General features: G+C 29.3%; 8 protein-coding genes across 9 annotated transcripts; 3 read left to right on the forward strand and 5 right to left on the reverse strand.

The window, feature by feature from the left end:
- Positions 1–11,933: 11,933 nt before the first annotated feature.
- On the reverse strand, positions 11,934–14,954 carry LOC145741364 (migration and invasion-inhibitory protein-like). The gene is made up of 9 exons (XM_082558945.1): positions 14,820–14,954; positions 14,375–14,540; positions 14,237–14,270; positions 13,901–14,065; positions 13,381–13,503; positions 13,045–13,255; positions 12,661–12,842; positions 12,159–12,282; positions 11,934–12,068 (listed from the first exon to the last, which is right to left on the reverse strand). The coding sequence occupies exons 1-9, from the start codon at positions 14,877–14,879 to the stop codon at positions 11,934–11,936; spliced, it is 1,200 nt and encodes a 399-aa protein (XP_082415071.1). The 5' UTR covers positions 14,880–14,954.
- Positions 14,955–15,725: 771 nt separating this feature from the next.
- Positions 15,726–30,296, reverse strand: LOC145741949 (histone-lysine N-methyltransferase SETD2-like). Its single transcript, XM_082559648.1, has 29 exons — positions 29,809–30,296; positions 29,360–29,453; positions 29,221–29,281; positions 28,735–28,778; positions 27,693–28,589; positions 27,437–27,500; positions 27,256–27,309; positions 26,907–27,007; positions 26,514–26,569; positions 26,272–26,355; positions 25,816–25,977; positions 25,093–25,303; positions 24,537–24,712; positions 23,910–24,102; positions 23,478–23,629; positions 22,671–22,867; positions 22,205–22,392; positions 21,723–21,847; positions 21,243–21,318; positions 20,788–20,882; positions 20,050–20,126; positions 19,483–19,633; positions 18,783–19,002; positions 18,411–18,491; positions 17,948–18,016; positions 17,400–17,695; positions 16,751–16,844; positions 16,389–16,574; positions 15,726–16,029 (listed from the first exon to the last, which is right to left on the reverse strand). Exons 1-29 carry the CDS (start codon positions 30,078–30,080, stop codon positions 15,874–15,876), a joined length of 4,632 nt encoding a protein of 1,543 aa, XP_082415774.1. The 5' UTR covers positions 30,081–30,296; the 3' UTR covers positions 15,726–15,873.
- A 551-nt stretch (positions 30,297–30,847) lies between these two features.
- LOC145741519 (uncharacterized) lies at positions 30,848–35,830 on the reverse strand. Its single transcript, XM_082559114.1, has 12 exons — positions 35,682–35,830; positions 35,269–35,353; positions 34,950–35,029; positions 34,717–34,808; positions 34,240–34,419; positions 33,805–33,870; positions 33,302–33,459; positions 32,855–32,988; positions 32,539–32,607; positions 32,113–32,316; positions 31,539–31,778; positions 30,848–31,305 (listed from the first exon to the last, which is right to left on the reverse strand). Exons 1-12 carry the CDS (start codon positions 35,700–35,702, stop codon positions 31,210–31,212), a joined length of 1,425 nt encoding a protein of 474 aa, XP_082415240.1. The 5' UTR covers positions 35,703–35,830; the 3' UTR covers positions 30,848–31,209.
- A 646-nt stretch (positions 35,831–36,476) lies between these two features.
- LOC145742769 (uncharacterized) lies at positions 36,477–47,787 on the reverse strand. 2 transcript variants are annotated; one of them, XM_082560564.1, is made up of 23 exons: positions 47,646–47,787; positions 45,765–45,917; positions 45,083–45,224; positions 44,772–44,951; positions 44,485–44,623; positions 44,056–44,196; positions 43,779–43,911; positions 43,512–43,613; positions 43,276–43,357; positions 42,188–42,346; positions 41,845–41,955; positions 40,595–40,753; positions 40,422–40,465; positions 39,928–40,080; positions 39,649–39,747; positions 39,425–39,487; positions 39,200–39,343; positions 38,958–39,021; positions 38,630–38,839; positions 38,271–38,353; positions 37,923–38,118; positions 37,701–37,844; positions 36,477–37,529 (listed from the first exon to the last, which is right to left on the reverse strand). In XM_082560564.1, exons 1-23 carry the CDS (start codon positions 47,739–47,741, stop codon positions 37,369–37,371), a joined length of 2,958 nt encoding a protein of 985 aa, XP_082416690.1. In that variant the 5' UTR covers positions 47,742–47,787; the 3' UTR covers positions 36,477–37,368. The 2 variants fall into 2 exon arrangements, with proteins under 2 accessions (XP_082416690.1, XP_082416689.1); XM_082560563.1 differs by having other exon boundaries at positions 37,689–37,844.
- A 4,271-nt stretch (positions 47,788–52,058) lies between these two features.
- Positions 52,059–64,630, forward strand: LOC145741366 (bile salt export pump-like). The gene is made up of 32 exons (XM_082558947.1): positions 52,059–52,161; positions 52,572–52,629; positions 52,701–52,751; positions 52,834–52,921; positions 53,250–53,343; positions 53,647–53,785; positions 54,013–54,100; positions 54,530–54,663; positions 55,055–55,226; positions 55,685–55,809; positions 55,985–56,162; positions 56,292–56,405; positions 56,631–56,741; positions 56,823–56,948; positions 57,450–57,653; positions 57,889–58,059; positions 58,752–58,913; positions 58,985–59,090; positions 59,165–59,243; positions 59,423–59,561; positions 59,702–59,863; positions 60,075–60,179; positions 60,421–60,582; positions 60,952–61,155; positions 61,434–61,534; positions 61,676–61,816; positions 62,170–62,326; positions 62,596–62,793; positions 63,112–63,318; positions 63,446–63,581; positions 63,664–63,783; positions 64,417–64,630. The coding sequence occupies exons 1-32, from the start codon at positions 52,059–52,061 to the stop codon at positions 64,506–64,508; spliced, it is 4,227 nt and encodes a 1,408-aa protein (XP_082415073.1). The 3' UTR covers positions 64,509–64,630.
- A 957-nt stretch (positions 64,631–65,587) lies between these two features.
- Positions 65,588–90,021, reverse strand: LOC145743766 (uncharacterized). Its single transcript, XM_082561808.1, has 21 exons — positions 89,856–90,021; positions 89,629–89,687; positions 81,223–81,365; positions 76,674–76,751; positions 76,174–76,281; positions 75,427–76,066; positions 75,030–75,283; positions 74,742–74,849; positions 72,956–73,049; positions 72,515–72,581; positions 72,139–72,413; positions 71,605–71,700; positions 71,364–71,423; positions 70,550–70,798; positions 70,031–70,195; positions 69,424–69,508; positions 68,895–69,068; positions 67,287–67,364; positions 67,047–67,178; positions 66,804–66,909; positions 65,588–66,404 (listed from the first exon to the last, which is right to left on the reverse strand). The coding sequence occupies exons 1-21, from the start codon at positions 89,893–89,895 to the stop codon at positions 66,218–66,220; spliced, it is 3,198 nt and encodes a 1,065-aa protein (XP_082417934.1). The 5' UTR covers positions 89,896–90,021; the 3' UTR covers positions 65,588–66,217.
- Positions 90,022–95,590: 5,569 nt separating this feature from the next.
- On the forward strand, positions 95,591–96,148 carry LOC145741812 (small ribosomal subunit protein eS10-like). The gene has a single exon (XM_082559474.1). It carries the CDS (start codon positions 95,641–95,643, stop codon positions 96,127–96,129), a length of 489 nt encoding a protein of 162 aa, XP_082415600.1. The 5' UTR covers positions 95,591–95,640; the 3' UTR covers positions 96,130–96,148.
- Positions 96,149–96,622: 474 nt separating this feature from the next.
- LOC145741370 (uncharacterized) lies at positions 96,623–100,273 on the forward strand. Its single transcript, XM_082558955.1, has 6 exons — positions 96,623–96,632; positions 97,882–97,961; positions 98,592–98,677; positions 98,765–98,811; positions 99,250–99,377; positions 99,839–100,273. Exons 1-6 carry the CDS (start codon positions 96,623–96,625, stop codon positions 99,938–99,940), a joined length of 453 nt encoding a protein of 150 aa, XP_082415081.1. The 3' UTR covers positions 99,941–100,273.
- Positions 100,274–116,218: the final 15,945 nt, after the last annotated feature.

Here is a 116,218-nt window from a genome sequence, read left to right on the forward strand (position 1 = left end):
GGCTAAATTTTCACCAATACACAACCTAGGTCCAATAGAAAATGGAAGAGTTTTATTAGTGGAGGGCACATATTTTCCTTCTTTTTAATGACAACTTGGCAAAAACAGTTCAGGATTACTAACCTTAAAACTATTTTAATTTCATATATTTAATTTGAAATTAATTTTTCAACCATGAAGAGAAAACAAATAGAACTGTAAACAATACAAATTTAATAAATCATTTTTTTGTATCTAATCATCCTCAATGTGGAATGGACAACTTTACGGCTTAAACATAGAATAACATGTGTAACACTAACCCAGTCTTAAGTTGACTTTGACAGTTTGGAATAATATTGATTCTAATTGCCAATAATTTTACTGGGTGTAAGATGTTGGCTTAGCAAAAGTTACCGTTTATGGTGCCCTACTCAAGAGCATAACAGCATTAAAAATCGAACCCAAAACCTTATGTAGTAAAGCCGTTTTTAGCCAGTGGTAACATTGGGCTAGTGAAGGAATTTTATTTACGAACAAATCCTTTTATTAGACAAATAAAAAATCTTATGAAAATAAAATCTTACTTATGTAGATAATCTTTAATTTAAAACTTACAAACTGCAACCAAGAGCTAATTGTTGGATAAAGGACGTGATGCATAAAACAAGAAATAAAATTGTAAGCAAGTTAAACTATTGAAACGTTAAATCTAAATAATTTCCTTAATGCTGAAGTGTATTTATGTATTTCAAGATAAACTAAAGCACCCAGACAAAACCCAACTGAAATATAAAAGGTTTAAAAAAGAGGAAATTCAACTAATAATAAATTACACAAAGCTGTTGTTAAAAATAAAAAAGTTATACGCTTTAATATAATAAGCATCACAATTCTTTGAGCTTAAACAACCAGTAGTGTAAATAAAAGAGGAATATTAAATTTATCCCCACTACTCTACTGTACTTATCTACTTTAAAAGCAGTAACGTTACAACCCGATTACGTCACTAAATAGGTTTATGTCATTAAAAAAAACCATATGAAATTTTGTTAAACAAAATTTATTAATAATATCAAAATAAGGGAAAAAAATAAGTCTAAAAACATAAATAATATCGACAACAGAAAAGAATACGTAAAAATAAGGCTAAGAACATAAATAATATCGACAACAGAAAGAAATACGAAATAAATAAGGCTAAGAACATAAATAATATCGACAACAGAAAGAAATACAAAAAAAATAAGGCTGAGAACACAAATAATACCGATAACAGAAAAGAGTACGTGAAATTAAGGCTGAAAACATAAATAATATCGACAACAGAAAGAAATATGAAATAAATTAGGCTTAAATGAGGCCGAAATATGAAATAAATGACAACAGAAAGAAATATGAAATAAATAAGGCTTAGAACATAAATGATATCGACAGCAGACAAGAAGAGATGAAATTAAGGCTAAAAACATAAATAACATCGACAACATAAAGAAAAACAAAAAAAAATAAGGCTGAGAACACAAATAATATTGATAACAGAAAAGAGTATGTGAAATTAAGCCTAAAAACATAAAGAATACATGAAAATAAGGCTAAAAACATAAACAATGTCAACAACATAACAAAATATGAAAAAATAAGGCTAAGAACATAAATAATATCGACAGCAGACAAGAATACGTAAAAATAAGGCTAAAAACATAAACAATATCAACAACAGAAAGAAATATGAAATAAATGAGGCTAAGAACATAAATGATATCGACAATAGAAAAGAATTTGTGAAATTAAGGCTAAAAACATAAATAATATCGACAAAAAAAAAAAATGAAAAAAAAAAGGCTAAAAACATAAACAATATCGACAACAGAAAGAAATACGAAAAAATAAGGCTGAGAACACAAATAATATCCATAACAGAAAAGAGTATGTGAAATTAAGGCTAAAAACATAAATAATATCGACAACAGACAAGAATACGTAAAAATAAGGCTTAGAACACAATTAATATCAATTACATGAAAAGTAAGTGAAATTAAGGCTAAAAACATAAATAATATCGACAATAGAAAGAAAAAGAGAAAAATAAGGCTGAGAACACAAATAATATCAATAACAGAAAAGAGTATGTGAAATTAAGGCTAAAAACATAAATAATTTCGACAACAAACAAAAAATACGTAAAAATAAGGCTTAGAACACAATTAATATCAATAACATGAAAAGTATGTGAAAGTAAGGCTAAGAACATAAATGATATCGACAATAGAAAAGAATATGTGAAATTAAGGCTAAAAACATAAATAATATCGACAACAAAAAGAAATATGAAAAAAATAAGGCTAAAAACATAAATAATATCGACAACAGAAAGAAATATGAAAAAATAAGGCTAAAAACATAAATAATATCGACAACAGAAAGAAATACGAAAAAATGAGGCTAAAAATATAAACAATATCGTCAACAAAAAGAAATAAGAACATAAATAATATCGACAACAGAAAACAATGTGTAAAATTAAGTCTAAAAACATAAATAATATCGACAACAAAAAGAAATACGAAAAAAATAAGGCTAAAAACATAAACAATATGAAATAATAAGGCTAAAAACATAAATAATATCGACAACAGAAAGAAATACAAAAATATTGCTAAAAATATAATTAATATTGACAACAAAATAGAATAAAAAAAGAGGCTAAAAACATAAAAATGATCGACAAAAAAATCAAGAAAATAAGGCTTAAATATAAATAATATTGACCACAGAAAAGAATACAAAAAAACAATATTAATAAATAAATAATTCATATAATATAACCCAATATAGCTCTAGTGGGAAAGCACGAACTGGTCACATTATCGAACGAATGTCTCAACTTGGCAAACATCATTGGGAAGTTGTAGCAACATCACCAGAAAATGGTAGCAACATTATCAAAAGATGGTAGCATTATCATTGGAAAGTGGTAGCAACATCATTGGGGGGTAGTGACTTTATCGGAAAGTGGTAGCAACATTATCAGAAAGTTGTATCAACATCATTTCTGGAAGGTAACAATATCATTAAAAGGCAACATCATCATTTACAACATCATCAAAAGGCACCATCTGGGGTAGCAACATCATTAGAGGCAGCAACAATATCGGTAGGTTGCAACGTAAGCATAAGGTGGTAACAATATTTGGGTAGCGACATTATGTGAGGGCAACAACATCATTGAAAAGTGGAAGAAAAATTATCAGGAGGTAACAACATTATTGGGGGGTAGCGGCATCGTTGGGGGTAACAACATCATCAGCAAGCAACAACATCATAAGCAAGCAATAACATCATCAGCAAGCAATAACATCATCAGCAAGCAACAACATCATCAGCAAGCAACAACATCATAAGCAAGCAGCAACAACATCATCTGGAAAGTGGTATCAACGTCATCGAGACCCAGGGGACAGCAACATCATTGGAAGGTAGTAGCAACATCGTCATCTGAAACCTTAAAAAAAAGCTGGAAAGCAGTTATCTATTTCTAATTACAAAAAAAAATAGTGAACATATTACCTTGTTGTTTAGAAGACTATATGTATCTATCTTTGTCGATTCAAAAGGTGACATGATCAGAGGGTGACATCATCGAAGTGTAACCTAATCCAAAACACTGGATTGCATTAAACACAATGTAGACAAAATGACCTCAAAAAAATTAAAAAGAATTAAATATGTTATTTGGTACAGTTGTTTAATTTAATTACAAATATATAAAATTAATTATTTAGTTATACGTATTTACTGCATGAATACCAAACTTTTATTAAAAAAAGGGATAATATTAGGAAATAATTAAAAATATATTATTAAAATAAACAAACAAATTGTAAGGTCGTTACAATAAATTAAAACACCAACCAACAAGTTATTAAACAAATACAATACACAAAATAGTAGCCTACTTATTATAGTAGGTAACTGATAAACAAATAGCTAACAAATCAAATAGCAGGCATGTAGATCCCAGCTGATCGCACTCTAGTACGCCAACTAGCGGTCGACTTTGACGTCTACAGATCTCCACCTAGCAGATGGTAATATAGCTACGACAACTAAAGCGACGCAAACTGACGTGTAAACTGAAACGGCGTAAACTGACGTTTAAGTCGAAGCGAACGACGAAAGCGACGAACGAGAAAAAGCGACGAACGAGAAAAAGCGACGAACGACGTAAGCGACGAACAACGAACGACGAAAGCGACCAACGAAGCGTATGTTGCAACACGCGCACGAATTAGATTAAACGCAAGATTGACGACCCGCCTAATACAACTAGGCTGATTCTAATAATTGGTCATTTTTAGTATATATCTGTAATCAACAATACCTTAAATTTGACAAGCTGAGGCCTTTGCCTCTAGGGTTAGGGTGTAGGACTTTTATTAGGGAAAATGCATATAGAAAGATGTACACTCAAAAATTATAAATAATGTTATTATCAATTTAATATATATATATTTATTAAAAAACAAATATCTTACCGTATGTTAAAGAAATCCCCTTTTGTTCTTCTTCTCACAACTTATTAAAACCTCTATTAACAACTACCTCTCTTATCAGATCATCACCAGATCCTCCAGATGTTCCTCTATTCTTCATCAAATTATCATCAGATCCTCCAGATGTTCTTTTATTCATTATTGCATTCTCCAGGTTCACGAGATCGCCATCTGAAATCTGAAACCTTAAAAAAAAGCTAAAAAGCAGTTATGTATGTTTAATTAAAAATTAAAAATGGTTAACATATTACCTTGTTGTTCAGAAGACTACATGTTACCTATCTTTCTCGATTTCTCATTCGGTCCTCCAGATGTTCCTTCATTTATCATGAACTCATCATCAGATCCTCTAGATGTTCCTCCTTTCCTTATCAAATCCTCTAGGTTCACGAGATCGTCATCTGAAATCTAAAACCTTAAAAAGAAAGCTAAAAAGCAGTTATATATGTCTATTTAAAAATTAAAATTAGTTAAAATATTACCATGTTGTTCAGAAGACTACATGTTACCTATCTTTCTCGATTCCTCATTACATCCTCCAGATATTCCTTCATTTTTCATGAATTCATCATCAGATCCTCTAGATGTTCCTCTATTCCTCATCAGATCCTCCAGGTTCACGAGATCGTCATCTGAAATCTAAAACCTTAAAAAGAAAGCTAAGAAGCAGTTATATATGTCTAGTTAAAAATTAAAATTAGTTAAAATATTACTTCGTTGTTCAGAAGACTAAATGTTACCTATCTTTCTCGATTCCTCATTAGATCCTCCAGATGTTCATTCATTCTTCATCAAATCACCTTCAGATCCACCAGATGTACCTTTATTCCTCATCAGATCCTCCAGGTTCACAAGATCGCCATTTGAAATCTGAAACCTTAAAAAAAAGCTAAAAAGCAGTTATGTATGTTTAATTAAAAATTAAAATTGGTTAACATATTACCTTGTTGCTCAGAAGACTACATGTTACTTATCTTTCTCGATTTCTCATTAGATCCTCCAGATGTTCCTTCATTTATCATAAAATCATCATCAGATCCTCTAAATGTTCCTCCTTTACTCATCAGATCCTCTAGGTTCACGAGATCGTCATCTGAAATCTAAAACCTTAAAAAAAAGCTAAAAAGCAGTTATATATGTCTAATTAAGAATCAAAATTGGTTAACATATTACCTTGTTGTTCAGAAGACTACATGTTACCTATCTTTCTCGATTCCTCATTAGATCCTCGAGATGTTCCTTCATTCTTCATGAAATCATCATCAGATCCTCTAGATGTTTCTCCTTTCCTCATCAGATCCGCCAGGTTCACGAGGTCGTCATCTGAAATCTAAAACCTTAAAAAGAAAGCTAAAAAGCAGTTATTTATGTCTAATTAAAAATTAAAATTAGTTGAAATATTACCTTGTTGTTCAGAAGACTACATGTTACCTTTCTTTCTCGATTCCTCATTAGATCCCCAATAAGTTCATTATTCTTCATGAAATCACTTTCAGATCCACCAGATGTTCCTCTATTCTTCATCAGATCCTCCAGGTTCACGAGATCGCCATCTGAAATCTGAAACCTGAAACCTTAAAAAAAAGCTAAAAAGAAGTTATGTATGTTTAATTAAAAATTAAAATTGGTTAACATATTACCTTGTTGTTCAGAAGACTACATGTTACTTATCTTTCTCGATTTCTCATTAGATCCTCCAGATGTTCCTTCATTTTTCATGAGCTCATCATTAAATCCTCCATGTGTTCCTCTATTTCTCATCAGATCCTCCAGGTTCACGAGGTCGTCATCTGAAATCTAAAAACTTAAAAAAAAAGATAAAAAGCAGTTCTATATGTCTAATTAAAAATTAAAATTAGTTAAAATATAACCTTGTTGTTCAGAAGACTACATGTTACTTATCTTTTTTGATTCCTCATTACATCCTCCAGATGTTCCTTCATTTTTCATGAATTCATCATCAGATCCTCAAAATGTTCCTCCTTTCCTCATTAGATCCTCTAGGTTCACGAGATCGTCATCTGAAATCTAAAACTTTAAAAAGAAAGCTAAAAAGCAGTTATCTATGTCTAATTAAAAATCAAAATTGGTTAACATATTACCTTGTTGTTCAGAAGACTACATGTTACCTATCTTTCTCGATTCCTCATTAGACCCTCGAGATGTTCCTTCATTCTTCATTAAATCATCATTAAATCCTCCATGTGTTCCATGTGTTCCATTATTTCTCATCAGATCTGTCAGGTTCACGAGACCGTCATCTGAAATCTAAAACCTTAAAAAGAAAGCTAAAAAGTAGTTATATATGTCTAATAAGAAATAAAAATTAGTTAAAATATTACCTTGTTGTTCAGAAGACTACATGTTACCTATCTTTCTCGATTCCTCATTAGATCCTCGATATGTTCCTTCATTCTTCATTAAATCCTCCATGTGTTCCAATATTTCTCATCAGATCTGTCAGGTTCACGAGATCGTCATCTGAAATCTAAAACCCTAAAAAGAAAGCTAAAAAGTAGTTATATATGTCTAATAAGAAATAAAAATTAGTTAAAATATTACCTTGTTGTTCAGAGGACTACATGTTACCTATCTTTCTCGATTCCTCATTAGATCCTCCAGATGTTCATTCATTCTTCATAAAATCACCTTCAGATCCACCAGATGTTCCTCTATTCCTCATCAGATTCTCCAGGTTCACGAGATCGCCATCTGAAATCTGAAACCTTAAAAAAAAGCTAAAAAGCAGTTATGTATGTTTAATTAAAAATTAAAATTGGTTAACATATTACCTTGTTGTTCAGAAGACTACTACATGTTACTTATCTTTCTTGATTTCTCATTAGATCCTCCAGGTGTTCCTTCATTTATCATGAAATCATCATCAGATCCTCTAGATGTTCCTCCTTTCCTCATCAGATCCTCTAGGTTCACAAGATCGTCATCTGAAATCTAACACCTTAAAAAAAAAGCTAAAAAGCAGTTATCTATGTCTAATTAAAAATCAAAATTGGTTAACATATTACCTTGTTGTTAAGAAGACTACATGTTACTTATCTTTCTCGATTCCTCATTAGATCCTCCAGATGTTCCTTTATTTCTAATGAAATCACCATTAGATCCTCCAGATGTTCCTCTATTCCTCATCAGATCCTCCAAGTTCACGAGATCGTCATCTGAAATTTAAAACCTTAAAAAGAAAGCTAAAAAGCAGTTATTTATGTCTAATTAAAAATTAAAATTGGTTAACAGATTACCATGTTGTTCGGAAGACTACATTTTACTTATCTTTTTTGATTTCTCATTAGATCCTCCAGATGTTCCTTTATTTCTTATGAAATCACCATTAGATCCTCCAGATGTTCCTTTATTCCTCATCAGATCCTCTAGGTTCACGAGATCGTCATCTGAAATCTAAAACCTTAAAAAGAAAGCTAAAAAGCAGTTATTTATGTCTAATTAAAAATTAAAATTGGTAAACAGACTACCTTGTTGTTCAGAAGACTACATGTTACCTATCTTTCTCGATTCCTCATTAGATCCTCCAAAAGTTTCTTCATTTTTCATGAAATCATCATCAGCTGTTGTTCAGCTGTTGTTCTCCAGATGTTGTTCTTTATTCCTCATTAAATCCTTCAGCTTCACATAATCGTCGTCTGAAACCTTAATAAGAATGCTGGAAAGCAGTTATATATGTCTAAATAGAAAAAATATTAGTTAATTAGTTAACATTTTACCTAGTTGGTCAAGGGACTATAGGTTACCTATTTTCTCTTTACCTCATTTCATCATCATCATCAGATCCCTCGGCTCCACAAAGTTGTCATCTAAAACCTTAGAAAAGAAACAACTAAACCGACGCAAACTGACAACTTTACAGCCAAAGCGACTCAAATCGACGCACGCAAACTGACAATGTTACAATTAAAGCGACGGAAGCGACGAACAACGAAATTGACGCAAACTGGCGTAACAACTGAAGCGATCGACGAAAGCGGCGAATAACGGAAGCGACGATTGCGGCGAACAACGAAAGCGGCGAACAACGATAGCGTCGAAAGCGGCGAAAAACGAAAGCGGCGATCAACGGAATCGACGAACAACGAAAGCGACGCAAACTGAAGCGACGAACAGAGCAATGTGTTGCAACACGCGCACGAATTCAATTTAAAGCAAGACTGACGACCCGCCTAATCCAACTAGGCTGATCTTAGTCTTAGGTCATTTTTAGTATAATATCTGTAATCAATAATATCTTAAAACTTTACAAGTTGGACCATAGCCTTCAAAGCTAGGGTGTAGGCCTTAGGTTATGAGGGAAACATGTAAAAGTTGTACAATGATAAATAAATTTATTATCCATTTAATATATATATTTTTCGAAAAACAAGTATCTTACCGGGATGCTTAAGAAATCACCTTTTTGGTCTTTTCCTCACACCTTATCAAAGCCTAAATTTACAACTACCTGAGGCCAACATCACACTCTTCAATTCCTCTTTAAATCACCGTAGAATCGCCTAATTAGTACTTATTTCTCGTCAGATCACCATCAGACACTCCCATTCTGCGAGATCGTCATCTACAACTACAAATATAAACTGGGGGCAGTTAAAATGTCTAGTTAGGTATTATTTATTGATACGCTTTCAAATAGTGTTGTTTAATAAATACGCGGACTGTTAAACGCAATACGCCAAACATTAAAACAACGAATGTATCGATACGCGCACGATCCTACCCCTAACGCACTGCATAACCAATTAAACAACACCATATACACTAAAAAAAGAACTACTAAAAATTATAAAATAATTCACTTAACTCGATTTGTTAAAGAAAAAGATGGCTTCGTCTTAAAGACGCTTTCGACATGGCTTAAACTCTCAACTTAGCTAAAACATAAAACAAACATCCTGAACAACTTAAACTTTATGGCGGACAAGCCGATCCAAGAAGTCAAGTTGTGACGTCAGTTGTGACGTCAGTTGTATTCATCCGCAACACATTATGCTAAAGGCGTATAAAGAAATAGTTTCTTAACTAATCAAATTATAAAAAACTAACAACGTCGTTATCTTATGAAACAATTTAAAATAGAAAACTTTATTAATTTTAAATATTTAATTAAATATTAGCTTTATAAACTTACTATTAAACTATATACCACATGTTTTAACACAAAACCTAAAAGCGCTTCTCTTAAATTCTGCGCTTCGCTAACTTCGGCGCTGATTGCCTGAAACGAATTACGCTTTTCTTCGTTAACATTTCAATTTTTTTTTACCACGACCTTACTAGTCGGGATTATTTTTGTTGAAATAATTATTATGCTTCGAAATCTTAGATTTCAAAACGTGTTGTTATTGTGAATATTTTTATTATTATGTTTTAAATTATAAAACATAATAAATAGTTTTATATTATAAACGTAACAGTTTTATATTATAATATTAATTACTTAAAAAGGATTTTTTTTTTTAAAAAACATTTAAAATAATTTTGTTTATGCGTAATGTTTAATGTTTATGCGTAACTTTATTTATTAATAGTTTTTAAAAATAATCAAATAATTTCGAACCATATTTTATTTATTAAATAAATCTAGTTATTATTATTATTAATCTTTTCCAGTGTCTTATAAGCTGTAAATTTTGAGTTAAAATTACTTTTGTTTGTGAACATTGACAGTTTTGAAATTTTAGTATGTTGTTTATTATCAGATTGTGTTTTCATTCTCGTATTTACAACATTTAAATATTACTAATTACCAAAGGTGGGCACCAAATCGTTAATGCGTTAAACGTTAAATAACTAAGTTAATTTTTTTGTTAAAATTTAACTTTTAAGTTAATTTTAAAAATCGTTATCGGACCTGTTAACTTTCGTTAAATTGTGCTTCCGTTAAATTAAGCCCGTTAACTCAATATTTTACAAGTAAATCCATGGTAATATAAGGAATATATATGTTTAAAATCGCCGTTTATCGGGTTTAATCGTCGCAATTTTTAAACGATGTAAGTAATTACTATCCGGCCACTGTTATTTGGGCATTAGGTCTAAGCCCGTTTTAAAAACTTCTTCTAAAAAAAAAGGTAATTTCTTTGTTTGTTTTAATTAAATTTTAACGTTAACGTTTAACGATAACTTCCGTTACACTTGGTTTAATTTAACGAAAAAACGTTAGCGAAGTTACTGTTATGTGTAACGAATAACCAATTAACGAAGTTTCTTTTTCGTTTAACTGTGCCCACCTATGCTAATTACTAATTAATAGGTGTTTATTTATTAAAATTTAAAGATTGTTATTTATTTTTTAAATCTTGGCCATTTGTATATTATGATATTGGTAACTCAAAAATGAATTAAAATTTTAATTTTTTTTACTAATTACTAATTAATAGGTGTTTATTTAATAAAATTTAAAGATTGTTATTTATACTTTAAATCTTGGCCATTTGTACATTATGATATTAGTAACTCAAAAATGAATTAAAATTTTAATTTTTATTACTAATTACTAGTTAATAAGTGTTTATTTATTAAAATTTAAAGATTGTTATTATTTTTTTAAATCTTGGTCTATTGTATATCATATTAGCAGTAACTCAAAAATAGATTAAAAATTAAATTTTTTTTTACTAATTACTAATTAATAGGTGTTTATTTATTAAAATTTAAAGTTTGTTATTTATTTTTTAAATCTTGGCCATTTGTACATCATGATATTGGTAACTCAAAAATGAATTAAAATTTTAATTTTTATCACTAATTAATAATTTATGGGTGTTTATTTATTAAAATTTAAAGTTTGTTATTACTTTTTTAAATCTTAGTCTATTGTATATCATGATAGCAGTAGCTCAAAAATAGATAAAAAATTTAATTTTTGTTTGTTTGTTTATTATATTTAAATTATTGTTCATTTATTATAGGTAGTTAGAAAACATATTTAAAAAATAATTTTTGTTTAGTCATCATTTGTAAATGCTTGTTTATTTAATAAAAATCAATTTTAGGAATTTAAAATTTAGTCTAATGTATATCCTGGTATTAACAACTTAAAACTCGGTTAAAATATTAATTTTTGTATGTATATAATATTTAAATGCTTGTTTGTTTATTAAAAATCAAATATATGTAATATTCTAAGTTAATGTTTATGTGTACCTTTTTTAATTTTAAAAATTTATGTTAAACATAATCAAATAATTTCGAACCATATTTTATTTATCAAATAAATCTAGTTGTCAACTTTTATTCAAGTTTTGTCTAAATTGATGGTTGCGCCATTTTAAATTTACTAAGCAACATTTCTAAAAAAGATATTTTATTTTAAAAGCAATATACATTTACATTTAATCAAGAGTTGTTCACTCAAGAAATATATTAAACTAGTTATCTCATAAAACTAACAGATTTTTCATGATCTCTTAAGTAATTGGGAATTGATGCTTGGCCAGATTTAAGTTGCAAATTTGCTAAATTTTCTTTGGGTCTCATTGAAGAACGTAAATCTAAACTGGCATAACTCTAAAAAAATAAAAAATAACAGATCAAAAAATATCAAGATGTAAAATAAAAACAAATCAAAAAATAATAAATTTTAAAGTTCTAATTAACCTGCACTTGTTCCTTGTTAGTTTTTGTTGGTGGAAAACTTGGCCATCCCCTTGCACAATGTTGAGGTAAGGATAGAGAATCTGATTCATTTTCAGAATCTTTTAAACCATATCGTGGATTGTATCTGAATATTAATTAAAAGGTATAAATGTTATCGGTTAGGCAGTGTAGTAGTAGAGCATAACCACATGAGATCCGGGTCCATAACCACATCCATAACCACATAACCACGTGGTCCATAACCACGGGTCCATAAGCATAACCACATGAGACCACATGAGATCTGAGATCCGGGGTATGATTTCTGCTAGTTAAATTTCAACTATAACACTTAAACTGGCAAAGGTAGCTTTAAACTAAGTTAGGGTAATTATAGTAACGCAAAAATTAGGCTATCAAGTTGGCCTTTTCGCATTGAGGACAAATAAATATAATTAGAAAACATGTGTAAACAAAAAAAACAATTTCTATAATAGAATAAATGCAAACATCAATCAGTTACCTGTATGGGGATACGAGTGATGACTTGGGTATGCTGACTCTTATATATCGGGGTGAATTCGTGGTCCCTGGCTCAACTGGGTCACTAGGGTCAATTGGAACTGGGAATAACCTTTTATTAATTGTGAAATTGAGAATTCGGGAGTCCCGGGTGTTACTGGGATCGGGACTTTTCAGGGAATCCTAAAAATGAAAATTTTTGGTGAAAAATTTAAAATTAACTTTTTTATCAACTTTTTTTTTTAAACTTCTATTTAGTATTTAATTAGGATCAACTGTACTTACAGTCTCAAAAAAAAACAAGAATTGCAGAGAAAAGCATAGTATAAGAAAGAAAATAAATAGAATACTAGTGATCCTTTATTTTTATATAAACACTTTGTACCTTAACACAGCTTTTTGGCAACGGCAAAAGCGGCGTCTTTGGAGTTTTCATGATTTCATTCCAATATTTTTTACTGTGACAATCAGCTCGATTTAGTTTTCGAAACTCTTTTATTTCTTCAAGAAAATTGTCAGAAATATTTCCAGGGGCAGGCTCTTCATTGTCTAATACCCCAGCTATCCAATCATAACCCAGAAGGGGGGGATGGGGTCTAAAAATACCCCTTTTTTAAATTTGATTTAAATTAGATCAAAGTTTATCAATGTTTAAAAAATGTAAGTATTATTTTGCAACAAAAATATACTTATAATGTAATTAACTATAACATATTCCTACACTGGTTCGGGGTTTTTAGTTGGTGTAATAAAAGTTTCACTGGTGTTGTAAGATTGTTTCTGTGGACTTGGTTCTATTACAATGGATTTCACTTTTCTTGAACTGTCTTTGACTTGGTACGGTCTAAAATAATAAAATTTTAGGTAAAAATATAGTAATAATTGGCCAACTATTTAAGATAATAATTGGCCAATAATTAAGCTGATGATAAAGTGTTAGCTTAGCAGGAGTTTTATACCAGTCAGTCACAGCGCCTTACTTTAAGGCGCTACAGCATGAGAGCAGTGGGAATCGAACCCAGGAGTTATTTGGTTATCCTAGAAAATTTTACATGAATAAGGAGTTTAATTCTTAAATTTTAGTGCAGTAAAAATATTAGGTCCAAAATATAAATCTAATAAATATATACTATGTCATGTGCATAACAGTTTAATTCATAAATGCTTTAAAACAAATGGTACAAACTTTACATCAAAAAAGAAGTCCTACTTAAAAAACTAGTGAGCTATATTTTATTTACCTTTCATTGCCAGCATTAGTTAGTAGTGGTTGGTCAGTTGGACAGTCAGCAAAAGTTAAAGTTTTTCCCTTTGCTGTTTGTTGTTGTAAGAATTGTGATGTCATAGATTGATTTGGTTCAATTTCTTCTTCAGGGATTTCAGAAATATTCAGAGGTTTGGTCATCCTAATATAACATAACGATATATTCAATATAAAAACCTAAACTAAGATGTAAAACTGTTGTGTGTATGCTAACTTTTCTTACCTAAATAAGGGTGTAATTAAAGTTTAAAGTAATGTTAGTTAACAGTACTATACTAACTAATAGATAACATAAAATGTTATACAAATTTACCTATTTTTATCTCCAGATTTTCTTTTCAAAATACCTAAAAACGAATTTTCAATTTTCAATTTATCAAAAATGAATCTTTATTCCACTTAAAAAGTAACAACAAAAAGTAAATTTTCATAGATATATAAAAAACTCAACCTGGAGATTTGGTTAAGGTCCTGTGTGCTTCAGACATCACCCTCTTAGAATTGTACAAAGCATCCCCTTTCCCCATTGTATTCGCCATGGTTGATGTAAGGGGGACTGACTCGAGAAATTGAGGGTCAGAGTGTTTTGCTGCCACAATTAATCTTGATATTTCTTCCTTGATAAAAAAAATAGATTTTATTTTAATAATGTCAGATATTGCTTTAGATTATTGTATGAACCCTGACTTTTGCCGGATATATATGGCATAAAAATCCAAAATAATGTGACAGCAAAAACACAAATAATGTGACAGCATGTTAATACGTTATGTAAGAAGCAAACAGATTAGAAAAACACAACCCACTGACCTACGATCAATTTTTAGTTGTTTAACAACTAAAATTTATAACTTGCTGACTTGGTAGGTATAAACTTATTTCTAATTTTTACTTACTTGTGATTTCTTTAATTTTCTTAGTAACTCTTTGTTTGCGCTTCTTAAGTTATTCGTCATCTTTGCTTGCTTTTGTAATTTCTAATTTTGCAGGATTTACTTCACTATTTTTTTATAAGAAACAAAACGTGTTCTAAATTGTAAAAAAAACATTTTTTTTTTTTTGTATATATCTTTATCCTCGATGTGGGAAAGTCAACTGCGCAAATTAAACATAGAGTAACATCAGTTATTCCGACCCAGTCTCGAGTTGCCTGTAGCAGTTTGGGATATTATAGAGACTATAATTGCCCGGTAATTATGCTGCTGAGATCAGTCGGAATTGAGCCCACGACCTCATGTGTGGTGTAGCAAGAGTTCTTACCACTACACCACACTGCCGGTACATTCAATAAACACCAAAAGTATTTTACTTTTAAAAGTTTTTTGTTAATAAAAATTTAAACTAAAGCAAAGTAAATATAACGCAAACAAATAAAACAAAATTTTATTAAAACAGCAAAATATTATTCGTTTTTATAATAATGTTTTTAAAAAGTTAACGCCACAATTTTTAAAAATCAGCTGTTTTAAAAGTGTTGCCAAATAATTTAATTTCACTCTTTCTTTTTATATTTTCTTAATTTACAAAAAAATTGCAGTTTTAATAAAAAAGAAAAACGTAAATAAGATAATTTAAAAAAGTATGTTATATTAAACCTATAACTAATTGTTGAGTATATTAACTTACCCACGTTTGTTACCTATAAAATTAAACTGTTTTTTTCTTGTATCAATTTTTAAGTCCTCATCTTATACAGCCATAACAACAGGCAACCTAAAATTGTCTTAGATGTTATGTGTTTAATACTATAAACTTTAGCCTTTAAATACCAAAAAAAAATTTACTAAAAATGTAATCGATGTATTAAAACACATAAATCAGAAAAAATAAAATTTCAGTAATTGATAGAAAGTTTCGCGAAAAAAAACACGAATAATACTTGCTAAAAAACATAAAGGTTAAAAAAAATTTCCAAAAATAATAAAAACATTATTTTCAAAGCACAATCTTTTAATCCTTATGGTCTTTTACTTTATAAACGGCACCCATTTTAGACATATATTTGCGAACATAATCTTTTGCTTTATGTTTTACATTAGAATTAACTTCAAGGTCCTCCCAGACTTGCACTTGTTTAATTTCTTTCATTAAAATATCATGAGTGATCTAAAATATTACAAAATAATAAGTATAAGTATGTTCAAGCTATATAAACAATTGTTTCACCTTAATTAATTCAAAACTATTTTTAAAACATGGAGAAACATCAGTTACTCTGACCCAGTCTAGAGTTGCTTTTGGCAGTTTGGAATTTTATGAATTGTAATTGCCTAACAAACATGCCGCTGTTTAAGTGCTGGCTCAGCAGGAGTTCATACCGCTTATAGCACCTTACTCAAGGGCACTACAGCATGAGATCAGTGGGGATTGAACCAAGGACCTCATGTAGAGAAGTCAAGTGTTCTAAACACTACACCATGATGGCGGCAGTTAATAGCTAAAAAATGTTAACACTGCATATTTACCTTTCTTGCCAAATGTTTAAAATCTTCTGTCGAAGTAATTCGACCAATTTTACAATCAGGCCTCCGATATGCACTCAGGCACGAAACAATTTGTTGAGACATTTTTTTGCGAAATGCTTCACGATATTTTTTTGCATCGTCAGATTCCTGAAGTTTACTTGATTTTTCGCCTGATTTTTTGTCCCGCTAAAATCAAAAACATTTAATTAAATCAAAGTAAAAAATATATTAATAAACAAAAAAACACTTAAAAAATAAATACAAATTTACTATTACGCAAAAATCTAAAAGTCATTCAAATGTAAAAAAAAATATTTAAAAACAAATTAATTTAAAATTTAAAATTAAAACAAAATACATACCTGTTTAGTTGGTTCAACAACACTACTTGAATCTGAAGAATTAGTATCCAAGTTTTCAAATCTATTAAAGGTTGGGGGTTCCCACTGTGTTTTCCTATATTACAATAAACAAATTATTGTACTTGAATAAATATGTAGTTAAGGCACTAGTTGTAATTAGCGCCACTAACAAGTCATGTCAACTTTAAATTAGGCTTAAATGGTATTTGCTGAACAGTGCATTTTTGTTTTAAAATTAGGCATCTATATATATATATACTGGAGCTTAGTGGATGATAAACATATAGAAATTAATGTCCAATTTATAGACCTACAAAATAAAAATAACTTCTGTGATACATAGGTGAATTATCGCTGGCAAATGTTAGTGAGAGTTGCTACAACATTACGACAACTAAAATGATAACAGTAAGGCGGGCTATTGACTAGTAATAAATAATCTAATGGTATAACATTTTTTGAATGGGTAATAATTAATAAATTTTATAAATGTTAACACTTAGAATATGTTATCAGCCATAAAAATAACGCAGCCACCGAACATTTAGAACACAAACTATCATTATATTGGGATTACCAATACCTAAATGTAGTTTTACTATGTTTATCATTTAAATTACTAATTAAGTAATTTTAATGCTAAAAATACCTTGTAATAGTGTGGTAATAATAAACTGATCCTTCTGCATCAGTCGCTGTTTTCCAATTAGGGGGCAACCTCATAGAACGGGGGTCTTTAGGGGTTTTGTCTTTGGGTTTTTCAGACTTTTTAACAGTATTTGTCTTATGCTGTTTATCAGGAACTGGTTGTTTGGATAAAGTAGGTTGTAACTCTGTTGTTATGGGAACCTGGTTGTTTTGGATTTGTTGAAACTGGGTGAGGTTGGTTTGTATAGGAGGATAAACTAGTTGTTGTTGTTGACCTATTGGCTGCTGGTTGGTCAACTAAAAATAACAAAAAAATTTAATTTTAACAAGTTTTATTTTTATGTCATTTTTTGGCAAAATTAGAAATAAAGAAAGGCCTATGAAATTACATTTAATTTTCTTTAAAAATATTTTTATTTATATATAACACTAAAAAATTTTTAAAAAAATTAGCGGGTTTTATTATGTTATCTTATAAAAAATTTGTGGATTTAAAATTGGTGTCAAATGTAAAATAAATTAAAGCTTTTAAATATAATTTTATGTTACTTGTTGTAGTTGTTCTTGTGATAATAAAACAATTGCTTGTCCACTTTGTGACCCTAATATGGTAACACCCTGAAAATATTATTGTTAATTAAAAAGATTTATATTAGCAAATGTTTACATAGTGTCCTTATTTGAAAAATCAATTATTAACTAAGTTTCAGTTACAAAAAATCAACAAACAGACTTAAATAATCTGAAACAACCATTACCAAAACCATTTTACCAAATAACATATTCCTAAAAACCAAAATTTAAAAAATGACAATTTACAAAAATTTAGGTCAACATTTTTTGGGTAAAAAGCATTTTTGCTAAGCAAAATTTCATTTTTAAGCATATCTCCATTTGGTAAAAAAACTTTTCCGTGATGACAACAATTCACAACAAACATTTACAAGTACAACTTTGAATGTCAATCCATTTAGCAAAATATAAATAATTTTAAGCCTTATGTTTCGCTTACATTTTGTTGTATAGGTTGTTGTGCCCCAACCACAGGAATAGGTTGAGTGTACATCACACCATTTACACTATCATAAGTTGTCTGTCAACATAAGAAAGAAAATATTTAGTGGCAAGCTTATTTATAAACTCATTTTTTTATATTAATGCCGAAAGTATATTCTTATATTAAAATTATTCAGAAAACTTTAATAAAAGATCCCGAATAAAAATACTCAAATTATGAAAATATTGGATGTATATTGGATGATATAGAAAAAAAAACAATTTTTAACAAAATAATTTTTACACACATTCAAGTAAATATTAACAGACCCTTTAATTCTTAACAAACTCTACACAAATATGGTTTACAAAACAACAATTGTTTAACCTGTATAGTTTGTTGAGCCAAGCCACCAGTATAAGTTAAATCCTGATATACTTGTTCTTGAACTGTTGGGTACACAACCTGACTTTCTTGTGGATTAATTTCATACATGCTTGGATATATCTGTGCAGTTTGTATGTTGTTGTTTTGAGGTATGTAAGTAGTAGGTTGGGGGATGTAGTTTAGAGTTGTGGGTTCAACTGGAGTCTCAGGGGACTGAGATCTGTGAATTTAATAATTTTTTACTCATATATATTAAGGGGCTGGCTGGACGATATATATATATATATATATATGTATACTCACTTTATAGACCATTATTATAAATAAAACTGCCATTTATGTTGAGTGGGTAAATTATCATGGGCAAATATTAGTTGTCAGTTTTGACAATATTACAACAATTAAAATGTTAACTGTAGGGTGGGCTGTCTACTAGTAACAAATTTGGGTATTTCAAAAGCTTTAACAAAACTTCAAGTATTTGATTTTTCTTAACCCTCAAAATTGAGGCCTTTTTTACCATTTCAAATTTACCATTTAAAAAACATAAGTCATATCTTTTAATATGGTAGGATTAGGGAGCGTGGCGTATGGTTTTTGCCAAAATAAACTTTTTCAAAATAAAAATAAGCTTTGTTGAATGCTTACTAAAGACAACTATTTAAGACTGTATATAAAAGTACAATAACACTTTACTTACATTTGTGGAGTTGACAAAGTTTGTATATTATAAAAATCTTTCGACGTTGAACTTGTTTTTTTATTATTATCCTGATTTCGTTCAAATTGTCGTCTGTGTTCTTGTCTTGAAATTTTCGAGCTCGATTCTGAGTTGTAAAGCCACTTTAAATCTAAAAAAAGACTAAAGTTTTTTTTTTGCTTATTCAAGTAATATTTTGCCTAAGCAATACTTATTCAACCAGGTACTATTAAATTATTTTACTTAATGTGGTAGCAACAAAAATTTGCTTATAGCAAGTTACTGGTGCACCACACAAAACCGATTTTATCTTACATAAATTAAACAATTTTGCATACACATATATATAAGTCACCCATAAAGCTTTATTTTTTATATTACTGTATAAAATCTAGCAATACTTTAGAATTTAGCTAGCGTTTTTGGTTTAGCTAGGCCATATTAAATTAGCACATATAAATTGTTATAAATAAAGGTATATATATTTTTCCCAACAATTACTATGTACATGTCAATAAAAAAATATTTTTGCCTGCAAAATACTATATAAAATTAAATTTAACTTACTGTCGCCATCAGTATTTGGTTTGATTTTTCCATCTTGAGTATCAGGACTTCTTTTAATTCTTTCCTTTTCACTTTCCCTATAAATTTAACAACAAAATTTTAATATTACTAATAACTTGTTATTTAGGATTAGATATTTATCACTTCTGTACTGCTGTGTTGCATCTTGGTATAACATTTTATAACCCTGTTGTTTTGTACTTGATTAATCTGCATTTTTATATTAGTTTAATATTTTAAAACCTAAAAAATAGGTTTCTTTGATTTAGATATTGATTAAATTTTTATTTTAACATACAAATTTTAAATGCATTCTTGATGTACTGACCCATAAAGCAACATCTAGACCTTCAAAGAAACTTATTTAAAGTTTTCTTACCAATTGAACTCAAAATGAGTTAAAATCCACTAAAAGTTTGCTTTATTTTTGTAGAAAAGTAATTTTAATTTAAAAGAAATTTGATTATCAATTTCATTAAACCTAAACTAGTTTAAAATTTTTTTCATTTTCCGTTACATGCTGTTTTCCAATAAAACCTTTTAATTGTAAGTTGACACTAAACCTTACTTACTTTACTGTAATTTCCACACAACACAGCATTACAGAAGTAAAATCAATTTTTTAAGTCAATTACGCAATATATATCTATAACTAGCAATGACAAATTGCCATTTTTCGATTGTAGTTTATTCATGTATTTATTTATCGTAAATGCAATTCTTAAAATCGTTAAATACTTTAGATATTCTTTTCTATTGCGGTGACCATAATATGAAGTTTGTTTCAAATTAGGTTTTATATTTTCATCTTCTTTTGCGATTGGAGAGTCATTCTACAAAAAAATCATTAAAAAAATTTAACAAAATATTTAAAATGAATTTAAGGGCAAAAAGAAGGAAAATTTAAATGAATTAAATGACTTAAAACCATTACATTAAATGGGCGATAGATCAAGAATCTTATGCTAAAAAATGCCTTTGTACAGACAAAAAAAACATTTTTATTAACCCCTTTATTCATTAGTTTCTCAAATAAATCTGAAATCTTGACTTAAATTTTTATTTTTTTTTAACTTTTGGTTTTTTAAAATATGTCCATTTATAAAAATGTTTTTTTTTGATAATATGGGTAATACCAGAAAAGGTTTCAAAAATGATTACAAAGTTAATAATTTTAAAATTAAATAAGTTACCACAGAACTTAGGTCATCGTAATCCTGGTCAGTATTTTCCGACAACTTGTGTGAAGTAATAATTCGTTTTGGTATTCTGGTAAAAATGTTACAAAAAATATATCAAAAATTATATTAGAAGGTTACAACATAAAAACCAAATTTCCAAAAATTAAAATCCAACATGCAATAGCACAATTTAAATCAGCTACAACATTTAAGTCATTATATAATATATTAACATTCAGCATTTGTACAATAAATACAACACATTAAATAACCATTAACTTATAAGCAGCAATAAAGTATATCTACATGGTAAACCATAGATGAATTTATACAATAATTAAATAACTTTAATATTAAAGTAACCTGAAGTAAAATGTTAACATTTTAACCCTAAGACAATCCTAACAAAAAAAAACATAACATAAAGTACAATATAACAATATACCGAGTTTAAATTAAACGTCGATAAAAATTAAGGCACATAAATTTTACCTGTACACTTCTTTTAGGTCCTTCCATAAATCCAGTAAATAAATTAACATTGTTTTATTGTTTGTTGCAACTTCTAAGTTTGCTTCTTCTTCAGTTAAAATTTGTTTTAAGTCCTCAGCAACAACCTAAAAATAAATATTTATGAAAATTAAAAAAGTTAAGATTTGGTAAAAAATCATTCTAATTACAATACCAAAAAGACAGCAAATCAAAAAAAATTAATTTCATTTTAAACCTTACAACAAATGTAAGTAATTTACAGCTAAAACATAAAATAATTATAGTACAAAGTTAAAGTATTACAATAAGCCTATTTAAGATGCAAAATATTAGTCAGAACACTTGACAAGTATGATCATAATAATTGTTATTTTATCCCTTACAATAATAACCATACATTAATGCATGCATATGTTATAAGTTAAATAATATAGTTGTACTTAAAAACAGTAAAAATTTGAAATAATAGTTAATATACTTACTTCCGTCTTTTGTTCTGTTTCAATTTTACTTGTATTTTCTTCCAAATTTGCTTCATCAGCATTTTCATTTTTAAATTCGTTCATAGTTTCGTCCACATTTTCATTTTCACCTGAATTTTCATCATTTGAGTTAACTTGTTGTTTCAATTTTGTTATTTCTTCAAATAAATTTTCGCTATTTTCAGTTTCTAAATAAACAAATTAAAATTTTTAATATTGCAATATAATATATAGTCAAAAAATATTTATATATTAATGCGTAATAAAGAAGACAATTTAGAATGAAAACAGTAATATTTAAACCAATAACTCAAAAAAACGAGACTGTTATTTTACTTGCTATAACACACAGGTAAAAGATCAACTCAATCTATTAAAAATAAAAATCCAAAAAAATTTTTAGCAATTGCTTGCCCTAGAAAAATACACTAAATTCACATTTAAATCAACATAAAATATATTTTACCTTCTTTAAGCCATCGTTGTACCATAACTAGTACTTTACTATCCTCCAAAATATTTTTATTGGTGATCGGTAAAATTTTTAAAGTGTTCAAAATTTGAATTTTTAACTGAATTTCGGTTTCAAGGATTTTTGTAGAAGACGTCAAATCAACCATCCAACTCCATATTAAAGATAGACCATGAAATTTCAAAAATTCCCTAAAAATTTTACATATAAATTAAACAATTGTTTACATTAAGTTTAAATAGGATATTACCAATTAATATTATGTTTAGCAAACATTTTAATGAACACCAAGGTTAACAAATAAACAAGGCACAAGGTCACATATATAAATTAATTCAACTTAAAGATTAAGTTGGTATGAAACAACATAAAAGTGGATACTATTTAAAACTTGACACAAAACTTAGGTATGTAATTTAGAAATATAAATCACAGGTACTTTGCAGTTCGCAGAAAAATGTTAGACTGTGAAATACGATATAGAATAAGCAAGGACTTTAGAGTATAAAAGAGAATTAGCAAGGATTGTATAAGACGAGAGAGAATTAGCGAGGACCGTAAAATACTAAATACGAAAAATTAAAGTAAACTTTAAAGTATGAGAGAAAATTTGCACGGACCGCAAAGTACAAGAAAGAATTGGCTAGGACTATAAGATACGAGAGAAAATAAGCAAAACTGATAATATACAAAAGTTTTTCTGAGAACTGTAAAGTATAAGTGATCAAAAATACACCATATTTTATTATTAATTCTTATTTGGCCTTATATATTAAATTGGAAAAAAAACAATAGTTTTACCTTAAACATGAAGTGATTGAAGTGTTAGTTAACACATTAAGGCACAAAAGTCGTTGTTCCACAGTCTCACTTCGAACCATAAACCTTGACAACATTAAAACTTCTTTGGTTGTTTGTAATCCACTCATAAAACAATTTATTTCGTGCTCAAGCTAAAAAAAAGAAAAAATTTGTAATTTTTGATTTTTCTGATCAAGTATTTTTTATTTTTTAATTTAATTCAGCATTTAAAAATTTTGTTTTAATATGAAATTTTTAGATTATTCTTTAATAAGAGATAGTATTAGACATTAGCAAACATGCTAAATAAGAAATTTTAACAGCATTTAGAAATTGTTATTTATATTAGCAAAAAATTTTTTTTTTTTTTTCCGATGTTCAGAAAAAATTTTATCTACTTTTTTAATATATTATTACCTAATATACACTTACAGTATTATTAACAAATTCCTGCCATTTCTTTCCTTTCTTTTTCTCCTTTTTATCAAGTTCAACAGGAAGAGAGGTCAACAAATTTGTCGGTAAAATTTTCAAGAGGTCTTCGTCGTCGTCATTCTCATTCGGAGGTTTACCAAGATAACCTCTACACTTATCTGAACCACAAAAACATTTCTGAGCTTCTTTTCTATAAAAACATAACAGATTGAGTGTGTTAAGGTTAATATAAGGCTTTACAATATAAAAATTTAACTAAAACATTGTTAAGACACAACTTAAGGCAATATAGCCCTCCACATTATTAATTTCATGCCCAACTATTAAACATTTTTTGATCAATTTAAATTATAAAAAAATATTTAATTTATAAACACTACTTAAATGCCTCCATGAGCTGCATTTTTACTGAGTTGGCCTGTTACTATTTAAACTCTTGTCGTATAGTCTTAAAAAAATGGTGTAAAAATTCGCCTGCATGCTATAAATAACAGTTTTTGTATTAAGTATATTGACCCATACATTGACATGCTTTTAACTTTTATATATGTATATATATCAACTAATAAGCATCATATGTATAGATTGTAAAATTATGTTTAACAAAAAAATAAATAAAATTACCCATATCTTTCAAACTGATAATCAAAAGTAATTTCTTCACCGGCGGAGACATTTCTTTTCGCGAAAAATCCAACTCGAAGTCTTCCGTTGACCGTCCACTTCTGAGTTTCACAGTTTGGATCACAACTGTGATTGATAAAACGAGAGGTATTGCCTTTTAAAGTAGCATCCACAACCTAGAAGTTAAAGAATGATAACATAAGGTTTTGTGAGTTATTGTATGTTGTGGTAGGTATGGTGTAAGCTCTACTAAGCATTAGGTAATTTGTTGTAAGGGAGCTTACGTCTTGAGTTTAAATTTGTGTTTATTCCTTGCAATACTTTTATATCTGATTTAAAATATTAGTAAACTATAGAAGTAGAATTTAAAAATGGTGAAAGGTTTAATTAAACACAAAATACTAAAATTTAAAAATTAATTTAAAAAATAAAAAACAACATTTAAAAACAATTGAACACTACTAAATAATTTTAAACTCCTAAATAATAAAATTAAATTTTAATTGCAAAAAAGGCCAAAACTCATTGCAAAAAATTATAAATATTTTAAATTTACCTCATTTTGGGATAGAGCCATGAAGTAAAAATGTTGTTGACTTTCCTCAGCATATATTTGAGATCTTTTGTAGAACTCAAATGGATCCAATACTTCCCCGCAATATTCCATCAAAAACTGGCCCGGGGTTAAGTCTGAGGTTGCTTGTAAACCCCAACCCTTCCATGTTGTTTGAAAAACCTGGGTCGGGGAAAATTCTTTTCTTTGAAAGCTGCAAAAATTTTTTTAAATATTATTTTTTTGTAGATTTTTTACGGGAAAAAATTAATTTTTTTTAATATTGAAAATTTAAGTTGATTTTAATTTTAAAAAGTGGTACCACCATTTTAGATATTACAGTTTCTAATTAAAATTTGAAAAAATTTATAAAACAAAATTTAAAATTGATGTATATATGATTTATATATATAACCAGTTTAATTTTCTACCTTCTAATGTTTAAAAAAGAACACATTTTTATGATTGCACAAAAATATTTTTAACGATAATATTTTTCCCCACTGCTCTCATGTCATAGCACTTTTGAGTAAGACGGTATAAACCTTTGTTGAGCTGGCACTTAATCAGCAGCTTAATTATCAGGCAAATATAATCAATAATATCCCAAACTGCCAATAGCAACTTGAGACTGGGTCAGAGTAGCTGATATTATGTTCAGATTGTGAAGTTGACATATCCACATCGAAGATAAATAAATGTAAAAAAAATTAACAACAAACTTACCGCTTATTAGTACAATGCTCCTTAAACAAACAACGTGACGTACATTCGATCATAAGAAGGCGATTTAAACAATCATTACCACAAGGTGTCGCATCGTCCTCAGCCATGTTGTAACATTCACATTTCATGTGCCGAATTTCTTTACAAATTCGAGATTTTTTGCTATAAATTATAAAAAGTAAAACTACTTTTAATTCATTGTATAAAACTTTTAATTCATTGCATATTTAGTAAAACTACTTTTAATTCATTGTATAAAAAAACAAAAATATTATTATTGAAAGAATAGACATGTAATACACATAAAAAGTAAGATTAAATGTGGTCCTAGTGCTTAAGTTAAATATTTAATTGACATTTATTTTTTACAGCCTTAAATTTAAAAACGTTAACTACAAAACCATCATTTTAAAAAAAAATTAATTTTTGCTTTAAAATCAAAATACATTTTCTTACTTTTTTCCCAAATAAATATTTTCATCAATAAGTTCAAACTTAGGTAGTTCTGTTGGTAATTCCTCATTTTTTGATAACTCCGAGCTAAAAAAACATAAATCAGATAATAACAGTATGGAAACAAACTATACTTGATATATATTCTTTAAATGTTGTTATAATAAATGTAAAGAATGTAGAATTATAATATTGAGTTAATATTATTAAAAATTTAATCTCCAGAAATTACAAAACAAGATTACCTAGATGACTTTTCTTCTACTGAAACTTGGTTTACAAGTAAATTTTCTTCATTTATCTAAAATTACAAAAAAATCAAATTACCTTATTAGTAAGAAATATCTTGATATACAGGTGATAATTAACAAAGAAATAAAACGGTCAATAATATCTTAACCGAGTGCCTATAATTTCACTATAACTTATAATTAGTAAAAGCAAAAAAATATCTTTTTTAGTACAAGGCAATATAAATTGCTTATCTATTTTCACTTTAAAATCATAAATTAAATTACTCTTAAAAAAAATAATAATAAGCAATACTCATCAACCATTTAAAATAATAAATAAAATACCTTAGACTATATAATACCTTATATAATACCTTATATTAATTATATGATATATATATATACCTTATTATTATCTGAATCAGGTGATTTATTTGATGTTGATCTCATAAAAACTCTTGGTTTTGTTTTTTCCAGAATGGTTTTAATTCGTGTAGATCTTCTTACTATAGTAAAAAAAACATAAAAATTATGTACAATTTTGGTAATTTGTTAAATTTAAATTGGTATAACAATTGTCGTATTCACAGACAACAAAAGAGGGATAAGAAGAAAAAAAACAGTTAGAATTAAACCCAGTACCTTTATTTTAAAATGTTATATTTACTATACTTGCATTTTAATAAAAAAACTTTTATAATTTACAGAATATAACATTGTTTATTATAACTATGTATTTATACAAATCAAATACCTTCATTATTATCTGTTGAAGATTCGTCTGAATTATTAACATCTGAGTTAACTTCTGAATAAACCAAAAAATCATGTAAATCAATTATTAGAAAAAAAGAACCCAAATTAGGAAAGTAAATAAAATTGATTTTGAAAGTAATCTAGTTTACTATTGTTAGCATAAAAATATAAAAAAATACCATTTTCAGCCATAGTGTTGACTTGGTTAGAGTTTTCTTTTGTCATTTCAACATTATTCACAACCTTCAAGCAAATGCAATATTAAAATGACAATTTGACAACATTTTAACTAATTTTTAACTTGATAAAGGCATGTAAGAAGTCCATGTTAAAACAAAACAGGATTTTAGTATTTTTTGACTTAATTAAGTTACATCACATGAGCATAAAAACGATTTTTAAAACATTTTTAAAACAAGTCTAGTAATTACTCACCTGGCTTTTAATAGATGTATGATCAAGATTTTCATTAGGTATTATCTTCTTTTCAGATATTTCTTCATTATTAAAAATCATGTTATTCTTAATTTCATTTAAAGTTTTATTAAACCCTTGTATTTGCTCAGGCTCAAGTAATTTTGGCTCCAATTTATTATCTTTAAGGTGTTTAAACATTTCTTCATTTTTACATTGATCGTTTAATAATTCTTTCTTAACACATGTCGAATTTTCATTTTTGAGCTGATATTCATTTAATCCTTTTCTAATAAAAGTTGTTTTTAGTCCTGTATTCAAAATACTACCTGAAGTCCCATGTTCTACTGAAGTAAGTAGACCATTGTTTTGCATAGTTTGTTTAACACTTGCTGATGAGTTTTCAAAACTAGTGTTTAAAGATGAGATATCTGTTGCTGTTTTTATTTCTGTTTTTGGGTGTGACTCTAACCAGTCATTACACCACTTTTTGGTTGGTAAAATTGGTTTAATATGATGCTGTTTTGCGGCATTCGATTCAGGACTATTTGATGTTATATTTGAAACTGAATTGTTTTCTTCTTTATTTTTAATATCAAATAAATCTTCGGTTTTGAAAAAATTTGTTTCAGAATTTTGAAATTCACATGGTTTGTCAGGTGATTTTTGAATTGCTTCCAAAAAAGTAGAAGTGTCCGCAGAGTTTTTAATTTGAGTTGATTGACTTTGAATTGGGTCATCAACAAATGAAAACATGTCAACACTAGATGCCAGTGTGGAGTTTTGTTTAGGTTGAATATTTACATGATCAGTTTTCCTTATTAGCTGTACATTTACATTTTCATAATTACAAAATTCAGTTTTAGTATTTTCCACAATGTTGATGCAACTATCCTTTTTTGGACTGAATATAGGGTTCTGGTGAAGAATTAAATTTAATTGAAATTAAGTAAAGTATAAAGGTATGTTTAAATTAATTTTGTATTTAACTTTAAAACAAAACAAGTTATTGCTAAACTGTTTTCAGTTATGCTTTAGAAATGTAAATATTTTTTTTACTTACAGTATTGTCATCTGCTTCCTGAACAGATATTTCTTTTTTAAATTCTAAAAATAAAATCTGATTTTGAAATTTTTAAGAAGAGATATGTTATGAACTACGGGTTATGTGCAATTCTCTTTTCGTTTTTTAAAATAGATTTTTTTTTTTTTTTGACATATCTTTATCCTCGATGTGGGAAAGTCGAATGCGCGACTTAAACATAGAGTAACATCAGTTACTCCAACCCAGTCTCGAGTTGCCTGTGGCAGTTTGGGATATTATAGATTATAATTGCCCGGTAATTATACTGCTGATTAAGTGCTGGCTCAGCAGGAGTTTATACCGTTTATAGCGCCTTACTCAAGGGCGCTACAGCATGAGGTCAGTGGGGATTGAACCCATGACCCCATGTGTGGTGTAGCAAGTGTTCTTACCACTACACCACGCTGCCAGATTAATTATAACTGAGTAATTCTAAATTTAAATATTAACAATAATTGTTCCTACCATTAGAAGGGCTTGTTTTAGATTTAGTCGCGACATTTTCATTGAAACTATCACAAAATCTCTAAAAAAAACACAAATTTGTATTTAAAAGTTAATTAAAGTAAATGTAATTAGTAAGTTGAAATAAATTCTTTTTTACCCGTTTTTTTGGTACGTGTATTAATTCATCAGCAGAATTTTGTGCAGTCATTGGACTTATTTCCAAAGAATTACATTCCAATCTAGTAGGACTCCTAAAAATATTTCCATATAATGTTATATTTAATTTAAAACAATATTAAAATTAGGGTAATATGAAAATAAATTTTTTTTAGAAATATGCTGAATCATTTTGTTTTGCAGTTTAAACAAAAGTTTTTTTTTTAATAACTAGGTTTGGTGACCATGCCATAACATACATACTTAAAATCTTAATATTTTAACGTTAATATTTGTGGCATGTTTTATATAATTAAATTGATTTGTCATTTTTTCCCGTCGCATTGATGTAATTATTTATTATATATTTTAAAATTCACTGTCATTGATGCGCGAAAAACTAAAATAAAAAAAAATAAAAAAACTATTAGTATATATATAGTTATATACCTTATAGTATCCACGTTTTTTTCTTTGTTGCTTTGATAAATTCCATTTAAAGTAGTTGCATTTATATTCGATTTCACAACAGAATTTTCATTATCATTGTTTTGTTTTTTGTTGGGTGATGAATCCAAATTGGACGCTGAGTTTGCATTTAGTTTTGCTGCAGTTTTTGGTTTAAAAAGAATTTGGCAATTATCTTTTATTTTAAAAGTTTGAAAGTTTTGCAGCTTAACCCTTTTGCAGTGTTTTAGGTTTTGATCGAATACCTTTTCCATTTCCTGACTACCTGGAAAAATAAGTTACAAACAAAATTAAAAGTAGTTTTTAGTTTTAATTATTTCAATTCTGGGTTTTCAATTTTTTTCAATTCTGGGTTTACTTCCAAGTTTTTATTTAAAAGCTGGTAAATTCACGGCTTTTAGGCATTACTTATCTGCCTTTTGTTTAAAAAAATACGATCAACTATATAAACGTATTGGTAGCCAAATTTAACTAACTGTTTAACTGTTGATAGTCTAATAGCGATGCTATTCTTTAAATTCTAATTTTACACACCGACATACTGACAAATAAATAGACACAACATTTAGACAATTAATTTCCCTTTGCTAGCAAACTTTACAAATTGTGACAGACGAAACAAAATGCTGCAGAATGCCAAAAATGGAGGGAAAAAATGGTGGATTAAAAGAAAAAAAATGAAAAAATCAGAACGTAAAAAAATTAAAGGACATTTCAATGAAAATAACAAAAAAATGGTCACATTTAAATATTAATTAAATCAGAAAAAAAATAATTATCATAAACAAAAAATTACCTGAAACTACCCAAGGCAATTGGTTTCAATAAATCTAAATACATGTTTATAAACAAAAATCTGAATTTATAATGATATTCTGTCAAATTTAATTAAAGTCACTTTTAAACTGTCGATGGGTCTGCTTTCTTTATTAACTTACTAACATAGTGGGGCTTAATTTAAAAACCAAAGTATTCACCTATTTTTGTTAACTACTTTTATTTTAATTAAAAAAAGGTACAGTATAAAACAGTATTACAATAGCACTCTAAAATATTTATAAAAAATGTTAAAAGAGCAGCATCTAAAAATAACAATTAAAACAAAAATATTTTGCCCAAAAGAAATTTTACAAAAAAAACTACAATACTATGAAAATATTTATTTTAAAGTGTTAAATAAAACTTTTTTAGGAAAGATTATACTAATTAGGTTTTCAATAAAATGTTAATTGTATTCTTGAAAATAATATTCATTGATTTTTATAAAATTTAAATTTTTATTTTGTTGAAAGAATAGTTTATAAATGCCTCAACTTTAGGTCAGTTCTGTTTTAAATCTTATTGGCCCGTTTTTAACCAATAGAATTTAAGTATTTGGAACATTTACTCTGAAGTTTTCATTATTTGTTGTTGGTTTTCTAAACATTCTTTTAACTTATCTTCAGTCATCGTCATTCGTTGTTCGATGATTGTCATAGTCTAAAATAAAACCATAATATTTAAAGTTTTCAAATTCAGACAAAAGTTAATACTGTTTACAGAATTTCGGTAAAATTAGAACAAGGAATCAGAGGGAATCAAACCCAGGACCTCATGCAGTTAGGCCTAGTTGGCAACAAAAGTTTAAACTAGCACAAGCAATTTTAGACAGTGTCAACAAAAATTAACAAAATAAAAGGAATTTTAACTTAAAAAAGCATAAAAATCCTTACCTGCGTTAACATATCTAACTGTCCAACAATTTGGTCAAGTGTTGCCGCCAGTTTTGGTGAAATTCCCCGATCGTCTTGTCTTGCTGTAATACTTGTCCCAAACTGACTTACACCGGACTCCTCTGCATTGTTATGAGTGTCCACTGGGTGGCGTGAGGGAGCTGTTTGTTGGGATCGGCCAGCAAGTTTGCTGTGCGCCAACGAGACATGATGTGAAGGAGATATTTCTATTTGTTCTGGCTGTTATGAAAAATTAAATCATATATACATATAAGCAAGCTATCTTTGTTAAACTAAAGAGTCTAAGCCATAAATGCCAAGAGTAATGTATGATTAGGTCAACCAAAAAATTCCTGGGTTTGATTTTAGCTTCAAACAATATCATAACGCCAAAAATTTTCAAGAAAGTTGTTAAAAATTATAACTAAATTAATGTAGTGTAGAAACAGATAAAAACAAGATTAAAGTAAACACTATCTTACAGCACCCTTGACCAGTACAATATACTTCTTAAAAAAATTAAATTCGGGGATACTTTACATTAAAATAAGTAAAAATAAACACAAAAACTTACTGCTGGTTCTTGAACTAAATCTCTAGGCTCTGTCTCCTTAATACAATGTGTAGGTAACTGTTCACTACAAACACAACTATCTGGAAAAGATTTTTTCGCTGGATTTACTGCTGTTTCTTCTGCGTGACTTCTCATCTTGTTTTTAGTGGATTGTAATTGTTGTGAGGGATCAGTTTGATCAAAATTAGTTTTCCAAACAATGACCTAAACAAAAAAGATGTTGTTAAATGAAAAATTGACCTTTTTTTAAAAAGAATATTTAAAATAAGAGTGTTTATAATAATTCAATTTTTTAGTTGTTCAAAAATATCTGTGTTTATTTATAACCTAATTTCTTTTCAGTTTGGATAAATTGACATAACTGAAAAATATAGAAAAAAAGAAAAAAACAGAAAAAGAAAATTTATAAAACTACAAATAAATTACTTGGTCATCTGCTCCACCTGAAGCAAAATATTCTCCATTTCTTGAGAAACAAGCTGCAGTGACTGGCTCCTAAAAAATAAAAATACAAGAAAAAAATTTAAGTTATAATTTGTAAAATAGTTAGAAATGGTTACGTTATCATTAACTATTATAATTTGTTTATTAATTTTCAAAATTTGACTGCAATTCTTAGCTAATATTTGTTAGCGATATTTCATCTGCTTAAATACCTTTGATTTGGACATACATATATATAATTATTCACTAAACCCAGTTACATATAAATTGTATAATAGTTTATTTACAAAATACTAACATGATGGCCATGCAGTGTAAAGAATAATCTTCCTTCTAACAAGTCCAATATCTTAAGTGTGCAATCATTAGAAGATGTTATCATGTAATTTCCAGTAGGATGAAATGAAACTTGATTTACTGGACCATTGTGAACTATATAACAAAATAAAAACATTTTTTATGAACGTATTTACCCAATTTCAGATAAAGTACTGACATTAAAATTAAAGATATAATAGACCCCTTACATTTTTAATTTAGGGTGTATATACTACCTTATTGGAGTTTTAAATAACCTGGTCAAATAAAGCTTTAATTAATTTTTTAGGTATGTACATATATAAAAGATTGCTTTAAGTTAAAAGGCGCTTTAACATGTAAAACGTAGAATCAAACCATTGACTTCAGGATTTAAAATTTCAATGAATTTGGTATATTGCAAATATTGATAACTTAAAAACTAAACCTTGATAATGTTGAAGTAGTTTATTGGTTCGAATATCCCATATTTTAACAGCAGAATCTGTCCCAGCTGAAGCAATACAAGTTCCACTTGGATGAAATTCAACATTGTTGACAAAACCTCCTGGTTGGTAGAATGTGTGGATACATTCTTTACTGTTTCTGTATTTTAAGGCAAAGATTTTTGTGTGAATAAAAAATAAAAAAGACGTTATTTTTATAGTTGGTATATCACTTTGCATATAGAATTTTTATCTCAATTTTCCCAATTTTTATCCCTCTTTTTATCTCAATTTTCCCAATTTTTATCCCTCTTTTTATCCCAATTTACCCAATTTTTAACCCTACATTTTTTTGTTGAATATTTTTACAAAAAAAAAATTTAAAAAAATGAAAAAGCCTACATTAAATTAATAATTAAGAAAATAAAATATTAAATTTGGTAGATTTATTGCAATAAGTAAAGTTGATCAATTAAACAACAAATCAAGTATAAAACACCAATACCTGTCCCATAGTTTCACTGTTTTGTCATCACTTCCTGAAACTATAAGTCTGTTATCAGGTGAAAATCTACAAAATAAAATTAAGTCCTAGGTTAAAAGCCCATCGCTGGAATGTGAAAAAATGATCGAAAAACAAACCTAAAATTCGAAGCTTTAGATATAATAAAAAAGTAGTTATAAAGTGATGTTATAAAGAGAACACATATAAAGTGATGAAGTAATTAAAACACTTGGCTTTATTACAAGAGGTCCAGGGTTTGATTTCAACTGCATTTATGTTGTGATCAGGTAACTAATGTTATCCAATATTTAGTCTGTAAAGTTATCCTTTTTACATCGAGGATAACTATATACAAAAAATAATTTTTACTACCATTTTTAATTAATTTAATATCTAAACTACATAACTTAGTGAAAATTCAATTTAAACACTTACTTAGCACTTCTAACCCAGTTCATATGCTGGCTGAATGAAAACTGAAACTTCTGTCGGTGGACTGACCACATTTTAATTGTTTTATCGTCAGATGAGGTTAAAAGGTTAAGACCATCACTTGAAAAATTAACGCTCCGAACGGTAGCAGTATGAGCTTTGAAGACTGTGGATTCACCTTTGCTATAAGTTTAAATTTTAAACAATTTTACATTTTTGATAATTTTAGTTTTAGGTAGTATTGAGTAATTTAAACAGATATATACATATATATTTAGATACTAAAAAGTTTTAATTTTATTTGTTTAAAATAAATTTTTTAAATATTATATATAGGCTATATATATATATATATATATATAATAGATTTAATAAGGTGAACATTATCAAAATCTTTACACACTAAAACAAAAGTTGTGGTTACTACAGCTGTCTTGTTACATTAAAATTAAGTATTTATATATATAAACAAATACTTACACAGTAGGAAGCCAGAGTCTAACAGTTTTATCCCTTGATGCCGATGCAACAAGTTGACCAGAAGGCGAAAATTGAACCGACATAACAGCATCCTAAAAAAACAATAACATTTAAAAATATTCAAAAAGAAGAGTAATAAATTAATAATATTACGAGTTTAAATTAATACATAAAAATGGGCAAAAACAACTAGTAAAGATGTTATAGGGAATTATGTTTAAATTTTTTCTGACCTTATGTCCAACAAATCTGTAGGATCTCATATTTTGTTTAAAATTCCAAACCATAACACAAGAATCCATTGAACCAGTGGCTAAATTATAAAAAAAAAATAAAAACAAAGACTGGCAAGCCAATATAAACTAGTTAAACAAATTAAACACAAAACCAACAGAAAAGACATTAAGCAATAACACTAACCAAGTGTATGGAGAAAAAAAATAAACATATTGAAACATCACAAAATTAGTTGATCACATAAAGATTTATGTTAAACAATTTAACAGTGTCTTAATTGTTTTTAACTATGCATAATGTTTAATGTAAATTTACCAAGTTGTTTCATATTTGGGTTGAAGTCACAACTTGTGACTGTGTCCCTGTGACCTTTGAATTGCCTTTCAAGTGCAGGATCCTCCTAAATAAATTTAAAATTATAAAAAATAAACTTAAATAATACTCTTTTCAATTATCAGTCTGTCAGTTATTTGACCAAGTTTGTAATTTGCAAGTTTTTCTACTTTTTTACAAAATCAATTTTTTTAAATTTTTATAGAACTGCCAGACTGTGAGTCTTCAAAAAATATTTTATAAAGCTGTTAATTAAATTTTATAATTGCCAACAACCTGGAGACCTGTAAATTCTAAGTTAATAAACAAACAAACAGACAATTAACAACTAAAAGAAAAAACCTAATATCAGAATATATTATATACCTAATATCAGAATATATTAATTTACTTACAAGTATGTGAGCCATTTTCATTTGTTTTTTTGTGGTTTAACTCCTTTGCAAGTAGGTAATTTCAAAGTTATTTGTAAGTCAATTTATCAAAATTAAAATATTTCTCCAGCCTTTAATTATCTAGCTTTAAAGACATTTACATAAATTCTAAACCCGTTTCTGCATAAAAAAACAAATCAAATAAAATACTTTAATACAGTTTGTACGATAATTTAGCAAAAACATGAAAAAACTATCTTATTTTGCAAAACCTTTATTTACAAAAACCTAAAAAACCGTTCATGTTTAAAATAATAGTCGTTACCCGCGAACAAAATACAATTTTTTTACACCACGCCAAAGTAAGTAAATGACGTACGACATATATTTTATCCTCCTTAGATGGCACGGATATTTTTTAAAATGTTAAAAAATAATTAAACTTCAGTGTAAATAAAAAATAAATCCTAAAAAGTTTTTTTAAATTAACCTGATTTTTCAGTTTTAAGTTTCAAATTTTGCCGTGGTGTTCTTGTTACATTAGTCCACCTGGCTTCTCTACACAAAGTCTAGTGTTAGATACCCACTGATTACGAAGTAGCGCATTTAAGTAACGTAAGGTTTTATAAATTTCTTAAAAAGTCAATTAGCAGATTATATTGCAAAAAAACTAACTGCCAGAAAAGATAAGAGAGTGTGTCAAACTAACAAAAGTTATCCTGTATTTTTAGCTAGCACAATTTTGTTGTTGTAGCTTTTTTGTATTCGACAAAAGTAAAAATCTAACATGCACAATAGTAACTATTCATTATAGCGACATCACAAGTAACATGGACAGTGGATAATAAGATGAACATTATCATAAATGATTGCTTAAATAATGTGTTTATATTTTGCACATACAAGATTGCTTTCTAATTAGTTATTACTGCAATATATGTGACAGAAATAGAAAAAAACGTATTCAATGGGAGAAAATTTGATTCTAGTTGAAACATCTTGCCCGCCATCTCGCGGTGAACTTTTTTTATCGGTGGAAAGAACGAAGAACAGGCAGTAGCACCAACTTAAGAACAGTGTGTAAAAAAGTCGCAGCATCGACAAAAAATTCGCCAAAATAATAAGATGAGTACTTTATCAGTTACATAGTACTTTTAAATTGTGTCTAAGTTAGTAAAATAAGAATTAGATAAACTAACAGCAAAATAAGAAAGTGAAAAATGGCCTAAATTTTTATAAAAACAGTAAAAATAAAAAAAATAGTTTTAGAAACTTGAAATAAGTTTTAAATGATATCGGAAAATAGTTTTATCCAAAACCCCAACAAGAATATGAAAATGGTGACGTCATTAAACCACCAACCAGTAAAAAAGCAAATTTTAAAAAAGAAATAAAAAAAGCCTAAAACAAGATATGGCAAGCTAGTAGTGTTAGCTATTAACCCGAATAATGCGTGATCACGTGACCTTAAACTCAGTCACGTGACGTTAAGGGCACCACGTGGTCGGTAAAACTGTGCGTCGTGATCTAAAACAACAGAAAAAATCAAAAAATCAACTATCAACTAAAAGTAAACGAACTAGATCAGTGAGAAATAAGGCAGTCGATAACATAATGCTACTAGAAGGTGCAAATAGAGAGGTATGACGTCACCGCAACATAACGTCACGCAGTGACATGTCGTCATCAACGTCGTGTGACGTCAGCTCTAGTTCGTAGGGTAGGCGCGATTGGCCAGTTTTGTAATGGCTTCGGAATCGGTCAGCATTGTCAGTTTGAAGGGGCTTTCCCCTTTGTGGGATGCTACGGCGGTAGTTGCAGCGACTTTGGTGGTAAAAAGAAGATAGAGGTCGTGACTGGCTGGCGAGTCTGTGACGTAACAAAAGTGATTAAAGTAATTTTTTAGAAAATTTATTATTAAGGCTTTTTGAAATTTAAAGTTATAATTTTTTTAAAGTTACTACCCTCATTTAAAGTGTTTACCCCTGTTTTAAAGTTGTTACTCTAATATTGTTTTAAAGTTGTTACTTTCATATTTACTTTGTTGATTTTCATTCTCCGATTCGACTTGCATTAATTTTGCTTCATGCTTGGCTGCAAATGTATTCAGTTCCACGTTGTCCATATCACTAACTCCTTCCACTAATACCGGAAAAAAATCATCCGCCAGATGATGCAAAGGAGCTAAGAATTAAAACGTAAATTTTTAAAATTCCAAAATAACAAAAAAATAAAATCTTGACTGAATAAAATTAAAATTACCTTTACTACTTTCAGTTAAGTTCGTAACATTAACATTGTTGGGTACAACCATTGTATGGCTAGGGTTCTCGGTGGGCAAGACCATTGTTGAAGAAGGTTGGTCGTAGGTTTGGTATTGATATTGTGGGGCTACATGATTGGGGTAATGTGGGTACATCACGGGGTTAGAGTACGGAACTGCATGGGTTAATGTGTTCTAAAGTAAAATTTACAAATTACATTTTTTTTTCTCAAATTTAACATCTTTTTTAAACTTATTTAATTAAAAAAAAATTTAATTAGTATTAGAAATTGGTTTTAATTTTTTTAAGGTTAAGTTTATTAATTTTACACAATGATTCAACTTACAGTGTATTGGTAAGGATTTGGGTTTTGAGCAATAATATAATAAGTAGGTTGAGGTGCTGATACATTGTATCCATTTATTGTACCTAAAAATTAATCAAACATAAATCAAAAAATTTACTTTTTTAACCTCAATTTTATTATTTTTTACCTAATTTACCTTTTTCTCACCTTATTATATTTTTTAACCCAGTTTTTTAAAATTTTAGTCATATTTTAATTTTTAAACTCTTTTTTTTATTTTTATTTAAAACTCATTTTTAATTATTTTTTTAAACTTAATTTTCTAAGCACATTTTTATTTTTTTCAACTCATTATTTTTATTTATTTTTTTTTATTTTTATTTTATTAAGATTTTTACCCTGACTGTAGTAATATTGATCTTGTATTTCCGACATCGGTTTGTGGACTTTCCCATCTGGCCCCACTTGGTAATGGGGTCCATTGTACATAGGACTAGGGTGAAGCTGGGTTGGGGCAACTACTGGGTGACCCGTGACCCCAGTTTGAAGAGGGTAAGGTTTAATATTTTGAGGGGGGTAATAGGTGGTAGAGTGGGGTAAGGTGGCTGCTAGAAAAACAAAAAAATCTTTAAAAAATAAAATAAAAAATAAATTTTAATTAATCAACAATAAGGTTATATCTTGTTAATTTTTATAAAATAAATATAAATTTAATTAATTACTAACCATTAGGCAATACTGTCTCAGTTGAGGTATATCCTGGACTTGTGTTATTTGGTATATCTCCATTCTAAAACAAAAATTAATTTAACAAAATTTAAAAAAAATTTTAACAATTAAAAAAAAACATCAAATGTAAATAAAAATTACCACAACAAACTTTAAAAAAATAAACAACTTGAAAAAACATTAAGTGCAAAAAGAATAGTTTAAAAAGGAAATAAATTAGTATATTGGTTTTAACTTACCAGTAACTTTGGTGCTTCAGTAATATTATTTTGATTTTGTGAAACTACAATATTCACAGTGTCTTCTTTTAGTTGTTGTTGTGTTTCTTGTTTGTTGTTAGGAACATTAACAATTGCTTCTACTTTTTCAGAACTTTTTGCCGTCTATAATATAAAAAAATACTGTTATACTACATAAGTAATGGTTTTAAAATTCTATAAATTTAAAAAGATTTAATTTTTTACCTCATTATTTGGATTTTCTTGAGGTTGTTCAATATTTTTTTCATTTACATTTTCTTGTTTTACCTTTTAAAAAATTTTTTTTTTTTTAAATTAAAAAAATAAAAAATAAGAGATTTTTAAAATAACTTTCTCTTATCCTTTTTTAAATAATTTTTAACATTTCTTTATTTTTACCGACATATATATATAAATAGTTGTATTTATTTAAAGAAAAAAATTATTACCTTCTCAGTAGGTTTATTAATGTTTAAATTTTCCACCCGAGTTGTTAGGTTATTAGGTTGAATATTTTGGTTGTAATTTTGACTATTTCCATACTGTGTCTAAAAATAAATTCAAAAAAATTTACATTTTAAAAAATCAACTAAAAAATTTGTTTTTAAATTGCCATTTTAAACTCAAAAATACAAAAAAAAAAAAAATTAAAAAAAAAAATTAAAAAAAAACTTTTTAACTGTAGAATGTTTAATAATTTTTCTTAATTTTAGATTTTTTTAACTTACTGTTTGCATGGGGCCAGTTGGGTAATAAACAAGTTGAACTGGGGCAGGTTGGTAGGGGGCTTGAAACGAAGGGTAATGGGGTTTGGAGGGGTTTATTTGTTGATACATTTGGGGTGGATGGGTCATGTTATTTACCCCACTCGAGACAGGGGTCTAAAATTTAAAAAAATATTTTTATTTTTTTAATTAAAAATATTTAGTATTTCGAATTTATAATTTGTTGTCATTTTTTATTTTATTTGCTTAAAATTTATTTTTCTTACCTAAATTAATGGTAAACGCATTATTAAAATTTATTTTTATTATTTACTTTTTAATTAAAGACAATATACTAGAAATCTATATTTAATTAAGCTTTCAAATAAAAGATACTGACATTTAAGATGCAAAAATTTGTAGCAGCCATATTTTGACAGTTAAAATGTAGTTTGCAGGCTAGCGAAATAACAAGTATAACTTATTGATAAATTAAAATTAAATTGAAAATATTTTACCTGAGTTGTGGTGGGAGCTGCTTGTTCATAATTATTTGTGTTTGCTAAAAACAAAATTGACAATAAAAAAAAATTTATTTAAAAAAAAAAAACTTAAAAAAACAGAAAATTTTGTGTTAAAAAAAATAAAAAATATTTTTTTTATAAAAATACAAGAAAATTTTTGCTCTGACCTTGATTTGCCATTTGGGGTTGTGTGTTATAAGGGGAAGGGGAAGCCCCATTTTGACCCATCATGTACTGCATTGGTACTTGTGGGTAACTTGGGACCATAAGGGGTTTACCCCCTGGGTAAAGTACAGGTTGACCGTCAAGGGTAACATAAGGAAAACCTGAAAAAAAAAAAATTTTTAATGTTTTTTTATATTAAATTTAAAATATTTTTATTTTTTTTACATTATCTTTTAAAAAAAAATTTAAAGTAATTTTTTTAAATCTATTTTGTATATACAAGATTACTATAGTGGCTTAAAAGAGCTTAAAACAATACTTGTAAGTTATGAAGAAACACAAATGTTTACAATACTTAAGCATGAAAAACAGGCTAGAAAAAGAACTCGATGTTGTTATCATTTAATTTTTTGTATAGGTTTTTAACTTTTGAATATAATCTACATTTAACTCAAATTTTCTCTAAAATAAAAATAAAATTTAATTTATGATTTTTTTGTATACTATTCTGTAGTAAAACTTTTGTAGGAGCTCATTTTTTCTAAATAGCCTTACTAGGAATACCTTGCAATAACAAAGTTTCCCAACGGCGATCCTGTTTTTCTCAACTTTTTTTATTTAACTATTTTTATTTTCTATCAAGACCTACGCTAAACTATATTTTACAACACATCCCTATATGATTAAAACCTGTATTAGGATGAGTTAACAAAGTCCCAGGTTTGATACTAAAACCTGACGGAATCGCAATCAACAATTGTTTCTCGTAAAAATCAACCACATGACACTTTTCATGCATGAGTGATTGTGCTCCAAAAGAGCCAATCACGTCACAGCATTCTAGAATTACAAACACATGCAAAATTACCACGTCCAAGTTCAAAGAAAAGGAAAAAAATAAAGAGAAAAATTTTTTTTTAAATAATAAACAAAGTAATTTAACTAATTAAAATTAGTTTAATTTAAATAAATTTTGTAACAATTAAAGTAAATATTAGTTAATAGTTTGCCCTACGATCGGGATTTAAGTTGTTGTAATAAAGTTGCATCTTTCAACTAATATTTTTCCGCGATAATTTACCTGCGCACCACAAACGGCAGTTTTTTATTTTAAAGACTTTAAATTAAACTGACATATATTTTGCCCACTAAGCCTTATTATGTATAGCTAACTCAACAAAACACCAATTAAAATTAAAAAACAAAAGTTCTATAGTCACTTAGGTATATTGTAAAACATTTTTGAACTTACCTAAGTAGGGTACTAGTCTCGGGTGTTGCTCTTGGGGGTTGCCCCAATTATCCTTGTTATTTTGAAGAGGGTCATTTTGTTTGAAAACAGAAGGCGAACTATTTGAAGATGCTGTAAAAAAATTGTAAATATTTTTTCGAGTTTTAACTGGCATTTAAAATTTGTTAATCTGTTTTTAAATAAATTTTAGTTTCAAAGATTGTAGACAATGAAATAAAAAAAAGATATACATTTGAGTTAACTCAATATTAAAACAACCAAAAAGTTTTATTTTCTTTCCTAACTATCTTTAAAAATAATTTTAAGTAGATTTTTACAAATTTAATATTTAACTTATTCTTACCGTTGCTAAAACTTTCTGTAGAGAGATTATTTTGTTTACGAGAGAGAACTGTGATCCCAGAAAAACTATTCGACTTATCGGTTAAATTTGAACTACTCAGTATTGAGACTGGGGGATTCCCTCCACCGCTACTACTGCGACCCGGCAAACTTCCTAAATCTAGAAGTAAAAAAAAGTAGATGTTGAATCCTAAAATAGCTTTAAATTTTGTGATATAATTATAGGGTCTATTGTTGGCAAATATGCATAAAACTCTATACATATAAGAGTTTGTTGCACTTATTTATGTACACAAGTCCAATTTGAGACCCTATAAAATAAAAAACTGACATTTATAGTGCAGGAAAATATCATGGACAAATATTTGTTGCATATTGTACAGGGTACGAATTAACGTTTAAAAAACGATTCGCTAGAAATGAGGTCGCATTTTTAGAGTAATTATTAGGTTCAAGTCATAATCTTTGTTTTTTTGTAACACTTGACGCGTTGCGTGGCATTTTGAAAACGAGACATTTTTAATTCTTTTAAGCCTGTGTTATGCATTTAAAAATTGCGCAACAACTGAACGATCTCTGAAGGAGCGAAATTTATGCATTGCTAAAACATGGAAAGTTATTGTTATTAAATGCCCTATAGTAACCTACATTTACGCAGGATTATGATGATGTAATTAAATTAGTGTGAAACCAGTGTAAAATAGATCGTAAAAATATACACAAGAGTTTTATCACTGCCTGAACCTCTTTTGGTTGATTCGCTATTTCTAACATATTTGTAAAAAACGATTCGCTAATTTAAAAAAAAACAATTCGCTTTTAGCGAATAGCAACCCGTTATTTCGTTCCCTGTTGTAACTTTGTTACTTTAATTAAAATGCAGACCGTATGGTGGGCTAATGACCAGCAATAGTATATAAAATGTATGTCCCTCTTGAAGCCCTTCTTAAAACAAATTGCTGTTTGTGGTGTGTGAGTAAATTATTGCACAAAAATAAGTTGAAAATTGACACCATATTACAACAATTAAAATCCTGGCTGTAAGGTGGGCTTTTACAAGTTGTATTAAGGATTTTATTTATTTTTTACCAGTACTATTCCAAGGTCTTTGTTGCCACTGATTCATAATTCTTTCCTTCTCACGACTTCTTACATTTCTTGATCGTGGAGACTAAAAAAATTAAATAAATTGAAAATTATTTTTTTAATAATTGTATATACATATACTTTAAAAATTGTTAAAAAATTTGCAATAATATCCTTAAAATTGGCTCCTAAAAATGACATTTATTTATTTTAAAAAAAAATCTAGGAATAAAAATTACATCATGATCACTAAAAATTCTTGCTCTTATCTTCTCATAATCAACTTCCCTCTCTTCAAATGATCTTTGTTTTGCATCTCTCCAACTCTCATTAGCACGAATCTAAAATAAATTTAAAAAATTTAAATTTACAAAACTGTCGTTATTTAAACTACCTTTTAATTAAAATAATATTAAAAATTAGTAACCTTTTTAAATTAACTATTCAACATTCAAACTGGAATTCTTGGGATAATTTTTTTTACAAAATTGGAAATTTTTTTTAACCTGAATATTAGTATGATCCAATGATTGACAGTTCTTCATCCTTTTAAGGATCGATCTTCTTCTAATATCCTCATCTTTAGATGAACCAAGATCATCGCATTCCAGAACATAATCAGCGAACTTTCCTTCCGGCCTAAAAAATAGCAAAAAATAAAGTCTTCATTAAAATAAAATTTAAAAAAATGCTAATTAAAAAATTGCCTAGAGTTGGTATCAAACCCAGAACCTCATGAAGTAGTGCACAGAATCCTTAAAAATTAAATGTAAAGCCACTTACATTCTGGTTTTCTTAGTTTTGTTGATAATAACAGCAGTCCCCTTAACATCAATGTTGTGATCCATTCCAAAGTACGCAGCAACTCTGTGCACCAACATTCGATGATATGAGGTCATTGGTGGAAACCTCATAAAAGTTATCCTAGAAAATAAAAAAAAATGTTAAATTCCTTTGGTTAAACCAAATTAATTTTTCTGTTTTTTTTGTTAATCAATCTTAAATTCTATTTTTTTGTAAACCAAACTTAAATTTTTTTTGTGAACCAAATTTCACAAAAACATTAATTACACTTTTAATTCCTTGGCCTAAAAAATGGTTTTTAATACCAAAAAATTAGCCTTTATTAAATTTAAGTATACCTTATTAAAGTAAACAGCAATATATACACTGTAAGTCTTGAAAATTAGAAAATAAAAACTATTGACTTACGATTGATTGTTAACAAACTTCATCATATCATGTTCTAACTTGAGCAAAATATTTCGATCTCTGGTATTACTTTTTAGTGATTTAACAAGAAACTCATGAACGTCGACGCCCATAGAGTCTAAGCAGCCAGAGGAGTTACCTAAAAAACAAAATAAATTCCAAAAAACAAAATAAATTCCAAAAAACTTAAAAAAAATAAAACAAATTCCAAAAAAAACGTTTTAAGGGGTTTTTAGGGTTAAAGTAGATTTCGGTAAAAAATCTAAATAAAAATAATATTTTTTTACTTTTTGATGATGTCATGACCCCATTGCACCCATTAACCTCAACCCCATTATTGTTGTTGTTGATCTGGGGCCCACCTGATGGAATTCGATCCCGACTTGATTGTTTCTGAAGGCGAGGAGGTTTTTCTGTTTCCCTCCTTGGAATCTGACTCCCTCGCATCCCATTGTGATGAGGTGATGCTGGAACAAATGGATTTTTAGATAAGTGTTTAAATTTTAAACAAGTTTACATCAAAAGTGCTTGAAAATAAACTTAAGTTTAATGTTTTTATAAGATTTTTTTTTAAATGTTAAATTGACAATTGTTTTACCTTTTCCATACTCGATGCCTCCTTCTCCACTAGAGGGACGTCCATTGGTGTACAAAGTATTTTCCTCGGCTCCATAAGCTTCTTCAATATTAGAGAAGTGTCGTCCGTTTTGTTTTTGAACATGACAAGTCTCAAACATAGCCTGTTGGAAAAAAATGGTAAAGTAAATAGTATATATACTTTTTACCTTGATCTAGGAAGTGTAATTCCTCTAAAGATTAAGGTTAAAGGTTTAATTATTACTGCAAGCATACCAAAGTTTTTTTTTCCTAACAAAATTAGTTTTTTTATACTGTTTAAAAAGAGGCATAAAAACAAATCCTTTTAGATATCTGAAAATAGACCAAAATTCCTTAAACTAGATCAGGAAACGACTACAAAAAACAAACCTATAAGCTGCAAATTTAATAATTTTTACATCGTTAGGGTTTTGGGTTTAAATATTACTCCAAGCATACTAAGGGGTCTTTAATATAGCTGGGATTTAAAAAAGAAATTAATTGTAATACCGTTAAAAAGGACAATAAAAATATAACCTATGAAGTGTTTTTAAATTGGTTAAAAAAACGAATCATGGTTTAAAAGATTAATTAAGGATCATATGAAAAGTTTTGTATATTACAAAAAAGCTAAAAAACAAGTTGCAGTTTTAATTATCTACATACAAAATCTACTTATTTACCTCTTCTCTAGTTATTGCAACGGGAGATGGAAAAATGGGACTTTCCCCCGACTGATAACTATCTTGTGAACCATCACTTTGAACAATGTCGAACGATTCCTCAGAGAAAGTCGATCTCAATCGTTGAAGCTTTTTCTTGCGATGAGGTTGTGCCTAAAAATCAAGAATAAATTTAAGTTAAACTTTTTCATAAATTCTGAATTAATTTTAAGTATATAATATATAAAACACATCATTTTTTGTAAAATTTATATTTTTCATAACACTTCATCAATAAAAACAAAATGCACTTTAAAAAAACAAATAAAAAGGTCAATGGCAGTACAGTTAACCATGGAAGCATAGATAAAACTTGGACAATTACCAAATAAATATTTAGAATAAATTTCAAGAGCGCTGCAGAGCTGCAAAGATGTGAACTGAATGCCTTGTTAGGTATTATGTATTAAAAACTTGCAGCAGATAATGGTTCAAAGTTATTGAAATGACGTCTATAGATAAACCCATGGGAAGGCTTAATTGCCTTGTACATTAAACCCTGTGAGTTTATGCAGTGAACAAATATATAGGGCAGTTATTTGACAGTCTTGTATTGATATGAGACTTAAAAAAGATAGGCCTATTAATTTTTGTCAAATAAAAACGATAAAATAGTAAATGGTAAAAAGTAATACAATCAAATTAAAATTTGAATGCAAACTTTGAAAAAAACATCAAAAAATAAACATTTAAAAGAATGAATTTTCATTTTTAACCTTTGACATTGCTACTCTTAAAAAATATTAAAAAACACCATTATAAAAATAATTTTTTTTAAACAATAAATTAAAACAGTCTAAATTTGATATTAAAATCTGCTTGCAAAGTGGCCAAACAAAAAACATCAATTATTAATGAACAGGGTGAAACCTAATGGATTTTTATTGGACATTTTATCATAGGGGTACAATAAACTAACTAAAACTGACAACTTGTAAAAAAATATTTAAAATTCTTCCAAAAAAAATTAATTTTTCAAAACCAGAAAAAAATTATTTAAATATAGATTTTATATAAGGTTAAGAAATTAATTGGTAAAAAATTTTAAACAGTTTTTAGGAATTAAGTTAAACAACAATTTAGGTCGAATGAGGAATTTTTTGGCAGACAAAATCCATAAAAATTAATTAAAAGGCATAAATTTCATATAAAAATTATAAGAATAATAAAAAAGGTACAAAATAATTAATGTAAAAAATATAAACAAAGAAATTAATACCATTAAAACAGAATGGAATTTTAAAGCTTTAAAATTTAACTCACTATTTAGAAAAATCCCATTTAATAAAATTTGCTCAACTATTTTTAATAAAACTTGGTGCCTATGAGTGTAAAACAATTTGAATTGCTTTGAAATTTAGCCACAACTTTGTTTAATTGTTTCTAATTGCTCAGGTCAAATTGAATTTAAACTGCACAATTGTCAAGAGACCAAGTCAGGATGTAATGATGGCTTTGCTATTCAAATTATTTTCAGAACAACACGTTAACTCAAAAATTGAATTGATTTTTCAAATTTATTTCAATTAATTTTTAAAGTCAAGTAACACATATTAAACAGGTCACCTTTTAAATTTGGGTAAAATAAAAAGATGTCATTTTAATTCTATAACTTTTAAACACCCAATTTTTTTACTAGCATTTTAAAAGTTTTACATAACTTTACAAATCTGTATAGTTAAACAACCATCAAGTACAAATGTGTAACTAATAAAAATACAACAAATACTATGAAAAATCAATAAACAATTATTATTTAAAGATTAAAAACTGTAGACAGATATATAAAAAAGTACCTTGAAATTTGAATAAACCATATATATAAATATTTATATTTATTACCTCATTTTCCATTTGAAGCATTTTAATTTTTTCAATTTGTTCTAAATTTTCACTTGTATTTTTTTGAACATCTTTGCTTGATAATTCTATAGACATTACCTTGCTTGTAAGTGTCTAGGTAATTAAATGCAAGTAAAAAATCTGTAAAAATTAAAAAAAAATAATATAAGCATTAATAAAATGTTAATTTAATAAAAAATACAATCTGAACCAATTTATTTAATTTTTGTTTTCGACTTCTATAATAACATTTATGTACAAAAATTAGGAATTAATAGTTGAATTTTATTTTTAATTTTAACATTATCCACTAACTAAAATTGTTATTCAGTGAACTTATTTAAATAAAAACATTTTTAAAGCAGCTAAAGTCTAAAAGTCTTTTTCACAAAAAACGTTTATTAGTTTTACATTTCTTTTTCACCGTACCAATAAAAAATAAAAATTTCACAGTCAAATATTCTGAATTTGTTATTCAAAAAAATTGTATAAATACAATCTGACAATCCTAAAACGAACTTAACAAAACACAAAAAAAAACATTTACAAATTAATAAATATTCTTTAAATATTAAAATTTATTGAGTAAAATGATAAACCCAACAACAATTTACAAATCTTTACAGTTAAACATCTAAACATTGTCACAAAATTTGTTACGGTAACGATCGTCGTTCAAAACGTATTTAGTCTGTTAGTTGTTAGTCAGTTTGTCTGTAAATTTACCCAGAATTCTGTACTTTAAAAGCTGTTCTACACTTTAAATTTCACTAAAATAATGCCTTGATTTTATTTTCCTGTAATATATTTCATCTTTTTACAAGTTATTAGGTTTAGAATTCCAATTATGTCTTTCAGTCTTTACAGTTTAGTTTTATTAAAGTTTAGATACTGAAAACGATTCGAATTGTAAAGAACACGCACCATAAACATGCCCGTAGTATACTAACCAAAACAGTAATCTATAAAAATCAAATATTAAAACTTATTTTAAGTTTTTTGTTTAAATTATTTGTCAATTCATAAAATTGTTATTACATAAAAATTTAATTAAAAAAACAAACAATTTATTTTAAATAAAAATAGCGCGAAAAAATTACAACAGAATGTCAAATGTTTAAACAATTTTTGTTTATTAGGCATATATATTTTAACAAATAAAAGTATATTAAAAATAAAACGTAAATTAAACATTAAAAAATTAATTAAATTAAAGCAAGAAGCATAAAGTTTATTAAAGAAAGTTAACCAAAAACTTTAAAAAAATCTTGTAGTTTATGCTGTGTAATAATGGTAAAAACAGCTAGGTTACTATAAGTTACAAAATGTCAATGACCTTAGAAATTAGTAATGTACGCACAGGCCTTAATACACACAATCCTTTTTGACAAAATAATATTAATTAATAACCAGTAAACCAACAAGACTAAATAAACATCAAGCATATGATCGCATAAATTAAAAAAGTGGCCAAAAATATCATTTGGAACAACAACCAGTAACCCTACTTGTTAATTTTTAGTGTTTTATTAAGAATAAAATTATAATTTTTGGATAAATTGATTTTTTTTATAGTCTGTTAAGTTATTTAGATAAAGAGTTAATGTATCTTTAAAGTCATTTTTTAGTCGCAAGTTAAAGCTAGTTGATGGTTATTTTGTCGAAACATGTTTGACCAAAGTTGCAATCTACATTAGTTTGTAAACAATTTGTAATACTTGTATCAAAGATTAACAACATATTTGTAAGATAAGCTTTTATTTTTACAAGTGAAACACATTCTAACTATTAAGAAAAAGGATAAAGTATGTTTATGTATTTTAAATTTTCAATAAAGGTTAAATGTTGATAGCCTTAGTTCTCATAAACGCTGAGTTCGTTGCTACTTGAATTTTTAACAACAAATAGCCCATTGATTCGCAATATCAGAAGGTCAATAAATGGTATGTCAAGCACATATGTTATACGATAATAACATAACTTTTTTATAAGATTTGTACGATAGATTATTGCTTCCTTTTTGCTTGGTCATTTTTCTTTTCAAAATAAGAAATTAAATTTTGGTTTTTAAACACTCTAATAATAGCTGTTCACTAATAGAAATGCTTAAAAAAAAACAATAAATAAAAAAATTTTCTAAAGCCAAAATATATATTTATTGAAATAGAATAATCCATAAAAAGTTTACACATTTCTATAGACTATTTATACCTCCCTCAACAAAGTGTTTAAAAAAACAATGAAGTTTTACAAACCGCGTAAAAAAATGATATTTTTAGTTTAACTTAAAATCTAAAAATTGCTTTTTTTTTAATTACATCTTCACGTAATAAAATATTTCAAATTACGTAAGGCCATAAATCAGAACGATAAGCATGTTTGTTTTATATTATAGCGTAATAGCTGCATATTACAATATTTTACTTGAATAAATGCAAAGTCCAATCTAGTGAAAACTTGCTCAGGTCAACGACCTATAGCCTATTTCCGACTTTTTTCATAAATTGTATTACAGAATACATATTCAGAAGGTATAAATAGAAAAATCAATAAGGCATTACTACCATATCTTGTAGTACTAGGTCCTAACTTACAGTTAGTAAGAGAATACTTTAAAAATCAAACAGTAGACCAAGTTTTTTTTATTGTCAGAGTTAAAAATAATGATTCTCGAAAACAGAACCATTTTAGAGTGACGATATAATAACTAATTGCTTAATATTTAAACTTTTTGTTCATAATTTGGTCGTTAGAGTTTTGTATTAAAAAGATGAAACACGTAAAGATAGTTTTTGTTTTAGTAAGCTGTAAAAACGGTGTATTACATTTTGTAATGATAAATATAAGTTCATCAGTAATTAGATGCAATTTTATTTTTTTAATGATGTGACGTTTGACTAGTTTAAAATTGTAAAGTTATTGTAAATAGTGTACTACTTGTTTTTAACTAGACTAAGGCTGCAGAATGAACGCATAAAATTTTATTTTTATTTTTTCTGCATAAAAAGTAAATATATTTTTTCATATTATGACTAATGGGCGATTCCCCATTTTTTTGGTATTTATCGTAGTAAAGTTACAAAACATTATCTTTTCGAGGGTCAACATTCGTAAGGAATTAAACTTACTGGTTAACAAAGTGTTCCTAGTAAAAAACAATTGTGTGACGTCACGTTTTGTATTTATGACTCATAATAATAGTAATAATAAGATATTTTCTCTCCTATGCATGACAAGCATGGAAAAACCTTATTTTTGCCAGGTTAAAATTCTGTAAGTCAAGTGGGAAAAAAATCACATTATGACGAAACAATTTTGGGTGTTACGTTGTCTGATTAACAAAATACACATTGTTTTAACACGTAATGTCGCGACGCTAAATATATAAGCATGTATTTGGCGAATAGGTTTTATTTAAGTTGATTCGTATATATTATAAAAGCGTTAGAAAAAACAGTAAGATATCAGTATTCGTAATTCAACTTACGTTAGTGTAGGTTATGAACTTAACTTTTACTTTTGTAGGAAAAAGAATTTTAAATTAAATATTTTACCGATTTTTTTAAATATTTTAAAATCAGAAAAAATTTTAGGCCAAATTTTAAAAAAATGTATTTTTTTAGCGGACTGAAATTTTTATATTTTTTATTTTAGCAAATTACAGTTTATTTTTAATTAAACGATTCGTTTAAAATCATTTGCAGGCTTTATTTTGTTAAAATCCTTATTAAAAATATATTTGCAAGAAAATAATTAAAGTTTTTTTAAATAATTGGAAAAGTTTTAATTTAAAATTTAATTTAATAAACCTTCTACTGTATTTTTTATTGGTTACACAACAACACAAAATAAATAACCTTAAAAGTAAATATTTGATACATCACCACACGCTAGGTCATTGACCTCCGAAGTAAAAATATGATTGACAGATGATGTCACGATGTAACTTTTAGCCTAGTAGGAAATTATGACAGAGTCAACAAAAAAAGAGAAAAATTTAAAGTTTTAAGTTAGGGTTATATTAATAATTTTATTCTAGTCTAATGTTTGGTAACTATACCCAGATTTAGATAATATTGACCTTGTGGTATTACCTATACCTATTATTAGTTTACAGTTTGTTTTTTTATTGAAGGGTTTATTTTATAAAAAGAAAGTAGATTTTGATTCATATTAGCTACTTCCTCATGAATATGATATTTCACTTATATGATTTATTAACTTTATTTACTTTGCAAGTGGTAAAACTTTACGATTTAAAAAATAATTTGTAGTTTACACATAATAAATGTCAATCCACAAATTATTTAATTGCTCTTTTTTATTTAAGTTGTTTATTTGAAAATTTTCAAAAAAAATTTTAATTTTTTTAGATTGGTTTTAGAGTTTCCAAATTAAATTAATTATTTAAAAATGAAATATGATGTCTATGATGTTGCGCAAGAAGTCCACGAGGGAATCGACGATACATACAAGAAAAGGTCATATTCAAATAATGGATATGTAGAAGAAACAGGTATTTAAATTTAATTTATTAAAAGTAACACCATATACCGGCAGCGAGGTGTAGTAGTTGGAACACTTGTCTCTACTACACGAGGTCTTTGGTTTGATCCCCACTGATTTTATACTGTAGTGCTCTTAAGCAAGGCGCTAAAAACGGTATAGACCCCTATTGGGCTTACACTTAATCAGCAGCATAATTATCGGGCAATTATAATCTTTATAATATCCCAAAATGCTAAAGTCAACCCAAGACTGAGTCGGAGTAACTGATGTTACTCTATGTTTAGGTCGTAAAGTCTACCCTCCCACAACGGGAATAAATAAATGTAAAGAAAAGATATAAAAAATAAAAAATATACTATTCAACACTTAATTCAATGTTTAAAAAAATTATTAACCCAAATTTATTATTTTGCTTAGATTTTACAAATGTGACTTTAGATCGAAAAAATTCTTACGGCAAAAGTGCTGCACGAGGGTAAGAAGAACTGGTTGAAAACTTTTACCAAATTTAATAAACAGTTCTTTTAAATTTACGTTTTATTTTAGACAAAAATCTTTGGAAGAAGTTGTTTCGAAAGAACGAAGAAAGAAAAATAGGTTAATTAAAAACATGTATAAAATTTGAATATATTTTGACACGAACTTTTATTTTGACCGAGTAAGTTAATTTTGTTTTTAGAAAGAAAAATCGAAAACAAAAAAAGAAAGATAAAAAGAGGAAAAAAGACAAATTAGAGAAACCACCTCAAGTCTCTTTTTTTAGTTTGGTAAGTAGACATTTACCCTTAAACCCAGTGTAACAGATGGCTTAAACACGTCCCTTATTCATCTTTGGACGCAGTGTTAACAGATAGCCCATACATATTACTCTTGAACCCAGTGTTAACAGATAGCTTATATATGTCCCATATTCACCCTTGAACCTAGTTTTAACAGATAGCTTATATATGTCCCATATTCACCCTTGAACCCAGTGTTAACAGATAGCTCATACAAGTCCAATATTTACCCTTGAACCCAGTGTTAAACAGATAGCTCATACACACAAAGTACCTGCTCATTTTTAATTATAATTCCCTATATCTTAATTTTTAGTTTCGATATGCCGATTGTTTTGATTTTTTCCTCATGCTAACTGGAACTTTAGGCGGAATGATCCACGGTCTAGCTTTCCCTTTTATGATGACAGGTTTGAATTTATTGATTTGTGACGTAATAGTTAAAGTGTTGCCAGAATAAATATAATAAAAATTAATGAGTTTCCACTGTTTTTTAAAGTAAAAGTTTGTTTAATTTATTTATTTTTAACGCTTTCTCCGTATTGAGAAATAAATTTTTGTTAAAAAATTAATTTTACCTATTTTCTAAGCTAAATAATAGTATAACTAACTTTTAAATACGCCTTATAATTTAAGATCTAAAACCTAATTAGATTATTTGATTTTCCTACAACTTTTGTTAACTAATTATTAAAAAACTTTGGTATTTTTAGTTTTCGGGCAAATGATAGACACGTTTATAGGCTACAGTGTTTGTACACAACAAACTGGAGGTACTTGTACAGAGGCAGAACTGAATGCAACATATGGAGCTATGAACGAGTCACAACTGAACGAGACATACATTTTACAGTAAGTTATCATCATTTATGTCCCTAAATAATTCGATTTTAGAGTTACTGTTAAGGCCTTAACTCTAGGGCGTAAGGCTTCATGTTTAAACCTCCCTTCTGCCATGTTGTAGCAAAATGTTAAAACTATTTTTGCCCATTTTTAAATGTAGGATGCTATGACATGTTTATGTAAAAATAGGTTTATACAATTTAAAAAAATTAAATATATTTTTATGATTTTTTTAGACCAATCGACGTCGAAGCGGAATTAACTGGATTTTGTTATTATTACGTTGCAATCGCTTGTATTGTTATCGTATGTGGCTATATTCAGGTAAGCCTTACAAAATAATATTAGTCTTTCTTTATATATATCACATTAATACTCTTAGTTTTTTCTAGTATTATATTTTAAATGTATATGATTTTGGTGTAGTGGTCAGAATACTTGGATTCACTACATGAGATCGTGGGTTCGATCCCCACTGCTCTCATTCTGTAGCGCCCTTGAGTACGGCGCTATAAACGGTATAAACTTCTGCTGAGCCAACACTAAATCAGCAGCTTACTCTTTAGTTTTTTCTAGTATTAAGTTTAGTTTTTCAGACAATTATAATTTAAAAAATCCTAAACTGCCAAAGGCAACTAGAGACTGGGTCGGGGTAACAGATGTACTCTATGTTCAGGTCATGGGGTCGACCTTTTCACATCAAGAATAAAAAAACTAGAAAAAAACTTAAAAATAAAAAAACTAACTTTTTAGGTGGGAAACTGGGTCCTGGCGTCTACCCGGCAAACCCGGAAGATCCGGGAGCTTTTCTTCCGCTCCATCATGAGACAGGAAATTGGTTGGTTTGATGTCCATCACATGGGGGAGCTAAACACAAGAATGAGCGAGTAAGTTAATTTTTTTATTCCATTTCACCTTAAGATGATGATAAGTTTTATACTTTCTATTAAGAAAGGATGTGCTGTTGTGACGTGTTTTGAGCTACTCTTAAACGCCTGGCTCAAGGGCGAATAGTGTGGCATTGGTGCGGCATAAATCCAAAACTTCTCTTTAAGCTGATCGATATTTTAGTCGGTTGGCGTGCAAAAAAAGTGTTTAAGCTATTTGTAATTAGTGCGGCTTAAACCCGAATTATTCAAGTCGTAATTTGTTGCCCAGACATATCATACTAATAGACATTCTTGCGTTATTAGTAAATTTAACAGGTTTATATATGCGAATTTACATTGTTAACCATTTGCTACTTCTTAAATAAATCAATTTTTTTAATTCTTTTAGCGATGTTAATAAGATTAGTGATGCCATTGCCGACAAGTTTAGTGTTTTTATTCAACGTTTAACAACTTTTGTCGGTGGATTTGTTGTTGGTTTTCTTAATGGATGGGAGCTAACTTTGGTTATTATGGCCATCAGTCCTTTACTTGGTATTGGTGCAGCTTTAATGGGAAAAGTAAGTCGAGTTTTTATATAACTTTTAGATATATTTATTTAATATTTTTTTTGAATACAGTTTTTAGTATTGTATAGTTTTTAGTTTTTTTTTATAAGTTTTTAGTTTTTTTTATATTTTTTTTTTATATTAGTTTTCAGTTTTTTTTATATCCCTCATAGAATAGATTTTTAATATTTTCAACGGAAAAAGGTGTGCAGTTTGGACGTGTTTAAGCTATCCATAAATGTTCGGCTCAAAGGCATATAGTGTGACATTTGTGCGGCTCAAACCGGAAACCTTTCGGAAAGTAGTCCGACGCCAAAACGGTTGCAATAAAAAACAAATAATAGGAACTGAAATTTAAGTCAACTAGAACCTAAAAATGAAGCCAAACTTTGTATTGTATTGTTAAATTAAAGCCATTCTTAGTACATTTCTTGCCCAAACTTGTAATATAATAACTTTTTGTGTCTTAGTTTGTAGCAAATATGACCAGTAAAGAATTACAAGCGTACGCAGCTGCTGGCGCTGTAGCAGAAGAGGTTCTAAGTTCGATTCGCACTGTCGCTGCTTTTGGAGGTGAAAAGAAAGAAGTAATAAGGTATCAAATTAAAAAGAAGTTTTATTTATAAAAAATGTTATATTTTAGACCTATTTTAAGTAAAAAAAAGATTTACCACTATATGGACCTAAAATATGCAAGACAGCCTTTTTAAATATGTCAAATTATTAATCTTTCTAAAGCATTCATCCTAACATCTAATATATCATTTAAGGTACAACGAAAAACTTGGCCAAGCAGAGAAGCAGGGAATCAAAAAAGGAATGACTCAAGGCTTCTTTGCAGGGTATATGTGGTGCCTTATCTTTATGAGTTATGCTCTTGCTTTCTGGTATGGTTCAACTTTAGTGTTTGATCCTACTATTGATTTTTCACCGGGTCGACTTATGACGGTAAGAGTGGTTCATTGTTTAAAAACAATTAAACATAACACACAACTTGACGTGTAGGAGAAAAAATGTCAGACTGTTTACAAAAAGTTAGTTTAGTGCATTTTGTTGTTTTAAAAGCGTTTTTTTTAGGTTTTCTTTGCTGTATTGATTGGTGCTATTAACTTGGGGCAGGCTGCACCTAACTTAGAAGCTTTCTCAGTTGGCAGAAGTGCTGCAGCTTTAGTTTACCAAATAATTGAAAGGGTAAGCATAAAACTGAAAGATATACAGATAACTTATTTAAAGCCTTGGCACATCTGTGAAAATATCAGCAACACATAAAAGTGTTTGGTTGGGTTTAGTAAAATTGGTATAGTTTGAAATATTAATATGACAAAAGTCCTTAAAACTTTGCTTAACACTTAGATTAAAATGTTCATGTTAGGTTAAACCACATATAGACTAATTTATGGTTTAATTTTTGTCAAGGAATCTAAAATTGACCCCTTCTCAAAAGAAGGACATAAGTTAGAACACTTTGTTGGAGATATAGAGCTTCATGATTGTGATTTTTCCTACCCTAGCAGAGAAGATCAGCAGGTTATTTTAAATACAATTTTGATGCCATCATTTTTCACAAAATTTATATTCCTAGTTTGTTTTGAAATAATTTTGTTTTAGATTTTAGACAACATCAGAATATCGTTCAAAGCTGGTGAAACAACCGCAATCGTTGGGCCAAGTGGAATGGGAAAAAGTACAATCTTACAACTTATTCAAAGATTCTATGACCCCGACAAGGGCATTGTAAGTAAACACTGCGCTATAAGTTGCATCAAAATATACATGTTTAATATTATTGGGTTATGAAAAGACATGACTTAAATCAATAGTCTTGTAGAGAATATGGTGGGTTAGGTTAGAGTATGTTTGCACAAATATTTTTCTATGGTTTCTTGTAATACATTTAAATCAAGGTCAGTGTGCAGGTTGGTGACAAAGTTTACACATAGTAAACAAGTAGTTCTTGTATGTGGAATAATGTTGATTTAGGTTTGGGTTAAAATGTAGTTTTTATAAACTTTTATTAAATAGTTTTTAATACCGTAAAATGTTTTGTATACTAAATTTAATAAGAAAATTAAGCTTGAACTAGGCTTTAAAAGGTATCATTTGTGATGTTTAGATTGCTCAAGATAAGTACTATTAACCTACAAAATGCTTTGGTATTTATAAGCATATAGCTATGTACAAAGCAAATGTTAGGCTTAATTTCTAATAACATTTTTTTAATCCTTATTTCTTCAGGTAACCTTAGACGGGCACGACCTGAGGACACTTAACACAAACTGGTTGCGTAAAATGATTGGAGTTGTGCAACAGGAACCAAGTTTATTTGCAACCTCCATTGCTGAAAATATTAGGTTTGGTAGGGAAGGAGTCACCGATGCCGAGGTAATCGCTGCAGCGAAAGCAGCAAACGCTTACAACTTTATCATGGACCTCCCGGATGTAAGTAAAACAAGTAAAAAAGAATTTCGCTATTAAAGCAAATGGAACTTGTGACATCATATATGTAGTCTAATGACGTCATATACCAATTCAATGACGTCATATATAGGTTTAACGACGCCATAAACGTTGTACGTGTTGTTTCTATAAATGACATGGCAGCGATTTCTTTAATTGTTATTTATTATAATTTTTAGGTCCTTTAATAATAATCAAGGTTTTCATTTTTGCATAGAAATTTCAAACGAATGTTGGAACTGGTGGAGGACAAATGAGCGGGGGACAAAAACAAAGAATTGCGATCGCCCGAGCCTTGGTTCGTAATCCTCGCATCTTGTTACTTGACCAAGCTTGTTCTGCTCTGGATACACAAAGTGAAGCAATGGTGCTAGAAGAGTTAGACAAAGTAAGTGGGCATACAGATAATTTACATAAGTTGGATTCTGTTAAATGTTAATTTGCTCTTTGTTCAATACCCAACTATTTAAAAAAAAATAGCTTGTGTGGTAAACCCGCCATTGCAGCGGACTACGAGCCGATAAGTTGGGGTTTAATTCGCGCCAATATCACACTTTTTTGTCTTAAGCCTAGCGTTTACGGATGACTCAAAATCTGTCCCGACAGCACATTTTTTTCCCACAAAAATAAAAAACCTCTTACCAAAAGTAATACAAAAAAAATAAAAATCTTACAAATTGTAACTAAAACTTTTAATTAAAAACCACAATTGGCAAAAGCTTGATTCGTTTAAAACATAACATGCTACTAGATGGAATCGAACTTATAGCTTAAGGTTAAGGCTATAAAGTAAAACAGTTTTACAAAACATGTTAAAAAAAAAAAAATAATGTCAAAATCAAAAGTTAAAAAACAAAAAAAAATGTCAAAATCAAAAGTTAAAAAACAAAATGTCAAAATCAAAAGTTAAAAAACAAAATGTCAAAATCAAAAGTTAAAAAACAAAATGTCAAAATCAAAGTTAAAAAACAAAATGTCAAAATCAAAAGTTAAAAAACAAAATGTCAAAATCAAAAGTTAAAAAACAAAATGTCAAAATCAAAAGTTAAAAAACAAAATGTCAAAATCAATTTTTTATAGGCAAGACAGGGTAGGACGACCGTTATTGTCGCTCATCGATTGTCGACAATCAAGAATGCTGACGTCATAGTTGGAGTCGAACACGGGAAGGCGGTAGAGAGAGGCACTCATGCGGAATTGATGAAAAACAATGGAGTTTATTTTACGCTTGTCACTTTACAGGTAAAAATAAAAAAAAAGTTTAAAATAAAAAAAACATTATTTTTAAATTTTTTTATCAATACTTTTTTTAGACCACCAAAAAGAGCAAACCTAAAAGTGAAAGTGGTGACGTAAGCACTGATGACGTCATACAAGTGGTAACAAACGAAGAGGAAAGCAGCAGCGACGACGAAAAACGTAAACAAATAACTTAAAAGTAATTCTAAAATAAATTGAAAATCAAAATGTGACTTTAATTTTTTTTATTGCAGCCGCCTTATTGGACATGGGACCGGAAGTACCTCTTGAACACGTGACTGATTTCTCCCACGGTCATAGAAGAAGCTTAAGGTAGAGGAAAATTTACATTTTTTTTGCTTAAAAACAAAAATGGTTTAAAGATAACCCATAACAAATCAAGTAAACATTCTTCGTGACGTCATCAAAAAGCTCATGGCGTCAATAACAAGACATAAAATGTTCCGTGACGTCATCAAAAACCCTGTGACGTCATTATTATTTTGATTTAGACGAAGTCTTCGCAAGCAAGCAGCCAAAATGGAAGGAACCGACATGACCCCCATGGGTCTAACCACCCCCGACCCCCCAAAGAAATATCAACCCAGAAAGAGAAGGGATAGCGACGACAGCTCCAGCAGCGATGATGACGTAAGTGCGATGTCATAATAAAATATTAATTTGTAATAACGTCACAAAGTGTCTAAAATTTTTTTACATAATGTTTTAATAAAATTCTTTAATGACGTCACACTTCTTTATTTATTATGACGTCATAATATGTGTCACAGAGTTCGAGCGAGGAAGAAGAAGAGGTTGAACCAGCCTCACTGAAGCGAATCATGAAGTTAAACGCCACCGAGTGGCCATTTATTATGTGGGGGACGATTGGGTCCGCCATCAACGGAGCTATACAACCCGTCTTTGCTATTCTGTTTTCGGGACTTTTAGGGGTAAGTTGGGGATGTTTTTGTAGTGAAGTTAAAACCCGTCTTTGCCATCCTGTTTTTAGGGGTTTTAAGAGTAAGTGGGGGGCGGGTATTTTTGTGATTGGGTTAAAACCCATCTTTGTGTTCCTGTCAAAAATCGGTCAAAGATACCCTTACTACTATTTTCCTTTTTTAAAACTTTATTATTTAAATTAAACTATTTTTTATTTCTCAGGTATTTGCCTTGCCCTCTCTCGAACAGCAGCAAAATGGAGTCAACTTTTATGCGATTTTGTTTGTGGCTATTGGTGTGATATCTTTTATCACTTACTTTTTACAGGTACAACTATTTGCAAGCGAGATTTTTATGCTAATAGAATAAAATTGTCTTTAAGGCGTTGGACATACCATATTTTAATAAACTAGCATCTTACGATTAAAAATCTAGCATATTGTTTATTGCAAATTCTAATACCCGATGTCTTAGGTTTGATTCCTACTGAAACCTACAGTCGCGTTAAAAACTGTAAGATAACCCTTATTAAAACATATACATAAATATATATTTTTATGTGTTCTAGAACTACATGTTTGCTAAGTCGGGCGAGATACTTACTAGGAGGTTGAGGAACATGGGATTTGAATGTATGTTGAGACAAGATATAGGTTGGTACGATGATCATAAGAACAGCCCTGGTGCTCTGTCTACTAGGTTGGCTACTGATGCTGCGCTGGTTAAAGGGGTAAGAAAAGTTAAAATAAAATTTATTGTTATTTTGGTTATTGTTAGCATCAATTTTGGATCACTTGTACTTTACGGTTCTCATAAAAACTCTTCTATTTTACGGTCCTAGATAATTTTTTCTCGTACTTAAGAGTCCTCAGTTTTTTTAAGAAACGTAAAGTACAATATATTCAAACTAGTAATTTATTATTTTAAACGGAAAATAATGCTAATATACAATGCTTTGCAAAAATCTAAATTCTATATCATGTTTCTTTTTCCTAATTCAATATTTATAATCTAAATTCCTCGTTTAAATTCTATATCATGTCTCATGCGTAATATACTAAAAGTAACTGTAGTTTAATAAAAGTTACCTTATTATCAGGCTACTGGAGGTCAAATTGGTATCATCGTATCGGCAATAGCAAGTATTGGATCAGCTGTGGTCATTGCTTTCACTTTTGGTTGGATGTTAGCTTTCGTTGTGGTTGCTTTCCTTCCTTTCATCGTTCTATCTGGGTTGATTCAAGCTAGGTTGATGACTGGAAGTGCGAGGAGGGATAAAGAATCGCTTGAAGATGCTGCGAAGGTAATTTCTATGATAAATTAGTTAATTTAATATAGCTTCAGTAATAAAGTTTGCTGGCCATGGTTTTGGGTGAATGTTCAAAGGGTCTTGAGTTCAAATCCGACTATTGCCGTTAAATTTGCTGTTAATTCCGGCGTTTATAAATAGCTTAAAAAACAATTTATTATGGCATATTTGCTTTCAAATAAAAAATTATTTGTTTTCAGAAAATGTCATAAACTTACATTTCAAAAAATTATAAGGACTTTTCATTATTTTTGTGTTTTGTTAACTTTTAGGTTGTATCAGAAGCTATTGAATCAATTCGAACAGTTGCATCCTTAAATAAAGAAGAATATTTTACAAAGGAATATAATCAAGTGTTGGTGGGTCCATATAAGTAAGTAATAAGAATTTTGTAAATTATACACTTAAAAAAATAACAAAAACACAACCCGAAAAAGCAAAAAAATTAAACTAAACTAAACAAGTAAATACAAATTATATGATGCAGTAAAATTCAACCATTTAATCTTTTTAGTGATGGAAAGAAGAACTCTCAGGTTTACGGAATAACTTTCGGAATTGCGAATTGTATTATTTTCTTTGCTTATGCCGCTTCCTTCCGCTTCGGCGGATATTTGGTAGCACGTGGTGAGATGGAATTTCAATACGTGTTTAGGTAAATTTTTATAATCATAATTTTATTAACTGTTAGTTTTATTTAAATATGTTTTCTTGTTTAATTTTATTCAAAATCTGTTTTTTTTGGAGCTCTATTAGCGTTGTCCGTCGGTTTAAACGGGTAGTACTAAAATAGATGCAAAAAAGGGCAAGATCGCAAGGAAAATCATGTAAGGTAAAAAAATTCCGCCCTTTTCCGCATTCATTTTAGTACTACCCGTTTAAACCGACGGACGACGCTAGTAGAGCTCAAAATGATTGTACATAACTAATTTGCAAAATCGTCTTTTTACTCAAAAGAATTAGCCAAACTTAAAGTAAAAGCTTGTAAATAAACCCTTTATTTTAAAGGGTATTTTCTGCTATTGTATTTGGTGGCACAGCACTGGGCAGGGCATCAAATTATGCCCCAGATTATGCCAAGGCTAAAACCTCAGCAGCTCGAATCTTTAAGTTATTAGATCGGAAACCTTTGATTGATTCCTACTCAACAGAAGGAGATCAATGGGTAAGTTAACATAATAAACACTTAATTAAAAAACCTGTGTAAGTTACTGACCTTCTTATCTAAAAACGTTACCGTTTTTAGTAAATACGAAACCTAAATGTTGCCCGAAAAATTTACCTTTTCTACGGCAATAATAATAGTTTTTTTTTGAAACGATTCGACCTAAAGCTTGCACCTAATTTTAAAATCCAGCCTACATTGTAAAAGAATCATTTTTTAAAGTCTTTTTGGCGATTTTTGTTTTTACAAACCCCTTTTTTTTATTTCAGAACAACTTTAAAGGTGACGTCGAGTTTCGGGGTTGCCATTTTACTTACCCGAGCAGACCCGACATTACAGTTCTCCGTGGTTTGGACGTGACAGTAAAACACGGGGAAACACTGGCCTTGGTCGGACAGAGTGGATGCGGTAAAAGCACCAGTGTCCAACTCCTCGAACGATTCTATGACCCCGACGCAGGCACCGTGGTAAGTCAATTGTGACGTCACGATATATGACGTCATTATACTCACAGGTAGCATTGCTTACGTAATGTCGACAAGTATAGCCAATAACATTGGATATTTAAAACCTTACGCATAATATGACATTTTTAATGACGTTATCAAGTAAATAACGACGTCATCACATTTCAACAGTATATGGGGAAACTGTTTAAGAACAGCAAATATTAATAGATAATTTTAACTTTTTTCCTGGCATGGCAATTTTTTGTGACGTCATTACATTAAATAATGACGTCATCACATTTTAACCAACCTTATAAATTTAATTTTAATTTTTAGTTTGTGGACGGGCACGAAACCCGAAACACGAACGTCGGGTTCCTCCGTTCAAAGATCGGGATCGTATCCCAGGAACCGGTCCTGTTCGGGGGCACAGTGTACGATAATATTATATACGGGGACAACGCCCGGAAGGTGCCCAAAGAGGATGTGGAAAGGGCCGCCAAGCTTGCCAATATGCATGAATTTATTCTTGCCCTTAAGGATGTAAGTAGATCCCAAAAATTGTATTCATCCGCTTTAACATTATATTAGTGGTAAAAAAAGTTTTACAGAATTATTTATTGTTAGTAGGGATCTTGTCATTTTTTTTTAAATTAAAATTATTTTCAAGGGTTACCACACGAGCGTCGGGGATAAGGGAGACCAGTTGTCACGTGGTCAAAAACAGAGAGTCGCTATAGCGAGAGCACTGGTACGTAACCCGAGAATTCTTCTGCTGGACGAAGCGACATCCGCACTCGACACAGGTAATTTTATGACAAAACAATTGAAACCTTTGCTTGTAGAATACAATGCAGTTCACTTTATTGAAATAATATTAATTTTTAGAGAGTGAACAGATTGTCCAGGAGGCGCTAGATCGCGCTAGAGAGGGAAGAACTTGTATTGTAATTGCTCACAGACTTTCAACTATCCGAAACGCGAACAAGATTGCGGTTATATCACAAGGTAAGCGTTCAAGTCAATTTTAAAAATAAATCTGGTCAAGCTACTATGTTATACTTTACATTAATGTCAGACAACGAAATAACGGGTCGCTGTTCGCTAAAAGCGAATCGTTTTTTTTTTAAATTAGCGAATCGTTTTTCATATACTAATATATTAGAAATAGCGAATCAACCAAGAACGGTTCAGACGATAATAAAAATTTCGTGTATATTTGTGTATTGTTACAATCTATTTTTAACCGGTTTCACACCAATTTAATAACATCAACATAATCCTGCGTAAATGTAGGTTACTATAAGGCGTTTAATAACAATAACTTTCCATGATCTCTCAATGCGAAAATTGTGCAATTCTTTTATTTGTTGTGCAATGTAGTTAAACTTCAGTAAGAAGCATAGTAAGTAGTACGTTTTAAAAATGCAACGCAAGGCGTTAAACGGTATGAGAAAACAAAGATCAAAACTTGGGCCTAATCGTTGCTCCAAAAATGGGACGTTTATCGTTTTTTAAACGTTAAGTTTTTAGCGAATCAATTTTTAAACGTTATTTCGTACCCTGAATGTTAAGCTCTTTACTAAATGTTAAAGTAAACTTAGTTTTTCAAAATACTTAAATCAAATTTTATCATTTTAGGTCAAGTAATTGAACAAGGAACTCACGACCAGTTGATGGCGTTAGAGGGAGCCTACTACAAGCTCATCACCACGAACGCGTCATTGAGTTAAAAATGACGTCAGCGAAATGACGTCATAAAAAAAATCCCCTTTAGGTAAAACTTTATGAAAAGTTTTTCTTTAAAAAATGGTGCCTTAGTATTTGTGCCTCGTCTAAAATGTCTATTTCTTACTATGTGAACTATTTCTTATCAATTTTTAAAATAAAAAGTTTTTTTTAATTTAATGTTAATAGCACATTTTTAAAATGTATCTGTAAATTAAGTGTAAATTGTTTATGAAATATTGGTGTTATTACTTTACAAAACAGTGTTGAAAAGTGCTTTTAAAAGCACAATAATACGAAAATTTTGCCATTTTTAGTTACGTATTTATTGTATATAGTCTTTGTCTATATAATTTAATTATTGTACCATAAATTTTTAATTTTTTACTATATTATTCTATATCATATAATCTGTATATTTTTAATTGATTGTGTTTTATTGTATATATAATTTTTTTGCATTATTTAACTAATTTCTTTAATTCTAATTTAATTTTTAAGTAAATATATTTTGGCTTGTTTATATATCGAAATCAAGTTATTCTTATTTAAACTTCAACTACCTAGAATATATAAATAAAAGGTTAATGTGCTAATTTGAAATAAATAAAAATAAAAGTGTTTATAAAAAAATTAATTGTGGTTTTTACATGCCAAATAAAAACATGCATTAAAAACAATTCTGCTTTTCTAAATTGAATATATAGGCCCTAAAATTATCACAGATTTTAGGTGTCAATTTTAAATATAATCACCTGGACGTGGTGTAGTAGTAAGAACACTTGCTACACCACACATGAGGTCGTGGGTTCAATCCCCACTGATCTAGTGCTGTAGCGCCCTTGAGTAAGGTGCTATAAACGGTACGAACTCCTGCTCAGCCAGCACTTAATCAGCAGCATAATTATCGGACAATTATAATCTATATATCCCAAACTGCCACAGGCAACTCGAAACTGGGTCGGAGTAACTAATGTTACTCTATGTTTAAGTCGCGCATTCGACTTTCCCACATCGAGGATAAAGATATATACAAAAAAAAACATGACCTAAATCACTAAAATAAAAAAATTTTTTAATTTTTTTACGATTGTATTTTTGAACATAACATAAGCTTTGGCCTAATTAGCGAAGCTTATTAAAAACCGACACAAAAAAGCGAAAATTAAATTTCCGAATCACGCACAGTGCTAAAGCTGCAAATAAACAAAAACTCAAAAAAAAAATTACAAATTAAATAAAATATTTCTCACATTTGTTTTAAAACTAAAAATTCGTTTTTTTAACATAAAAAAAAGAAAAATTCGCGCAAATAAATCTATTGCACTTGTTTTAAAAGTGACGTAACGTCAGGGTTTCCAAATAAAAACGTTGTTTTTGGTAATCAAAATCGAGGACAAACGAAAAATGGAACTTAGGATAATTCGCCAAACACAAAATCGTAAGAAACTTGAAAATAAATAAAAACGAATATAAAAACATGCGCTCATAAAATAAAGGATGAAAAATAAAAATGAAAACTGAAAAGATTGCAGAAAAAAATTGAAAGTGTGCTCTGTTATTAAATAGAATAAAAAACAAAACCTTTTCCCCAAAAAAACACTGAAAAAAAATTTAAATCCTTCATACTTTGGTTTCCTTTGTCCAAAATCGCTCCATCTTCGTAAGTGTGACGTCATAACGCTTACGTGACGTCACTGACAAAGACAGGCAATCAAGCGGGACCGAACAATTGATGACGACACTCAATCATCGTCCCGATGACGTCCTGTTGGTAGGGAGTGTCGTTAAGGTTGTACTGCGCATGCGCGTCCTTTTCGGGGGCGCGTAATAAAGTGGGGCCAAATACAATACCCAAGTTGTGGGCATCCATTTGATTGGCTGTCGAGTATTGGGTAACTCTAAAAAAAGAAATATTAAGTTCAGGTTATAGAAAATAGAAATATATTAATATAAGAATACTGGCAACTTGGTGTAGTGGTCAGAACACTTAACTTCACTACGTAAGGTGCTGAGTTCAATCCCCTCAGCTTTTATGCTGCAACATCCTTAAGTAAGGCGCTGGTATGAAACTCCTGCTGAGCCAATACTTAATTAGCAGCCTAATAATCGGGCAATAATAATCTATAATATCCCGAACTGCTAAAAGCAACTCGAGACTAAGTTGGGGTAACTGACGTTACTTTATATTTAAGTCACGTATTCGACCTTTCCACGTCGAGGAGAAATATAGGGTTTATTAAAATGTATACAAAACGCAATTTTTTTTGAAAAATATAATTAAAAGTTAAATTTTTTACCTTCCCAAATGGTGGATAATGTATTTTAAAGTTTCTAGGTGAGCTCCTGGCATTGCACTTAAAGCCATTTTAATCGCATCTAACTTTCCATCACCTCGCGATATTTCTACAAAAAAGTTTAAATTTATATTAAATTTAAAATAAAACATCAAGAAAATAATTATAAAGTTAAATTACAATAAAAAATATTTTCTATAAATTAGTCAAAAAATTTAAATTTATTTTTTAATATTTTTGACTTACTTGCTGCGTTAATAAAGCGAGAGTAAAGCTGATAAGGAAGAAGGGGAACTGGCAACTCTCTTAAATATAATTTTAATGAACCTGCTATTGTGTTCACGTCATCACATGACGTCAGATCTACGTCAGCACCATCTAAAAAAAAATAAAATCTTAAAAATAAAAAAAAAATAATGTAAAATTTTAGAAATATATCTAATTTTAATAAAAATGTTGAGAAAAAAAAAATTTAACAATTCTTACATTGATCAAACTCTGCTTTTAAATCTGATATTTCTTGGAGAGAGCCAGGGACTCTGTATATTCCTTCAGCATCCATTCCTTAAAAATAAAATAAACAATTTGTTAAAAACTAAAGACTAATTTTTAAAAGTTAAATCTTATAATTCTCAACAAGTCAAATAAAATTAAAACAATTAAAATTAAAAAGTTAAAAAAACTCATTTAAAAAGTATAGATATACTTAGTAGTAAATTTAGATTTTTGTTTTCGCTAGCTAACATTTATATAAACTAAAATTCATTTACTCAACAAAACTATATATAATAACAAATATAAAAACGTAATTAAAACTTGCTTTTAAAATGTCAGAGGGTTATAAATACACTAATAAAAAAATTTTAAATCGAAACTTAAAAAATCACAAAAAAATATATTTGCAGAAAAAGTAAAAAAATTGTTTTGCAAATTTCAGATGTTTTGTTGCAAAAAAAGCGTGCCTCATTCGGTAATTAAATGAGGATCATAACATAAATTTATAAACAAGCTTAAATCTAACGGGCACGTTTTACGTCTTAATTCCAGAGCCCGATCAAATAAAGAACGCGCTAAGCTAACCCTTTCACTACCAACGGCATTGTTCAATGCCCAGGTTTTCTAAGCAGTGTTCTAATCGTGCAAAAATACTATTTTAAAAGCGCAGCGCTGTAGTATTTGTTGATTAAATTAAGGATTAAAAAGAATTACTGTTGCAGATGTATTGTCGATGACATTGATAAAGTACCACGTGACCTATGACGTCATTGTCGCGAATTGATAAAATAATATCGGTCATCGCAACGTTTTGATATATTTAAAAAGTTATTTTCGCGAAAATAAATCGCAATATTTTAAATATTGCGACACAAGCGGATTAAATAAAAAATGTTTATCCCCAAAACAAAATTAAAAACCGTAAATATGTCATGTTGTGTACAAAAACGAGTTTTAGCCTAAAAAATGCTGTTTCGAAAAAAAACGTGGCATATTTTTGGCATTTAAGGTTAAGATTCCTGTTGGAAATTACAAATAGTTGCAGAAAAATGTTGTAAAAAATGTGCCAATCAGACTTAGCTTCAAACAACACAATAAACATATCTCCTAATTATATTTGAAACTTAGGATTAAGCGCTGTTGAAATAACAGAAAAATAGCTACATTTTTTCGCTTTTTTTGGGCAATTTTACATTACAAATAAAAGGGAATTTAAAATGGTTTTGTAAAATTCCTAAATCCAAGAAAAAAATGGTTGAAAATTTATTCAGAACCGTTTTTTAAGTAGTTTTACGTGAAATATTGTCGTGATATTCTTTGTTTACGTTTAAATACAATTCCAATCAATCATCCTTAACGGCGCAATAATACTTAGCACGCGCTATTAAACAGTGTTAATCCGCGATAGTCTTACGCCAAATATTTCTGATTTAAAGCGACTTTTTGTGTCAGGTTGTGACACCATACCACGCCTCTTATGACGTCATAATTGGGTAAACAAAATTAGAAACGAAACTATTTATAAAGCACTACACCCTTAACTTTAAAGTTTTTTAGAAACATTTAAAAATCTGATTTTTTTTTAATTTTAAAATTTACCTCTTTTTTCGATTTCTGAAATGCACAGATCGACCACCAGAGGTCGCTGCGTGTCATGTAATTTCACTAGAGTAGTCAGGTCGACTCCGAACACGTGTTTAATATGCTTTAATTCGGGTTGGCAGTCGTTAGGAACAAGCTTAGCACACTGTTTATGAACATTTAAACCACAATCTGTAAAATTAAGTTTAACTTTAGCATTTTTTTTAACAATTTAATGTGAAAAATAATTAGGTTATTGCTGTTAATTATAAAGTTTATTTATAGATATTTTTGGGCGGAAAAAAATTATGTATTTTTTGCTAAAATGCTAGTCAAAAAAAATCTACTTTATAAAAGTGTTTTAAACAATTTTTTAGCAATTTTAAATGTAAATGTTACTAAATTAGTGATAACGTCTTTAAAAAATTCTTACAAAGCAAAAAAGGTGTTTTTTATTATAATTATAAGTCAAAAATTATCTTATTTATGAGACCAATTTTTATCTTTTTTTATTATTTTTAAACTTTAGTAAAATACAATGACAAACCGATGCATTGAATTCCTTGCTGAATAAGACCCCACATAAAATTCCCACAATATTCGCACCATTGAAAACCTCTGTAAGTATGAGACTAAAAAAAAACAAATTTAAAATTAAAAAAAAATGTTATTGTTGAAATATTGATAAAAAAACGTTTTTATTAACAGAAAAACATCCTCAATTCGACGAAAAAATGCTACACAATAAGACTTTAATTATGACATAACAATTTATTTTGGCATGATTAAAAAAAAAAAACGCAAAGTCGAAATAATTGTCAGTTTCAGAATAAAAGTCTTTTGAATTCGAATTTTGTAAAGGTGTTGAGATAAGAATGTAAACTAGTTATTAACCTACCGGACAAATGTGTGTGGTTTAAAATAAATAGTTGGAGACGAAAATTGCTGGTTTTTCACAACCGGTTTATCAAAACAGATTGTACCAGTGAGCGAATTAAAAAAAATTGAGCATTGTTTTTTTCAGGCAAATTGAATTGTTAAAATATTTTTTCTCCACAAAAAATATGAAAAATGAAAAAAATTATTAAAAACAAAAAAAAACTAAAAAATAAAAAAAATAAAACATTTTCAAAAATGTAAAACCATTTTTTTACCTTATAATGATGTTCTTTTTCGTATTGATGGGCTGACATGCATTTCGACTTTGCTGTTTTTACAGGTGATGACGTCACGGAGCGATTATGATGCGGTGATGACATCACGGATTTTTTAGATTTGCTAGGAGATGATGAACGCTTAGTACGAGATTCCAAATTAATCTAAAAAAAATTAAGTTTTTTTTTAAATTAAAATTACAATTTTTAAAATAATTTTTTTAGTACAAAAATTATTAAAATTATTAAAATTATTTTATTAGATTTTATTTCACATTAAAAAATACTTCGCTTTACTACATGAGGTCCTATGTTAAATTCCCACTGCGTAAGGCGATATAAACTTCTGCTGAGCCAACATTTGATCAGCAGCTTAATAATCAAGCAATTTAAACAATAATATCCAAAACTACCAAAAGGCAACTCGAAATTGGGTCAAGGTAACGGATGTTACTCTATGTTTACGTCATGAAGTGGACCTTTCCACATTGAGGATAAATAAGCAGACAAAAAAATTACCTGTTGTTCATTGGTTGGTTTTCTTTGCTTGTTATTATTATTAACAAACACATTATTATCTTGTCTTGCTGCCGAGTCCACTAAGTCGGTAGTTGTCGCCCTTCGCTGCATCGGTTTAGGCTGCTTTAAATCTACATTAGGGACCCGTTGGTTCCAGGCTCGGGCGCCAGGAAGGTGGCCGGATGATTGTTTACGTTCTGCCGGGTGTTTGCGAGAATCTAGACAGGCGCTTTCAGAACTATGTCGAGTCTGAAAAAATTAAGAAAAATTTAATATTTTTTAAGGAATAAGTTAAACAACATATTTAAATAGTAAAAAACATTTAAAATTTGGCTGTAGTTTTATATTTAAATACTTAATTCGTATTATATTTGTAAAATTATTGTTTAAAAAAAACGGCCAAAATAATATTTTTTTAATGACAATATTTATTAAATTAACATTTACAAACAAACGTAAATGTCATTAATCTAAATATCGTAAAAATGACAAAAATCAAAAGAGAAAATATCCTTGTTTAAATGTTTAAATTATCTGACATTTATGAGTAAATATAGAAGTTCAATAACCTTATTAAAATGAGTCAAATTATAACACAGGTGGTCCTTATATTTATATCACTAGGCTAAACTTCTAATGAAAGTTTATAGCTTTATTACATGTATTTTAACAATAAAATATAGAATTTATATTCATAAAATTTTATGATTGTGATTTATTATTTAATAATTTATCTTTTATAAGACCTTACAGTAAGTTAGATTGAGAGTAAAGTGTTAAATAAAAAAATATGACAAATTTAAGTTTAACTTACTGGTGATATTGGCACACTTAGTTCATTGCTTTGACAAATGTCGTCATTACTTGAAATTTCCTAAAAAAACAGATTTTAAATATTATGGCCTATACAATTTAAAATTCTATAAATTCAAATATTCAAAATTTTTAATTTTTGACACTAAAGAGTTATATGTAAACCATTTTTTCACATATATTTTAAAATTTAATTTTTTTAAATTTTTAAAATTTAATTTTTTAAATTTTTAAAGTTATACCTTTTGTCTTGATATATCTTCAAGTAAAACACCATTTCTTTTGTTAGGGTTTGCTACAAAATCACTTTTAGAACGTCTGTATGCCTTCTTTTTGTTCTAAAAACACAAAAAATATTGTTAAAAACAAAATATTAATAAATTTAGACTTTATAAAACAATAATATTTTTTTAAATAAAATATTAAGCCTTGTACAGTGTAATATAGAGGGTTTATTCATTACACCATAATTTGTTATTTCGTAATAAAACCAAATTCTTTTTTATTAAATTCTCCCTAATAAAAATAGTTTTAAAACTTGTTGTTTCAAAACCTGTAAATTTCTGTGGCCAAAAATTTCGTAATTACGTGAAATATATTTGTATGGTAAATACCATCACAATTTATTTAAGGTTTCATTTATAAGTCGAGTGAAAAAAAGTGCTTTTCTTTTTAAAACTTTTCGGTAATCGCCATTTTCGATGTCCTAACCCAGTCTTTGTAAGTTTTTTTTAAATTTTAACCCAAACAATTATGTATTATGACGTCACACTTACGTCGCGCTTTTCAATCTCCACATTTTGATCGCCAAACATGACGTCATTGTAATTCGGGTTCTGAATATTGTGAGCTAACTTAGTACGCGCTCGTTCCCTATTGGTTGGTTTCACTTGTGACGTCACGTGGTCTTGGTTGAAGTCACGACGCGGTTGCCATGGTGACTCGGAAGAAGGAAGATGAGCGGCGGGTTTTCGTTGCCGACTCTCGCGCGTCATCAAGCCGGCGGATGAATATCCGAGACGCGGAGACTCACTTGCTCTACGCTGGAGGCCTGAAAATAATCCAAAATTTTATTTTAAATATTTTTTTTAATTTTACAAATATTTATTTTAGATTGTTTTGTTATGAAAAAGAGTTCTTATTATGACGTACCGGTCACGTGACGAGGTGACGGTGTGTTTCTTTCTTCTTCTGAAGATCGGTGGCTTTGTATGTCAGGCTAAAATAAAAGGAAACACTGTTTAGATATATTTTCTTTATTTCGTTTATCCTTTAAAAAAATTAACAATTTATAGCACTTAAATAAGCACAAAAAACCCAAAAATAAACTTGGCGCCTTTATTAACATTTTGGCACTTTTAAATTATGCAAATTAGGTTTAAATGGGTTTAAGTTATAATTAACACAAATATACGGTTACAAGGTATAAAAAATAAGTGCTAATTGCCATAACACACTAATACACTATCTCAGAATATTTATAGCCTCGTGACTGTAACAGTGGCGCCTTAATATCGATTTAAGTTATTTGAAAACACAAAATAAACATAGACAGTGCTATAAACTGTATAAACATAGACATAATCTTGTTACCGTATATCCACTGTTGTCAGCTAAGTTGTGTGGTACACTACTACCGCTGGAGGCATTGCTGAGCTCAGAGCCGCAAGATCCTATACTTCCAGCTCTGCAAAATCAAGTTTTTAGATTATTAGAACAAGAATTATTACAAATAAACGCATACAGATAGTTTTATACTGATTAGGTGACACTTTTTTGTATTTTTTAAAGCTTAAATTGCCTATAAGACGTGTTGAGTGACGTCATAGTTATTTTAAACTACTATACAGTAAAAGTTAAACATAATAGATTAAAAAAAGTTTTAACTTAAAAATATAAGTTTAACATTGAATGCAGGTGTACGAAGAAATGTATTAATCTTAAATCGTTTGTTTTTAACAAAATTCGACATGTTTTCTAAAGCGATTAAGTTCGTAATGTTTTCGGTGCTTTGCGAAAATGCCAAATCCTGCAAATCACTTAATCTTTCTTTCCCGCAAGGTTCATGCGAGATAAAATCTCAAATTTGGACGACTTTTAACTCCAAACGGTGTGAAAATAAACATCAGTACGAGTGAGTTTTCGAAATACTCGATGACAAAATAAACAAAACTTTTAAATAAGCTATAACCGCGAATTTAGAAAAGTTTAAAATGATTATAAACCTGCTGAAAACGTTCTATCAAACCAAAAATATTTGTTTAAAATTTCCCACAAAAAAAACTGGCATGTTTAGCCTAAGATCGATTTGAGAAATAATATTTATATTGTACACGTTGAATTTTTGTGTGAAAAAAACTTTTTGAACTTGAATCACACAATCGAAAAATTCTGACCTTATATTTGCATTGAGGATAAACAAATATTATTACGCAAACACCGCCAGCTGTGCTAATTTAATCGAGTTTTTGTCTCCTTAAATTCGGCAACCCTGTGGTTTTAAAATAAAGCTATCGAGGCTAAATTATGACATTGAATAAAATGTAAATAATCGTCTAGCCAGGGTCTTAAGATAACATCAGCATTGTCAAAATTGAAGGCGTTTTTAAGACTAGAGCGTCATGATCAAACGATATTTTAGAGGTCTATAAATAAATTAATTTGTCAATTTAGTTTCAACCGAGCCTGAAGATTGGTAATGTTTCTATTCTTCAACAGAATATCAAATTACCACTTTAGAAGCCCGCAAAAAGTTCGGTTTTGTGGCAACAAAAAATACCGCTCAAAAAACTAAGTGATTTCTGTTCCCTTGAAGTTTCAAAAAATCGAAAAAAATTGTGACATTCCTACATAACATATACGAGACCAAGTAGCAATCCCCCCTTACGTGTGCAACCATGCGTGGCGGGGGTCACTTGCGCGTGGTAGGAAACGCAAGTCACGGTTCGGTGACCTTGCAAAACAGGGGTGACGTTTGGCTGGGGTAGTGGTGCCAGGTTTGTTATGATCGGGCGAACTGAGCCGCAAGAAATCGAAAGTTTGGCGAATTTGCTTTTTTTCTTTTCGATAAAGGTCACGTGGTTTATAAACTCGAAACAAATGTATCGACTGTTGTCTATGGGTTTTCGTTATTAAAGGTCAAGTGTAATGTCTATGCTTAAATCAATCATAACTATAAATTTGATTTTGACTTTTGTTTCCTTTTCGCAATGTCATTTCGATTTTTTTGTAAAATTATTTTTATACTAATGAAAAAGTAAAAAAAATGTCGTCTAAAATTTTGCTTAATTAACGCCTATACCCTTCTTTGTATATCACATGTTATTTTTAATAATAACAGTATATAGGTAATTAATAACATTAGATAAATTAAGTTTACCTCTCTGATATATTTCGAGCATGAAACGAAAGTTTTCTTCTGATGAAAGCTTCTTTGTTACCAAAGTTGGCACTCATATTAAATCTTGACTCTTGACCGTCTATAGAACTAGAATAAAACAAAATAAAAATTTAGATTAAATTAATACTAAAAAAAGTAATTAATTAATAAATTTATTTACAAAATAATTAAAAAAAAAACAATAGAATCACATTATGACGTAATATTATAACTCCCAGAATCCTATGACGTCACAATTCATCTCTCCCAAAATAAATTAGTTTTTACCTTTCTCTAGAATGTTGAAACAGCTCAACCGGTTCCGAACTTTGCCTGGAGTGAACAATCTTCGGATGCTGCTCTTCTTCATTTGAACGAGGAGTAAAAGATGCTCCTTCTTCCTCTAACCTCTTATGAACTGCTAGGATCTGCTCCAGACTGGTTTTCTCCCGTTGTGCAGGTTGTTGGGGTTTTTGACCATAGGGGCTCGGATATTCGATTATTTCGGGTTGTTGCTGGAGATGGTATTGAGTGTCGATTGGCTAGAAAAAAAAAAGTAGAGTTACTAATATTTCACCCCACTTTTGCCTTATTAAGCTGCTAAAATTTCATAAAATATTACCCCTAAAATCACCCCACAAGAAATATAACTCCACCTCCCCCTAAAACGAATTTTTATAATTACCTCGTGAAAACTGTGGCCACTGTCACCAAAATTTCTGACGTGTGCCACGTGCATATTCTGTGGCACCTGTTGCCCGTGGTAACCCTCGTCTAGCACGTTAATCCGTGGCACATGCCTCAAATTTCCGTGACTCTGTGGCACAAGTTGGTTATAACCGTCCCTCTGTTGGTTGTTTTCGGTCATATTTATTGTTTGTTGTTGGAATTGTTGATTGTTTTTCGCATCTTCGGTCGCGATTCTCTTCTTTCTTTGTTTCCGCTCGTCTGATGACGTAGGAGTTAAATTTTTCTTTGTTCCGCCCGACTGATCCTGGGTGACGTCATCGTAGTACCGGTAGTAAGCTTCCTGCGTCGGAACCTCTGTGACGTAGTGACCCGCTTCTTGCGTCATGTAGTTGTTGTCGTACGTCACTTCCGGTGATACATCGTCTTGCATGGCGACCGGGGCGTTCTCGTAATAATGAAGCTCTGTGACGTAGTTTCCGGCGCGCGGGGATTTATTTTCGTTGGCGGAAGAATACATGCGCCTCGCCGGAATGGGTGGTTGCTCGACAGGTGACGACGTCATAAGATTACGTTCGCGTTGCTGGGGTTTGTTGAGTTCGGGATAATGTGGGACTTTCCCTCCAGCCAAAGAATATCTAAAAAAGAGAATTTTGTTTAATTTTTTATAAAAAAGTCGTTTTTTGGGTTTCATTTAACTTAAATAAAGAATTTGTTTAAAATAACATTTTTTAAGTTTTTCTACCTGCTTAGACTGTTATAAACAGGTTCGTGGGCCATTCTTTCAATATAGTTCTGAGCTTTATTCTCAACATGCATTGTTATAAGGCCATCTTCTGCTAAATCATATACACTAAAAAAAAACAAGAATTAATCATTAAATTTAGTAAAAATGGTAAGAATCGATGTTTTATATGTAAAGAACATATCGGGTATTTAAATTTAATTTCTAAAGTAGGTTTATATTTGAATTGCTTTGCTAATATTATTGCAAAAATTCAATTTATGATTTATTTCAACAAAAATTCAATTGTAAGAAGTTAATAATCACTTAAATTGTCAAATAGAACGCCTACTTTAGGCTTTTATTGGTCTGACAATAACAGAAAATCCATTATTACGATAAGGTATATATATGTTTACATAACCAAGTGGTAAGACCTTTTAAGTATTGAATAAACATAAAAATGTAGCTAAACTAAATTTAAAAAGGGATTTAATCAACTTTAAAATCAAAATTTTTACCTTTCAAACCGTTTCTCGCCAACAAAATGCATCCCATCTTCATAGTAGAGTTTAAAATTTTTGACTACTCCTAAAACTCTAAAAAAAACAGAAAAAAAAATTGTTAAAATATTTTAAAATCCGTTTCCAGTATATTAAAGCACGTTTTATACAAAATAATGACGTAATTGTGTTTATTAAGTCAAGAAAGGCCAAGTTTAAATCTTTGTCGTGTAGGAATTATTATGAAAACAACTTTGAGGTTTTTACAAAACCTTAAAACTTGTGTAAAAAATTTCATTTCAGTCCCGCTTTAAACTAACAAAGCTAAGCGATTGTTTGACGAATAGACAAACATATCAATTGTTAATTTAACAAAACAAAGGGCGTTGTGACGTCATCAAACGCTTGAGATGACCAAAATAAAACAAAGTTTGCTAAGATTTTTTATCCATTTTTAATCCAAAAATAAATTTAATTTAATTCTAAATTTATATTTTAAAAGGTAGCATTTGTAATTCAATTATTCAGCTATTGTTACATGTTTTAATTAGCAAATAAAATTAGTTATAACATGAAAAGAAACTTAAAAAACACTTTTTAACAAAACACACAAGATATTGTATAGTTATATTACCACCCAACTTGTAATAAAATAATCATTTTATGGATGGCTTAAAGTTTGACAATATAGCTGACAGATAGTTGTCAAATCATCTCTTAAAAGTTTGATAAGCAGTAAGCTATTTTGGGTTTTTTATGTAAGGCAAAATGACAGTTATTAACTAGGCAAACTAAATACGACACTGCTTATTAGGTCCAAAGAATTTCAATAAATAGTAAAACATGCATAATATTTTCACAAAATAATTAAAAGTGCCAAAAACTTCATTTTAAAATCAGCAAGCGCCCAGGTGTTACATTTTTAAATTTAATTGGCGTGTTAAGATGAACTGTGGCTCAAATTAGGTTACGCTACTCTGCAAATTACTCGGCCTGCCCGCAAATTAACTCAATCCCAGCGTGCTAAATACGCGGTTTCTAAACATGTATAACACACGTAACAACGCTATTATGACATCACAATTTTATCTGTGTTACAAATTACACACTTAACTACTGGTAAGTGATAAGGTAGTATGCTTGTTAGGGCAGAAGGCGAAAGGTTATGGGTTCTTAATTTATCGTGTAATCGAAAGGATTTAATAATGATATGGCAATTTAGGTCAAATAACGTATCAGAAAAAATATCCAATTTCACATCTTTTTTTTATGTGAAAAATTCTGTATTTTTGTGCATATATATAACACTTCTATTTTATTTATAATAAAGTTAACGAAATTTTTAATACACTAATAAGATTTCAGGAAACGTAAATACAGCTGAACTTAAAAATTTAATTTGGCGAAAAATATGTGTTAAAAATAGTTCAATACCTTATAAGTATATTTAAATGATGAGCTAGTTGGAAAAGTTCGTATCTGCCTCTAGGCAGTAGAAGCAATCGTTTAATTAAAATACCTTTAATTATAACCACGTTTTAGCTATTTGAAATAACCCATAAAAATAAATGACATATTTTTTTTAATGTTTTTGGATATTAATAGGTTTGTTAATTCTAACTAAAAGTTTGTTAAAAATTTAATGAGTATATTAAAAAATATTAGGTTTTTTAAAAAAATATTTAAAAAATTCTACCCTCAAAAATATACAAAAACTGCCACTAACAGCGCTAAAGCGGCACCAAAACCACAAATTAAAGCATGTAAATGTAATTGGTTTAAACTAGTAAGTGTATCAACAAAACTGCAAAGCTTTCAGTTTGACTGTAAACAACTGTTTGCTTTGAAAAAAATCGTAATTTTGTCACGTCTAACAAGAAACTTTCTTATCCTAATCCAATTTGAGAGTTAAGGTAATCAGAAAGAGAAACACAAGAAGACTAAACGCTAACCACTTGACAAAAAAATCAATTTCCTGCAAGAAACGGGATCAACAAACCGACTGTCAAAATTTTGGGTTTTGTTTCTAGAATTTTGAGGCTAAGCTGTATTTTGTTTCTTAATTAACAACTGGCATGGCGCTGTACGCTATGGTATGCTGCATTTTGTAGTAATTAAAACCTAAAATCCCGGGTTCGATTCCAACTGCTGACATGCAGTAGCGTTTTTATGATATTTGTTTACGTTAATTAAATTCCAAAAAAACGCAGTTAAATAAACATTTAATACCACAAGGTCAAATATACTGTAGACTGCTACAATTAATGACTTGGCGAAGTTACTAGGCAACGAATATAAAGTCTTACGTCAGGACTAAAAACAATTATTAAAAATTCCTCGAACTTAAAGGTGTGGTTTAAATTAATCGCAAAATCATTGCTGACAATTACTCATATTGTTATGTCATAGATTTATTTGCGTCATCAAGCTAACGTTATACGTCGTATATAATTGATAAACAACACTATTTTAGATTGCGTAAGTTGTATTAATATTCAGATTAAAATTTAATCCCTAAAAATGTCAGAAAACCGTAAGCTTGAATTAAAATAACTGTAGACAAGGAATAAATCATAGTTTATAGACTTCTAATCATGATCATGCGTCAACGAATTATAACACGTCATTTACACGCAGACGTTGTGCGTGACTGCACATCGAATAATTAAGTTATTAGGCTAAAAACAGCAGCGTCTAGCTAACTTAAAACAACAAAATTTTATTTTAAAATTGTGATAAATGGGTTTAAAGATAAGAAAAAAATTGCGCATTTATTTTAAATTAAAAACAAGTTTTTTGAACAGATGTTTTAAATTAGTTAGCAAAAGATAAATGCAGCCAAAATAAACAAAAAATGTTCTAATTTTAATAATTATCTGTCATAAGTTATGAATAATATTAAACGTTAAAATTGTATTGTCAAAACATTTGAATTGTATGTAGCGGATATAAAAATTACATTTTTTTTTCCAATATTTTAAATATTCAACATAATACTTAGTTCAATATCTTATTTTACACGGAGGGAAAATATACAAAACAAATTTTTGGCATATCTCTGTCATTGTAAAGGTTATAATAACAAGTTTTATTATCACATTTGCGCTTGAATAAGTGTGTATATAAAACATAAAACTACAGACTTAATGTTGGTTTAATTTAGACTTTCAAATTTCCGTAAATTTAAGTACTTATCAAATCGAATTTTCAAGAATTTATTAATTTAAGTTAAGTTAAAACGTTTTCCTGACGTTTTTTATACAATTTCGATCGCAAAAGCACTGAACCTTAAAATACGAAAAGTAGGAATCGGAAAAGAAGGCTTAACAATTTTTTGTCGCAATTTTAATCCCTAAAACCGGTAAAAAATCGGCTAAATTGATACAATTACTTAAACAAAGCCAGCTGGTTATTTAACTTAACAGAACACCACTTAATTTCGATCTGAAGTGTACTTGGTAGGTTTTTGAAACGTCGTGTAATTGTCTAGTTGACTTCTTATGGGAAATGAAGTGTTAGGTTACAGAGTAACTGACAAGAAGTCGTAGCCAAATTTTTTTGGGTTAAGGGTACTTTAAATTGTTACTTTTGTTTTAAAATGCTTTGATTTTTGGGTTGAAGTATGTAAAACTGGTTTAATGAATTGCAAGTGACAACAAAAAATGACTCAAAATTTAGTTTTTAAAACTACAGGGGATTTTTAAATATGGATTCTTTATTAAAAACAAATCTGCAAACTAACCGTTAAAAATAGTTCATTTTTGCGCAAACATGTTATTTTGTTGTCAAAAAATCCCTAATCAATACCGGTAGGTGATGTACCGACGAAAAAATGCCGAAATTCTAGAATTTCCTGGCCTTAAACTCCCTAAATAAACACTTAAAACCCGGTCCTAGCCTAGCACAAGCACACCGCATTCATGAATCACAATTTTAAGATTTGTGACGTCATATTAGCGGTGATGTGAAACGCATGGTTGCTTACTGACATGAGGTAGACTTCAGTTAATCTAGTTATCTATCGATAGGGCTAAACAATAAATTACATCACCGCCGAAATATTAGGCCGTGAAACAAAAACAGCAGTGCCTTTTGTAGTTAACCCTTTGCCAACACAGGGCTACGGAACTGGTTTAAATTCCACGGCCAAGCGTGACTTGCATAATGTTTAAAAATAGCTTAGCAGGTAAGATTTGAAATTAATTTTCGCATCGATGGAGCTTAGACTGTGAACCGAAAAAAGCCGATTTTACCCACAACAAACGATACAACTTTGAATGTCAAATTTTCTAGTTAACCAATCGTATTACCACGAATAATTCCAGTTAACTTAACTGTCTATCTACATAACATATGAATTTAACACAACTCAAAACAAAAATGTTTAGGTAGAACACGAAACCAATGTTAATATGATCTTTAAATACACGAATTAATAAACAAAATGTGTTAAAAAATTATAACTAATAAGTATAGGGGTTAAAAGGAAAGTTAAATTAGAAAAAAAAAACAATTCTTTAAATAAAAAAACTATAAAAACAGCAAGGCAGAAATTGTATTTTTTTACCTTAGAACAAGAGTAAATCTTCCTCTCTCAGTTTGGGACTCACGGATGAGAAAAGATCCTTCTTCCCGACATAAATTCTCCCCTTCATCCCTGCTTAACAGACCATGGCATTCTCTTCCGTAAAAACTGGGACGGTTAGAAACCTAAAAAAAGAAAAAATTTGAATATTTTTTGAAAAAATAATTAGGGGCTTATATGTATTTGACTTTTTTTTTCTCAATATATATTATAATTTTAACTCGATCAAATCAAATTTTGACAAAAATATTGATAACTTTAACTATTTTTAAGCTAGAATAATAATATTTGCAGAAATAATTTACGTCCATTAAGAAAGCAATTAAGTTATATGCAAGTAAAATCATTCTTATTGGATCACGGTTGGCAGCAGTCAATATTAATTAGGTTTATATCGAACGTCCTCTATCTAACTTAATTGACTTTGTGTCGCTGGCAATTAGGATTTTATTTACATACTTAAATTGACAAGAAATCAATATTTTAACTTAATCGATAAATGAGCCTATATTAGACGCCCGTATTTGCTGACGGTAACGCGTCTTAATTGAACCGAATTGAGTCCTAAATTGGAAGGATTAAACTTCGATTTATGACGTCATATTTCGTTTATAGATGGCAATAACCGTAACTAAATTGAAGCAAAATTCGGTGATGTAATTTTAAAAACATCACGCATTTGCAGAAGGCATATAATAACAAAAACCACCATTTTTATTATTGCAATGTAGCGTAAGAGGACAACTTGAGAAATAGACTGTAAATTAAACTTGAAATAAACTAAAAATCAATTTTTTAAGATTTTAATATTCTTATTTTTTAAGAAAACTTTTTTTAAATTTTTTTGGGCAGTGACCCTATTTTAATGAATCACATGTGACAAATTCCTAAATATAGCCCCCAAACCCCGAATAACGCTGGAATTTCTCCCCAATAAAGACCACCCAACCGCTAGTAATCGAACCCAGTACGTTCGGAAATATCGAATTAAGGGAATTAATATGTTGAAGGAAATTCACGGTTGAAACGGTGTGAAAATAAAACAAACTGATTCATTTATCCTCGATTAAGTAAAGATCATTTTGTTTAAATAAATTTTAAAAAAATTAGAAAGAATTTTTAACAGAATGAAAATATTCATTTTTTGTTTAGGAATTAAATTGAATAAATACAAAATAAAGTATATAGAATACAAATACATAAAAATTCCATAAAGCCTGTTATAATCTTTGTATTAAAACCACATTAAAGAATAATTGGGTCGTAAGCGTTAGATTTAAACTCTATACGAAGTAGGGGGTGGGGATAAAACACAAGGCCAACTGTGCTCAAATGTTAAAGTTTTTGTTTGTTTTGGTTAAGTTTGGACTTGCCTAAAAAAAGCGTGTGGAAGAAAAAAATTTGCTTTGTTTAAATTAAAGCTTGATATAATAAAGGCATTAAGAGGTATATTTGATTTTCAAATTCCTTAAAAAGGGTTTTGAAATGTCGGTAAATTTTAAACTAATAAAATGTCAGAAAAAAATAGATATGTGTTTATTTTTAATAAAAAAAAATTTTTTGAGTTTTGTTTTTAAATTATGGCATTTAATTTCTTGTTTTCTGTTTTTTACACGATTTGTTTTTTTCAGTTTGACATTTAAGTCCCCAAAAATTACAAATCACAATTTGAAATAACTAGAAAAACCAGAATATTTTCTCAAATTTATATTACTTGTTTTTAACTTAAAATCTCGGCGTGTAGTTAAATTACGATCGTTGAATTTTGATTAATCCTCGTGTAATAACCTTGATGTCGGAGTTGTGACATACGCGCGAGTGCGTTTAGCCGGCAATTGCACGTCACAAGTGGCCATTCGTGACGTCATAATCCCCTGGCAACAGCCGGTCAATAGATTTATGTCAATTACTTTTGTTTAAGTCTTATAAGAATGGAGGAAGAAAAATAGGTTGAAAAAAATAAAAAACAAAAAAGCTTGTTAATTTACAATGCCTAAAAATAAGTTTTTGCATTTTATTAAAAAAAAAATTGAAAAACATTTCTTAAAACCGCATATCTATTTTTTTTAACCAAAGAATTAACCGGTTCATGTTTATATGAATACCACCGAAAAATTTTCTGTTAAAAACACTTCGGAGAACGCAGAAAAATTAAAAACAAGCAAAACATTGTTCCGTTCATCAAACTTTAAATTTTAATTAAAAAATATATGATTAATTTTATTAGTTAAATTAAAAAAAGCTTACGGCATAACAGATAAAAATCAGTAAATTAATAATTATAGTTAAATTAATTTGTTTTTTAATTAAAAACCCGTTTTACACACGAAAGTCATTATTCATTACATTCTTTAAATTTTATATGTTACTAAATAAAATTAACTAATTATAAATTTAAATTTTTTATGATTCGTAATTATTTTTAAACAGTTAAAAAAAGTTATACAAGTATACGGTATGACTGGCATATTAATTTTAAACTTGTACAACTTCGAGCTAGGACAGTGCATTTAAATAATTCTACAAAATAATACTGTATATAAAATTATGACGTCATAATTTGTTAAAATACGTAATTTAAGCTAAGAATGAATCAAAATAAAACAAAATTGTTTAAATAGTTAATTTATCCCCCTAACTCCTTATTCACAGATCACCTATTGTCCTAACATTGTTTCCCGAGTGCTAATCTCTATGACGTCACAATAAATCGAATGTGTTTGCGGTTACGTAATCACTGGCCGGCGTGCGTCACGTGACCTGGGAGGCGTGGGATCGAAGAAAAAAACTAACAATTAAGCCGTGAATTTCACACGATCCAACTTCAGGGTTGCCAATTAATAAAGTTTTAAATAAATATTATAAGATTTTTAATAAACTTGAACTAAATCTTTTTTTTCCATTATTGTCATGTTAAAGTATACAGCAAGTATTTATGTAAAGTTGCCCGTTGGTATAAAGTAGCTATTTATTTTTTATATATCGTTACAAAATACGAAAAACAGAATTTGATAAAGTTTTAAAAAGTTTCAAGTCCCCAAAAAAATAGAAATGTTTTCTTATCAAAATACAATTGTAAATTTACACTTCATAAGCTTAAAAAACGTTTAATTAGCCATAAAACTCAAAGAGTATACGGTCATGGTAATCTATTTTGTATTAACAAATTCAGGCTACAAATGTTTATAATTAGAACCTAATAGGTTAACGTGAAATGAACTTGAAAAGACTAACTACACGAACAAATATTTCTCATACTAAAGAGTTATTTTTGAACAATAGCAGGAATGTAACAGTTGAGTTAATGTATCAAGAAATACAAACGCAAAATAACCCAAATATGTTATTCTTGCTACCTACTATCGTAGTAGCAAATTAATGCCCATGTTTTAAGCTTATTATTGAACATAAATAATAGCAACTGCTGGCGTAAACATGCCATAGTTAGTACGTAATATCAACAAACGCATTAATACAATTAGAACAAGTCACTTAAAGTGTCAATAAATGACATTATTTGTTTAATCTTAACGCCACCTGCTTGGCATATTCTAAGCTAATAGCAGCAAGGCTTAAGTAACCTACATAATAGACACATTAACAAAAAACTGGCAATAATCAGCACAACTGGCAGTGTACCGGAAGGTAATGTTAGTTTACTGTGGTCATAGGTAACACCTGGATCTAACAATGTAGAGGTTTTTAGGCTATCAGAACACAGAAGGATTAATTATTCGAGTTCATGTCCTAACAGACCACCTACATTTTAATTCTGTAATCCAGCACGAATTTAAACATTGGATTCGCAAACAAGTTTTAATATTTTGAGTGGGTTTTAAGACTGAATAAAACATTTCGTGTGCAAAGAAATAAGAAGATTACAATTAAACGATTAAAAATATTAATATTTTTAGGTTATTTGTCAAAATGTAAAAACAACTTTTCTAAATACAAATTTTGGCCATTTTTTGAATATTTTCTTATAGCAGATTTTGTGTCAGTTTTAAAAAGTTAATAAAAATTATGTTTACACAATATTATACCACCTTTATGTTTTACTTAATAGCATCTAAACAAACTAATATACAAACACAATTGACTAATCTATATTTCATTAGGTTTTTAAATTTTTTAATTAGTTTTTCGTGAATTTTAAATCAGGAGTATTATGACCAAACACACAAACATTGTTTACACAATATTCCAGACTGTCAAGCCGTAAATCAGGTGACAATGCTATGCTTGGGTAAACACAGGACCATAAATATAATAAAAACGTCTTGCGCTACCAAGGTGAAAATTTTCCGAACATTTTACGAGATGTCGTTAAGCGAAAAATCCTTGTTTACATACTAAGTCGGTGTATGAAGAAAATTTACGACCTATTTTAACAAGAATTTGAATGTGGCAAATATTGCCAAGTAATCACCTTTATACATTTAACATTTTGGACTAGAAATTAAGCCCTTAAAAATTGTGCAATTTAACTACTATTAACGGTGTGTTTAATTTAAGAATTCTTTCAGTAACTTTGCAAACTTCTACTTGGTCTAAATTACAAGTACAGCAGTAAAGCTATGATTAATTGATGGCACTATGAATAAGTAATAACGTAATGTAACTATACTTAAGACATAGCCTGAGAATTTATTCTAATTGTAACATCCACGCCCAAATAAAACACTTTGTAATGGCCCACCCACTTAAACAAAATCGCCAAATTTGTTAAAGAAATGCCAAAATTATATTTATATTTAAACGTAATTGTACAACATATATTTTAATGGTAAAGCAATAACGTAAGGCACACAAAAAAAGCAAAGTTTTGTAAAAAAATCCACAAATATTTAAAAAATCTAGTCATAACAACCAAAGTTATACCCAACAAAAATAGTTTGACCCCCCCAATTCAAGGTATTAAATCGACTTACGAAATAATCCAAAAACTACCCCATACCTTAAGCTGGAGATCTAGTTTAGTGGAATAGGTATGGCGGGATTTTAACAACAATAGAATCTTAAATTTTCATAAACCACTAGATTAGCATAAGCCGATTTGAAGTCGCTGCACGTTTTATAAGTTTTAAAACTGGATAAAACCCGCGAAATTTGGAAATAAGAAGCAATATTACCACAAGAGACTGAATCCACTTGAAATAAGCAATTGGTTATTAAATTAAAGAGAAATGTTAGGCTAACAACATACTTTCATAACAAACAATTACTTCTTCTCAAGTGCTTGAAGACAGTAATGATAACATAGCGATGAGTAGAAACAATACAGTCTGTACTAGTACAACTTTAACATTATAATCACATATGCCAGACAAAATATAATCAGATAAAAGCACTTTGGTTTAAGCCCAATAACTAAATGACAAGTTAATGAACGCATAGCAATACCAACCAATTTAAAGTATAGGCAACTGTAAATAGGATTTTCTACACACAAAAAAACATAATATGAGGAATTAATGTAAACTTGTTATAAATATTGAAAGAAAATATGTAATAGTATGTAAAAATACGTAAATTGACGAACTTATTCTACTTTATTAGCATGAAAAATGTGTATCTTATATTAGCCTACCCAAGTTACTGCCTATAGTCCACTACACAATGCGGTTAAGACAGGCCCGCTCTTAAAATCTCAAGAAGCTATTATCTTAAAAGACCCGGCAATGTGGTATACACAAGTGTTATGAAATAGATTTGAAATAGATTATTGTTATCGCTAAAATATAGTAGGAGAAAATTGAAATGACATTTTGAAAAGAGATAAAAAAGTGGGATTTTATCACAATCAAAGTCAGAAAACGACAGGAATAGAAATGTGGTTTAAAATTTCAAATCTAATACCCTTAAACTGTAACGTCGTCAGTCTAAAAGTATTTAAAAACGGTACCTCTAATTTCTCATAACTATAAAACAGATAAAATTGAAATGTTTAGTCAGTCTAACATACTTTAAAACAATTATTAACGACTTTGAATTTACGACATAATTAACAGTAATGTTTTAACATTAAATCAAAATCACCTTTTTAAGTAAGTATATTAACAGGTAGTGTATCTTTTACAGGAACTCATTTTACGATTTTAGAAGAGACATCGTAATAGATAGAAGCACCCAAACAAACTTAACCAAATATTGCGAATTTGTGTAAATTTACTCAAGATAAAACATCAAATCAGAGAAAATTTTAACATGACAAACACGGCAACGTTATCTTATTATACAAACATAAAGCACTACGCCATTGTTTATATTAAATTAATAATTTTGCAATTATTTACAGACTTTTAATGCCTTAAATACGTCGTTTTGTCTACCAGTCGTCTGCTGTAATAAGCCTAACTAGCACAACAATGGCGCCATTACTACTTCAGTTACGCTAATTATATTTTTATGCGATTAAGCATATTTACAAAGGGATAATAACACGTTTAGTTGATAAACAAAGCATATTAAAGGTTGTAAGATCAAGAGATAATCCAGTAGCGTAGGCTGCTTTATAAGGAACTGAAACTTTGAGTATTATGCCACGAAGCTGATATCATAAATAGGGTGAAATTATACTAAACGATGCGGTATTCGATCTTGTATGCTGATAGTACTAAATAACTTGGCCTGTGCTTTGGTATGTGAGCGTAAATTGACTCAGAAAGTCGCATTCTTTATATGGTCGTTATAGCTGAACGAAATGTACAATAATCCACGAGAATAAAATGTGTAAAGATCTTTTAATTCAATTAATATCAATGCTTTTAAATATATTTTTACAAAAAACAAAATTAAATTAACTTTTTTTATAGAAAATAAAAATATATTTGAACTTTAGTGTTGTATGTAGCGAATGATTGGGTTATGACGTCATATAGCTACTACACTTGTAACAAATAACAGTCATTTTGGGCGGGAAATTATTGTTGTAATAAAGATTTGAGGACAAAAACAAAAAAAATTGTTTTTTACAAGCTAAATTGCGTAAAAATGGGTTTTTATAATATATTTAATGTATTTTAAGTTACTAATACCATTACAAATATTTAAAAACCCAAATTCTGGCAAATTTTTACTAAAAAAATGCTAAAATATGAATAAAACCTTTAAAATTAACATTTTTAAACCCAAGGGTATAAACATTTCAGTTAACCTTAAATATAAGGAACCAAAAAACAAATAAAAACTCCCAACTAGAATCCTATTCAGTTTGGAATGTTAAAAATTTAAATTCAAAATATTTTTTTATATAAAATTCTTTAAATTTTTAATGGCAATTGGCAAGGGTATATAGGCAAAAAATTTACCACAAAAATTTCGAAAAAATCGGTTGCGTAATCAACTAAAAAATTCAAATTTTCCCAAATATTGCCAAACGAATTGTAAGAATTTGGCGCCTATTTTTCTGCCTCTACTTAACGCACCTTTTCCCCTTGAATTTTAAGGATCTTATTTTTTTAAACAAAAGGTTTAGAATTCCAAGTACTTTCCGTATGGAGTATGTTTCAATAAACACAAATTTCACGAATTCCAGAGCGCAATAAACTGGTGCAATATAGGGTAAGAAAATGACAATTTTACAGAGTTAGAAAAAGAACTATCCTTAAAAATTTACATAAAAAACACGTAAAGTTCCTTTTTTTAATCACCAAAAAAATTAGCCAAAAGCAGTCAGTAGGTCTACTTTTATTATAGTCAACATTTTCTTAAGATTTATTATTTCAAAATTTCCCAAATAAATGTCAGATCAAAGAAAAACTACCGAACAATTAAAATAAACGAACCGTGTACTAATTGTTTGTTTTTAAATAATTAAAACAATAATAACTAATTGTAAAAATAATAAATATTATAAATAAGATATTATTGCTCAAATTTTTTGACTTACATTTTTGTTTATAATAAAATATTAAAATGAACAAATTTTTTTTTTTAGGATTTTTACATTTTTAACCTTCATCAAATAAATTTTAACTCAATAACATTCCACACACATTGTGACGCAATAATCACAATGAATCCCACACTACTCTATGACGTAACAATGCATATCGCGCGGGGGTTTGAAAAGCGGATTTACATTAAAAGGTGATCATTTTGATTTCTATAACGAAACGGAAGCAAAATCACGATTCAAGTCGTTAAGTAACTATTCACACATAAACACGTGCTCATAGCCGTGACGTCATACCGTGGGAAAATATTGATATTCAAAATAACATCGCTTTACATTAGCGAATTAAATTCGGTTATATAAAAAATATCAATCGAGCATTGGTCTACTATATTTAACCATTAGTAACTCCTGTGGGGCCTTTATAAGTGCGTCCCATTGGGCGTTTTAATGTGCGAGTTATTTATTTGTATTACTGTTATTTTACTTACATCTCTGTTTTGGCAGAAAACGGGTCTCGGTTTTGGTGCCTCTTGTTGAAGACGAAATACTGAAAAAATAAAAAGTAAAATAAAAGTTAAAATATGTAAAAGTTACAGTTTTATTGTTTTTATTTGATTTATATTTAAATAAAAGGCAAAAAAAGCTAAAATTAAAGATAGTTATCGCATTATAACTTTTTAGTAAATACTTTGTATAGTAAACACTTTCAACTTACAATATCCTTTCCACGTGGGGTAATTATCCTGACTTTTCATGTTTAATATCGAGGATAAATAAAATAATCAAAAATAATCCAAATATTCGTAACTTCTTTCACGATCTTGATTCAGTTTTAAATTAAAATCCACGAATTTAACTTTAATTTCATTCTAGTATTACAATATCACTGAAAATATACGAGAATTTAGTTCAATTGTTATAAAATATGACGTCACAATAGCATATTAATAATTCATGGCTAATAATTTAATAAGGACCTAACGCAAATAATAATTTATTCCGTTTAAAAACTAAATTAACTTAATAAATGCGAAATTAAATTTAAAAAAAAATTAAATTTATTAAAAAAGAGTTATTTAAATACTATTTTATAGATATAGAAAAAAATAGATTTTTAATTAAAAAATTAAAGATTTCGACTAAAACTACCTTCAATTTGAACCTATCTTTAAATAGCATCAACTATTTTACAAATGCCATACCTTATTTACTGTACAAGTATACTAAAGAATCAATAAAACTAAAAATCCAGCAAAAAATGTTCTTAAAAATAGTAACTATTCATTCCCCTTACATCATATATTACTTTGTTACTACACCAAAACTAAACAAACCATGTACTAACAATAACACAAAGGTAATAAAACCACGCGATTGATTTTTAATGCCGAATTAGAACAGACGATAACTAACAGGCCATTACCACTAGTTTAACAATCACATTTAAAATGATAAAGTCATTTTCCGTGTTCGCGTTGTGAGGCGGACTACAATTAAATGTACTTCGCTGAATGAAAGTTACACGATTCGCACTTTGCCGTTGTGGATAATCCGTATGATCACGTGACATAATTGCTTCCGAAGTTTTTTTTTCGGGAATTGAATATGACGTAATAATTGTTTTCTTGTAAAAACAGGCGCAAAAATTTTTTTTAAATTATATAACAAGTTTTTTTACCAAAAAAACGAAAAATTGTTTTTTTTTTAATAAACCCAAAATGTAAATATTACGACTAGGTTACTGTTAAAAATTGAGCTTTAAAATAAACGATGTCTAATAAAAAAAATAAATCAAAAAGTTAAAATAATTATTTTACGATTATAAAAAATCAACCGACAAAAATTCCAAATTTTTTAAATACCCGCAAATACACATAAACTCCTGATATTTAATTACCCCTTTTCTCATTATTATGGCGCAACTACGGTATATGTTATTCGTTTATAAAAACCACTTTTATCCGGAAGGGTTTGGTTTATTTGATGCCAAAGTGTTTAAATATTGACCGAGCAAATTAGTAAAAATCTTCAAGCGATATCATACGCTCATTTACATTGTCATTGGACAATAGAAACTGTATTTACAATAAAGAGCCATTGTGATAACAATATTTATCTTTATATTAACCCTCTTTAGAGCTCAATATATTAAAAATAATTATTTAAATATTAATAAGCTAAACAATTATTTAATTACTTTGTAAAAACATGATATTCGCGTGTCGAGGGGTAAAAAAATATTATAATTTTGCTTTTTAAATTGCCCTTACAATCAATTTCAAGTTTTAAACTGTTTTAAAATTGCTCCTATTGTTTACGTCATCACTCACGTTTGTTGCCAAGTGTGACGTCATAATTCGTAACGCGCTACATCGTGGCTCTTAATTAGAGACGCCTAAGGCTTTCTTACCGACAAGTTTTAAACCGAAATTTTTGCGATTTTATCTCGAAAATCTGTTATTTTAAATTATTCTAAATCCATAAATGACAAAATTTTACAAATTGAAAATTTCTGTGGGAATAGACACTGGCGCCTACTCGAAATGGGCGTTTCTTTTTTAGGACCTAAAACCACGTGTTTTTTGCGATTTTGGATGCTGCAAACAATAACAATGTAAAGAAAAATTGTTTGAAACTAATTCAGTAGCTGCTAAAGTCGAATTAATTCTCAACTAATCTGACACTGTTTTCTGGATTTGTTAAAAACTTGAATTTAATCCTTTTCCCATGTTAGTAATAAACAAAAGATTTCCGAAAAGAACTGATGACATTTTCCGACTCTTTGTAAATAAAAGTTTGATATTTAAGTTGTGCAACTTCCCCTCTTTTTGGGATTATCCAAATCGCAAACAAGAAACAAATAACCGTTAATTTCCCATTAAGATAAAATCAAAGTTTTATCTAGTGAAATGTATACGTAAATTAATACCAAATTTGTCGTTTATTTTTTGCCTAGTGTAAATTAACTTTGAATTAACCAAAATTAAAATTAAATTGAGTAAAAAAATGTGCATTTTTAGTCCTACTGACGTAAAATTGGTATTGCAATTTGTAGCGCAATTATGTACAATATACTAGGCCGTAGTTTTGCCCTTGGCAGTCTAAACATCGGCAGATTGCATGTGATGTTTAAGAAATTTTCAAACATTGGGATTAAGTTTTTGAATTTTACAGGATTTCTTAAAGTCCATGCCGTTAACTGAAGCCTGTATATTCCTTCTTACCCTAATCCCCCACTAAACATCACATGTGATTTTTGACTTGATAAAAATCTGCAAGATTTTAATCGAATTGATAAAGTAAATGGCCTAAATTTTAGTAAATTTCAAGGTAATTAATATAAATTTTTTATGGTTTTGCTGGTATGATGATGTATGTACATTTACATTTTTTTCCTTTTTTTTATTTAAATTTAAATTTTTTTGACAAAACTTCGCATTTTTTTTTAATATATTATTTTGTAAGTATTTTTTAACTTGTGCATTTTAAATTAAATTCCAGTTATTTACTATTTTAATTTTCCCATACACTTGAAATTGTCACAATATTCAAAGCAACTTGATTGATAGTTGACATTTCACACGTATTAAAAGGAAGTTAATTGATTTGTTAACAAATAACTAACCAGACTATAAATAAAACAAGATATTCGACTCTTTAGATCTGATAACGAATTTCTTTTGTCCTTAACTTTGCTATTTTGTTTACACTTTTTCTGTCACCCTACCACTGAAACTTGATATCTCGAACGTCTGGGCAAAATTCGGCAGGAGCCGAGGGCATTTTTTCCCGTAGGCGGGCGCAAGAAAACCCGATCCTAAAAAAATGTTTTAAACGCTTAACAATAACATATCGGGTTTCATATTTAATATTTTTAAACAGAAAATCTATTTAAATTATCACATTACAATATCACAAAAGAATACATCTAAAATATTGTACACAGAACCTTAGGTATTTTCTATTTTCTTACGTCTATTGTTAAGGAACCACTACATACATTTTTATTGATTTTTAACCTTATGTTAGATAGGTTGGTTTTAGAAAGATTAAGCCATCTTACAAATGTTCCACGCGATCGTATATGTCAATAAAATGTGCCCTAATTAGACGCTAAAAGCAAACGCATAACAAAAGATATGTCGGATTTTATATCGATTGATATTGGAATAAAATCTTATTCTACTAAAAGCATAAACTACAAGGCTACATACATCAGATTCATAGTCTAAGTCCTTAAAAATGAAACCGTTGTTTAGTTAAAATAAATTTATGACACATATTTATTGTCCTGTTCTAACAACAGTCATAAGTTTTGTTATTATTGTTTTTACTATGTTTTACATACACAATAAGCGCAGTTTAAAAACCTTTTCAAGTAGTTTCACTTAACTAACTGGATAGTCTGATAGTACCAACAAATGCTATGACTCAAAATGAAGTTAAGATAGAAAATTTAAACTAAAATCTGATAATATAGCCAAGTGTCAGAGAGCAGAATGATTCATTTTTAACAGACATCTATGTCCTTGGCTTTAACATGACTACATCGTTTACGTACATCTGTACATACGTAAGTAAACAACGCTATACATATACAATATGTTATCTGGTAAGTTACAAATATATACGTTTAATTTGCAGATTACTTAGCTTTGGATAAGCTTAAATTTAACCTTGTTCTAGATCCTAAAAAACTATAATGCATAGTTATTTGCTACACTAGGGCACTTTGCTGAAACTAGCTTACCACTAGCACTGAAAAACCGTCGCCTGCGACGCTTTCTCTCTTATTGAAACACCTCGTCGTTTTACGTCTCGGTAAGATTTTACAAGCGATTAGAAGAAGGTAAAAAGCTAATATTTCGCCACTTCGAAAATCCGTAGCTCGCTTTGCGCTTAAAGTAAGTAAGTAGTGGCGCAATTAAAATTCTGTTTGCTTGCGTCGTGTTTTAACTAGAGCAACGCTTTAGTAAAAGAAAACTATCACATTGTTGGTGTTGTACCTCTATTGAACTATATGTTAATTACCCAAATAAAACTCCCTAAATATATTACCGAATCGTAAATCAACATCTGCTTATTCTCACTTATAACAAAGTTATAACATAAAAATAAAGTGCTCAATATAATAAATTAACGTTGCTAAGATACGAAATTCAGAAAATATTAAATATAAAAGCATTATTCTTAACCTTTAACCTATACTGGTTTATTTAATTTTGTTTATTTTAACACAGATTGCAAATATCAAAAAAATTGCGTTGTTGCGAATTGCAATAAATTGATTAATAATCTTTAATTTTGCTGATTGTGATTTTAAGAAATACGAAGTCTATAATCTTACTTGTATTTTCATAAATCAACCAATGCCCAAAACAGAAATTTATTAACAAAAATTTCAAATTTAGCAAATTTTAATGCTTGAGCCTGTATTGGAATAAACATGGTTAAATCCTTAAGGTCATTTAGTTGTTTTCCTAACTACATCATTTTAATTAAAAATACATATTTAAAATTTAAATAATTTTTGCACGTTAAAATGTATTTTTAAGGTAAACTTTACATTTATATTGGTTGATTTAAATTTCCAGTTGGTTAAATATAAAACTAATATTTATTACTTTGCCTAACTTTAAATGTCAACCTAACAAAACAGGTATAACAGTATTGCAAACAAACGGAGCAAATACTCTATTTCGTTTTGAATTAATTATTTGCTTTAAATTTAATATTAAATTACCGAGTACGGTTGATTCAATGTTAATATTTACCTAAAATCCCGTGGGTGAAAATCAATTAATACATTTAATAATTTGCTAGCTGTAATTTTCACAAAATTGCTCTGTTTGTATATTTAAACAATATTTTAATTCTTGCTTTATGATATATCTAAATAAGATGGGCAAAGTTATAGTTTAAATTATCTCAGTTATGTATTTTAGAAAGCTATTACAATAAGTTATAAAAGCTATTATCAAAATCAAAACAAATACTAAAACATTATTCTATAGCGCTATCTAGCGGCCGATAATTTTACCAACTAGTTTTAAGATGAATTAAAGTTATACCATTGGGGATAAATTAAAAATTAGAAAGTAGTAGAACAGTTTTTATATAATAACTTAAGTCTTAAAAACTGCTAGTTTGTTGTTTTTTATACATTTTAAGTTTAATTCGGTCAATTTGATAAAAAACATTTTTTTAATTTTAAAAACAAAAGCTTTTGAACTTAAAAGGTTACTGCATATCTACTTTTTGTACACTAAAACAATTTTATAGTTTTTAATTTTATTTAATTAAAAAAGGCATATACCAAATTAATGATATATTAAAACAATTTAAAAAGCAAAATTGTAACTAAACCAAAAATCTAGATTGAATATTATAAAATGTAATAATTATTTGGCAACATGGCGTTTCAGTGCATTGTGGGAGTACGTGAGCCAAATGCGTTCTTTTTAGCTTGAAACCGAAGTTTAGCAGGTATTAGGTTCAAGATGTTGATGCCCAAAAAGAACCGTATGTTAATATACGAGAACCTCTTTAAAGAGGGCGTACTCGTGGCAAAGAAAGACCCCTATTTATCGCAGCATCCCGACCTCGAAGGCGTGCCAAATCTTCATGTTATGAAAGCATGTCAGTCTTTAAAATCCAAGGGATATGTACGTGAAAATTTCACATGGGGTTATTACTACTGGGTGTTGACTAACGAAGGGATCCAATTCTTAAGAGATTTCCTCCATCTCCCCCCAGAAATTGTCCCCTCAACTTTAAAACGACAGACCCGTCCAGTCGAAAACCGACCCCAAAGAGGAAAAGTTGAAGGACCCCGTCCAGCTTACCAGCAGAGCGATCGAGACTCCTATCGTCATGCCGGCATGGGAGGACCTGATAAGAAAGCCGAGGTTGGTGCAGGAACAGGAACCTACGAGTTTAGAGGAGGTTACGGAAGAGGACGAGGAGCAGGAGGTCCTCCACCTCAATAAAAAGTATCTTTCAATCAATAAAAAAAAATAAAATTAATTTAGTTTGTTTGATAAATTAAATAGTTGTAAGTGATTGAAGGCAAATTAAGTGAGATAAACGCTGTACCTATAAATTAAACAGGATTGAATGCCTGAATGTATACCAAATAAATGAATGTATTAATTGTATTCTAAATGGAAAAGGATTGGAGTTATGGTTTAGATTATGCGATCCTTTATTTTAATATAATTTAATTCATTCGGTATACATTCGATCCTGTATATCTAATAGGTACCCGGTTCGAGAATACACAGTTAAAGTAGAAAAATAATTTGGTCTTTTCTACAAAGCTTTGCTCTGTCAGTCCGAGTTTTTTCCAAAAGAAGATAAGCCTCTGGTTTTTTAGAAAGTTAATAAACATGTTGAAATGAAACAGCATTTAATATCTTTCCCCAAGCGACACTTTTTTGTTCTATTTTTTTATTCTAATTTTTGTAGGTTTCATCCTTCTTAATGTGCAAAGGTAAGCTGCACAACTGATAAACAGGGTCCTATTTGTTACCCTGACTCCTATTTGTTACCCTGACTGCTATTTGTTACCCTGACTCCTATTTGTTACCCTGACTAATCTTAAAGCATTCATGAAAATTACTTGTGATTTTTTCTTATATCCCATCCCAGTTGGTTGGTTTTTGGGTTATTACTATTTTAAAAAAAGTTTTAAAAAAAAACATGTTAGCTGTAGGAGCTGAAACTGTTGTTTTTAAGTCAAGTGTTTAAACCACTATAACACCTAACAGGTTTTAAAATTTAACCTTCCTCCAACATTTTGATTAAACTCTGTTTTTGTTAGTAAGGAGGTTATCCAAAAATGATCCCTAACAAAAAGAAATATAAATTTTGTTTTTTAAGTTAAACCCTCGACATATTCAAAATATAATTTTCTGAAGTGACTGAGGTAAAATAAATTTTTTATATGCCGTCAGAGGGCGTAGTTTTAAAGATGCGTCTCAACTGCACACCCTTACTAGATAAAAATATTAAAAAACCTATTTCCTTGAGAGGATATGAAAGAAAAAATATATAAATAAGTTTACGTTTTACACTCTAAACAAATGTATTAATTTTAAGAGTTATTAGGGAAAATATAAAAAAAGGTTAAAAAATAAAAAAGGTATTGTACGTCATTTTCCAAATACGTTTTTTTATTTTATTATATATATTTATCCCCGATGTGGAAAGTTAACTGTACGACCTAAATATAGAGTAGATGTAGTTACTTTAACCCATTCTCAAGTCGTCTTTGGTTGTTTGATATATTATGGATTCATACCGTTTATTTCGCCTAACACAAGGGCGTTACAGCTTAAGATCACTGGGGAAAGAACACACGACCTCATGTTATGTAGAAAGTGTTTCTACCACTTCACCACGGAATGTAATTGCTAAAATAATATTTATATGTAAGTCTATATTTTTGTTGGGTAAGAAACTATTGTTCATTGAAGTCCAACTTTGTTTGACATATCTAAACACTTTCTCTTTTCGTACACAAAAGATTTCTAAAAAAGGTGTAGCTATAGTTACAAAACGAATCGTTAGGATACAAGTATATAAAGTTACATGATATAAGGTTATTTACAAGATATAAGGTTATTTTTTTTAGCTTTACCTTTAATGTATTCAAATTAAAAACAGGTTATTAAATTACTTTAAATAAAATGTATGCTTCATAGAAAAGTTAGGCTTAATAAACTTAAATGTTAAATAAGATTTTAAAAGGTTTTGTTATTTAAAAAAAAAATTGTACGATTTAAACTTTTTTGAATGTTACTTCAAATATAATAAACAGGTAGGCATACTTTTATTTTCTTAGCCTGGTGTTTTTTAGTATTTTTGTTGCGAAAATAGTTAATGAGAAAACTACTACAGTCAATTTGGCATAGACATATTTTGATAGGTAACATAATAAAATATTGTTAAAGGATAACGTATGAAAACCTGAAAACACCTAGCGGCAACATGTTTTTTTTTCGGGGATTGCTAAAATCGCTTTTTTTGTTTAAAGTCATTATTATTTTTTGTAATTTTTTATATTTAAGTAATGTTTTAATAGGGTAGCTTAAATAATGGTTTTAATGGTTTTTAAATAATAGTTTTTAAGTCCAAAGGTCGTAAAATCGTCATTTTTTATTCTCTTTTATATCCGCTAGAGGGTACTATTTTCAGTAATGAAAAAGGCAATCAAAAAATTTTTTTTAACTATATTATAAAAATATTTTGTTCGCGCATATTTTTGGTTATACTATTTTGTGTTAAAATTCTAAATTGCAATGGCTTTTAACACAAACCAAATCATCGAACGTTATTTAACTCAAGAAAGTCAGGTTGATAATTTATTTAAAGTAAAGTTATTTCTAGTTGTAAAGTTAGCAAAGGCATCACAAAGAAAATTTTAAAATAAAAATGTTGTTTTATTTAGATAAATCAACTCAGTTACCAGCTATCCAACAAAATATTTAGAGGAGAAAAACACATAAATATAAACTGGGATCTGTATTTGATTAGGTACACAACATGTAATAATTGCTTATGTTACAAATATTTAATAAGTTTGGTGGTCACAGTGTTCTTAAAATACTTTCTGTTTTTTAGGGGACAAGCGTATGCTCGTGAATTTGGAGACGATCTTCAACTTCAAGGTAAAAAATAGGGCAGAAAATGTTAGGTTAAGGAGTAGAGATAAGCTGAGTGATGTAGGTTAAAGGAGTTACGTAAAAGGTAAGAATAAGGATATAACAAAGTTAAGAATTGTGACAAGAAGTTAGGGAAAGGAAGAAATAAGGTGTAAATAAATAATAAGTAGAGTTGAATGTAAGAAAGGTGAAAAAAGTTGGTTTACGGTAGGGATAAGAAATACCCTAATGGTCAAATTTAGAAAAATGAGAAGAGTAAATGTAAAGGAAGAAGATTGAAGTTAAGGTTCAAATAGAAAATTTTTTTTTGCTAATCATGGTGTTTTTTGTTTTTTTTTAATAAATAAATCAATGATCTTAAACGATATGTTATTTGTGAAATAAGCTTTGTCATGCAACTATGTGTTTTAGTAAAATGTTTATAAAATTTATTTATCTGGCTAGATGACAGTGTGCAAATAAAGGTTTTCCTTAAAAGAGAGGTCATCTTTCGAAGTGAAGTTTTAGACGATTTTGTTGCTGAAGCTGTGGATAAGATTATACAAGATATAAGAGATGATCTTTTTTTTTGGGTATTTTAACTGCTTACTCTGCTTGTTTAAATAGTATTTAAACGTAAAAATATTTTGGATTCTTGTTAATTAGAATAAGTTTTGGCAATAGAGCTTGTTTTAATTTTTTTAATTGCTGGACTTAATAGTATTTATTAATAAGTATGTTGCAAGAATTGAACTTGGAAACATGCTTTTGTCAGTCTGCCATTCTTTCAAACCGCACTCTCAAAAAAATGTTTGTTTACGTATTGTAATAATTTTTTCCTTGTGCTTTTTGTTTATTCGTATACTATAAACTAATACAATCTCTGGCTAGTCTTTTTCCGCTAAACTGTTTTTTAAAAGTGGAATGTCAGACTGAGTATAAAATTATATAAAAATCTTAACTTGTAACAGATATATATTTATTTTTTGATAAGCTTCTTTTTAAAGGTTTAGGCATAGTGTTTAAAAAATATATAAATTTATTACTTTTTTAGGAAGCAACAGAAAACAGAATGGAGTTTACTTTTTTGCTGTTCTCTTTATTTGTTGTTCTATATTTTATGTTCTTAGGTCTATTTAATATCGTAATAATGTAACAGAAAAATGCCACGAAGCATTTTCCTTCTACCTTAACGTAAATATCGGAACTATCAACTTTCAACTTTCCAGAAAATTTTGTAAGCCTACTTAGCAATAATTAGATTTCTATTTTTGTTTACAGTATGCAGCCCGGTAAAGATTCTTTTTACATTACTGTTTAAATATATTTGCTTGTATGTAATCTAATCATGATTTGGTTTCTAGTGTCAAATTTGTTAAGTTGCTGCTATACATGTATATAGATTTGTAAATGTCAAAAAGTTGCTGCTAATAGTTTATTGTTGCTTGAATATTTAAAAGGTTATACATGAATGAATTAGATATATACAAATTTATTCATAAAAACTGTTGGTGTATTTATAGATAATATTTGAAAAAAAACGAAAAAAATTTAAACAATATTTTTTTTGTTAAATAAAGCAAGTTTGTTTAAAAAGTTCATATTGTTGTTTTTTCCTTTCAATATTAATTAAAATATTCTGTTGGTTGTATTTTAAAATAAAGTTTTAACTGTAGTAAAAAGTGTTCATTATTTTTCGTTTGTTTGCTTAGGCTGTAAAATAATCTGGTGTAAACGTAAAGTAAGGTTTTATGTTAAATAGTTCAATAGTCTTAGTTTGCTGTCTGTAAGTTTTAAACTTTGTCTTTCTATGGATACATTGTTTTAAATTGCTTCTATACATCTATTACAATAAAAATATTTTAGACATAAAAGGCTTGCTCATATTAAAACGTTAACCGCCAGTGGGCGCAGCTTTTAAATTACTGAGATGTTGGGTTAGATCTGTACGAATTACATACCACGATTGGACGCGTCGCGTGCGGTCGTGTTTTGGTTTACAGTAAAAATGGTTATGAGCTACGCTAAAGCCTTAGCAAAAGAGACAAGCAATGGGCTAGAAAGGCAAAAGAGACAAGCAATGGGCTAGAAAAGTATTCTCGGAAAGATTCGGGAAAGTCCACAAAGTTTATTTTCGTAAAGACAGCAAAAACCTTATAACTGGAGTTCGTACAATTCTGATGAACAAAGAAGATTTAAAACCAGATACAATTCCGAGCTATATCGAAATAGAGGGGTACGAGATGTTTGTGGCATATGAAAATCAAATTTTTACTTGTAAAAATTGCAACGAAAAAGGACACAAATTCGCTAATTGCCCTAAAAAGTTAGGAGAGTTCCCTAAATTAAGCGCAAGCCAGTCCGTATCAGTTTTATCTCGAGACTCTACAGACGGCAATAATAAAGATAAAATAGAAGCCGATAAGGAATCACACTGACATAAACATCACTGATAACGAAGCAGACGACACTTTTACACAGGTAACCTACAAACGTAGGCGTGATACCATCTCCCCTCAAACAGGAAAAAAGCCCAAGGCTTCGAGCCTAAGCGAAAACAAAATAAATGTGGATTGCCCTGGTTGCAAAAGAGAGGCGTGGATACTGGAGTCCAACGATAAGTTCCATTGCTGGAATTGCAACTTGAATTATGATGTAGTGACTGCGTGTTGCGCGGACGACGAAAGGTTTTTGGTCCCAATTAAAAAAACTATCATAGGATGTGTAAGATGCAATCGTACAATGAGAAAACTTCCTTGCTGCAGGCAGTACTTAAGAGAAGCTGTGAACGATGAGCAGGTTTACGATTGTGTAACCTGTGACAAGCGATCATTTAGATGTGCATCTGATACATGCAACAACATGAACATTGTGCCCCCGAAGTCAAGAAGTCGCGCCTGCACTAATAACATCTGTGCAGGAAAAACCATACATTGTGAATGCGACAAGATTTACTCCGTAACCGTCACTTCGGAGAAGCCGTACACATGTCCCTGTGGAATGACGTTTGAAAGGGATACGGATGCCGGGAAAATAGAAGGTAGTAAAACATGATTGTATTATAGGTTTATTTATTGATTTTTTATTTTATAAGTATGGTTTTAACAATTGTATCGTATAATGTGGCCGGTCTCCAAGATAAACTTAAAAGAAAAACGGTATTTAATTTTCTGAAACATAAAAAAATCCATATCGCTTGTTTGCAAGAAACTCACTGTACTATGCAAGATCAAAAACTATGGTAAATGGAATTTGGGGGCGAAATAGAATGGTCGCACGGCACAAGTAGGAGCAAGGGCGTTGCGATCTGTTTGTCTAGGACTATAAATTACAAAATATATGACGTTATCAAGGATACGGACGGTAGATTTATTATTCTAAACATTAAAATTAATGACGAACGATTGACCTTGGCTAGCATATATGCTCCAAACAGTGACGAGCCAAATTTTTTTGCAAATTTATTTTCGAATATTGATAAACTAACATGTTATGATATGATAATTGCGGGAGACTTCAACCTAACACTAAATAACGACCTGGATAAACGTGGTGGCGCTTTAGCCCACTCAAACAAACAAGCGCGTGCTAAACTTATTTCGCTGATGCAAATATATAATCTTAATGACATATTTAGAGTAAAACATCCCAATTTATTAAATTTTTCTCGTATTCAAAATAACCCAAAAGTCGCAAGTCGAATAGATTTCTTTCTAACCTCTTCAAATTTAATAAACAAAACGCTTAAAGCTAATATCATACCTAGTGTCAGATCAGATCATAAAATAGTAAAAAAAATAGTATAAAATAGTATCATAAAATTGCTTGACCCAACACCGCGGGGTAAAGGGTATTGGAAACTTAATATATCCTTGTTGGAAGACGAAAATTACATAAACCTAATTAAAAATGAAATTCAAAACTATCTTAAACAAAATCAGGAACTCGATACAACGCCACATATTAGATGGGATGCCCTGAAATGCGTACTGCGAGGTGTGTTTATCGCATCGCATATTCCTCATATAAAAGTAAACAATTTATTAAACAGGAAATTCGCCTTGAAGCGGAATTAATAAAACTGGAAAATTCCTTTCTTAACGATGGAACCTTAAAAAACGAAAATCAATGGCGCCTAATTAACAATTGTAAACAAAAAATTAACAATCTAGCAATGAATCGTACAAAGGCTGCGATTGTTCGGTCTAGAGCAAAGTGGGCGGAAGAAGGTGAAAAGAACACGAAATATTTTTTAAATTTAGAAAAGCGCCACGGAGATAAAAAATTATTAACCGATTAAAAGTTCAAAATTCCATTTTGACGGACCAACATTCTATTTTAAAAGAGCTCTCGATATTTTATAAAAACTTGTTTGCTCGAAAAAAAGATATATATCCGTTGGATAAAATCCGACACTTTCTAACAAACCTTAACCTGCCGAAGCTATCAGAGCCCCAAAGAACTGCAACCGAGTCTCTTATAAGTAAAAATGAGTGCCATAAAAGCATGAAAAGTATGAAAACAAACAAATCTCCTGGCCCTGATGGGTTTCCTATTGAATTTTATTCAAAATTTTGGTCAGAGTTGCAGGACCCATTACTTAAATGTTATAAATATTCGCAGGCCACCGGCACTTTAAGTGAATCTCAATGCCAAGGTGTGGTTACCTTAATAGCTAAACCGAACAAAGATACTCTTTTTGCCATAAACTATAGACCTATAACCCTACTAAATGCAGACTATAAAATACTAGCTAAATTAATTAACTCTAGAATTAAACAGCACATTGATGATCTAGTCTCTCGAGACCAGACTGGGTTTATACCGGGCAGATATATAGGGGAAAATTTAAGACTTATATTCAATGTTATTGATTATGTGGATAATTTAAATCTTCCTGGGGCGATTATTGCCCTAGATATATATAAAGCTTTTGATACCTTAGACTGGGTCTTCATGAAAGAGGTTCTAATACAATTTGGATTTGGCCCATATGTACTATCATGGTTAAATACATTTTATAGATGGCCTAAATGCTCAGTTATCAATAATAATTTTTTATCCAGCTATTTTCCTATACAGAGGGGGGTGCGCCAGGGCGATCCGTTATCACCAACGCTGTTTGTTCTTTGCATAGAATGTCTGGCAACGGCAATACGAATCAACAAATCTATTCAAGGTATTAAAATAAACGAAGACCGGCTTAAAGTATCGCTCTTAGCTGATGACACTTTGGTGTTTCTCAACGGTGACTCGGATGAATTTGATAAAGTCTTTGAAACTGTAAATCTTTTCGGGGACATCTCCGGGTGTAAGATGAACATAGAAAAATGCCAAGCCTTTTATATTGGCGCAAGTAGAAATAACCAAGATCATCCCTTCGCCTCCGCTGGCCTTCAATGGCCGTCGGATAGCATTAAATATTTGGGCGTTTGCATACCGATTTCCAAATACATTAGTGATAAACAATTCTTCAACTTAAACTTTAGCGAAACACTTAACAAAATTGCAAACATACTTCAAATCTGGTCCTCACGGGGCCTTACTTTAATCGGAAAAACAACAATAATCAAAAGCCTAGTTATACCTACTTTAATATATAAACTTAGCGTTGTACCAATGTTGCCACCAAAGGCTTTTTTGGCAAAATTAAAAAGAAAATTGTTTGTTTTTATTTGGGGTTTCAAATGGGAACGTGTGAAACGCGAAACACTACATCTTCATTATAAATAGGGAGGAATTAATATGATTGATATAGAAAGTTACATCTTAGCCTTATACACACGTTGGGCAGCAAAACTCTTTGATAAGAACTTTAAGTCTCAATGGAAAAACATAGAAAGTGCGTCAGGAAACCTGCAAACAATTGCGAATGTGATGTGTTCCAAACTGATTTACAACCATAAAGACATAACGAGGATTTTACCGCTTCGTAACTTACGAACAACAGCACAACTATTAAAAATAATGTTACCACCTGACGATGTCGCCGAACCAATATTTCTTAATAAGACCACTAAATATCGAGGAAAATATCTCTTTAACCCCAACTGGCTACAACGTGGATTGACCGACCTCTCACAACTATATACAAACAATGGCGAACACATTGAATTTAGCGACCTAGTTTCAAAATATAACATTGGAAATACAAATGACGATTACATTTTTTATATAAAACTAAAATCCAAGCTACCATATGTTGACGACTCTTATTTCAACAATAACACGCGCTCAGGATTAAAATACATAGATGATATTTTACTTTTTCTTAAAACATACGGAGGTACAGTTAAGTCTATTTACAATTACTAATTAAATAATACAAAAACTCCGATAAAACAAAAATTAAAATGGCAATCTATTATTAACGACCCGAGTTTAAACGAACACGTATGGAAATCAGTCTATAAACTAACTGCGGACACAAGTTTGACGACTAGATTGCGATTTTTTCAAATTAAATTAAACCTTAGGGCCATAGTTACTAACGATGCTCTCTTTGCGTTTGGGGTGAAGACCACGCCTGTATGTTCCTTTTGTAAAGCCGAAAGTGACCATTTACCATATTTTTTGTAAATGCCCAGTAACCAACGTGTTCTGGGAAGATGCCATATCCTGGATTGCGGCCACATTAAGACTTCCTTTAATTATTTCTAACAGCGAACGTTTGTTTGGAGTGGTCTCGCATGATCACTCTCATTCGTTAATTAATTTATTATTATTATGCTCTAGATATATTGTTCATATTTGTAAATATGCTGAACGGACACCAACAATTAGGGAACTTATTTTTTTTGTAACCAACTTAAGAGATTGTGATTTGTATCGTTATAAAAAATTTAAAAAAATGGAAAAAAATTTTTTACAAAATGGTCAACTTTGCCTTAAACTATGTGTTTATGTTTGTATTAAAAAAAAAAAAAAAAAAAAAAAAAAAAAAGATCTGTACGAATTATTTGTTTTTGAGCCCTATGTTTACAAACAGCTTAAGCACGTCACAATATCAAGATATTTCCCAAAATTTATATTTATTTCACATGGATTTTTTAGTCATTTTGTTAGTAAGGTATAACGATTATTGCATATGAACCACTAGGTTGTAGGTTTACATCAAAGCCATACTATTGGCCCTTGGATTCAGTGTTAACGAATAGCTCAAACAAGTCACATTAAGCCTGTCAGTTTAAAATAATCTGAAAATAAAGCCTTGCCAAATAAAAAAAGTTTTGGTAAAAAAAGCTTTTAAACTTCAGCGTTAAGAGATAGCTCAAGCACTTTCTATTATGTATTTATAATAAAAAAATTTCTGATGAGATCTTACACACATTAACGAAAATACCAAAATTAGAGTAATATTAAATAATTTGATATGTGGTTAAAACGGAAAAAGTTATGCCAGAAGAACTCGTACAGAAATAACCAGTCTGGTAAATTTGTGCAAGCTTGATTCTTTCGACTTAATCAACTGGCGGCGCGCCGAAGCTTTTTGTAGTGGTTAGTAAGCCAGTGGGAAATGTGCGAATATGTGGAGATTTTAAAGCACTAAATAAACAAATTTAAGTTGATTAATATCTATGTTTAAGCCTTGACAATCTTATAATGTAGTTGCAGGGTAAAAACATTTTTTAAACTAACCTAACAATGCTTAACTTTGAACCGGCAGCGTGGTTATTGTAAGTGATTGAAGGCAAATTAAGTGAGATAAACGCTGTACCTATAAATTAAACAGGATTGAATGTCTGAATGTATACCAAATAAATGAATGTATTAATTGTATTCTGAATAGAAAAGGATTGGGGTTATGGTTTAAATTATGCGATCCTTTATTTTCATTCATTTGGTATACATTCGATCCTGTATATCTAATAGGCACCCGGTTTTAGAATACACAGTTAAAGTAGAAAAATAATTTGGTCTTTTCTACAAAGCTTTGCTCTGTCAGTTTGAGTTTTTTCCAAAAGAAGATAAGCCTCTGGTTTTTTAGAAAGTTAATAAACATGTTGAAATGAAACAGCATTAAATATCTTTCCCCAAGCGACACTTTTTTGTTCTATTTTTTATTCTTATTTTTGTAGGTTTCATTCTTCTTAATGTGCAAAGGTAAGCTGCACAACTGATAAATAGGGTCCTATTTGTTACCCTGACTCCTATTTGTTACCCTGACTCCAATTTGTTACCCTGACTCCTATTTGTTACCCTGACTCCTATTTGTTACCCTGACTCCTATTTGTTACCCTGACTCCTATTTGTTACCCTGACTCCTATTTGTTACCCTGACTCCTATTTGTTACCCTGACTCCTATTTGTTACCCTGACTCCTATTTGTTACCCTGACTCCTATTTGTTACCCTGACTCCTATTTGTTACCGTGACTCCTATTTGTCACCCTGACTCCTATTTGTTACCCTGACTCCTATTTGTTACCCTGACTCCTATTTGTTACCCTGACTCCTATTTGTTACCCTGACTCCTATTTGTCACCCTGACTCCTATTTGTTACCCTGACTCCTATTTGTTACCCTGACTCCTATTTGTTACCCTGACTCCTATTTGTCACCCTGACTCCTATTTGTTACCCTGACTCCTATTTGTCACCCTGACTCCTATTTGTTACCTTGACTCCTATTTGTCACCATGACTCCTATTTGTTACCCTGACTCCTATTTGTCACCCTGACTCCTATTTGTTACCCTGACTCCTATTTGTTACCCTGACTCCTATTTGTTACCCTGACTCCTATTTGTCACCCTGACTCCTATTTGTTACCCTGACTCCTATTTGTCACCCTGACTCCTATTTGTCACCCTGACTCCTATTTGTTACCCTGACTCCTATTTGTTACCCTGACTCCTATTTGTTACCCTGACTCCTATTTGTTACCCTGACTCCTATTTGTCACCCTGATTCCTATTTGTTACCCTGACTCCTATTTGTTACCCTGACTCCTATTTGTTACCCTGACTTCTATTTGTTACCCTGACTCCTATTTGTCACCCTGACTCCTATTTGTTACCCTGACTCCTATTTGTCACCCTGACTCCTATTTGTTACCCTGACTCCTATTTGTCACCCTGACTCCTATTTGTTACCCTGACTCCTATTTGTCACCCTGACTCCTATTTGTTACCCTGACTCCTATTTGTCACCCTGACTCCTATTTGTTACCCTGACTCCTATTTGTCACCCTGACTCCTATTTGTTACCCTGACTCCTATTTGTCACCCTGACTCCTATTTGTTACCCTGACTCCTATTTGTCACCCTGACTCCTATTTGTTACCCTGACTCCTATTTGTCACCCTGACTCCTATTTGTTAGCCTGACTCCTATTTGTCACCCTGACTCCTATTTGTTACCCTGACTACTATTTGTCACCCTGACTCCTATTTGTTACCCTGACTCCTATTTGTCACCCTGACTCCTATTTGTTACCCTGACTCCTATTTGTTACCCTGACTCCTATTTGTTGCCCTGACTCCTATTTGTTGCCCTGACTCCTATTTGTTGCCCTGACTAATCTTAAAGCATTCATGGAACTTACTTTTACTTTTTTTTTTTTTATATCCCATCCCAGTTGGTTGGTTTTTGGGTTATTCAGTTTTTAAACATGTTATAAAAAACATGTTAGCTGTAGAAGCTGAAACTGTTGTTTTTAAGTCAAGTGTTTAAACCGCTATAACAATTAACAGGTTTTAAAATTTAACCTTCCTCCAACATTTTGATTAAACTCTGTTTTTGTTAGTAAGGAGGTTATCCAAAAATGATCCCTAACAAAAAGAAATATAAATTTTGTTTTTTTAGTTAAACCCTCGACATATTCAAAATATAATTTTCTGAAGTGACTGAGGTAAAATAATTTTTTTTATATGCCGTCAGAGGGCGTAGTTTTAAAGATGTGTCTCAACTGCACACCCTTATTAGATAAAAATATTAAAAAAACGATTTCCTTGAGGGGATATGAAAGAAAAAATATATAAATAAGTTTACGTTTTACACTCTAAACAAATGTATTAATTTTAAAAGTTATTAGGGAAAATATAAAAAAGGGTTAAAAAATAAAAAAAGGTATTGTACGTCATTATCCAAATACGTTTTTTTCTTTATTTTATTATATATATTTATCCCCGATGTGGAAAGTTAACTGTGCGACCTAAATATAGAGTAGATGTAGTTACTTTAACCCATTCTCAAGTCGTCTTTGGATGTTTGATATATTATGGATTCATACCGTTTATTTCGCCTTACTCAAGGGCGTTACAGTTTCAGATCACTGGGGATCGAACACACGACCTCATGTAATGTAGAAAGTGTTCCTACCACTACACCACGCTGTTGTTACTATTGTGTTAAAAAAATCAATGATGAGAAAATATTATATTGTAAAAGTTTGACGAGGTCGATTAAATTTTAGTAACTAACTTTATGTTTGAACTAAGGCTGTGTTTAAACTAGTTTAGGCTATTGTACAACAATAAACTTATATTTCAAAATATATAACAATTTTATGTTTTGGCTTTTTCATGTTACCTTTTAAAAACACATTTGTATTATTTTAAGTGTGCCTTATTATTGTAGTTTTATTTTGGCACAGTTTTAATTTTAAGTTAATATTACATTGATTTAATATGGTAAAGAAATTTCAGTCTTTAAAAAATTGACCCTGTTTACAATAATACTAAGAACATTGTGTTTACATTTGTTGCGGCCATGTAACGACAATCGATCGAATTTTAATTTTTAACAAAATCACATTAAGCTAACGTGCTGTATTGTTTTATATGTATAAGCGGATTTTATTTAATATTTATTTACGATGTAAAAAGAACGCTGATAAAGTCCAAACTTTGGGCTTAGTCCGGGCAAGTTCTTTTTATTGGTCTGATAAATATCAATATAATGTAATAACTTTTTTGAGTTAGATTTAGATTTTTTCTAGCCTGAATGTAATTGCTAAAATATTATTTATATGTAAGTCTATATTTAGTCTTGGGTGAAACTACGTAGAATTTATAAAAAATGTAACCCAGTGATGTTTTTATCATCTTCAAACCATATTTGAAACGAGTCTAAACACGTCCTCTTGTCATACACAAAAGATATTTAATTTCTAAAAGAGTTCGAGTTGTAGTCACAAGGCAAACAGAAAGGATACAAAGTAGAGCTTATAAAGATATAAAGTTAATTTTTTTAATTTTACCTAAAAATTATTGTGTTCAAATTAAAAATATTGTTAGAAACAGGTTATTTAATCACTTTAAATAAAATGTATGCTGTATAAAAAAGTAAGCCTTATGAACTTAGCTGTTAGATCAGATTTGGTTTTGTTATTTGAAAAACAACTTAATGATTAGTACGACTTAAACTTTTTGAAATGTCACTTTAAATATAACAAACAGGTAAACATATTTTATTATTTTGGCCTGTTATTATTATTTTTTGTATTTTTTAAAATTAAAGTTTTGTTTTAATGAGTTTTGTTTTATAAATAGTTTAATGCCTAAACTTTGGCGCCAAAATTTTCCCTCGTGGACTTTCCCCTTGCGACCAATATACCACATGCCACATAAAAAGAAAGATCCTTTAGTCTGCTCCTTACGTTGAGTTATATGACTCCTTACGTTGAGTCATGCTCCTTACGTTGAGTTATCTGTTGTAAATTTTAAAATTAAAATGGATTTTAACCAAATTATCAAACGTTCTTTAACACAGGAAGCTCAGGTAAAAAAAAATTATTTAAAGTTTATAAAAACAGTTATTTAATTTCAGACCAAGCCAAATGTATTTAAAATTTGTTATTCTAGTTGTAATTGTAGCAACAGCATTATACAAAAAAGTTAAATGCAGTTTATTATAAGAATGTTGTTTTGTTTAGGTTATTGATCTTTATGACCAGCTATCCAACAAAATAATTGGTGGGGAAAAACACATAAATATAAACTGGGAGCTGAATTTGATTAGGTACTCAACATGTAATAATTGTTTCTGTTACATATATATTTAATAAGTTCGGTGGTCACATTTTTCTTAAATACTATGTGTTTTCAGAGGACACCTGTATGCTCGTGAATTTGGAAACGATCTTCTACTTCAAGGTAAAAAAATAGGGCAGCTTTGGGGGAAATGGTAGATTTAGGATTTAAGAGTAGAGATTTAGGAGTAGAAGTTAGCTGAGTAATGTAATTTAAAGGGGTTTAAGTAAGAGGTGGGGATAGGGATGTAAGAATGTTGAGTATTGCAAAAAAGGGTTTATGTTAGAAAGGGATAAGGTGTAGGTAAAGAATAAGTTAAGTTGAATGTAAGAAAGGTGTGCAAATTAGGTTTGAGTTATAGATTAAAAATAGACTTAATGACAAATGTTTGAAAAATAGTAACAGTTCAGTGTAAGAAAGGTGGAAAAAGGGGATATTAAAAAGGGGATATTAAAAATGGGAGAGAAAAGGGGTAGGGGTAAGTTGTAGATTGAAGGATGAAAGAAATCAAAAAAGTAAAAGTTTAAGCTAGGAAAGGTGGAGTAGGGTTACGTGGAAAAAAGTGTTCGGTAAAAAGTGCAGGGATGGGAGTAAGGTTGTGTATGAAAACGAGGTCAAATGTTAGGTAAAAAAATTAGAAAGAGAAGTCGGGGTTTAATAGGAAAACGGGCTGTAGTGTTAGGTAGAACGAGTAGGTTAGGGTTGTAGGTTGGGGTTGTAAAAGGTGTAGTGTTACATAGGTAAACGAGGTGTAATGTTAGGTAGAAAAAGGGTAGTGATGCAAGTTGGGTTATAATAAAGAGGTTTTTTCTGCTAATCATGGTGTTTTTTTTGTTTTTTTTAAATAAGTAAATCGATGAACGATATTTTATTTATGAAATAAGCTTTGTCATGCAATTATGTATTTTATTAAAATGTTTATAAAATTTATTTATCTGGCTAGATGACAATGTGCGAATAAAGGTTTTCCTTAAAAGAGAGGTCATCTTCCGAGGTGAAGTTTTGGGCGATTTTGTTGCTGAAGCTGTGGATAAGATATTACAAGATATAAGAGATGATCTCTTATTTTGGGTATTTTAATTTGCTTACTCTGCTTGATTAAATAGTATTTAAACGTAAAAATATATTGGATTCTTGTTAATTAAAAAAAGTTTTGACAATATAGCTTGTTTTAATTTTTTTAATTGCTGGACTTAATAGTATTTATTAATAAGTATGTTGCAAGAATTGAACTTAGAAACATGCTTTTGTCAGTCTGCCATTCTTTCAAACCGCACTCTCAAAGAAATGTTTGTTTAGGTATTGTAATGTTTTTTCCTTGTGCTTTTTGTTTACTCGTACACTATAAAGTAACACAATCTCTGGCCAGTCTTTTCCCGCCAAACTGTTTTTTAAAAGTGGAATGCCAGACTGAGTATAAAAGTATATAAAAATCTTAACTTGTAACAGATATATATTTATTTTTTGATAAGCTTTTTTTTAAAGGTTTAGGCATAGTGTTTAAAAAATATTTAAAATTTATTCCTTTTTTAGGAAGCAACAGAGAACAGAATGGAATTTACTTTTTTGCTGTTTTCTCTATTTGTTGTTCTTTATTTTATAATCTTAGTTCTATTTAACATCATATTAATGTAAGATTTATATATTTTAAGGTATGCAGCCTGGTAAAGTTTTTTTTAATACTGTTTTAATATATTTGCTTGCCTGTAATCCAATCATAATTTGTCACTTGGTGTTTTTGCTAAAAACTTTGTTAAGTTGCTGCTATACAATTTTTTTTTGAAAAATTTAAAGGGTTATACTAAATATTTACAATTTTTTTTATATAAACTGTTGGTGTATTTATAGATATTATTTGAAAATGCTTAAAAATTTAAACAATATTTTTTTTGTTAAATAAAGCAAGTTTGTTTAAAAAGTTCATATTGTTGTTCTTTCTTTCAATATTAATTAAAATATTCTGTTGGTTGCATTTTAAAATAAAGTTTTAACTGTAGTAAAAAGTGTTCATTATTTTTCGTTTGTTTGCTTAAGCTGTAAAATAATCCGTGTAAACGTAAAGTAAGGTTTTATGTTAAATAGTTCAATAGTCTTAGTTTGCTGTCTGTGAGTTTGAAGTATAATTTAAACTTTGTCTGTCTATAGATACATTGTTTTAAATTGCTTCTATACATCTATTACAATAAAAATATTTTAGACATAAAAGGCTTGCTCATATTAAAACGTTAACCGCCAGTGGGCGCAGCTTTTAAATTACTGAGATGTTGGGTTAGATCTGTACGAATTATTTGTTTTTGAGCCCTATGTTTACAAACTGCTTTAGCACGTCACAATATCAAGATATTTCCCAAAATTTATATTTATTTCACATGGATTTTTTAGTCATTTTGTTAGTATGGTGTAACGATTATTGCATATGAGCCACTAGGTTGTAGGTTTACATCAAAGCCATACTATTGGCCCTTGGATTCAGTGTTTACGAATAGGTCAAACACGTCACACAAAACCTGTCAGTTTAAAATAATATGAAAAAAAAGCCTTGCCAAATAAAAAAGTTTATGCCAAAAAAAGCTTTTAAACTTCAGCGTTGGGATTTTGCTCAAGCACTTTCTATTATGTATTTATAATAAAAAAAAATTCTGATGAGATTTTACACACATTAACAAAAATACCAAAATTAGAGTAATATTAAATAATTTGATATGTGGTTAAAACGAAAAAAGTTATGCTAGAAGAACTCGTACAGAAATAACCAGTATGGTAAATTTGTCTAAGCTTGATCCTTTAGACTAAATCAAGTGGCGGCGCGCCGAAGCTTTTTGTAGTGGTTAGTAAGCCAGTGGGAAATGTGCAAATATGTAGGTATTTTAAAGAACTAAATAAACAAATTCAAGTTGATTAACATCTATGTTTAAGCCTTGACAATCTTATAATGTGATTGCAAGGTGAAAAACATTTTTTAAACTAACCTAGCAATGCTTAACTTTGAACCAGCAGCGTGGTGTAGTGGTAAGAACACTTGCTACACCAACATGGGGTCGTGGGTTTAATCACCACTGCTCTCATGCCGTAGCGTTCTTGAGTAAGCGATATAAACGGTATGAACTTCTCCTAAGCCAACATTTAAACAGCAGCATAATTCTCGTGCAATTATAACTATATATATGATATACCAAACTGTTAAAGGAAACTTGAGACTGGGTCGGAGTAATTGATGTTACTCTATGTTTAGGTCGCGCATTTGACCTTTCCACATCGAGGATAAAAATATATATACAAAAAAAGGATTGTGTGGTCCCTGTTTTTAGATGAAAATTTAGCGTGTTAGTTTTATCTGTTTTAATCTAGTCTAAAGGTATCTTTCTTTTTATGTACATTGTGTATATTAAATGTAAATGATGAACTGAATTACCAAGCCAGCAAGATGTTACCATACTAATTTATCGTTCTACTGGGCTTCGTTTCACTGTTGATTGAAGTGTTTTTTGATGTTAAATGTTATCTTAAGATAACTGTGTGTGTTATTTTAGATTATAAGTAGCTTAAATATGTTTCTTTTGTTTTAGAAACCGTGCTTTCATTGACATAACTGCTTAGTGTGTATGTACATCGTTTCCTTTTTAAAAGTTGTGTTGAAAATAAAATTGTGTTTAAAAATATTTAAAAAGTAAATACAGCCCTACATAACATAGCAAAATATTTTTTTATGCCAAGTTTATTTTTTGTAAAAAAAAATTAAAAAAAAGTGCAACAAACACTTAAAAAAGGGCAGAATAAGATTATTTTTCCATGACTGCCAGCATATGAACTTACGACAATTTATCGTGCGTCACGTGACTTGCGAGCGTAGGGATTTTCCCTAATTATAATATTTTATATTCAAATCCAGAAATCTTGAAAACTACTTGATCAATTTTTAAAATAATGGTATCCTTATGCAAGTTGCATTAATTTCAACATAAATAAAAAAAAAACTCTGCGACCACACACTCTCTTTAACTGAAAATTAATGCAAAAGCACAAGACATGATCCCCCAACACAGTATATAGTTTGTTTAGGTGTAGAAGAATGTGTTTTTTGCCAATATTTAGGTTTAAATCTTGTTGTGCCACACCTGAATCGCTTAGTAACGCCAAAAAATGAAATGCTGCACTTAAAAATTGACGTAAAATTAGAATTAACGTGAACGTAAGTTCTTAACTCTTTTAAAAAAATCAACATTATCTTTAAAAAACAGACAGTGACTTATGTTAATTAGGGTTACTAGTTAGGATTTATATATCTAAAGGTGGTGAAAAGGGCAACTGGCAAGTGCTACAGTTATCTGTTTAAAAGTAAAAATACTTGTATTTTACAGTTCTTAAACGAACTTGTTGACTTTAGGCGACTTGCCAAATCTGAGAAGACCATAAAGAACTAGTGATAAAAAAGAAGTTTTTAAAAAAGAGAGATAGGAACTTGTAAAACCAGAATTTGTTCCACCATCGGTTGCATTTTATGAGACAGTAAAATCCAACAATGAGGTAAACGTGGCGTTTCAAAGTAAGGTTGTTTACATTTAAGCGCTACACTGGGTTAGAAAATTTTGATTTACATAGCCAGTTTTATTAATTTTTCTGTAAGTTATCTAAACATTTGTGCGTCCACTGCGTTTTGCCCTTTTTTTACACAATTCAAGGTTATGTAAATTAATATTGATGCCGTGTTTCCATTTTGTTAAAAACTAGTGAATATAAAACAAATTTTGGTATGAAAAAGAGTCACGATTGTCTTAAACCTACAACCTTCAAACCTTCAAAAACATGTTATTCAGGATATTAAGAATTTAAAAAACGAATCATAACGGGGTATGTCATTTTATGTGTTTTATCGGGGTATGTCATTTTACGTGTTTTAACAGGTTTAGGACTTTTATATGTTTTATGGAAAACCTACGATTTTTGACAGGTAAGTTGTTGAAATTTGCAAAAAAATAAAAACATCTTCAAAGTTTATAAAATATTTAAGTTAAAATAACTACTACTTGTGACATCCAACAAATTAGGTTACTAAACTAAAAAATAGTTATTTAAAACAATTACATATAATAAGTCATGGCTACATTAACAAAAATAAATTACTTAAAAAAATTATAAAATCTGATTTTTTAAAAGAGCGTCGATATAATGCGATATAATGAGGAAAACGCTAAAAAATAGCGACATGTGTGGAGAATGTTTGGGATATTTTAGTTCAATTTCAACGCGTCATAATTTATTTAAACCTTATTAAATTGTATTAATTCTTTTTAAGTTAATAATGCCTTAAAATAAAAAAACAACGGTTATTTAAATTTAGTTTGCTAGAAAAAATTTTAATACATAGTTTTCAATTAAACTAACCGCTTTAACATTACTAGGGCAAAAATTTAATTTGATTACAAAACGCCGCGATAAAATTATTTAAGTGAAACGAAACAACAA

The sequence above is a fragment of the Corella eumyota genome, chromosome 2 (genome assembly GCF_963082875.1).
Source record: "Corella eumyota chromosome 2, kaCorEumy4.1, whole genome shotgun sequence".
Classification (NCBI taxonomy): Eukaryota; Metazoa; Chordata; class Ascidiacea; order Phlebobranchia; family Corellidae; genus Corella; species Corella eumyota.

What these genes read in the sequence shown, in the direction of transcription:
- LOC145741364 (XM_082558945.1), bottom strand. Translation starts at nt 14,879, where the DNA reads ATGACGAATAACTTAAGAAGCGCAAACAAAGAGTTACTAAGAAAATTA. An exon ending in ACTAAAAACCCCGAACCAGT is followed by an intron (nt 13,256 to 13,380) that starts GTAGGAATATGT and finishes GGGTATTTTTAG; the next exon opens with ACCCCATCCCCCCCTTCTGG. An exon ending in TGCCAAAAAGCTGTGTTAAG is followed by an intron (nt 12,843 to 13,044) that starts GTACAAAGTGTT and finishes TTTCATTTTTAG; the next exon opens with GATTCCCTGAAAAGTCCCGA.
- LOC145741949 (XM_082559648.1), bottom strand. Translation starts at nt 30,080, where the DNA reads ATGGAAAAGGTATTCGATCAAAACCTAAAACACTGCAAAAGGGTTAAG. An exon ending in AAACAGAACAAAAGACGGAA is followed by an intron (nt 21,848 to 22,204) that starts GTAAGTATATTA and finishes ATTTATTTTTAG; the next exon opens with GTTGTTGCTGAGGACTTAAA. An exon ending in AATAGAAAAGAATATCTAAA is followed by an intron (nt 20,127 to 20,787) that starts GTATTTAACGAT and finishes TTAAATTTATAG; the next exon opens with GGAAAGTGAAAAGGAAAGAA.
- LOC145741519 (XM_082559114.1), bottom strand. Translation starts at nt 35,702, where the DNA reads ATGAAAATGGCTCACATACTT. An exon ending in CCCAAATATGAAACAACTTG is followed by an intron (nt 35,030 to 35,268) that starts GTAAATTTACAT and finishes TTTATAATTTAG; the next exon opens with CCACTGGTTCAATGGATTCT. An exon ending in ACTACTTCAACATTATCAAG is followed by an intron (nt 32,989 to 33,301) that starts GTTTAGTTTTTA and finishes TTTGTTATATAG; the next exon opens with TTCACAATGGTCCAGTAAAT.
- LOC145742769 (XM_082560563.1), bottom strand. Translation starts at nt 47,741, where the DNA reads ATGTCTATAGAATTATCAAGCAAAGATGTTCAAAAAAATACAAGTGAA. An exon ending in GAGACTAGTACCCTACTTAG is followed by an intron (nt 40,754 to 41,844) that starts GTAAGTTCAAAA and finishes TTTTTTTTTCAG; the next exon opens with GTTTTCCTTATGTTACCCTT. An exon ending in TCAACAAAGTAAATATGAAA is followed by an intron (nt 37,530 to 37,688) that starts GTAACAACTTTA and finishes GTTACGTCACAG; the next exon opens with ACTCGCCAGCCAGTCACGAC.
- LOC145741366 (XM_082558947.1), top strand. Translation starts at nt 52,059, where the DNA reads ATGAAATATGATGTCTATGATGTTGCGCAAGAAGTCCACGAGGGAATC. An exon ending in TTATCACTTACTTTTTACAG is followed by an intron (nt 60,180 to 60,420) that starts GTACAACTATTT and finishes TATGTGTTCTAG; the next exon opens with AACTACATGTTTGCTAAGTC. An exon ending in GTGTTGGTGGGTCCATATAA is followed by an intron (nt 61,535 to 61,675) that starts GTAAGTAATAAG and finishes TAATCTTTTTAG; the next exon opens with TGATGGAAAGAAGAACTCTC.
- LOC145743766 (XM_082561808.1), bottom strand. Translation starts at nt 89,895, where the DNA reads ATGAAAAGTCAGGATAATTACCCCACGTGGAAAGGATATT. An exon ending in CTGACAACAGTGGATATACG is followed by an intron (nt 72,582 to 72,955) that starts GTAACAAGATTA and finishes CTTTTATTTTAG; the next exon opens with CCTGACATACAAAGCCACCG. An exon ending in TAAGTGTGCCAATATCACCA is followed by an intron (nt 70,799 to 71,363) that starts GTAAGTTAAACT and finishes TAATTTTTTCAG; the next exon opens with ACTCGACATAGTTCTGAAAG.
- LOC145741812 (XM_082559474.1), top strand. Translation starts at nt 95,641, where the DNA reads ATGTTGATGCCCAAAAAGAACCGTATGTTAATATACGAGAACCTCTTT.
- LOC145741370 (XM_082558955.1), top strand. An exon ending in ACTTCAAATATAATAAACAG is followed by an intron (nt 97,962 to 98,591) that starts GTAGGCATACTT and finishes TGTTTTATTTAG; the next exon opens with ATAAATCAACTCAGTTACCA. An exon ending in TGGGATCTGTATTTGATTAG is followed by an intron (nt 98,678 to 98,764) that starts GTACACAACATG and finishes TCTGTTTTTTAG; the next exon opens with GGGACAAGCGTATGCTCGTG.